The sequence below is a fragment of the Tetrao urogallus genome (assembly GCF_951394365.1).
Source record: "Tetrao urogallus genome assembly, chromosome: 4".
Lineage (NCBI taxonomy): Eukaryota > Metazoa > Chordata > Aves > Galliformes > Phasianidae > Tetrao > Tetrao urogallus.
In genome coordinates, this window is record NC_136817.1 from 53,384,431 (window position 1) to 53,506,326 (window position 121,896).

Genomic DNA, 121,896 nt, shown 5'->3' on the forward strand with positions numbered 1-121,896 from the left:
CCATACCACACCACACCATACCACACCAGTTAATAAACCCACAGCCTCATGTGCTGACTTGGGTTAAGTTTTCCTTGGAAGACAAACTTCCAGGTCTCCCTCTCTGTCTCCTAGCTTCAGTACTTCCAGATGAGACAAGTCTCTGCCTGAGTCCCATCAGAGGAGATCCCTAGGCAGAATAGACTTTGGCCGTCTTCCCTTTACTAATATTCCTAAGTCTTCATCAAAACTTCTACATAAAGTCAACTTTAATTGGACATTGGTCAACTGTGGGAAACTGATGAGAAATGAATCTTTGAAAAATCCAAATTAACTCTGGGAAACAACTTGATTTCTTGATGTATTTTATGGATGTCTTCAAGATATTTAAATTGGTGAAGAGAATCTAAATGATTCAGGTGTCATTTTTTTTCTCTGACTGCAAATTTATTATGCCCTCGAAACAAATATCAGATTGGAAGTCTGTTGTAACAGCATCCAGCACACATGCTATCCTGCAAGAAATCCCACTGCAGAAAATCAATTTTTTCAAGGAAACTAAAAAACTGTATCAAATGGAATTCAATATAATTTTATACTTACATTTTTGATACACGATTGAAACTTCAATTATCTTTATGAAGAATTCATCTCAAATATGTTTCATATGAACTGGACACCTCTGGATAACCTCTTTTTAGATCTTAAAATACTAGACAGCACAATCCCATCTCTCTTTGGAAATTTCCCAATTTTCCAGTATTCTCTAAATGTTTACTCAAATGATGCATCTCAGGGGCATTGAGACCATTCTTCTTTGCACCCCGTTTCTTTCTGATTCCTCTTTCATTATCACTTCTTAGTGTCTTTCTTTTACTATCACACAGGATGGCAACCTGTCACTTCTCACTTGCTAACACCTACATAATGTGTACATGAATAAACCATCCCTTACTTTCAACTTATCTGTACAGTATAGTTAGGTTAAACTGTAGGGGATCTTTTATCACCAATAACCTAATTGCTGTGCAATAGTTTGTTGCTTCCTTGACTCGTGCGAGTGTAGGGTTAAAAAGCGAAGCTGGTCATGAAATGATCCAAGCACAAAACAACCTGACTGTATGGCAGTGCTGAGTGATCTAGCCAAGAAGATACATAGGTACACAGATACATTGCTGTGACAGGGCGATAAATGTTTGTAGGTAACCTGTAAATATACAAGCCCATTCATTTGGAATTCAGTACTTGAAGATTTCCTCCCATATGCCCACCATATGTCAGATTAATGCTCCAGCTCCAGAGAATGGCAAGGCACACTAACGGCAGCTACACAGCTCTGTGTCAGGCAGATAATGGTACAGTGCAGTGCTGTTTCCCATCCATCTGGGGCAATATGCATTCCTGTTCTGCTGCAAATATGGAACAGAATTATCTCTAAATAATCCATTTATTCTTTTTACTTCCCTTTATCATCTCTGCACATTGACTTGTAACTTAGTCTTGTTTCCTTTTACTTCTCCTTTATGCGGTACATGGAAAAAGCAGCAGTAGATTCTTAAACAGTACTAATTTTCATTAACAATTCTCATGTTAATTTTCTGTTCCTAATTAACTATGCTTGGGAACTGCTTTCAGCTTTGGAGAGCTGGCTTGCAGTTTTTTGGAATCATTTCATGCCCCATTCTAATAGCATACGGTAACAAAACCATTGAGCACTCTTCCACTGCTAGGTGGAACTCCTATTTTAAGTCATCCTCTCCTGGGTGCAAGACTTTCTGTATTTAAAAGTTGGCTCTTATTTTTAGAATCTCACTTAGAGTACTCCATTATATATCCAGCAAATACAAGTTGAAGGCATGTAAGGTGAGTTCTTCTTCTTAATGCTACCAAACTACATCCCCATGTATACAAGGACTGATCAATCTGCAAATGGTCATCACTAGTTTATCTTTCAGAATCTGGCAGATGTGAGCCACATGTGTAGATGAGGCTCAGTGCTCGCTGGTTCATGATGCACTGTTCTGTCTGAAGTGTACAGCAGCTCCTTGCCCCGCTCCACCTGCCTGGACCAACCTTCTTCCCACAGGGCTCATGCTCCAGCCGTGGGACTCATCTCGTGGCACTGCAGCCATACCAGTGCTGTTCTGTTAGTGTACACATGGCAGCACTCAATAGAGCAAGAGAGCAGATTTGAAATGTGATTTAATATGAGTAACTGAACCAGAGGACATGACAGAGAAGAGGAGCTGGAAGGGAAGCCAACATATTTCAGAGAACACAGACATGACTCAGAGTCACAGGACCATGAATGCTCAAAGTTCAAGTGTCTTAAACTAAATATGAAAGACTACCAGCTTTCCCATCCATCTCCTCATTTTGTCCTTCTTTGGTCCACTGTTTTTGGTAGTTTTTCCATCAACTACAGGGAACACGAGATGAACTGGGAAAGAAAAATGTGACTTGCAAAATACTACTTTTCTGCCTTTCAGACTGAAGTGTTACTTGCAGCAAAGTGATCCTTTGCACACTGAAGAAGTTACACACCACACACTAGAGAGCGACCATTTCATTGCAGAGTTCATTGCATTACTGAGACAGTGCAATAAAATTCAGCATTAAACTTTTAAGAACTGGAGACAACTTCAAGAAGTATCACTTCTGATCAGAAGACTTCCTGGTCTATGTTCCAGCTACAATGTAAATGGCTAATTAAAATTTGAACTTCAGCCTTCTTCCCTCCTTCTACATTTCCCCTTCTCCTTGCACTGCAATTTATAGAAGCAGAAAGAGGAAATCTAATAATTACATTTTTCCAACTGTAGAACAATTTTTGCTTAGTGTTCCCTGCAGTGTTCTTCACATAACGTTCTCATTTCTTATTCCATTTACACATGGCAGAAGGAAGAAATGATTGCTACATGACCTCAGTGTGCCCATGACATCTTTTACCCAGACAGCAAATGAGGGCTGAGGACCCAGCTGAGTGGCTTTTTGCAAAGGCCCCAGGAGGTGCCCAGTGCCCAGGCTGACCTCAGTGTCACCCCACGATCACATGAATACTGGATAGCATTGTATAACTGATCCTCCTGAGAGTGCAGGATTCACTTACTTCTGATTGTTACAAATCTTTAAGGAGACAGGCACACGGTATAGTAACACTTCCATTTTGATTTCCATCAAGTGATCTCAATATATTTTTAAAGGCATTTTTGTGAGAGAAATACACTTTTAGAAACTGGTAGTTACCTGTACCAGAAGCCCTAAGACTACTAGCATACCAGTGTTCAAATCGTCCTCTCTGATAGTAGACACCAGATTTTTTAGAAGATGATTAATACATCTTTATAAAAGAATATTTTATTTATTTTTAAAGGAAACTATTATTTGTTAAATCACTGCTCCAAAACATCTAGTGGGTGGCAACCCTGCCCGTGGCAGTGGAGTTGGAACTAGATGATCTTTAAGGTCCCTTCCAACTCAAGACATTCTGTTACTCTATAATTCTGTGAAGATATATTGCTCGTATATATCACTGTCCAAATAACAAATGTCTCTTCTGCCTGTTGTATAGGACAGTATATATCCAGAAAAGATCGCAGTTAACAAGATTATTGAAGAGGCTCAGAGAAAACAGGCTTAATGAATGAAGTGCTATGTGAGATTACATCTGAGAAATGCCCAAACTGCTCAAACTGATGGGCAGGAAATCTCACCTACCTGGTGAACAGCAACAAGAAAGCTTATTGCCTCTGTTGTGACCATAATTTTACATCATAGAGGCTGGAAGGAAGGAGATTCACCTTCATGGCCAAAAATGCCCACCTTCTGCTAGTATTTGAGAATCCTTTATGACACTGTAGTACTCCAAGTCTCCTGATCCCAGAAGATTACAAGGACAGTCAGGGTCAGAGGAAAGGATACAAAAGATAATCCCATTTCTACTACCACCTGCTTCTGAATGAAATCCAGCATGTAAGGCTCACATTCCTGTTCTCAGCCTCTGCCTTGTATCTCTCTTTTCCCACCTGCACTTCAGTTAATCTTTCTCTAATTCTGCCATCTGTTTAGTCAGTCTGTCCTACACTTTCTTTTGCAGTACTGCTGCAAGTTTGCAACCAGAAAGATAACTGAGAGCACTGGCTTTAATAGCCCAATACTAGAGTAAGCTTGCCAGGTTTCAGAGTGGCTGATAAGACTTTCAACTACATTTTTCTTTCTGTTCTACCCCAGGAAATGGTGAGTGTGACATGCACAGCTTCCAGTAATCACAATGGACTTGGAAAGTTGGTTCCCCCACACTTGGGAGAAAGCCAAGGCTGTTCTCATATCTTGATTTCTCCATTCAATTCTTCATCTGGAAAAGATATCCTGTCAATTTTTGGTGAATTGGCATTACAAAGTTAGATTGCAACAACAAAGTGACACTTTCTAACAAGAAGATCTGCCAGAACACTCGTGATGTTTCGTAGAAGAATGCCCAAATAAACTTCTATACAATTTGATACTGTATAATTTTTTTGAAAGAAGCAGCCCTCTGATTTTTCCCTCGATTCAGTTGCGCTGAAGGAGGAACTCCAGTCTCAGTGCTTAAGAATTGTGTCTTTTATCCTACAGCTTAGAAGACAGAACAACTGTAGGGAAGCCAATTGACAACACAACATTTAAGAAACCTGAACTGCACAACAAAACAAACACATAAATTAAAATTAGACTCAATTTTTTTTCTGAACCCTTGCATTGTTCTGCAGTATTGCTTGCAGTGTCTTATAGGCATTACTTAGCATGGAAAAAAAAAAATATTGCAAACAAATGAAAGTATAGATGAATTTTGAGCTAGGGACTATAAAGCGAGGCCTTACAGTCGCTGATCTGAGAAAGTTGTGGACCTGCTGCTGATAACTGAAAACGTACTCTCAGCTCTATTGGGCCATGCTTTAAACCAGTGCAAAATGGAACAACCACTAAGAATATGGGCTCAACCCTTGATGCAGTTAATACTTCTCTTTCCCACCTTTGTACCTTGTCTGTATGGTCCTTTCCCACACAGACAAACAACAGAATAGCTTCAGCTCAGTTTGCACCTTGGCATTGCTCCTTTGAGGCCTCCCAGGTGCATGTGACAGGAGCAAATGATGCAGCAGAGCTGGGAAAGGAGTAAGAAACCTGGTAGCTTCCCCAGTCACAGTCACCGGAAGCTGCAAATTTCCCCAGCAAAGTTGGTCTATGGGGAGGTCTATTTTTTATGTCAGTTACCCCTCTGTGTATTCAGTACAACAGAAAGGAAGCATATTGGGACCATCCTGAGAAAACCTATTTTCCCGATATGTTGCAGATGGCCATGAGCTCTGTAAGAGGTGCTTGGCATTGGACAGCCCCAGGCTGTGTTTTATCAAAGGTAACCTGTCTGGCACACACAACAGCAGTGTCTGATGCACAGCACAACACTGCGCTTCATTCTCCTAGCAGCATTTGGAAGATTCACTTAGCTATTATTTCTGCAGCTATTGTGAGTGGGAGTCACTCTTCAGTGGAGAAAAACAGACTTCTTTATTGACTGAACAGTACTGTTTCTCTGAAAAAACACACATACAAGATGCAGATGAACTGTTAAGTAATTTCCAATAGTTTGAAATATTTATATTCATGCTTGCACATATTTTTCATCGGAATACATTTTGCACTCATTAACAAAAATGCTATTCCATTTAAGTCAAATGGAGCTTCTCTGGTGTCTCTTAGCACACAAGCCAAGATATGTATCTCACTCAGTTCATTAGATTCTCTTATACTGTAGATTAAATAAGCAAGTATGTCACTAAATCTGTTCAGCATTAAAATGATACAAAATGTATTTTTCTTCTTCCAACCAAATAGTTTTCTCCAAATCTGAAACAGATGGAAACACAGTGAGTTATCTATGATGAGTTCATCTGGACTTCTGAATGGAATGTCCGACATTTGGTCACACATCTTGAGATGTGAATTAGGGTCTAAACAGGGAAAATTTTATCATCTTATGTTTACTCTTGTGGATAGGCTCATTAGCTTCAGTGGACAAGAAGTAAAACAAATGACACACACAGCAGGAACATGTGGGATAAGTTTCTGCATAAATTTTCTCAAGTGTAGTTCAAACTCCCAAAGACAGTTGTACCCCAAAAGTCCAACAGAGCATATGGAAACTCAGTTAGTTAAAAATCTGGGGCAGATCCTTATTCTATGTCTTCCATTAAATCCACTTTTCTTGTCTGGAAGATTAATATTTCTGGGGACACACTGACTTACAAGTCATTTATGGAATAAAACATACTGTTGTCATTTGACTAATTAAAAAAAAAAAAAAAAAAAGCAGGAATGCAAAATATTCCTTTTCATATTCATGGAAAAAATATGAAGGGATTTTACAAACATAGATTGGCCAAGATTAAATTTCTTTGTTTACAGGATTAGAAACACTTTCAATGAGAACTCACTCCCACATAGCAATGCTAACAGAATCAGCCACAGAATCATATTCCATTGTCAGATACTCTGAATACTGCAATGAAACTGCTCTTGTGTTGAAAAAGTCCTTGTCCTCTATTAGCCTAATCAGGCTGATCTTGACTTACTGAAGCTCAGGAGAGCTTTGCCACTGATTTCTCTGATGCTAGAATTTTACCTCTGGTCAAGAGCCTGAATATGAAATGTGCTGAGCTTCTGGGTCCTCTGTAATGTAAACAAGACCTGTAAGTATTTACTAACTTCTCTGCGATACCCACATCTGTTTTTTAGACTGGTGAGGGCTGCTTCAGGCTAATTTTTCAGCATTCTTGATAAGATAAATTAGCATACTTGGAACTCCTCTCCATGAGAATTAAGCTGCTTCTAATTCTTCGACTGAACAGGTTTGGTTCTCTACACTGCATTGAAGTAGGGCCAGAACACACTTCTAATGTGCAACCCTCCTGATTCCCACGAGCAAGTTAGAAGAGTCTGTTCTGTGGCAATGAAGAACAGAAAATCTGTGGAGAAAATTTTAGCACTCATCTGACTGAAACTGTCCTCAAACTTTATTATATTGTTTTTTTTTCTTGTTTGCTTTTAAACACTTTATCACAGACTGAGAATCGGGATTCACTTTATCACCCAAACTTCACAGATATTCCATCAAAAAGAATTCTAAGCAGAATGAGTTGACTTTATTGCTCCTATGATTCCACTGCATTTCACTAAGTATTTTGTGTTTATTCTTTCTTGTATTGGGAAGGAGGACAGTGAAAATAGCTGCGTTTAAACAATCTTCAGGTTCATAGGACAACTTTCTTTCCTGAAGAACTCAGAGTTTTTGTGGTTTGCTTTTTAATCAAAATCAGAGACCCAAAATCTCATTTATATTGGCTAAATTTTACTTTATTCTTCTTGCCTAATATTTCTTCCTGGCAGGCCCTGCACCTTCAGCCATGTGTAGCCAAGAGAAATTACCAGGAATGGAGATTAAAAAGGAATTTAAGTGGTCTAAATCTGGGCCTTGGTGTCTTCATTATGTGACTTTCTGGTTTGATATCCCTAAGTGTCAGAAACTGACTTAAGCATGGACCAAAATCTAGGTTATTACTCAAAGAGAAGAAGATATTCTAAAACAATATTCTAAAGCATAAATGAATTTGCACATGAATGCAAATGGGAATTTATTCAGTGAAAATTTCTCTGTAGGACTTAGCTGACATCAGAAAGGATGAAAAATAGCAGGATTAAAAAAAATGAGAAAAGGGGAAAAAAGAATTGTATTTACTGGAGCTGTGGGAGCTGTGGACATTCTCAGGATAATTAGTTACATATGTTTTAGTTGTGCTCTAGGGTAAAATAAGTTCTGGGATGAGGTAATAAATAAATTAAATGTGGTTTTGGAAATAGCTGTTCCTAACTACCCAAAATGTCCACTGCTAGAAAAAACTTGGATGAAGCCAGCTTTGGAAATCTGAAAGGACCACAGAAACAATTTTTTGTAAGAGTAACAATGCTGCAAAGAAGACACCACAAAAACTGAAGTCAGCACATCTTGAATGCTGCTGATTGATGCACTGAGCTAATCTAATTGATACATTTTGGTAAGATTTGCTTGAATAAGCTAGGTAATTTGGAAATGAGATATATAATAATGCATCCCCATATGAAGTCATCAATTTTTGTAACACCAACTCAAATACCAGCTGCATCTTTTGTTCATATGGCTGAATTCTATGAACACTGAATTGCTTTCCACCACCATCACTCCCTTTTATCCTTTTCACTTTTTAGGGTAGAAAATGAAAGTGCTGTTTAGCTCCACTTATCATGTCATGTGCTAATTCACTGCTACGTCCTGCTAATCATGATGCTTTGCAGAACCTCTAGAGTAATCTTTTAAGTGTTGTGGATCAGATTCAGATTAGATTCTGTCCTGTTGCTGTGATGAAATGTAAAATCTGCCTGACCCAGTCATTAAGAAAAGACAGATTTTAAGACCTTCGCTATTCATTAGAGTTGTGCTTAGACCTAATTTCCATTTTCAGTGTATTTGTCAGCATGCTGGGACTTTGTCTTGTTGGCCAAAGAGCTAACTGTAAATTGACCCATGTTCCCCAAGGTTTTTATAAATTGCATAGTGATTTCCTTTCTCACAACACAGGTAATAAACCTTATAACATGTTGATTTGGGCCCTTCACTACAAGAAAGATATGGAGGCCCTGGAGTGTGTTCAAAGGGCAACAAAGATGGTGAGGGGTCTGGAGGAGTCTTAGGGGGAGTGGCTGAGGGAGCTGGGATTGTTTAGTCTGGAGAAGAAGAGGCTCAGAGGAGACCTTATCAATCACTACAGCTACCTGAGGTTGTGGTGAGGTGGGAGTCGACCTCTTCTCCCATGTAACTAGCAATAGGATTAGAGGGAATGGCCTCAAGTTGTGGCAGGAGAGATTCAGGTTGGACGTTAGAAAATACTTTTTCTCCAAGGGATAGGTCAGGCACTGGAATGGGCTGCCCAGGGATGTGGTGGAGTCACCAACTGTGGGAGTATTCAAGGAATATTTAGATCTTGTACTGAGGGACATGATTTAGTGGGAAACATTGGTGATAGATGGACGGTTGGACTGAGTGATCTTAAAGGTCTTTTCCAACCTTGGTGATTCTATGATTCTAGGACTCTATGTTCATCAAGCTTTCCAAGGGATTCCATCTGGATCCCAACACTTCAATAGCCTTAACATTTAACAGTATTAGTACTTATTCTACAGGGTCATTTGCTATCTATCTTGTTCCTTATGTGACTAGGTAAAAAATTTTTTCAGATAGACATTGCCCAGTTCCCCAGTTCCTGACATTAATATAGTCACAGAGAAGAAACTGTGAACATCTACCCCATGAAGTTAGCAGAATGTACTCCTCTTCCCATATCTACATATACCTAAATAAGGCCAATAACAGAATCCAGCTGAAGCATTTTATTCCGGAGTCAGGTTCTCACTCATCTAGGTAACTCACATGAAAGATGGAACCTCTCTTTGAGATGTCTGAGAAATACAGCAAGTACCCAAGCAACATAAAAAATATGGTACTTAACTGAAATCTTGAAGGCAAGGAGTATCTTTACAGGCACAAGATACCATGGGTCTGCTCAAAACAGAAATTCTGGATTGTCAATGTGACAATAATAAAGATGAATACTGATGTACAAAACTAGCAGAGTTGTACTTATCAGAGACAACAGACCTCACACAGAGCTTAATCAATCTTTGCTTGGCTACTTACCTCATTTGAAAAGCGTTTTGGCTGTGGTAGGACTTTATTTCAAGCTGACTAACTCTAAACCGCAGCATTTACTCTCCTCTTGTCATGAAATCAAATACTACGATTTTACCTAGCATTATTTACCAAGGTTAGTCAAACCTCATGAACACACACCCAATACAGGAGAAAGAGAAGATGGGATTTATGGATAGCTGATAAGAATGTATTTCTGATGCTAGTTGTCAACACCTGACAGGAACACTCTCACGTATTACTCAGTGCTGAATCATTTTATCAGCATGTTTTTCTAGAACCTCTTTAAGAATATAAGTAAGATCAGGGTGATACTGTCCACTTCTATATTATTTCCGAAGCTTCCAATGCAAATCTGATAGTTTGCAAGTTCTAGTTTCATTTCCCCTGTGCCAGTGTAGTGAACACTCCATTAGTCAGCAGTCTATTATAGCACGGAAGGATCAGGGACTCCCCCAGCACCACCTCTGAACAACAACATAGCACAGAATAGTTGCTGTAAGACCTAATTCTTTCTTCATCCTTGCTTAATACACCAGTCAGACTAGTAATCATGCTGTTAGCCCTGATTCGCTCATTTGAATTTGTTTCATGTTCTTCATGGGATCACTACTTCACTCACAAGGACTCTTCACTGATACTTTCACTTTTGAAGCCTCCGAGCTTCCATTCGCTTTTTCCTTTTCTTCACTAGTCACTTATGCCCAAATATCTAAGTATCCACCACAAGAAGATAACTGAAGAATTAAAAAGGATGAAACTGTCCACTTAATATCACTCATGGATACCTCACTGCTGAGTTTCTCAGCATTTTTCCTTGATGTGAAATTATTTGGAGTGGCTAAAGAAGTTTGAAAATCTGTATGAATATTCACTTTGGACATGAAAGCTAATACAGGAAGCTTGTGCAAGTGGCCTTACGCCCAGTTAATGTGAACCATCATCTCACTGTACAGAATATCAGCTGAGTTTTTATTAAGGCACCCAGAACTTAAAAAAAAAAAAAAAAAAAAAGTTGTGTTCATTTCCCATCAGAAAGGTTTGTTCCAGAACATTTCCTGATGCTTTTGCCCAGAGGCTTGCAATAATACCTGTACCCAAATCTACATCTTACTCAATACCTCCAAATGACTTCTATCTAAAAGTAAAGCAAATTTATCATATTCAAAGGAGAACAGTGACCTACAGATACATCAGAAAGACTACATGTCAGTGAGTAGATATGAAGCAATCTGGAAAATACTGCTGGTTGTCTGTCCTGTTCTTACACTCCTCTGAGCGCACCTGGAGTTGGTCACTGTTGCTAGTGGATTTTCCTCCAGAAGTTACAGGCTTTAGCCAGTCTCAAAGGAAGCTGAACACCCTCTTCCCACAATCTCCAGGCAAAGAGTGTGAGCAAAAGAAAAAGAAACTAGAGATAAAACAGTGATGGGGAGCAACAAATGAAAGAAAGGGATTGTGTTCATGGTCATAGATTAGAAATGAAAAATCCTATTTGGACACCAAAAGAAACACCCTTCCAAGGATCTCTGACATCAACCAAGGGACTGATGGATGTTGTGCAGCAGCTCTCTGCCCAGAGACATAACAGATGAGAGAATGAAAATAGACTCCTTGTGCCCGGGATCCACAACAAGCATCCCACCGAGGCTGTGAGAGAGCAGATGGAGCACAGCAGAGGGAACAGATGGGCAGGCCTCCTACAGCCTCACAGGACTTGGGTGGGAGCATGTAAATAAATAGGCAAGGGGTAAACTGAAACCAAAACCTGAACAAGAGGTTTTGGAGGAGCTGTAAGAGGGACTGTCATGTGGTGAATTCAACACGCTTGTACCTCATGGTCATGAGGGGACATGAGTCAAGGGACCAACAAGAATGGCACAGTAGCCCGTGCCCTTGGTTATACAAGCACTACATAGATTACTAAAGAAACATATTAAGTCTAAGAGGGTGTACAAACAACTGCACTTTCACAGCTGAATTTATCTAAATATTCTATCCAAAACTGTTGAAAATAATCTTATAATAGTAGCCAATGTCTGTGTTCCACCAGGATATTTCTAAAACATTCAACGGTGTCATGGGAATACGAGATATTGTGAGCGAGGTAATCTGAATGCTGGTAACAAGAATTACAAGAAGTTGTTTCATTAAACAATTTTATTAAGCAGTTTTCTATAGAATTGCACTTTACATTAACAGAAGGGAAATATCTTTTTTACATAACAGTGATGAAAGTATTCATTCACTTCTTGCCAAAATGGTACGTCAACCTTTGTAGATTTTCATCCAAAACCCTGTGTTCTGAGCAGCAGCAGTTTGGAGCAATATGACTGGTAGAATTTAAACTAGGATTCATAATTACTACATAGAGGGCTATACATTTCATCATTCTTAATATGTTAGAATTTAATAATCACCTTGATTTTTTACAATAGCTGAGGTAAGACCTTTAGCACAACTCATTTTTTGGCAAGCAGATGGCTGCTGTGTAGTTGCACCACCACACTGTCATTCAGGAGATGAGGGTTTAGCCATACATTTCCTGTGTGACTTTGTATACATTGCTTAACTTCTGTTTCTCAATCCTTATCCATTAAATAGAATTATTTCCTTGTGTGATAGGAATGTGTATTAGAACAGATGTATTAATGACCAGGTACAATGTTGACACAAGCAATATATAATAGCAATTAGGCAGATGTCAATATTAACTGAAATTAACACAGAAAGGTCTCCATATTCATCCCTGTCATTTACTCCTAATTCCATCTACAACTCTGCAGACTTATGCCAATAACTCAGCAGGAAATTTTTAAGTTTTCTGCTGAATTCTAAGTCATGCGAGAAAAGAATCCAACAAAATTTTGTCTTCTGCAATAATTTCTGCCAGAGGTAGAAAGATTGTTAAAAAAATTTCCAATATGAAATTCACACACATTAGAAATGAAACTGTAGGTAATTGATAGGTAGAAAATATGCAAATTGATTACAGCAATGCCTACTGTATGGCCTTTGATTAAAACAAGTCTCTGGTTATGTCCTGAATATACTGGAGCAAGTCTTTTCATGGAGGATAAGAAGAATGGGGAGGAGAAGTGTGAGGGATGATGCAAGATTGCACAATTGCTCCACGTGGAGTGAATCTGCTCAAGCACCGAGGAACTGTTTGAGGAAGCTGGGAAAAGGAGAAGGGTGTGCCTGGTGAAACCGTGTTCCTGGCAGCCATAACCACATGTTGAAAATAGCACTGAAAATATAGACTGGACCATTTTTGTTGGTTTTCACTGCCGTAAGATTTCTATACAACTCTTTTAAAACAAGCATGTGTGCAGAAGGAAAAATAGCAGACATCAGTGACATCAGTGTCCTTAATATCCACACTCCTATCCTAGTAAGAAGGAGCTCCCAAATTCAAAAATCTATATATTATCTAACTGAAGTATAGTCTCTACTAATACACTGTGGCAGAAAATGTTTAATTTTGCTTCTATAGAGAATGAAAGTACAGAAATAAAAAGGGAAAATACAGATTCTCGTTCACAGTAAAAAGAAAGATGTGAGCATATGCATCATGTGTGAAAATAGGCTATGGTCGAAAGCAACATATTATTCTGATAAAATGAGTTTCAGCTTTATGCATGAAAAAACAGTATTTAATCCTGGCAGAGAGAGAGAATTTTCAATACTAAAGAAATAGCCAAGAAAGCTGTGCAATCAAAATCAGTTACTTTGCTAAGGGTCTCTTTCTAACCAGTTATTTAAAGAAAGAGGAAGTAGGCATGACACTACCACAATCACAGCTAGTGTTCGAATTCGGCAGTGCTTCAGGTAACGGTAAAATAACAGAAAGGAGGTCCTCAAAATGATCCATCTCAAAACAAGTCAAAAAGCCACTGGGCCATTTCATGCTAGCCCCTCTTGTCACTTTTCGGGGCTACAGTTCCACATCTAACAGATGCTGAGTCAGTTCTGAATAACCACACAAGAGATGTCATTTCTACTTGCATAGCTTCTTTTGTTTTTTCCTTTTTTCCATCTGGACAAGCATGAGGAAAGGCACCTGCTTATAGTCACAGAGCTGCAGCAACAGGTTGAGGACTGACTACTTCTCACATTGCCTAACCCAGTTCACTGTTCGAATGGCCTTCTTACTAACTTAGAACTAATATTTTTGTTTTGATTCAAACTGAAGGGCGATATGAAGAAACGTACCCTAGTACAACATCAAGATTGGAGATTTTTGTTTTATGCAGTTGGTGCAGTTGTTTGATTGATTACTAAGATAAATGGAGTCCTGAATAAACAAGTCTAAGACAGCATATCTAACAACAGAAAATATTTTCATAGAATCACAGCAAAGCAGAGTTTGGCAGGGACCTCGGTGTCCATCTGATCCCAACCACTGCTCAAGCAGGACCACCCAGAGCAGTGTGCCCAGGCCCTTGTCCAAGCAGCTTCTGAGGATCTCCAAGGAGAAGACTCCATAGACTCTCAAAGCAAGCTCACAATAAAGTTCTTCCTGATGTTCAAAGTTCCAGTTTGTGCCTGCTGTCTCTTGTTCTGGTACTAGGTTCTAATAAAAAAAGCCTGTCTCCAACTTCTTTGCACTCACCTTCAGATATTTACATATATAGAAAATGCCTCCCCTGCACCTTCTCTCAGCCTTTATGCATATAGGAGATGTTCCAGTTCCTTCATCATCTTCACAGATGACTCTTCACTGGACTCTTGCCAGTAGAGATTTTACAGTAAATCTCCTCTTGTAATTGGCCAAGTTGATGAATAATTGTATTTATTTTTTGCCTTCCAAGAAAAAAAGAGCATTGACCATTATGAGTCTTCTCTAAGAAACTGACATAACTTTGTTTTTATAAGATATGACACACTCTCTGTCTTCTGCCTTCCAGCTTTGCACTCCAGGATTTCTGTAAGAGGCAAAGTGAGCTTATTTCAGAGCTGAGTGAACTTCATTGTGATCAACTTAAGCTTTTTTGAAATTTCAAAGATTTTGGGGAATTAACTGGGCAAACTGATCTTGTTTTCATGAGACATAGCAACCCATGCAGCAGCAGGGGTACGTCACAGATTTTTCCTCCTTCTGTGTCACAATCCCCAGAGCAATTCCTCCACATATGCACACTGTTGGCTCTCAGTTATTAAGCACAGATTTCAGTTAGAGATAGGAAAGACTGCAATAACCTCTTGGGGAAAAAAAAATGTATAACTTCCGTCACACAAACACAGAATCATAGTTGAATGGGACCTCTGGAAATCATCTACTCCAATTTCCAGCTAAAGTAGGTTCTCCTACATCAAGTCACACACAAAAGCATTCACATAGGTTTTGATTATCATCACAGAAGGAAACTCCACAGCCTCTCTGGGCAGCCTGTTCCGGTGTTCTGTCACTATCACAGTCAAGAAGTTCTTCCTTGTGTTTTTTTGGTACTTCTTACATTCCAGTTTGTGTCCATTGTCCCTTGCTCTGCCGCTGAGCACCACTGTAAAGAGCCTGGCCCTATCCACACCTGATCATTAGATATTTATAAGCATTGATAAGATCCCCCCTCACTCCTCTATAGGCTGAACAGTCCCAAGTCTCTCAGCCTTTCCTTGTACAAAAGATGCTTGAAGCCATCTTTGTGGCCTCTGCTGGACTCTTTCCAGCAGTTTCTTGTCTTTCTTGAACTGGGGAATACAAAACTGAAAACAGTAATCCAGATAATGACTAATGATAAGCTATCTGCCAGGAACGTATATGGATATCCTATCTCACGTCAGTATTGGGCAGTTTCATGTCCAAGTTTTCTCCACCCCACCACTCCTACAATACCTGGCAGAGTTGCCTGTCTCTACTGTGTAGAAATTCTCCAGCCAAAGTTTCACTGTTGCACAGCCATGCACAGGCCACTTGAACGTGAACAGAATAGCTTCCAGTTCTAGAGCTTATATTACTTATGACTCAAGCACATGGTTCGCTTACATCAAGACGGCATCATACCCCCGAGCCCTTGCAACAACTCCAACCCACCACCACCTCACTGATGCTTTTGAGCCCCTAATCTTTTAACACAGGCTGACCTTAGTTAAGCCATTTCACCCCTCTTACACCTGTTTCACATTTGCCTTGCTTTATCAATCACATATTGAACCACTGGAACGAAGTATTTTCAGATCACTTTGCAGTTTCGTCATGTCATCTTGTAAACACTGATTTGTTATTATAGAAAACAATGTTGAGGAGCTCACAACAGTTCTGGTCTGGCAGATAGACTGACTGATAAGAATATTGCAGGAGGGAGAATCTACCAAATGCTACAGAATGCTTCTGCAGATTGACTGCAAGTTTTTTGTTTTTGTTTTTAATTATTGTTGGTTTTGTATTATTTTTGTTTAGGTTGAGCTGACTTGAGATTAATTAGAACTGTTGATAATAAGCAGTGGATGACTTTGTACTGGATGTTGCTGCCAGGTTTAACTATGCTCACAGCAAGTATTAAAAAAAAGATATTAGGAGGCATTATTTTTGGAGAGACCTACATATTTCAAAAGTTCTGGTGTATATAATGATAACAACATTTCTGATACACAATACCAATTAACTAATATCAAGGCTTAAAGTGGTTACAGTGTTTCCCAGTGCCTGCTGTCAAGGGCTCAAGTTGCAGTGCAAAGATTCCTCTGTTTTCACACTCATGCCCACTCTGCATGAGCCTTCATACATTTTTGTCCTTCAATTTCTTCATTTGTGAGACAATGACACCTTTTCAGACCTTCCTTATAGAGTTTGTAAAAAGCTTTGAAACGCTGGGATGGACGACACTAGCAAAACCAGTGTAAAGTTAGGAGCTTTGTTTGTTTGATTTCATCTTATGTTGAATCTACCAGATCAGAAGGTCCAACTCTAAACAGCCTGATGAAAGAAAAACTTTGCAGACCATAGTCATGGTAAAAGACAAGAACCAAATCTAAAGCTGGCTTGCCACCCAGCATCTTTCAGGTCAGAGCTTGGTCACACTCACACAGCTCCAAGGACTCCAGCACAAATATATCTGGCCATACTTAATATATTCCCCATCTCCAGACATGCATGATTACTGCTAAATCTCACTTTGACATAATTTTGCATGTCACTAGGCCCTTATCTATCTGTGTTCAGAAACTCAGATTGCCAGAGTCCTTGTTCTAGGAAAGGGAGTTACGGGTTACTGCACCAGAAGAGACTCCGATTCTCAACAAAGCAGGCAAAACTACATTTTCATGTCTGGTAGGAGAGGTCAGGTTATTTCTGACATTGGAAGGGAAGGCAAAGGAATGAGGGAGGACAGAGAGGGGAGAAAGCCCTTTTACTCACCCTGCTGTTGGAACTGGTCCTCAGCCCATCCCCATCTAAGAGCGCAGTGGCAAACCAAGGTGCAGGGCTCTGACAGACACAGCAGGCTGCAGCACCTTGTGCTGCCTCTAGGCTACTGTGACAGTGCTCTGCCCTGCCTGTGCCAGCAGTTGGCCCCAGCAAAGTGTACCTCTACCTGTCCCAGGGCACTGACAGCCAGGCCACGGGAGCAGAGGATTTGCTGTTGTCCACAAAGCCTAAATCTTTGTTTCTGACAGTACTTAACACTAGCTTCATCTGAGAAAAGATTCAGAAAATCTGTGCAAGCAATTACCACCTCCAAGGAAACTTTCTCTCTAACCCTTATTAGTAGTTAGAGGTTGGCCGCAGAGCAAGCAACTTTACATTCTCAGACTTGCAGACACCATTATGATGGACACCATGACAGGAGTCAATTCAAAACAGATCCAATGCACTTTGCTCTGTAGTTTGGTTGCCCTGTTCACACGATGTACCAGCACTGCTATTCCATGCTAGATTGGCATGGCTTTATCTTTTCAAAGCACTGGTCTTTAAGAGCTTTAAAAAGTTGTTGTTTTTATTTTACCTAAAGCCAAAATGACTTAATTTTGTAAAGATTTCAAATTGCCCTAAAATTAAAAACAGTCTACAAGCATTTAAAAATTGTATCTGTTATGAAAAGCCATTTGTTTGAGGGGATTTTAATAATATTCTTACTGACATCTCATGTTGTAGTGTCACAGTACTGTCTCGTATGGCATGAAAAGACTTACAGTACCTTTGATATTCTGTTATTTTGTTTTATGTATAGACAGCTCTGTCTTAGAGAAGGCAGAAATTCTTATTTTATGGATTGGAATGTCTTCTGTTTGTACTGTGACACATTTTTACAGAATATTTCCTTTCCATGGGAAATTTCAGACTGTTTTCATTCTGAAGGAAAGCAATTTGTGAAGTGACAGTATTTTCCATGATATGGAAATCATGTCTTTTAACTCATTCCTGTCCTAAAGCAATGCAGTGTCTGGTTGATTCCTTCCATCCCATTCCAGCTCCAATGCCAGTTCTGCAGCTTTCTGCATTACTGCTGCCTTTTGGCTCAGGGTTTATGTCTCCAAGGTTAGCAGATATGATTCTACATACAGAGCTGGAAATAAGAATGCAGGTTTACTGGAAGCATCTCTGTGTACCATAATCATTCTCTAAAACCAAAGTCAGAGGCCCAGATGAAACTGTGCATGAATGAGCTCTGTCTTTTCCATGTTATAAGGGCACGTCCTTGAATGGAGCTGGGTCCTGAGTTGTGCAACTGTTTTTTGCAAAGCCTTTTATTTGCATTTCAGCTTCATCTGTAATCATACAAGCACCATATGCAAAATCCTGTTTGCAATTCACATCAATTATTAATTCACAGCTTAAGCTGCACATTTCCTTTATTAGTCACATTTCTTAGAAGCTTCTTATTACTGCAGCATATGGAATTCCTCCTTTGCCATAGTGCTGTGCAGTGATTAATTGTGGGAATCAAAAGGTATGTAAAGACATAATTTAGGACCAAACTCAGTGCAGAAATTGCCCTAGCACAAGCCTGAAGCAAGCAGTAGAGTTACTGAATGTTTATATTGCTATAAGCTTTTCACTGGTTAAAGACAGTGTATTTTCAGCATGCCCTTTTTCAAATGGACAACAGGAGTTTGTGAACTGTTTGTAGGGATTAATGACTAGCTGGGAGGAGCTGATGGCTCAAATGCAGTTGAGGGCTATTAATCGTGGACAGTCATTAATTCTCAGGCAACACCCAGTGTCAGAGTTTTTACTCTTTTGAATCGTGTAAAATCTTGTGTATGAATGTTTCTAGGGTTAGGCTGCTGTAGTCAGCACGTATGGGGCATTTCTAGAAAATTAATGTTTCTCATGTTAGGCAGATAGATTGCTTATGTGAGCTCTCACTGCAGCTCTCACTTGCTATTCAAAATTATTTTGCTTGCTGTATTGTGGTTTATGTTCCTACATACTCCCAAAACAGGACATTTAAATCACACACATTGATTTTTCATACTTCAGCATAACTTCAGCATCCATTTGTCCCTATCCTCACCTCAAGGAAAGTATATTATAGAAGACAAACTCCATGCTGATGTTCTGACATGACTTGTTAAAAAAAAATAATTAGGTAAATCACAAGTGAAGTAAAAGTCTTTACAGAATTCACAGGTTATGTGAGTTTGCAAAAAAAGGACAAAGGAAGGTAGAGCAAACTGCTGACAACAGCCATACCTGCATACCTGCAAGATATTAAGTCAACTGCAAACATGCAGACACATGACTATCGGACAGGCTGTAACTTTCTCTGAGACAGTTTCCTGATTCTTCTCTAAGACAGGTAAAAATGTTTGAGTTAAAAAAAATGATAAGGAGCTTGGGAAAATTATGCTGGCATGTAAGCTAGTTTTCCAATTAAAATTTGTTAATGATCACCTACATCTATTTATAAAAGTTGTATGAAATTAAGATGTCTTCTCAGTTCCATTCTCATCATAGGTCCATTTGCATCACATAAGCCATCATCAGAGATGTTAATATGACTTCCTTGTTGGGGAAGCCAAGACCTAAAGAACTATGGAAAATGAAGCTTCCTTTTTCTATTACAGCTGTTTTCTCCAGCCTGAGTGGGAAAGATGTTGGTAGCAAGATCTTTCTATTCTATGTATGTATGTATAAATCAGCATGCCGATTTAGCACCTTTCAGAAAATTACAATATTTGTTTTTAATGATTATTTTAAGGAATTTTTTTAAGAACAGTGACTAAAGTGAGCAAGCAAACACATAAAACAGAGAGCACATGAGCAGCTGCAGATGTAATCCAGCCATCCAAAAGCCTAGTTTGAGCATATTCATCTAGACCTCAAACCCTGCCAGAGAACATCCATCCTGTCCTTCCCTCCCTTTCAAAACCTCCTTCTGCCATCCTGCAGATCTGTTTATTTTCCCTAGAAATCCTTATGTTCTAATGAGTTTTCCCAAAGCAAGAATGTAAAACCCAAGTTACTGTGGCAGGACTTAGATGTTCTATTGAGATCAAGGTTCTTAATGAATATATCAGTCTTCACTTTGAGCTTATTACTAACCTTGCCTCACAATGTGATGTCTTTGAGGGCAAAGCATTTTGGAATTGTTGAACTGCTCTGCAGGGAGAACTTACAGTTTGTGTACAATGAAAACAGAAGGGTCAGGGAAAGAAGAAAGGAAAGAGTTTAATTCTCAGACAGAACCAAGCGCTTAATCCACCCTTATAAAACACAGAGACATCCATGCAAAATTGAGAGCTGTATATTTCCATGATAGGGAGAACTGCCTCGTCTGCAGATGCAGCAGTGTATTTTATGCACACCTGTTTGACTGCACTACAGTTTAGATTCTTGATCTTGCAATGAACTCTCCATGAGCAGGTCCCTATGCGTAGTTGCTTGTTTTTTTGATAATGTAGCCTCTAAGTCTCTCTTCAGAATATTTTTAAGGTTTCCATGAACTTTGGTCAAAAATGTGCCAAAAGACTTCCAAGTAACAAACATGCTTTTGCAATTTACTGAAACTTTCCCCTTGTGTTCCAGAGAAGCAACCTCCCCATTACTCACCAGAGAGACACATGAGCCAAGAAGGAAGGAAAGAGAATCAGCTAGTAAAAAACAGGCAATTCCCTTCTTTAGTGTCTACACTAAGTGAAATAAAAAATAGAAGTTTAAATCCAAACTTTCTTTTTTTTTTTTTTTTTTTTTTTCCAAATGGGTCATTGCCTTAGCAAAGATTGACTAGATCAAGATTAGTTTTATCTTGGTTTTGATCAGAATTTTTTGCAATCAGTTGCTTTTTCAAAATAATACTGCTGCACTTCAAAATATAGCAGGGACTGTTGTGCCTTTGAGGTACTCTGCATCCTTCCAAGCCTCCCAAGTATATCTTTTTACATTTCTTTAAATGACTAATGAACTATGTTACCCAATAAGCAAGGGGTTTGGGTTACTTTTGCCAAAGGCTAATTTTACTTGGAAAAAAATTGAATTAAGGCCAAAGCATAAAGTTCAGAACTATGTAAGTCCAAAAGTAATACCCCTCTTTACTTCCATGGAAACAACAAAAGATACAAAGAGCACAACAACACTGCTTGATAGAACAAATTCTCAGCTACAAAACACTCTTCTTCAACACAGTCACCACTATTATCTATGCATTTTCACCAGCAATTAACAGGAGCCTGCATGCCATGCTTGAAAACATCTGTACCAATGGAGGTGATCCACTCACACCACTACTGAAACACACCACCCATCTCTTCACTGTGCTCACATCCACTCTTGGGTCATCTACAAACATCAGTGAATGCCAATCAGTACAATTTTTCCACACGCAAGAATTCAGTGACACACCTTTTCTTCATACACACTTCCATGTCAGACAACATTTTGTCAGAGTGACCCCTCTACTGCCATGTGTCACACTGCAACAACATGTAAGGGAATATTGGTGGGAAGGTTCAGTCTCTGCTTCCATTCCACCAACATCTGTCTCTTACATAAGGGGCCAACATAATGAAATTGGAGGCATTACTTTCAGATCGACCTTCCTAGATCATATTCACTTTCCTCCAAAGTTAGTGTGTGTTGCAGCCCATGGTTTTCAACTTCTCTTCTTAAAAATGGTCTTTTTCAAAATTTCAGTGCTCACCTTCCTTAGATCCTAGGCTTGTTTCAACCAAGAATTGTAAAATTAGGTTTTGCAAAATTTGTCATGTAATGGGACTAGACTGGTCATCATAATGTCCCTTCTAGCCTTAAAAATGAAATAAAATAAAATAAAATCTATTAGAAGTTGAATTTCCAAAGAAAAATATCATTTGATACATGAGTGAATGTTAATTCCTGTTCATTTCCCATTATAATGAAGCCAGGAGAGTGATTTTCAAACCTCACTTTGTGCAAGACAGCACTGTATTTAGTAATATACTGCATAGTGCAAGTTGTACGCTTCAACTCAAGAATTTTCCTTGCAAGTTTTCAAAAGAAATCAACGTTGAGTAGCAAAAAGCAAGTGCCTGAATCCTTTTTTCTCAAGTTATTCTCTGAAATCTTCTCCCATAAGATCACACTAGAGATTTTGGAGGGTATCTCCTATGTGCTTGCTACGTCAAAGTGACCTCTACATGGAAAACCATAAAATCATCAGCATTACATTGTCAGAGAAGTAATCTTTCCATGCATCTTTGCCAGAGCAAATTCAGAAAGATTTTCTGGTGCCAAAGAAGTTGAACTAAATTAAAAATTGGCTATATTTAGCTATCCCTCAAGATTTCAGTTTCTGACTATCATTTGGCTGTAGATGAAGGTGCAGAAGGACTCACAATCAAGGGTCAAGCTATCATTAATCAGCTGAGGCCCAGGAAATAGCTGGATTCACACTTTCAATTTGTCCAAACACATGGTAGTATGGCTTATTGGCCATCTTTCTTTGCAGTCAAAGCTATGTCAAATTGCCTTACATTTTCCATGGGCATTCACATTGGATTTACCGTGTCATCTGACAGATGGTAATTTAATAAACACCAATATGTTGATGCAGATTTTTGAGCCCATCGTATTTCTTTTCAAGCCTCAGAAATAATTTCTGAAGTATGCTATACAACTTCCACCTACACTGGTAGCTACACATTTGCAAAAACTTTGTGGGTATGAGGTGCCATATTTGCAAAGCCAAGCAGAAATGGCATTTCAACCCTTCTCTCTTCTCCCTCCTGTTCTCGTGAATTATCATTCCATCAAGTAGGCTGTTTGGCATAGTTACAAGGGTAGTTACATAACAAAGACAAAAAAAACAAACAAAAAAAAAAAACCAACAGCTCCCACAGATCCAAGCCACAAATTTAATCCAGTTTTAGAAGATCATATGTACAGTAGTGACAAAGAGATTTATGCCGTAAGAAGGAATAATTCTCCAACTCCACTGCTCACAATAATTACTTGTTTAAAAGGCTCATACATGAATATTCCAAAAGAGAATTAAAGTCAAGTGTAATAGCCAGGATGGCATTTTCCATTCATATTTTTTTCCCACACCTACAAGCCTACAATGGAGGTAAGCAAACTAGTTCCTTCGCTAATGTAAGAGCTGTCTCTGGCAGCAGTACTATCAGCACCCTACTTTTACATGCACAAGAAGATGACGGAAGAAAGAAAAGGAAGAGAAGATACAGTCTTAAGAACTAGCTTGTCTTTTTCCTCCTTTGGAAGAGTCCAAGAAAGCACACCTACAGAGCCTTAAGAATTTCTTGCTGACCCAGAATACCATTTGAGGGGCAGATGCACAGCTACATTCCTCCACTTGTGGGTATTGAGTAACCAGTGTCTGGAGATTCCCAATGGTGAAGCATTCTTTTTCCTCACATAATTTGGGAAATGCTTCTTATTATACCTTATCCAGTAGTTTAAAATGAGTCTTAGAAGAACTGCTTGATTGTCAGATAAGCTTTTGAAGCATGTATCCTGCTGTGGAACTTAATGATTGGATAGAGGTTCTCCATTGTTTAGATTTGCTTTGTAACTTTGTATTACCATAATGAGATTAAGAATGAAAATGAAAAGTTGTGTGTTCTGTTAATGGCAACAGTGTTAATTGGTGATAGTTAGACAGTTCGACTGGATGATCTTAAAGGTCTTTTCCCACCTTGGTGATCCTATAATTCTAAGATAACTAGAACGAGAACAACATGCTTTTGACTAAACTTGAAAAACAAAAACAAAAAACAGTAGCTGAAGATACAGTAAGTAAAAAGAACAGGAACTTTCAGATGCTGTAAATGGCAGTAATCTCAGTTGTGACAAATTTCTGGCCCTTTTATGTGTATTTATTTTTCAGCCCCACTGGTTATCATAGGAAACAAAAATATACAAGTTTACAAAATATTTTATAAAACTGGAATTGGTTACAAGTGGCAAGAAACAGAAGTAAGTTTCAGACCTTCCAGAAACAGAGTCACAGCTCTCATTTAAAACAAAATAAACAACAACAAAAAAATCACAACATATACACTCACATACAAAAAGTAATTCCCCGCAACTCTGCCTCACCCTAAAGCTAAGCTGTAGCACATGAAGTACTAGCAGTTCTCTAAGATATGTTGGCATATTGAGCAAGGACTAGCCAGCCTTGTCCAGAACACCATTTCTCATGTTAACTAAGTCATGATTTCTCTGGGAGAACAAATCACAGAATGTGTAGACAGCAAATAAAAGATGGGAAGATTGCATCTGAATAGCCACTTGACATCAGAATCTTTTAATGACAGGGGACCAATAGGAAAATAATACCTATAAGGTTTTCACTGGAAGTGGTCAAACAGAAAGCACTGAACAAGTGCTGTACAGATCTTACACATCTGACTGAATGCTTAAGAGTGGCTGATGGACCAAAACCAACACACCACTTATTTGGTTAGATCAGGACATTATCAAGCTTAAGTTCATCCTTTCACCACTGCTTTCTCAATGCTTCAAAGCTTTCTTACCAAACAGGTCTGCTCCAAAAAGAACGCCCTCTCTGGAAAGTTTACTCACCTTACAGGAGCAGAATATTGATTAATGTCTTAACCAGCAGCCCAACTACAAGATGTTAGTTGTCAATAACATGTAAATTCCAAACTGCCCACACTGATAGGAAATACATCATGGTTCAGAAATGGCTCATGACAAATGAATCAGACAGCCAAAAATTACTTTCTAAAAAGTATAGCACAATTACAACCTGCATAGTTACTTCAGTACCTAAATTAGATCATCAAGCCAAAGAATTCAGCAGTGACGTTAGACTGAGGTCCTGGAAGCTGCAAAGAGTTGTCAATATTTGGTACTGGTGAGATAAAGTTCATGGGGAAAAAAGATTCCATCTTTCAACAGATACTATTCACTTTTTTCATGACTTCCAAATGACTTCCATATACCTATGGCAAAGCTCAAGAAAAATGAGGGGAAAAAAAAACCAGAACCATGAACTACAAAATAGTTGTATGGCTTTCAGTATTGGTAACAGAGAAGAACAAGTTTGCCTGCCAAAGGTGGAAACAGCCAGTACTTCAGTCAGAGAGATTCACCAACCAAGCTCCTTGGAAAATAAGTAGTTTTTCCACTCCTCAGGAAGGAAACACTATCCCCTGAATATCTCTGCTATTGCCATCTCATTCCTGGGCAAAACTATTTTAAAAAAATCAGAAACCATAACGTGCCAACAGTATACAACTGCCAGTTTTCTGAAGACCTTGCAGTCAGGGTTCACATCAGGACACAGAATAGAGATTGTCTTTATTGCCAATCAGCCCATTATTACCATAGAAAGAAGTCTGATACTCCCATATACAGCCATACGCAGGGGTTTAATAAGCCAAAAATACTGCATATACAAAGTGGAGATCCTGCACAATGGTACTTGCAATGTCTTGTTTGAAGCAAAGCTCAGAATGGTAGATAACGGCATCTTCTGTCCAAGTCTTTGCTCATGGGGCCCCAGGTTATATCCTTAATCTTTTTTAACAGCTGCACAAGATCACTGTTGAATACTCCCGGGTGAGGTGTAGCTGATAGCAGTGCAAGAGATGCTTATTTTCAACAGCTATAGCTATTGCTATTTTTGGAAAGGCAGAACATCTACAGGAAATCAGTTCCTAGATGAAGTATGGTTCAAGCTGAGCTTAGGCAAGACTGAGTCACTGTTATTCAGACTGGGGAAAAAGATTTTAAATGCCTGAAAATATACAAGAAGCCAGCTGAGATGTCAAAGTTATGTGGCACTGACTGATATTCTGCTAAATGTGGATGCCCAAAGAGAATCAGTTTCCTCCTCTGATCTGCTGGGAAGATTATTCCTTACTTCTTCATGAAGATCAACCTATTCCTTGGTACAAAACAACATTAGGCAGCCTCCATTTTACAACTTCAGAATAACTCATTAGCAAGAAATTGTAAATTAGCAAGTAAATTGTAAAGCATTGGATAGTATCTCGTCCTATTTAAGATGGACCATCCTAAGAATAAAAATACAAAACTGACATATTGTGTATCTGGCCCGAATTAATGGGACAATTTTCTGCCATTCTAGTAGTACAGAAAAGCTAGAATGGACCTTGTTGTATGTATGTTCATGTTTTTGACAACTTGGAATGTAAATTGGCTTCTCTCACTTCCTATGAAGAAAGGTTGAGAAGCTGGGCTTGCTCAGTGTGGAGAAGGCTCTGGGGAGACCTCATTGAGGTCTTGCAGTACTTCAGGAGGCTCATAAAAAAGATTGAGATTGAATATACAGACAGTGATAGGAAAAGGGAGGATAGCTTTATAATAAAAGAAAGGAGATTTAAATTAGATGCTGGGAGCAAATTCTTTACTTGGAGGGTGCTGAGGCACTGGCAAAAGCTTCTCAGAGAAGCTTTGATGCTCCCATCCCTAGAAGCATTCAAGGCCAGGCTGGATGGGGCCCTGGGCAACTTGACCTAGAGGGTGGAAACTGCCCACAGCAGGAGGGTTGGAACTAGGTGGTCTTTAAGATCCCTTCTGAGCCAAACCATTCTATGATTCAGTGATTCTTTCCCTTTTTTTTTCTCTTTAAAATATTCCCCCAGCAGTTCTGAAGAGATATTTCTCTTGCATACTGTATACTGATCACCTTTTGGGTGCTGTTTGGAATTAAGCACTGACTTCATTGCATGGAAAGTCTTTAAAAAATTGTGGAGGTGTGTGGGGGGGAAGTCATTTCCAAGTGACATTCCAAGCCCCTCCTTCTCACTGGCTCCTAGGAGTAATTACTCAGCTGGAAAATGAAACAACACTGCTATTTTAGTGGGGCTTAGGAACTTGGGCCTGGTTTCACGTTTCAGATTAATGCTTTCTGTGCCTTCTGGAAATTCAGGAGAGCAAAAAAGAAACTCTTCAGATAAAGCAGCATCCTATAGATGCAAGACATTCTGAAGACATTTGTAACTTGCTGTCTCTCTCCTATTTTGCTGTGTTCAATTGAGACAGATATAACTATTTCCCCTCCTACTCAAGTGAACTTCTAACCTGCATCTGTAAAGCCCCATCTGTTCTTCCTGACCCTCTGTCCCAGGTCTCTGGTCACTCTGTGATGAACACTCAGTATACTTTGTTGCAACACATTAATAAAATAAAACATACTAAACTATTTAAAAACAAAGCACCAACATAAGCCATTTAAAGTCAACCTGAAAAATCTGGTCTTACAATAGCTCATGATCCTAGTCCTAATAGAATAAGGCTGGCTAGAACCCCAGATCTTTAAAAAAGAAGTTGAAATATTTTCTGTAGCATATTCTTTAGTATCTCAGTAGGCAAAGAGGAAGTCATTCAGGTACGATTTGTCCATTTCTTATATTCCAGTGTGCTTCTAGAAGATGGGCACACCAGGGTAGTGGTGAAATGCTGTGCAAGGGGAACTTTGACATAACATATCAATCTGAAGAACAAATCAAAACAAGGTACCAGTTTACAGAAGCAAGACATTCTGAGACCAGTTTGGAAACCAAGAGCTACTTCCAGATTGTGAGAGTAAAATAAATAATAAAAGCTTCCAAAATCAACCGATCAAGGAATAATCAACAGCTAAGGAAAAAATGACTAGAACACTGACTCAGAAACATGCCTTTGACATATAATAACAAATCAGAATGAAATAAACTATATATTCACTGAATATCTGTATCCCGAGGTCCACAGTTTTAAAGGACTACGAAAGGAAATGAACGCTGCTTTAATAGCAATCTGTTATCTGCTCCTTTATTTATATATTCTAAAAATGATTTAACATTTGACATAGGAATGGCCAGGTTTGCTCAGACACAAAGTCGGTTTAGACCAGAATGCCTTCTTCTAAGCACTGGGCAGGAAATGTTCCAGCAAAGGGTGCAGGACACCTCACCAGAAAAGCCAGATGTGGTATGCTCCAGTGCTTTAATTTTCACCCCAGCTCTCCATACACTCTCTTCTCTCTCACTTAATAAAAGATGAGGGTCCTTTTCAAAAGTCTCCGTGCTCTTCAGTGTACCAACAATAACAATCCATACTGCTATAAATTCTTTCAGCAAAAGGAAGACAGATTATTAATAAAGCATGAGAAGAATGAATTCTCAAAGCTATGGGTAGGCCATTCACCTATAAATCCCACATTCACCGTTGCCAGCAGTAACAGTTAATAGTGACAAGGCTGTGTATCATCAGATCCCACTGTCTGCCCTCCACTGAGAATATTATTGACCGGGTGATTCTCTCTGTTTGTGAAATCTGGGAATGTGTTTAGTAGTGAAAAAGCAGACACACCTCAGCTCTGCCATATGTGTAGCACCAGTACCTGGTTGACTCCATAAAGTTCAGCATTCCTAAATATTCTGGCAACGTGTATTGAACTTATATTTTACTAAGGTAATTGTACATTTTATTGGGAAAGCACAGAAGTGAAATATCAGTACTCCAAAAGATTCCTTCATATACAAGAATTCTAATAATTTTAAATGATTCATTGATTTCTAGTATGCTACCTAGACACGATCACAGAGATCATCTCTAAGTCAAAGCTTTGCATATTGGCACATTGTTTCTACTTGTGACCCAAAGGTAGAAATTTTCACTCCCTCGTTCCTTTCCTGACCAGAAATCAGACTCCCAAAAAACAAATAATCACTTTCTTTTCTGTACAAAAAGCCATGATATGACAACTCATTCTGGCACAGCAACAATAAGACTAGGTCCCCATGCAAGTACATAAACACCTGCCTGTTCTTTTTGATTTCTCACATCCAGGTTATTCTTTCAAATGCCCACAGCAGGGCTGACAGCTATCATAAGAGGAAGCAAAAAAGGCTGTGCTTCTTCAGGTGAGCTTTTATATGCTCCTACCACAGGTGCCACATGTGTCTTAGTTGTTTGAACAGTGTAAGACATCATTACCAACAAAGCAGCAGCATTACTTCCTCCTATGTGTTACTCTGTCTCCACACAAGAAAAAAAAATTCCTTTCAACCATAGCTATCTTGCAAGAGCTTCTATTGGATACTTCAACGGAAAGCTCTTGCAAGAATGACTTCTGTGAACACTGAACATTGATTTTAGCCTTTAATCAGGAAATGTTGTTATACGCTGTCTACCTTCAGAAAATGGTGGGACTTTGAACTTCATTCTACTTCCTGAAGTCATGCCGAAGATGCCATAAACTGCTGCAACAGGAGGCTGTTCCAAGAACTACAAAGCAGATTTCTAGAGAACAATGCAACATAATGGGAAAGTGACTTGTGCAGGGACCTAAAATGCAGGGACAGCTGAAGAATGAAGCCTGCTATTCGCTGTTGCTTCTTGTACTAGTATTACGAGCTTATTTCTCTAGTCCAAACCATAACAGTTAATTTATTTCTTTTTCAGCACAAGTAAATTCACTTAGGAAGAGAATATATATTTCTTCCGTAAAGCACAGAATTTCTGGATTGATTCTGGAAAAAAAAGAAATCACTGCTTTCCTTGAAGCATGATAGATTTCTTGGGATTCTCCAATCCCATTCTCTAGGCTAGAAAACTAAGAAACACACAAACACTCAGAACAAACTATGCCAGATCACATGATTATTAGTAAAACATTTAAATGAAAGCTGAGTCTGTCTGGAACAATTTCATCATATATTTGGTCAGTTAACTATGGCTTTTGATTGAACAAAATTTCGGCTTTCCACATCATGCCAACACAACAATTTTTCTTCAAGATCACTGAAATTGGACACAGTTTCTGCTGCAGTGTGTGAAAAAGAAGGAAATGCATTCTGAATGATGGGACAACATTATAAATACCTCTTTTATGGAAACTACCTCTCATACCCAAACTGTTTATCTGGCATTTTGTCTGACATAGGTGAATGAGAGTTTGAGAAATCAAAGCCAGAATTTCCTAACACCAACCAAAAATTATAGCTAGTAGAAGATCTGTGTCCTAAAAGTTTAGCTCCATCCAAAAGAAATTTAGGAATTGAAAAAAAAAAAAAACCACTAAAATACTGAATCTTTTCATGGAAACTTTCAAAAAAAAAATCTAATAGAAAAAAAAATCAAATTAAATTTCACTTATCCTCCTCTCTTTGTCCTGCTTTGGAACATAAGAAGTTCAGTAGAGTTTAGGGAATGTTCCTGCCTTTACTATTTTCATAGCTATTGTTTCATTTACTCAAAAAACTTCCCTCCAATTGGAACTCTTCAGGAGCAAAAAAGCATCATGACTGTGGTGTCATTAATAGTCCCGAGGTTACAGAGCAGGACAAAAACTCATCTTTGTACATAGAGAAAGCAGAATATAATAAAAAAGCAGAATATAATAAAATTTTGTGGTACTCTTTCGTAAAGTAGTAAAAAAATAGGATATAATAACAACTATTCCCCCCCTACTTTTAAAAGCAAATGAATTCCACTTTAAGCTCCATGGCAGAACATGGAATGGGACAGCATTCAAATTCTTATACTTAAAGAGGTCTCCATTTTCTCACCTGCTGTATTTATTAGTCTACAGAGTTTTTATGCCTGGGATTTAATTGATAATCACAGCCCTTGAATACAATTGCAGAAGATATCTGAGGATCAGTACAGACATGACCTTTCAAAAGTGGAAGCTGAGATAGGCTTATTGACAGAGTAGGACCTACTCACATGGCAGACAGACAAATTTTCAGTATGTCGGAATAATACCCCAATTAACTTTCTAGCAGTTGCCCTGTCTGCTTTTCTCCCATATTTTTGTCACTCTTTTCTTGTCACCTGTATCTCCTTCCACTTCTTGCTTCCTTTGATTTGCCTTTCATCATAATTCATAAACCTTTACTCTCAGATGGGTACAAGCTTGTTTCTTGTTAGTGCCTTTTCTTCAGTGTAAGGAGATTCATTGGTGTCAGCAATAGTTAATACATTTTAAACACCTACAAAAAAAAAAAAAACTAATAATTTCTCATTCTGTGCTTATTATGAAATGCAAATATTCCTTCTTGTCCACACAGCCCATTGTCTGAGCACTATCACTTTTTCATATCCTTTTCAATTCCTTGATGCAGGAATTCTACCTAAAAATTTTACTAATCCCTTGCTTGCAACTTCTTATTTCACTCCAAAAAAGGAAACAACGTATTTCAAGAGACCCAGGATTCCTCAGCATCCAGGAGTCATGACAAATTCAGCCCTGAGGAGGAGTGGTGGCTCCACATTAGCAAAAGTATACCATGAAATGCTGTTCTGGTGCTTATGGTTTCCAAAGAAGTGTCACGTGGCAAAGATGTCACTTGGTACTTGATTGTTTAATCAAACCATCAGGGTTAACAGACATTAATTATATTGCAGTCCAAAAAGCATTAATCCCTTCCCAAAGTGACATCATTGAAGTATGACAAATGCATACCCTTTCACTCTTCTGACTGGAAAACTAATGTAAAATATCTCACCAACCATACAGTCTTTTCTATAGCAGCATTGGTGCTTGGGTGGAAAACACTGCTCAAATGAAGAATAATGCTATGAGCACGGAGGAAGAATTGTGCCTCTGAAATTAACTGAAGCCATTCCTTATCATGTTATCTTTTCCCCAGTGGCTGTTAAGCAACAGGTTACCCTCAGGTCCTGTTTGCCTTCCAGAAACTGACTTCCCTTTGAGATCATTTCACTTGTTCGTAGATGTTGGCTTTGCTGTGGAGTAATGTCACTCAGGGAGTGACTTTTCAGCTGAGTACTTGCAGTTCTCCTTGATTTCACCTGGAGGCATAACAGCTATAACCCAGCTGCAGGAAAACAGAGTGGCCACCACAGAGTCCTGCAGCTCCATTACATGCCTTTTTGTCAAGAGCCACTCTAACTGGTTTTGCCTTACATACTCTTAAGAAAAAAAAATCCTTTTAAGGGTACTCTGCTGATTTTTAAAATTGCTCTGGCTTATGGGAAGAATTTTATTTAAATGGGCATAAATATTTTTATTATAGTCCAAGGTCCAAGCTGATGCTTAGGTTTTGTGCTCACCTTTAACAAATGGTTTTGTTTACTGTCTGGCCAGATGATGATTTTGTCTGGCTGCACTCAAGGGACATCACCATTTGTAAAGCATCTCTAGCTATCCAGGAAAAAGACCAGACTGCAACAGTCACTCTCTTCTGGAAGAAGCATTAAGATCTGGTATTCTATTAAATTTCAGGTTTATGAACTGGAGAAGGCAGTCAGGGAAGGTCTCCATTTGGAGCAGGGTCTGTGTGAAGCAAGCAGGTGTGTTCAGCTGGAGGTCCGTGGCCTATGCATACTACTGCTGGTGAGGGCCCGAGAGTCCTGCCAGCCCTGTCTCTGACACCACCTTGGAGATTCCCCATCCTGTCTCTGGCTGCCAGGCCCTGCCCTGCTGCCTCATGGGGAGCCCCTTTGCACCAGCCCCAGGGACCTGCCAGCCATCACAGAATCACAGAATCACAGAATCACAGAATCACCCGGGTTGGAAGGGACCTCAAGGATCATGTAGTTCCAACCCCCCTGCCTAGCAGGGCCACCAAACATACACATTTAGATCAGGTTGCCCAGGACCCCGTCCAACCTGGCCTTGAACACGTCCAGGGACGGGGCATCCACAACCTCACTGGGCAGCCCGTTCCAGGGCCTAACCACTCTCCTCGTAAAGAACTTCCCCATCACGGCATCCCATAAGTATTAAGCAGCATCACCATCAAAAATACCCAGAAGAGGAACTCTTGCCAACAGCCTGTCAGACAACAAAAGCATCCTGGCACCACTTTAGCTGAGCAGAACAGCTCTTGGAGCTGCTTTAAAGCATTGACAGCTACCAGCACAGCTTTCATTTATTTCTGTGAATGACCTTATGTGAAGCAATTACTATGCAAGTGGTACATTTCATTGCAGCCAGCTGAGCTTTAGTCTTTACATGGAAACTGGCTGGATGGGAAGAGTGTTTTCAGAGCAGTTGCTTTGTCAGAAGTGGCCGTATCAGAGGCCATGGTCCACTGCACGTGGGCCAGCATGAGATCAGCAGGTATCATCTGACCCAGAGTAAAGGTCTAGTTTGGAAGCAACACCTCTTGCTATGGCTGACTCTATGACATGTGAGGTAGTGAGAGCACAGCTAACTCCAAAGACCAAAGCAAAACTGTCAGACATGCTCCTCTAGGGGAAAAAGAAAAAAAGAAAAAAAAAAAAAAAGCCCTTTCCAAATGTTAAAGTCAGATCCAGGAGCTGTATTCAGTGGTATTTAGACATGGCTGTTCTTAAAGCAGACAGGACAGAGAGAGACAAAAGTGAGAACCAGCCTAGGACTGCTGGTTTCAACACTATCCCAGCCTCACCCACAACATTTAGAGATACTGCACAGCTCCTCAATGGGATTGTTTGGGAACAAGAAATCACGTGCGAAGCAGAAGAAGCAGGAGACAGAAAAAATAAAGAGAAACCCTTAGTCACACAGTTAGCAAGGGGTAAATGAAAGCAGGACAAAAAGCATGGACTTTTGTCTTGATGTCAGATCACAGGGATTTCCCTCCTTCCACCTGGAAGTGAGAGCTCACCCATGCACTGCAGGAAATCAGCCTAGAGCTTTATATCTCTTAGACTCACCTCCTCATACAATGTTTTGTACCACAAATCTGTCCTGCTGTCTAGAACATTGTCTTTTCTTTGCGTGAGTGGCAGATAACATGATGCCATGGGTGCCACTTACTTTCATAGTATTTCAGCCCCCAACTCTACCTTTCTGATACAGAGTCATGAGGAGAAGAAAGGGAGAATGCCACAAATCAAACTATTATACAGCAGTTCTGTTGCATACGTCAGTTCAGAAGATCAGGACAGGATTTCCTCTCCTGCACTATACCATTTTCTCCTCGTCTGTATCTGAAAGTTTGTCTCAAGTTGCAACCCTATGATTTCAGCTTGCAAGTTTACCTTCACTTGTAACATGTTCCTTATTTCCAACATGATCTTTTCCACTTTGCCTGCACGTGTGACTTACTGGGTTATAGGTCATTTATCTCTAATGAGCTTCTAACTCAAGTTTGCATTATCCATGACATAGACAGGTTTCTTCCATATGCTTCTTAATTACATACTAATAGTTCTCTACCTAGGAAGCCACTACACAGACTCATGCAGGGTTTTTCACAAGGTACGTTGCAGACAGATGTTTCAGTGATGCAGGCTGAATGGAAGCTGTGTAGCCATGTTAGAGAAGTGTTAAGCCACAGCTGCATGTTTATTAGCTGGGCTCTGCACCCTGCTAACTGCAGTCACAGCTCAGAGCACAAGCAGTGGAAACTAATATCTGCTGGTGAACAACCACATAGCTATACGCATAGGAAGTGAATAATAATAATAAGAAAACCCACATACCAAAATTTGCTGGAAGACATCTGACAAACTTTACTTTGTTGAAGACTACAAAGTTCGAAGACGACAACCTTATGAATTCCAGCAATGAGGAAGTAAACATGCATCACTGTAATAAAGTAGTTAATCATAGCTGAATCAAAGGTCCTGCTTCAAATGAACAGAAAAAGGTAATAAAGACTGTCTGTGGAAAATGAAACATCACAAAGAAGCAACCAGAGGAGTTACCAATATACGTGATTTTTGGATGAAAAACTAATTTGCATTAGTGGGGAAAAAAGTGGTTTTATGGACAGTAGCAGCTGTAGGTCAAAACAGGCTGACGTTTATCCTCTGCATTATGGGTCTGAGTCATATTATGTACAATAAGTCTCAGATACAGAGAAAAATCCAGTGTCAAAGGACACCAGGCCAAGGTATTTCAAAGCTCTCAGAGCCTTCCTGGCTACTGCCATGCTATCATGCCCTCAGAGTTGTTCATCTTCCTCCACCTCTCTTCCCTCTCATGTTTCCCAGCATTTGGCACTGCCATTACTGATTATGTTTGCTGTTCAGGTGGTAACCTCTTCTCCTCATCCTAACTAAGATGCAACATTCCAACAAATGAAAATTGTGCACACGTCACCCAAACTACTCAAGGTCCTCCAATTCACCATTCCTAAAGAGGTGCTTCAAGGTAGGCAACTTTAGTTTGCCATAAAGTAGGAAAAAAACATGCCATTAGATTTTTTAAAATATTTTATTCTGTCTGAAGTAAAAGAAAGAACAGTGGAAGTTAAGTTCTTCACTTAATGAGTGTGGTGAGGTTCTTCACCATGAGAGTGTGAGGTGCTGGAACAGGCTGCCCAGAGAGGTTGTGGATGCCTCATCCCTAGAGGTGTTAAAGGCGAGATTGGATGGGGCCCTGGGCAGCCTCGTCTAGTATTAAATAGGGAGGTTGGTGGCCCTGCATGTGGCAGGGGAGTTGGAAATTCATGATCCTTGAGGTCCCTTCCAACCCTGGCCATTCTGTGATTCTGTGGAAGGATAGAATAACAGAAGACTAATGTGTGCACCACCTTATTTACACTTGGCACTGCTGTAGGATTTAACTGCTGCTGAACTTTTTCAGGTCACTCATCATCTGGGAAAAGAGTACTATCTGAATTCCCTTCATGTTCTGCCTCTGCCTTTTAGCTTTAAGGTTGATGCTTTTAAACCTTAAGGTCCTTTTCTCCTAGCTTTCCTCCTCAGGGTCTCCTTCCCCTTGCAGGCTCACCTGTAATGCACATCAGGAAGTGGTGATCAGCCCACAAGTCTCAATATCTGAATTACTTGCCAGGCATCTGCCTACACACAACTACACATCTGCAGGAAGGAAGGGGTAAAACCCATCTTAGATTGAAATCAACACCAGCCTAGCTCACTATGTGTTACAAGTAAAAAGGCCTAAATATATATAGCATGCCAAGAAACCTCTGTCTTATTGCTTAGCTGTACATGGCAACTTAGGAACCAATCCATGGTAAAAAAAAGTGTTATAAATTGATACCACAAAATGGGTTTCATTTTGACAGCCTTAGTTCCAAAGCAAGAGGGAGGGAAGCAAAGGATCATAGGCCTGGAATGAATCTCTAAGCACCTTCCGATCTATTTGCTCACCTTATGACTACTTTCAGTATTTAAGACAGGCTTGGAAATCTACGTTATTTCTCCTTTCTATATTGTATTTGAAAATTTACATCCCTTCTCAATTTGGCACTTTGTCATAGGTATGTTTTGGTATTTTGGGCTCCTATCCTCAAAAAAAAAAAAAAAAAAAAAAAGAAGAACAAATTGCACATCCTAAGCATTGTTCAGTCCCTCCTGGGGTCAAAACAGTCTTACATAGCAAGCTATTGCAGAGCGGGCTACGTGATGTGCCGACTCCATCTGCCCTGGTGTGCAGCACTGGGCCAGCAGCGTGCTGAGCCGCGGCTCTGTTCCATGGAGACACTTTCCACGTTTATTGTTCTTGATTAGAAAAACATTCAGATTTTTTAAACTGACATTTAAGACTGAATAAATTTCCAGTTGGTTTTATCAAGGCAAACTTTAAAATAGATTGTCTATTAGCTTTTGTAATATATTTCTTTTATGAGCCTGAGTGGGAAGAGCATTAAAAAAAGCCATAAATCAGACGCATATTTCTGGTGAGTGCAGGAAATCATTTAACCTTTATGTTTCGTATAAATAGGAATAAATGTGGATTTGTTCATATTGTCTACATTTTCTGAAACACCACCAGAGGTGGAATTTCCAGAAGGAAAATGATCAGGAGGAGAAAACAAAAGGAAAATAAAGCAAAAAACCTCCCCCAAAATAGAGATGCCTAAAGCACTAGTTGCAAACCACCACCTCCTGCCCATTTAGGACAGGAGAAGAGATTAAGAAGTCCTGTATTTTTACCTTCATTTGTTTGTTACAGGGTTTAGAGGGGAGAAATAAAGTAAAAAAATCCACACCACACTACTGTATTGAGACTTGAGACAATTCTCTTAACACCAATAGCATGCAAGCGTGTCCATTGGAAAATAATCTGCCCTCAGTGGCTAACTCCCAGCAGAAAGCTTGGCAACAGGCCAACATGTAAATATCCATTTGTATATGCAGGAAATCATTTTCAGCAAAACCTGAGCTGGTCAAGCAAGCTGGGAGGTTCTGAGCAGTACACTGTGCATATATTCTTATTGGAATGGGTTAAAAGGTGCTCACAGCAGCACGTTATGGATGACACCAGCGAGACTTTAAGCATGCAACATAATGTTAAAGCAATTAATAAGGGCAGTTGCTAACAATTGCACAACGGAGGAGTGTTTTAAAATTCCTGTGCTCTTTAACAATGATGTGGAGAGACGCTATGAAGGGGGAAAAAAAAAAAAAGTCTGGCATGGAAGGGACATTCCTTCAGTTCCTCTCAAAAGTTTGAAAAACCTCTGGATAGGAAAATACTATTGAGCAGCCAATTTTTTCCACATTTGGCTAAGCGCAATGCCCAAAATACACAGAACACTACTTCACTTTGAAAGGATTGCAATACTCCTATCTGAGTCATCTGAAAGCAAATAAAATGAGACCTAAACAAATAAACCTAATTGTGCGTGGAAACAAATCCAGCTTTCCAGCTTGGCCATGGCTTTGTTTTTGTTAGTTTAAAGCCTGCATATGCAGTTTTAGTGGCATCAGGAGTTATACAAATATTGACAACAAATTGCCAAATGTTGTTTTTTTCCCTTCAGTGCACAGTGTGAAGAAGCTGGGGGAATGCTTCTAGGAACCTTCCCTAGTGCGCTGAACCAAATCGCAGCTTGGTGGGATCTGCTCCAGCCTCCTCTCTGAAGGGCAGACACTGATGAGACCAAGCTTGCTGATTGTTATCCTCAAAGACTTTTATTTTCCACTCGTGAACCCTGCTGAACACAAACGCAGGCTTTCGAAACGTAGCTCAAATGTTTGCACCATAGCCAGGGCATTGTCACATGCTCTGTCCTCCACCCCGTGATTTGTTGCTAGTTTGTGTCATCCTTAACCTGCTGCTGGTGGTTCGGCCAGGAGAGAAACAAATAACGATGACAAGTGAGAAAACCAAGCTGCTCTCCAACACTCTGACATCTTTTCTTTAAAATGCTGTTGCCATTTGCAGGTTGTCTGCCCCAAGGTAGCCATCACACCCACAAAGTCCAGGTGCCATCTGCCAAATGAGATAGCAGATTTTGATCAAGTGGGACTGAATCATTTGCAGCTCCCAAGGAAAAAGGAGAATATTTTAAATCTTGATCTGTTGTAAGCCAAAAATATATTTACTTTTGACTTGTAGATTAAGCCCAGATTTTCCTCTTGCACAAAGCCAGTAAAGCAACACATTTTTTTCTTTGCCCCATGTTGACAACGCACCTACAACTTCTATTATCCTAAGTGCCTCAGAAACAAGATTTCCATTTTGCAAAATAATGACGTTTCGATCCCAGATGAAAAAATTAAAAAATTCATAGACTTTAAGAATTAAAGGAAGACCCTAACAGTCTTTACACAAAGAAATTACAAAAAACAGACTCATGTATCCTCCCTAAGCACTCAAAAGCCCAACAGTTATGACACTTGTTACAACACTACAGAGATTAATTTGTATTCCTGTTCCTTCTAGTTCACCCTGAGAACTTGGATTTGGGCCTTGTATGTCACGAAGATCATCCTAATTACTGAGTTATTAGATACTCTGCAATTAATTAAATTCTTTCTCTCTTTTTTCATCAGAAGTTACATGCTAAGCAGAAGAAACTGCCAGGCTTTCATCACATGTACTGAATGTTCATGAAGTTTTAAGTCTTAGTTACAACATCTTCCAGGAAAAAACAAAAAACAAAAAACAACAACAACAACAAAAGAAAAAACAATGTATCTTATCTTTCACTATTATAACATCCACTCTTCAGATACTATGGCACAATGTATTCAATAAGACATGAATGCAGAAGCATCAAACAGTTAGTGTAATTCTTATCATCGTGTAAGTGCCCCAGAGCACTTCTACCACAAAGGCTGAATCATTAAATCAGTGGAAGGCATAGTAAAAAGGCATGAGATTTGTGTGGCATGAGATTCTGAGTGGATTTGTGAGAAAGTGGAGGGAAAAAATATCCTCTCTATTCCACTAACTCTGGAGCTTCATAAAAAAAAATAGCAACACAATGCTTGGGACTGTTCAAGCTGTGAGCAAACACAGAAATATGACAAGGCATCAAGGCATGTTGCGTTACTTGATATTCAGACAGCTGCTGTGATGGCAGTTTCAGTCCACCAACTGGTGCAACGAAACAAATCTGATATGTAAAAGCTAGATTTTCACCAAAATATTTCATTAATATTACATGCATGCAAGTCAGGAAACTCAGACTACTAATCCCTTCAGCTACCCCAAGCTAGCCCTCAAGGACAAAGCAACGGCGCAGCTGCACAGATAGGGTCTCCGAAGGTATTCGAGGTTTCTGCTTGCTGGCTGGAGCATGCAAAATTTCTCCAAAAATGTGCTAGTGTGTTTTCTTTGAAATTTTTTGAAGGGGGAAAATACCCATTGCTTTTCAGGGGAATGCAAGTATGAAATGACGGCATGTCAGCGTATGAAGATCCCCAGATACAGCAAAATTTGTATGAACACCTACTAGTGGAAAGTCCCCCGCTGTACAATAGACCTCAGCAATATGCTTTCAGTCAGAGGAGGAGATGAGAGCTGAATCTTCCATCCTAGATTGCAAACTGGTGACCGGCCAACCTCCACAGTTTATGCCACCCTTGAAACCCACCAGCACAGGGGATGGATTGCTATTAGGAATGATAACAATCAGCAAAATCACCACTAGAGTGGAAGAATGACATACTTCCTACAAAACAAGTTTTGTCCTACTGAGCAATGCACCTCTTCTTCATGGAGAGCTCCTTTAAACCCTCTTTCAGATTTGAAGTCATATGAAAGCATCTGAAGCCATCCATAAAATACTTCTAGCTAGCAGATTACTGGACAAAGGGCACCTCACCAGCCTGCTCTATCCCCATCTTTTCTCTGTCTTTTTCTTCACATACACATGCACTCTTACTGGGGCTGAGCTGCTTCATGGGTGCCGAGGCAAGCCAATTAAAATTAAATAAAAGATATAAATATCACACATAGGAAGGAAAAAGCCCTCCCAGTGTTCACAGCTGTCACCGCCAACATGACCTGCAAAGGGCCAGGGCTGTCCTCCCATCCTGCTGGCTACCTCACAGCCCCAAAACAGAGCCCAGCATTCTTATGGGAATCACCAGTCTCCCACCACAGCACATGCATGCTCCCAAGCATTACAAGGCAAACTGCCATATTCCACCTTTGCTGCCAGCATGGGTGCTCATGCCAGTGTCTGCTCTCCTTTGTGCAATACTGGGTGTGTACCAAGTGCTGCATAGCACATGCAGAGATAGATGTCCTATGCAGAGGCCATGCTAGCAATCTGTGATAAAGCTTCATTTAGCAGTAATGTTATCATACAGAGCCCCTAATCTGCATTTGATTTAGAACTTTTGAATTATTACAAGGATAAATGAGAAAAACGTGCTGCTCCATTCATGAAAAAGCAGGAAAAGCGCCCGCTAGCAAGCATGTGTGCTTTGTCTGGAGATTTCCACCTGTATGCATTCGCTTCAGATTTGCCACATTAACCATTTCTCATCACCTTTGTTGTTATATTTAAGCAGCTTTTACTTTTTCCTCTTAACTTTCTATTCCACTTGGACACTTAATATCTGATCTTCTCCTGCTAATTATCCGAGTGTGATTTCTGAGGTACTGTGTCAAGTTATTTACCTTGCTGAAGTGACATATGTTCTTCCCTCCTTCCCCATCCGCCCCCTGTCTGTCTGGTTTCCCCCTTCCAGTCTGGCTGAAGTGACAAACCCACTCACCCTGCCAAACACTTGTTTTTACAAGGTATTTTTATACCACCACCTCTTCCCTGCATCTCCCCCACCCACCCACCACCAACATATGCTGTGGTGGGAGGACATTCTGGTTTCACATCATGTGCAATGTTGAGGTGACAAATTTCCCCTCCTTCAAGTCATTTTTTTCAAGATTTGGTTTATAAAATGCATATGGCACAGGGCTACTTTCTAATTTTTTCTACAATACGGATGGAGATGTGCTTCATTGCTTAGAGAGAATCAGTGGAAGAAAAAGCAAAAAACATTGGATATATTGCATTTCTTAAAACCTACTCTCTATAGAAAGACTCAAAAACATGCAGAAAGAATTTTGCCTAGATTGATAGATTCCTTGTATTCATTCCAAGGAAGATGGGGACGATGGAGATTTCCAAGAAAGTAGTCAAATGTAACCACTCTACTGACTTCATTAGTTTATCATGGCCCTTTTTTCCCTATATTAAAATGCACATGCAGTCACATCCATGCAGTAAAAACAACCTCAAGTGCTCTAACCATCAGGCTTAGAACCACGAAAAACATGACTGTGGCTTTCACCGTACCAAATGAGATGTACATGTACTCAGCAGCGATTCTGGTGTGGTGGAGGAGAGCCTAAACCAGCTTTAAATTAGGCAGAAGCAATCTAGTTAAAACAGCACAGAGCCCAGTTTGGGCTCAGTCACTCTAAATATTTACCCTTCACTGAGCTCGAGGTTGCAGCGGTATGCATGCTACCACAAACAGAAAACTTCCAGTCCACTGTACAGCTAGGTCTGATGTGCTATATAACCTGGTAATTCTACCAACCTGCATATATGGAATGAACCACATTAAGACTGTTTAAAATAAAAGTGAGTTTACATGACAGAACAACTGATAAACAATTTTCATAAAGATGCTATCAAGTCAATATATACCAATTGGATTTTTGAAGCAGGATGAAGTCTATAATCTGTCCAAGCACCAAACTGAATATTGTTCCAGGATGGCAGATGCATTTCAATTCCTGTTTTATGCAGTATTTAAATACTGCATAATGCAACAGAAGACAACTAAAAAAGTATGTGCCAGTAATGCATCTCTGTTAATGTAATCTTGTGATTTTGTCTCGTACAAAAAGGGCAAAAATATAAATTTGAAAAACAAAACAGGGTGTGTCAGCTCCCTGCCAGCAGCTGAGCAGCAAAAAGGGAAAGTACTAAGCAGTGAAATTTATTTATACTATGTGGCAACAGGCTCCAGAGAACAAATTATTAGCAGAAGGAGCCAGTCACAATGCATGCAAGGCTTCCCTCAAACCAAACAGACATGGCTGTCATTGTGGGCAACCAGAGAGAGCAGAGACAACGAAAGAGAGAGGGAAAACCCTCTTTGCAGACCAAATAAATCTTGTAGTTAGGGGACTTTGAGCAGAAAGTGGGCAGGGCTTTTTGTCTCTCTTGGGTTCCAGCAAGGTCATTTGGGGAAAATGGCCACAGAAAACTGCCACTAGTGAGCTGAGCAGAGGAGGAGGAAACAGTGTGAGCTTCTCAGTAAAACAAGTAGGAAAGTTGGAAGGAGGGAGTTGTTTGTCCATCCCATGGAACTTTCAGAGACTGCCCCTTTTATGTGTTGTGGGAAAGGGTTACTAGAGGGCTACCAGACCATCACAGAGGAGCCATCCACCAGAAATAAGGCAGAACATCAGGGAGGAAGAGCCATACCCCTTCACCTCACAGCTGTCAGTCTTCAAGGCAGTGGAGAAAACTGCTGAGGAAAGAGCAGCCCAGCTGCCTCCCACCTCACTGCTAACCCCTTGGCACTTAACCAGAACCAGGTGATATTTATTTGGCAGCACATTCTGCACTAGAAAAACAATTTGAAGTCCCTGCATTAATACTCTGCTGCTGGCTGAAGATATAGTCCTCTCCTGCATGCCCCTGAAGATTGACAACCTCAAATAAGCATCCAAGCGTATCTGTTGATCCACAAGGAATGTACAAGATTAAGCCTAAAACTGCAAGCACTTGAAGACACTACTTCTCTTCCTTCTGGATTACTGGATTAGACATTAGCTGAACATTCAGTCAGAACACAGATATGACACAACGTAGCTTGAACTTATCTCTAATTGCAATAATCTACTCAGTGTTTCACTTTTATTTTAATATCCCACCCACCCCACACACACCATCAGAAGAAGCAGTAGAAAAGAGAGATGCATCTTTGTGACCTTCTTCTGCTCAGGTTTTAGATTTTTTTCCACTTAAAAAGTAGGATAATTGTGCCTCTGCTGAAATGACAACCCCTCTCATGCTCTTACCTGAGCCAGCTGCACAGTAATCTGCTCAGGTCCCACATATCATGTAGTTGTATCAACATGAGCTCAGCACCACCTGTAGATGCCATATGTAGCCAAGGAAATGGTCAAATACCAAAATCAGTGTGGGCTATGTGGATGGAGGTATTCAAGGCAGGTAATAAAAGTCTGTCTCAAATAGATCTGCAAACACTGGTGTTGGCTTACATTTGTTAACACTTTAAAAATGTTCCAAGATTTTGGGTGAAAAAATGCTGTATCAGCACAAAAGCATTCCTGCAGCAGTAAACACACTTGGCTGGACTGCTGCCTTGTCTTGATTTGCCTCAAGTAAATATGGTCATTTATTGCATGTTTCACCTTCTCAGGGAACATCTGCTGTCTGTGAAGAGCCAAATAGCAGACAAACTCTCAATCCTCCTGAGAGACCTCTGGCTAGCAGCTTGCATAGCTTTCCTCAGAGGCCAGCATGTCACTGAGCAGTTGGCTTGCTATAAACCTCTGCATGCTGTAGGTGTTCCCAGCTGCCTCATGCCAATTTGTGCCACAGCCCAAGTTCCTGAGGAACCCATGCAGTCTGATCCAGGCTTTTATACCAACCATGGGAGCAGTGTGTTTCTTATAAAACAGCTCTTTCCATCATCAAGGCAGAAAATGAAGAGAAAAAGTACTAAATCTAAAGGGAATATGAAAAGTGAAATGTGAAAGTGAGCATGTTCAGCAATAGTAGCACTGCTCATCTTAGCGGGAGAACTTTTCTCCAGAAACAGGGAAGGACATGAAAGAAATAATTAGAAGACAATGAGGACAGTGATGAAATCAGAGGACAGCAGATGGTCAAGATGCACTCAGTGTACAAAATGCAAATGCCAGCTGAAACTACACAGAGCAATCTAAATTTCATCCGAAACATAGCAATCCAATGAAAACATTCAAAGGCAAAGGTAGATATGACAGAAGTCAGAAGAATTTTTCCTGTAGGACCAAATGGAAAGTAAAGAAGGACTGCAGCAAGCTATAGAAATTTGGTTGTGAGAGTCTTTCTCTGAGCCAGGCTGCACACCATGGAGGAATCAGTGCTGGAGTCTCAGGACATCATGAGATAGAAAAGAAGGAGCAAGTAAAGCACTCTTTAAGTCACATGTGGAAAAGTTAACAGAAATTGTTCTTTAGAAACACAGAGAAGGTTAGGACAATGCCCAGGTTCAGTACTGTGAACTGAAGGAGAGCTAAAATCTTACCACTTTAGACCTCTGTAGAGTTTGGTTACTTTCACTGTCTGCAAAGGTGCTGCTCTCAGCTCACACCAACTTCAGCATTGTCTCCTCCCATACTCACTACTACCCATCTCCATTGCAGCTTTGAACAAGAGCAAAAAGTCATGGCTAATCCAGCTAGGAATTCCTCAGCTAGAAACTTTCTCCCATCCAGAAACAAATTTTGTATATCATAAATGGATAACAACAGATAGACACACATGTGCTCTACTTGTCAGTGCCCAGCAAAGTTTTCCCCAGCATGTGTGAGAAGGTAGGCTTACACCTATTACCCGTTTCAGCATTTGAAATTTTGGGGACAGGCTTTTAAAAAAAAATGACTTTTTTTTTTTTTTTTTTTAGATCTTTAGCCCAGGTGTTCTGTTTTATATGAACATACTACGTTTTTCTGACCTATCCAGTTCAGTATAGACACAGGGTTCTTTGCACTTCCAACCAAATATCTCAGGAAGTATGCTCTACTTCACTTTAAATAAGTGAAATGCAGACTTACTTTTTTTCCAAGGCTAAACAGTGGGATCTGCTTCCTCAATGGCAGGATATACCCAACTAGCTGAACAATACTGTCTTGTCTATGCAACAAGCAGAAGCTTCCCGCTGTAATTAGTCTGCACCTGGAGATCCTCCTACCCCCCACAAGGCCAACTTCACTGAAATTATTTGCTTCTGTGAGAGGCAGCAAATGGTCCTTGCACCTGCACCACATTGACTGCAAGAATACAATCAGTTTCAGGACCTATACTACCAAGCTGAGCATGAAAAAGTGGGGCCAGAGCATAGCATGCCTATGAAGATAAAGCGTAGAAGAAAAAGCAGATGCTAAAGAGAAACTAAGGGCTATATATTCCCTCATGTTTAAGAAAAAGGTTATTCATCCTGTAACAGGCAGCATTCAGGAACTTATTTTGTGTGTCAGCTTCTCTCATCACACAAAGTACAAGTGGGAAGCTAGAAATGTGGGCAGAAAGGTTGTCTAAGATGAACTACTGTGGTCATTCACATAGGCCATGCAAACCTGGTACAGTGGTAAATCTATAAAAATGGTAACAGTTTTTGGTGAAGAATTGGAGAGGGTAACCTAAAGTAAGAATGGAAGGTGATCTTGTAATTATTATACTCTGAAGTCACTTGGAAGACTACCAGAGACTAAAACTTTGATCTTTTGCATCCTCATGAGTGTTGTAAACACCTAACTATTAGCTAGTTTTGGGAAGGGAACACTCATTCCCATATCTCCTCGCAAACAAACTTTCAAAAGATTTGTTTCCAACCCTGTGTGAAAAGGAATGTCATTTTAAATCTCAGAGTTTCAAGGAACAGAACAATTGTTTACGACACATGTTTGTAAAGAAAATAGTCCAGTTGCGTCAAAGCACGTAATTTACCCTTACAGTACAAAGGTAAAAAGAGTTCGAACTAGACTTTTGAACTAAGAGCCAACGAGGGCTACATTTTAACCTTGCATTCTGAGAAATCTTGATTGTAACTCTAAGGAGGTTCGCTTGCCCCATCTACTGGTCAATGGGAAGGCTGGATTTATGCAACAAAGAAACGCACCACTAACGATTCGCTCTCATTCTCCAGTTCCTCTCTCTAACTTTAAAGAGATGATTAAATGCCAGTGACAGTAGGTTTTCGGAAGACATATACGTGCTTTACCTTGAGCTTCATACTGGCTGTTCATCATGGCAGAAATGCAGTAATTACTTCTCTGTGACCAAAGAGAAAAGTGCATTCTACTTAAAATAATAGGACAGCCTGAGCAGTACCACTGACTTCTTTACCAGAAGAAATTAAATAAGTATGTCTTATTTTGTTCTGAACTTTGCCTAGATCATATAACAGTGTAAAACAGCAGCCCATAGAACCCTTTTCACAAAGCAGCCACATGCACTGCAGCTCAGTAAGGTCACCACAAGGTTAACACAGCTTTTTAAGAAAATCTAAAATATATATTTACTGAATAGCAAGTCAAATTCCCTAAAGGCAAACTGACTTTATATTTTCCATTACTGCACTCTATGCATCCATCGTATGGAAGCAGGTCTGTTCCTTTAGAGGACAAGCTGGATTGTAGAGTGAAAACGTGAAGTTTGGGTTGTCTTCAAGAGCCTTTTTACACTTCTGCAGGTAGGAAGTCCTATCAGATGATTCACTTAGAGCATATGCCTAACTTTCACCCGTGTTATTTCAGGATACCATTTGCACTCACTTTTTAAAATCCCTCTTCTCCATTAACATCCATGCTAGTTGCAGACCCAATCAGATGTGCCTAGAGAGAAGCTGCAGCCAACAGAAAGACCATCAAAAAGCCTGGCAGTGAGCTGCCTAGCAGGTAACCCACCTGCAAGCTGATTCACCGTGAGATCTCACTCCCAGGCATTTTCTCAAGATGATCCATCCCAGCAAACCTACAACAGCTTAGTTAAGTAGGTCAGCATGCAAGTAACTACATCTCCTGCATGGCACATATCTCTCCAGCCCAGAGGACTGCTGTGTCTTGAAAAGTCTAAGAGACAGGACTTAACTAGCAGCATATCTCAGGCCCTGGCATGAAAGTTCACAGAGAACTTATTGTCACAACTGCAACATGAGGAGCCATTGTCTCCAGGAAACACAGGTGACAAAGCCCAAGTACCACCGTCTATTACCAGAAGCAATTACTCTAATTACCCAGAAGACTGCATGAGAGTAAACAGGCCACAGAAGGGGAGTGACTGCAAAGAAGAAGGAGGAACATCCCCACCGAGTCTCATTCACTTTGAGTGATAAACTTTAGAATTATGACTACTTTCAAATATAGCAGGCAGGGAAGGAATTTATGGGCTGTAGATCAAGACCTCCAAGTGCTGAGTTGTGCGTAAGAGGTCATAAGCTTTGTACTGCTTTGAAGATTATCATGAAAGGATTGCCTAGCTGCCTCCCAGGAGTATATTTTGGTCTGAAAAATATAGTCAAATGTCTCTGAAATTTCTAGAGTCAAGACTTGGACTGTGCTGGGGGGACCTTCTGTGAGGAGCTGATCAGGTGAAAGGTGCTTGAAAGGAGCCATAGCAGATAGTTCTGAGAGAAGATGCCACGATGAAAGGACATTCATACCATGATGCTGAAAGGACACTAGTCCAGGCTTAATAGCCTTTAATTAGTGTTGCTATTGAAGGTGGCTTTCATATACTAGTATTGAACTTCCCTAACTAGCTTAGTCCCTCTTGATAGATACCTTTGATGGGTCAAATTCTGGGTTATTAGGCTGGGAAAATCCCTTTTTTTTCCTACACAAGGGCAGATTTAGATGTCTGACTTACATAATGAGCCCAAATTTTATGTCAATCTAAATTGATACATAATCAAGGAACCGGCAAAAGCGAATGTTTGGAGTGAGTTTTGAATATAAAACAGACTTCAGCTGAAAGCTGTGTTCAGAACTGCAGATAAAGCATTCAGTCTTTTTCTTTCACCATCAGTACAAGTGAGATAATTCTCCTCAACTCTTAACTTTCTGCCATCCTTGTTTAAAAACAGTCTGCAATTGCTATTAACATGGCACTTGACACATTGAGGACCCATTTTTTTTGTAAAACAAGATGAAATGAACATCTTTTTTCCTGGTTGTGAATAAGTCAATAACTAATTTTTTTAATTATACACTGTATTTCTGAATGGAAAAATCTAACACTGTTCTCTAAGATTTTACGTTCTCGGTTATATAACAGAAATGAATGCCATTTTTCTTCTCCTTTACCTTTTGCCTAAGGACAAAATCCGCATTCTTCAGCTGTAATCATATAGACTACTGCTTTTGTTTTTTAAGTAATAATGTATGAGATACAAATACAGAGATTGTGTATTTTATATTAAAAAAACAAGTTGTTTTCACTAGGAAAACACTAAACAGAAGCTTCACTCCACATTCAGACACTCAGGACTGGATAATCATCCACTTTGTTAGTCTCTGCTTAGGGGGTTCTTCTAGTGACTATGTTTAGTCACAGATATTCTAAAATTCACAACAGAAGAAATAGGAAAAGTAAATAGTCTATCATTTCTTGCTACCACCCCAAACATTAAGAATATTCTTAAGCATACCACTCACCAGGAAATAAACATCTGAAGGAGCTGGAAATCACTGCTCTCCAACCACTCAGCTTTGACTCTGCCACTTTCCGTCTCCTTCCAGAGGTCCAGCAGCACCTTTCTGAGCACCTCCTGAATCAGGGCACGCCGTAATATCCCACGGGAGCAGCCAGCTCACTCTGACATAAACCTAGGCTCAGGTGCTGGAATCAGCCCAGGGGCTGAGTCCCAGCTGGCAAATCTAAAATGACTTCCAGACCAAGGGAAACGAGAGACGAGCATTTGGAAAGAGCCTGCACAGAGGGCTTTCAATTGTTAGTACCACTCCTTTACAGAAATAAGAATACTGCCTAAACTGAATATCAGTAGATGGTTTGGACGGTTTGAGGTGTGTGGAGGGATGGCTCTGTTCTTGTCTTGACTTAGCTGAGCAGTCCTGGATCTATTGCTAGCGCTTGCTGGAGTTCGCAAAAATGTGACTGCAGCTCTTGCTCTGCTGGGTGGAGAGAGTTGAAATTATCATGCATGCTCCACTACATGGCAGCCTTCCAGCTGCCAAAGCCCTCCTATCAAAGATACTTTGATAGGGAGCATGACTAGCTCATCCAGATGCCAGCTCATGGCTAGCCAGCTCACCTCTCCTGGCAGTGCAAGTCTTCAAAATCCCATTCCATCCATACTGTCATTGAGCAGTACTGCTTTCCCACCAACCTTAGTGGGAAAAGCAAACACAGCTCTATAGTTTTAATTTGCACAGTGGACACATAATGTGTGCATTCATCACACTGGCCTGTACTCAAATAAAGTCTAGGACTTCACCATGATCCTATGTTTCCTTAAACATACTGCAGACTGCATGGAGCCTCCTGGCAAGATATATTAATCCAGTCAACGACCCAAAGATCTCAGTGTTGGTGCTCCCAAGAGAGCACAGAAGTTCTGGTATTAGTCTTGTGTCCTCCCCTGTGTGCACATAACTTCTCAGCAAAAATTTCCTTCCAATACATCTATGGAACAACTAAATATCCCCCCTCTTCAGATTTAATTGGATGCAGCTCCACCTTCATTACTTTTTATATAATGTTATGTTTTCAGTGATGATACAACATCCATCAGAATTACAAAGACTTCCAAAGTAAGAGCTAGCATTTAATTCAGAAATATCCATATGAATCAGATCATACAATTATACTTGGAACATGTGGGTTGTTTTAAGGGAAATCTCCTGCCATGCTTTCGAGTGAGAAATTTGTTACCAGGACAGTCAACACATTAACTAACACGTGAGTCTGAAGAGTATAACTTCTGTTTTCATTGAGATAGTATCAATAAAGCAAACGTAAATATTCCCCTATGCTGCAGAGCTAACATTTCATAAGGTGCCTCATACACAAAGAAGGCTATGCATTGAGAACATTTTATTGAAAATGACAAGATTTTCAGATAGTTGGAATCTGAAGATCCATAACTAAAGAAGAGTCCCTATACTATAAGTATGCAATAGTTTCCCTTGACTTAACTCAAAACCTGCAAGAGACAAAATCATTGAATCCTGAAGGAATTAGGTAGTAAGGACCCTTATACCTGCTGTAGTCAATTGCCACAGGAAACAGTTTCTTAAGCAATGCAATAGTGAATCCTTCTTCAGAACAGTACTGTGTTCATGACTAAGCCTTTCTAAGTAACTGGTTGAACACACAGCATGTTCACTCTAGAAGCAGAGCTATCTACCTACAAACTTAGGTAGGAAAAATAGTCTAGAAGATTATAAATCTCCCCTAGATTTAAGGCTGTAAATACAGCCTGAAACTACCAGCTCAGTCTTTAAGATTAGTGTTCATCTAAACAGAGTAGCATACAAACCCTCTTTACCTTGGAAAGCCAAAATTAACAGAAATGAAATACCTTTTGCACTTCTAAGACTTAAAGATGACCAGAACTTTAGATGGAACACATCACCATGAGAAGATTCCTGGCAAAGGGTGAGATGAGATGACTGGTTGGAAACAGAACATGAAATCAGACAGAGTGAGGCATCTTTAGAATTACATACCATATTCCAAGTAAGTCACAAAGAATGCAACAGTTCACAAATTAATCATAAAGTATCTTTCCACTAAAACCATTGGCACAACTGAAAGATTATATCTTTACCTTAATCTGTACCTCTTCTTTGAAACCAAGAGAGACTTCCTATTTTCTTCATTATCTGAATGTCATACCTGCTTTGTCAAGAGCCTTACTAGGTGATGTGCACTCAGTGACCTGTGAAAACCAGAACCAGATGTAAATGCTTTCACATCACCCTGAATAATTTTGCTAATGATGCAGAGATAACACTTCACATTAAAAAAATCACATTTTGTCAATAATCTCTTCTGTAAGCTTGATGTGTTGTAGCTTTAGTGACTAAATAAAAACAGCCTTGTGTTCTTGAATTACATTTACAGCAAACATTTACAGCAACTTTCTGTTAGGCCAATAATCAACAGCGTGGATACTGGATACAAAACTCAGAAGTTGCAAATAGTTTTTGAAAAAAGCCAATAGCAACAAACATCTCAGGCTGGTAAGACAGGTCATGCTCACAATGTTTAGCTAGTTCTAAAGTTTCAGTATTTCATTTCATGTGCATTACAGTACATCCAGACAAGAAAGTAGGACAATGTCCAAGTACATCTGTGACTTCTTTTGGAGAATTTCTACCTAGTTGTTATTATTTTAAGAAAAAAAAGAAAAAAGAACAAAAGAAAAAAAAAGAAAAAAAGAAAAACATACAAGATCATACAAGATCACGGTAAGCTCTGAAAAATGGACTGAAAAATGCAAATCAAAATTCCAAAAGTCAACATGTCAGCATGTCTTGCTACTTAATAAACTTGTTGGCATGACAAAAATTCAGGGGGTTTATTCTGTCTGGACATTAGCAAAGCATTTAAATGATGCAACATGGAAAGCGATTAGTTACAAGATTCGTAAACCAAGCATGGAACTAGCTAAAGCAGCTAAGACAAAAGGGAAGTCATTGGCTTGGAGGAATTTTAATGGTGGTGTTTCTCAAAGACCTGTCTCAGGACAAACATAGCTGTTTGGCACAAAAAATAACAGTGTACTAATGGAGTGTTCTGATTAAATGATTAGAGAGGTAATATCTATACAAAAGACTTTAAAAGGCTAGAGTGATAACTATGGGACAAAAATTAACTGTACTATGTGTGATACAGAATAATAACAAGAGTTTTTGCTCTGAACCAAAGGCTTGTCGGCTGAAAAAAATAAGAGGAAGTCTGCAACAGACTAGTAGAAATGGCAGACTTAATGCATGGGAATACATTCCTTGGATCACCCTCCAAGCTGCTTAGAGGATCCTTCAGCTAATGGTTCTGCTGGCATCATTGCTTTGACCCAGAGGCAGAGAGGGGTAGGAAAGGCAGAAGGCAGCAAAGGCCATAAAATCAAGTAAACCATATTAAAAGCACACAGAAGATGCAGGGGAACATAATACATGACAAGTTCTTAATGTGAGACATGGGATTTTGGACTGAACCATGAGAAATTCTTTGTTGGAACATCTTGCAAGCCTGTGCCAGCCACTCACAGGACAACTATAAGAAGGACCAGTGGAATGGAGAGCATTTTTCAGAGGAAGCTACATGCAGATAACGAAGATTCTGTTACTAAGATTACCTGCTTTCCAGACTTCAGAAGTCTCCTAATGGTGCAGTCAGTTATGGCACAAGTTAGAGCTCTTGTATGAACGTCCCTCTTATCAGTAGATGGGGAGGAAATCTGGATCTAGAGGAGGTCTGCTACAATCACTGACACCCCAAAAGTCACAGGAGCAGCCATGGAGCAAACGGTTAGTATCCACAGTGGTTTCTCTTCTTCCAAGCTGAAAGAATTAATACAATCCTAAACTTTTCCAGAGCCATCCAGTTCTGGGAGTGAATGGGTGGCTGAGAAGGACTCCTCCTACATGAATTTTTGCTGAAGCAATGGGAGTACCTTCCTCCTCTACCCTGATTGGTATTTTTGATACTGTACTGTACAGAGCTACAGGAAAAAGCAGACAGAGAAGGAGGCACCTTCCCTGTGACCTGAAAGATACTTTTCAGCATGAAGTCTCTTTCAGCCTGAATTGTTCTATGATTTCTGACCTCCCAAGGTAGGCAGGAGTGAAGGATATTTATATTCGATCTCCTTATATGCTCTCTTTTCATGATAACCTCACTGTCTTTACTAGGAACTTTCTTCAGAAACATTTACCTCTGAATTGCTGGGGAGTACACAGAGAAGAGAGAAAGGGGTGTCCCAATTTGTGAGCAGTGGAGCTAAGAAAGGATGGTTTCCCATGGATGTATGGCCCTCATGCTCCTGTTCATTCCGTTGATCAGAATGCCCTGTCTCCCATTCATGCCTGCCATCCTACCTCAAAGGTATTCCTACAGAACATTCCAGCTCTCCCTCACTTCTTTTAAGTTGTACTCAGTGTCTCCTGCTCAATACTTTCAGCTATATTGCAAGACTTCTAGCTACTTCTTTGCTGTGCAAAGGACAGAAGGTAGGACACATTGTTACAGAAGACAACAAAAGTGGCAAGTCAAAGAACATGCAAAATGGTCAGGTGTATGCTTAGAACAGACACCTGAGCCCACAGTAAGACCTGTCCATTTTCCTAATTTTTTTTTCCTGCAACTTACATGTGAAAGTTCATGCTCAGATTTGGAGATTCTGAAATAAACATCAGTACTGTGAAGAGAAGGTGAGTTTCCTTTTTGATTCCAAACAGCCAAAATTCTGTACCCAGAGCATATTTTAACATATGAAGCCCCAGGAAATTTCAGTTGTTTCTTTTTGAAAAAGATTCTTTAAAACATTGAAATACTCAGGACCGAAATATCTAGTTCCCAGTCCAGCTTTTCATAATCATATGCTTTACCCTGCACTTTGGTTTTTGCCCTCCAGTCATACATTGTCCACATAAAAACTGTATCGTTTGCAGCACTTTCTGAGAAGCTAGAAAATAATTTCCTTCCACTAACAAACATACTATTTGGGTTGTGTGGCATCACAGAAAAAGTCAATGCAGCTTTCCATTTACTGCTGTGTCTGCATATTAACGTGAAGAAGGTCAGTAGGAGTGTACACAGTTCTGAGAAAATAAGTAGTTAATTATTATTAGACTGCAAGAAGGGAAAACGCGTGATTTATTCTGGTGTAGAAAATCACAAAAAACAACAACTGCTTCTTTTTCTGGACTTGTTTTTTTCTTTTTTTAAAGAGGACCATCTACGCAGTAATACTTGAAGATCAGTTAACACTACTCAACGTGTTTAAGTACCAAAGGAAAAAAAAAAAACCCTTATCACCTTCCCACTGAAAACAATCTCAACAATTCAAGTGCAGTCTTCAGCACATACTGTAAAAATCTCTATTTTCTTTTTTTGCCATGCATTTCGCTGTATTCACCCATCCTATCGTGTTTGTGTTTGAGAGTTTCATTGTATCATTAACAATCTACAACATTTCAGAGTCACGTCTAGGTTTAGATCAAAACATCCAACTCCCTCTCCATACTACAAGTTCTAATAATGTCAAAATTTATCAGCTTAAAATAGCAGACCCAAACTTAGTACAAGCAATTTCTTCTGTCAGATTGTCAAAGCACACTTTTTGGAACATCTATCAGACTCTATCAGAGGATAAAGTCAAATTTGTTGTTTATATTCCAGCTAAAACAAGTAAAATGTTAGAGTTCATATTAAAGAACAACACTTTCAAAAATATTCTTAGAAAACATTTTATCACAATAATCAGAAAAGATAGAACAAAAGCATCAGATTGATACCCTGACAGTCACCTCCCTAGCAGTCTGTCCATTGTACCACAGCACCCTGCCAAAACTGGGATGCTTTTTCCTCTTGGCTTTCCAACCAGTAGCGTTTGTTGCTCCTCATGATGCCCACACAGCATAATCAGAATTCTTCTCAAGTGATGCCCAAAGGCATACTTCAGTGTAAGAAGAAATTTTCCAAGTGCCAGAAGTAATACAGAATTCGTATTATTGTAAACATACCAAACTGCTTCGTATACTTGTGTTGAAAATGAGTGATAGTTGCAGTCCACAAAAGCAGAAACCTTTTAACTTCAGAGCAAGCTAAGGAAAATGCTCTGGAGAACACAACTGGCTATCTATCCAACCTCCCCTGCAACTAAGCAATTGGAGATGTGTCCAGTGCCCAGGGGTACAGCAAAGCACTGTCACTATGCCCAGGAAGCCAACTGCAGGATTACAATGAGTGAAGAGCAAATCTTCAGGCAACTGGCGAATGGCAGAGAAATGACAGAAAATTTCAGTGTAAACTGAGAATTACTGCAGTATCTTCCTTGTTGCTTTAAGAGTTTTATTTTGTATTGATTTGCATGAATAATAATTATTTTCTTACCAGAAAGAAATATCAAAGATTTGAAAAAGACATTCATTAATATAAGATTTTAAAGATGTGAGAAATACAGAAGAGGAAGTACGTGTCTGTGTGGGAGAGAATCAACAACAAAAGGCAGAAAAGGGATACCAAGAAGATGAGTCTTTTATCTGTCCTTAAGAAAGCCAGATGATGTCTGAAAAAAACAACGCAGAAGACTAACACCTGTTCACTTAATAAGTAATGCTCACTGCACATGCATTCTTGCAATAGTCTTTAAAATGTTTGTCTCACAATTAAATACTAAGAATAACATAGAAAAGAAGATAGCATATACAATCTAAATGTATGTGCTACACCTGTATTCAATAATATCACCAGGGAAAAAGCCATAACTGCAGGTTACAGATCATTTCTTTCCCCTGAAAATACCATTTATTCAGAACACTAATTAACCAATTAAATTAAGGCAAATTAGGGTAAGGATTTTAAATAGGAGCAATCCTTTACTAGGCTGTTCTCATGATCATTACACTCATCAAAAAGGTGCTTTTAAAATACCTTTTGAAATACCTGCTTTTCTACCCCAACAGTCTGAACCTACTTTACTGGGTATACTTGTCAAGGTTTCTGTGGGAGGGAGGTAAGCTGCAACATCATGACACACACAGTCCCAGCTGGTCTCCTGATGCACCCACAGAGGACACAGATCAGCCCACCAGCCAAATGGGTTGCACCTTTGTGAAAATATATTTAAGAAACAACAAGAAAAGACAGGCAGAATTAGGAGAAAAAAAATGAGGAATAGGAGTAAAAATGCAGAAAAAAAGAGGACAAGGAGGTGCTGCAGGCACCAGAGAAGGTATTTCCCTGCAGTGTGCGGAGAGGACCTCGCCAGAGTCAATGTCCACATGGCAACTCATGAAAGACATGTCTGTTTTGCCCACAGTAGTAGACAGTAAACAATCTTCCTGTTGCTATCAAAATCCATGAGCTTCTACACCTTGTCTTCTCCCTCATCCTGCTGAGGAATGGGAACAAGAGATTGGCTAGGTGAGCACTTGGCAGCCAGTCAAGTTGAACCATCACACCTGCTCACAAAATATATAACAAATAAAGTAGAATACACGTTGGTTTGAAAGGAAGAAATTTTAATGCACAAATTCTCACTTACCATGTTGTATTCTGCCTAAGAGAGAGCAAATCTTCACTGCTCTTTCTCAGTATAAACTTCTATCATGTTTTCACAATTAAACCACAGAAAGTAATTTTCAAACTAGGGAGGAAACTGCAGTGGTCTGCATAATTTATTCTATTCATAATTTGTTCTCCAAATGTTTACAGGTTAACCACAAAAATAATTGTTCTTCCTTTTTCTCAAGGAAGTAAATATTTTACTTCTAAACACGAGAAACAGTCACCTCCCTAGCAGTCTGTCCATTGTACCACAGCACCCTGCCAAAACTGGGATGTTTTTTCCTCTTGGCTTTCCAACCAGTAGCGTTTGTTGCTCCTCATGTGCCCACACAGCATAATCAGAATTCTTCTCAAGTGACGCCCAAAGGCATACTTCAGTGTAAGAAGAAATAATTGAAGAAGTTCATCTTCAGTTCTGCCTTGAAGTGCACCAGGCTGACAACGTTACTTTCTTCCAAATGGATCAGACCATACTTTCAACCCTACAAAACAAATACAAAAATACCAGCAGTTCATAACTACAGTTTTGGGAAGAAAACAATCTTGTCTGCTATTCCAGCCTCGTGGAAAAACAAATTATGAATGAATCTCAATAACATTTTCTGCACTGAGCTCAAAAATCTACTTAAGCTTGAGAAGTATTTAGGAATTCAACCTCATCTTCATCTTAAGCTTCAGATAGCAGAAAAGTCCCTCACACCAGCATGTAAGGTATTACAATATTGTTGAGAAAAAAATCATGTAGAATCCCATCTTATTTTACACTTCAGTTTGTCTAGATTTCACACTCAACTACTGGATCTCATGAATTTTCATCAACAGCTAAATTTACATGAAAAACTTATGCTGAGGAGAACTGGTCATCAAGTACCTGCATCTTGGATAAATGAAACTGCCCAATCTTCTTTACTGTTTAATAAAAGGCAGGTTTGCAAGACTTTTATGTCAATATAACTTGCCTGCTCCTCTTCAAAATTTAACTGCTTTCTTGGAAAGTCAGTCCTGCATTGATGATTTCACTGATATGCATAGCTTACTATGTGGCACTAATGCTATTGGATATTCCCCTGCTGTTGCTGTCAGGCTCTTCTAAAAATAAGAGTTAAGTTACCCTTTAACATATTCAAATACAACCTGTTTCATCAAGACATGCATTCCTTAACTCTAAGTGAGAAATTTCAACCTTGCCAGTTTTGCTATATGAGACAATGAATTATCAATTATGGTATAATTGTATATAAGTGAGCAGTACGATTTTATTCCCCTCACACTTTCCTATTCCTTCTACTTGTAACAGCAGGCATCAAAAAGCTATTAGCACTGCATTCAAAATTTCCTTTAGTGCCACATATTTCTGCCTCCCACGAGGCTGGAAGGTAATGACAAAATTCCTCACAAATTGCATTTCAGCTGACTTGTAAAGCAGCATTCAATAAAACAAAGGTGCAGCAAACTATTTTCTACAGCTAGTGCTCAGACCACTCATGGTTTGTTTACTCTGAACTGAAGCAAAAGTGATTTTCTTGTGTGCAAAGTATTTAAGAGATAACAGAATCCCTAAAACTTTCTTGGATAGTTCAATTTAAAACAGATTTTATTAAGTCCACAATTTTAAGTTAAGAATTAGCCTGAGAAAATATTTTCGTAGTAAGACTTTTTTTTTTTTAATACATGTATCTTTACTGTGTTACTTAAATCCATAGAAATACTCAAGTGTTCAAGAAAACCTTTAAAACAGTACAGTACTGTTATACTCATGAATCAAGTATACCTGGAGGCTGGATATTCTCTTGAACAATACCAGCTCGGTTTATTGACTGTTCTCTCTCTGAAAAACGAACAGAAAGAACAATATTAAGAAAAAGAAAATAAGAAAACATCTTGACCTCACCTAGTGAGGTCCGAACCCCATACAGTAAAATCCTGATGAGTATGCATGTATACAACACAAATGTAATATTCACATTTCACAGAGAAACCAAGAGCTAGTTTGTAACCTTGCAGAACCAACTATGAGATAACCATCTTAAAGTAATGACTATTTTTTACAAACAATGCCAAAACACCTGTTGTGATCCCTTAACTTAAGGAAGGAGCACTACTTTAGGGAGATAATCCTCACATGCTCAACATAAAACTACTCAGAGGATTTATTCATTCCAGAATTGGTGATCTCCATCTTCGTGTTCTGGAAACTGTTGTTCCAGGGAGATTTCATGCATCTATAAAACCACTGCTTGTAAATTTTTTGAAACTAAATATTAGGGGCATATTTTCCACACAGTGGGCTTATTCCAGGTTTGTTCAATATGAGACAATGAACTATCAATTATAGCATAATTATATACAAATGTTTTTGAAGATTCAACCACTTTCAGGAAGAAAAATGGTTAAATTTGTATCATTTTACCCTAATAAATGCTGCCGCCGCCACCACCACTTTTCCCCCTGCTTACTATTAAGTGCTTTACTACCACAGTGCTTTGAAGCAGAACATCAAAGCACTTGGTTGTAGCAGCCTCTTGACCATCCCACTGAATTTTTTAAGCCTTTAAAAAACATTGTCAAGAATCACTCCAGAGAAGTAAAACCCTATTGCAGAATACTACGTGATGATGATCCAGATGTCTGACTTAGAATCATAGAATCGTCTGAATTGGAAGAGACCCTTAAAGGCCATTTAGTCCAGCTCCCCCTGCAATGAACAGGGATGCCTGCAGCTGGATCAGGGTGCTCTGAGCCCCATCCAGCCTGACCCTGAGTGCCTCCAGGAGCAGAACAACCACCGCTTTTCTGGGCAACTGTTCCAGTGCTTCACTACCCTTATTGTAAAAAACTACTTCCTCACACCCAATCTAAGTCTCCCCTCTTTTAGTTTGAAGCTATTTCCCCTTAAAAACTGGGACTTCAGACCCAGCTTCCTAATACACAGAAATAATGAGCGTTTCACCACAGCTCAAGTCAATGAGGGGCAAGAGCTTCTACAGCAGTTCTGTTGTTACACAGCTTACCCCAAAAATTAAATTCTCCCTACCCTAAAGGTTAAAATTAATATTCCCAGTGAAGTACCACAACCATGGAATCTAAGAGTCAGGTGAACACTTGTGCAGCTCTCATACAGCTGATAAGCACCAAGAAAAGCACACAGGAAATTAACAAAGGTGTGGACCAAGGAGAACTGGAGGCACATGTGATAAACGAAGCCTGGAATCAAGTATTGCATAGCATGTGTGTTTGCTAAGTGCCCGCTGCGTGTGTACCAAAATCATGCTCGGGGCAGTTTCCACCTTCACAGACATTGCTTCCTTCCATTATTTTGGATGCTTGCAAGTTCAATTTTACTCCTCCATAGAGGCGAGGCTAAAGTCCCTCTGAGGCGATCAATAACTTCGTTGCCATTTTGTTTTTCTTCCTAGAAATCTCTTCAGAGTAACCGCGTGCACCTTTGCGGCAGCGGCCCGTCTGCACTTACGCTGAGATGCGTCACACCCAAACGCTCCGCCGCCCGGCTCGGCAGGCACAAGGGCACAGGAGCACGGGGGCACGACTCCGGGCTACGCCGCTACCGGGGCATCCTGGGTCTTCCCGGTACGACGCTTCACAGAACGACGGGGGCGTGAGTTGCGCGCGGCCCCGTCCCAGCCAACGACGCAGGGTCACCTTGAGACCAAATATTTCCGAGTTTCGCGTCGTTTTTACAGCGGCCCTGCCCGCTCCCCCGCCCCGCCCCGGGCACTCACTGTATTCCTCGGGCAGCAGCAGCGGCCGGAAGTAGATGGGGTAGAAGGCGGCCCCCACCACGGCCACGAAGCAGCCGAAGATGCCAAGCGTACGCGACAGCCCGGCCATGGCGGCTGAGAGACGCCCCGCGTCCGGGACGGAAGCTCCGCGGTCGCCGCTTCCGGGCGAGACGGAACGGGGAGGGCGGCGTGGCGCCGCCGAGCTCCGCAGGCGCAACGGCGGCTCCGGGACGGGCACTTCCTGCCGAGCGCCGGCGCTCCGTCCGCTCTGAAGCTGCTCGGCCCCTCCGCGGCCGGATGCCGCCCCGACCCAGCCGCGCCCTCTTCTCCGCACCTGCGGCGGCCGCTCGGGGCGCGGCGCTGCGCTGCGCTGCGCGAGCCCCTCCTCCAGGAAGCCGGATCTGCCGCATCCGTGTCGGCGGGGCCGGCCGGGCCGGGCAGCAGCGGGCAGCGCCACGCCGCGGGGCGCCGCCGCCTCCTGAGCCGCCGCGGCAGCATGCGGCCCCCGGCCGAGCCCCTCAGCGTCCCTCCTCTCCTCCTCCTCTTCCTGATGGTGAGTGGCGGACCCCGCACCTGCCGCGGCTCCCCGAGCTCGGGCGGCCCGGCCCGCCGGGAGGGCGTCGGGCGGCCGCGGCCCAAACCCCGGGCACTGGAAGCGTGTGCGCGGCGATCGGGGAATGCAGCCCCGCGGGGCGGGCCGGGTCGGGCCGGGCCGGTAACGCGCTCTGTGTGGCAGGTGGCACTGAGCTGGGCTTCTTGGGCTGCAGGGAATGGGGGTTCCGCTGTCAGATGCCTGTGTGGCCACTGTAACGCCTGAAGGGAAACACTGCCTTCTAAAGGCATCTGCTAAGTGCAGTTCGTTCCTCTTCTACTGTGCTGAACACAGACTCCAGTTAGAGTCCCCGTACGTGTATGGGACCGTACGTGTATGGGACGCTGATGCGGACGGGGAGCAGAGCAGCACCTGCTCTGGTGTGTCTCCTTTCCGCACAGCTTAAAAATCAGCATGACGTGGCGATTCCAGCCAGGTACAGGGCTGTGGTTGTCCCCAGGCTCTGAGCAAACAGGCCCGGTCCCGTAGGATCATGCAGGGGATTTCTGCAGGGTTGAGCCCTGTTCCTGCTGAGGTCTTATTCCAGCTAAGCAAAGCACGATTCCGAGCCTTTTCTATAGTATTTCACCACTGAAATATTCACTTTCCTACTAATGGCTGTGATTCTGTCCTGACATCTGGTGTGATGGCATGGGCTAGTGCCCTCAGGTTCAATGGGTTTCAGGAGAAGATCCAAGAGCAGAACCTGTACAGCCTTTGTGATTAAGGTGCCCCACACAGTGAAGCCTCTGTGCCTTCCTCATTGAACTCTGCCTGTCCTACAGTACATTTTTGATCTGCTGTAGCTGTCCTGTTTACTGCACAGGGAAAATGTTGTATTTAAATCTCATAATCACACTCGTTTTGTAATCCTTTCATCTCAGCTCCCTGTAGGCAGAGATTATGCACAATATACTCCACACTGTCTGAGGTAATGCTGAGGAAAGACCTGGGACCTACTACAGAGCAGAGGTACTCATTTAGCAGATGCACCGTACAATGCCCAGAAAGCAATGCAGGAAGACAGCCAGGTGGGAACAAACACTAGGCTGTGATTTGGGAGACTGCACTGTCCCTGGTCTCTGTCATAGCTGCATCAGTGGGGGATGGCTTTGTGCTGCCCCCCTGCCTAGATGAGCATCCTGAGTTCAGCAGATGTGATGCAGCAGCAGACCCAAACATGTCTCAGTCAGTATATCAGACACCAATGAGAAAATGTTCAGGAGTAAAGCTGTGGGAGCTGTTTTGCAGAACAGGTGATGAGGGAAGACACACAGCTGAGGTTGATCTGCACATCAGCGGTCACACTATGTCATGCCTTGGTGCTCTAGGAGCATCATGGAGCTTATTCTGCAAGAGCCGGCTGTGGGTTGCAGTGCTTGCTGCCTTGGCACATACGCACCACAAAAAGTAGCGTTGTTTCTGCCAGAATTGGGCTTCTGTTGGAAGCCAGATGGCTGCGTTCACATACTGCTGTGTCTTTGCTAATGAAAACTGCCAGACCCAGGCAGTGTCTGCTGGGAGCCAAATCCTGTGTCTCTGTGTTGGATAAACCCTTGCGAAGTGAGGGCTGGCTGTGTACATATGGGCTGTAAATAGATATATATGAAAAGCAGCAGTAATGTGATGCTTCGTACTGTCTACCCGGTGTACTTCAGCGTACTGTGATAAACATACAGTCTTACTTCTATAATCTGGGGGCCATGTCACAGGGAAGATTCTGATATATCATACAGATTAAGCTGTTTTCCAGTACTGTTTCTCGCAAGGTCCAAAAATTGTTTGATAAATATGAGTGGTATTGATCAAGTAGAGTATAGATAGTATAGATCAAGTAGCATAATTTGTGGATGCCATTGCGTGTGCTATGTAGAGGTAACTAGAACCAAATAAGGAAACATATAATCGTATATTTAAAAGATATTAGAATTAGTAATAAAGTTTTTGTCAGCTTTTGTATCAGTATTTCTGCTTGTATGTTATTGCAGGATGCGGTGGTCAGTTTTCCAATAGACACCAGCCTCCTACTGGTCATTCTCTTTTATCCCCTTCAGTAAATCCTTCTTAATACACATCATTTAAGCACTGCCTGCAGATAGATTTGTTAGATTCATGGGTATTTCTGCTGTCCTTTGCCACTAATGATTGAAATGGTGATTTAGTTTCAATATAATTTTATCCATTTTATAGAATGGGAAACAAGACAGAGGGAGAGGAAGGCTGTTACTGTGAAGACACAGCCTATTGTAAAAAGCCTAGATCCTGGCATGGTGGTGTGGTTTGCATTTTTATTTGTCCAAAATAAATACCTTGTGTAAGTATCTTGGGGTTTCCATGTGTTTGTGCAGCATCACTGAACATTTGGTTTCCTGCCTCTCATGCTGGACACAAGGAAGTAAGGAACTCTTGGCTGTTCTTGTAGAAAGCAGTTTGAGTAACAAGTACAGAAAGATCTATAGCCTGTGAATAAATCTGGTTATCTGGAGTTACCAGCTGCTAGCAGCAATACTCACCTTCTTCATTCAAAAATTCCCTCGCTTTTCTTTCTGCTTTAAATAAAGGGTAAAAGTTTGGTCACACAGTTAAATCTAAAATAGGAACGAGGAGGGGAGTACAGGTAAGCTTTTCCTGATAGTTACAGCTTTTTAAGTTAAGCGGGCAAATATTTGTTCTCAGAGTAGCTTTCAAGGACTGTTAATGTATTCTTAAGATATAAAAAGGAGAACTATTCATTTTATTTACTGATCCCCATCTTGGCACAGGAGTGAGGTCTTTTCCTTCAGGTTAACAGCACATACATCTGGTATATAGAAATGTACAAAGTACTTGGTTCAAGTTTTTAAATATTTTGAGAATTGCAGTGAAAAAGTCATCAGCGTGAAGTAGCTATCCAAGCTATTTCAGTTCACTCTATTTAAGCTTCACAAAATCAAAAGACACTGAAAATAGAGCTTCTCATTTTGAATAACCTTAACGACCAGCTTCCCTGGTAGTCCATAGTGACAGTTTGGAACGTTTTATGCAGATCAGGGAATCTGGCAGAAGCACAATGATGGTGGTGGCTCCCCAGGCTCAGTAATCTTCAGTATCCCTGGCAGCACATCAAGCCAGTTGCTGGCTGCTGAGCAGAAAGAAAAAAAGCAGTCAGAAGCTTCAGAGACAAGAACTTCAGCATGGAGGATAATCCTTGTGCATGTCCAAGAACTCCTGAAGAATATATTGTACATAGCTATAGGGAGCAGAAACTAAGTCCTGTCTGCCAGACTTGTTGCTCAGATTTACAAGTCCATCTTTCACTTAGGAACATTTGAGTAGTAAGTTATGAAATGCTTTATGAATATGAATTGATTTTCAGGAAACAACAGTGGTCTGCCTTGGTGATCATTCCTGCTCTTCAGATACCTCTCATGCAGGAAACAAAATGATCTAACTTTTTAGGAAGATAAAAATATCAGGCTGCGGCAGTGCAAATGAACAGTGATACGACGAATAAATGCCAACACCTTTTTGTAGATATTGTTTTAGCTTGATCCTAGGAACATGTGTAAATAGCATGACGTGTAAGTCAGTATCTTAGTGGACCAGATTCCACTTGCAGGATACACCCTCTAAGTACTGTTTCATAGAAGCATATGTGGCTTTGAGAAGTCAGTAATAGGGGAACTGTTGCCATTAAAATCTTGGTGGTATATTTTCAGTAATCCATAGCTACTTGGTGTGTGAAAGAATCCTGTGGTTTGGAGTCCGAGTACTGTCTATAAACCATCTGCTATTGGTTGATGTGTATTAGTAATTGTGTAAATTTGGTTCTCTGGTTAACATCATTGTTTTATTGTGTTTCTTTATTTACAGAATTTTGTGCCATCTTTTGGAAAGGAGACAGTACGGATAACAGCAGTTACACCGCAGTTTGGAAAAAAGATGGATTCTGTGGACTTCATTCATTTAAATGTTTTGGATAAGAAAGTCCTTAACAGTTCTGAGGTTTATGTTCAATATTTATGTTCTAAGCCTTGTATAATTAATTTGGAAGCAGTAGCTTCCTCAGAGTTCAGGACTGGTGTACCAGTATACAGAAGAAGGTGGAAGGATGAGAAGAATATTGATGTTCGTCAAACCCGACAAATACATTTGAAATTTCCAAGCATCATGGTTTACAGAGATGATTACATCATCAGAAACTCAATAATAGTGCACAGTGTGATATTATATGCATGGATTAGTCACCAATCAGTTAGCAGCTACGATGTTGAGCAGAATGAAAGCTACCAGGAGGCAGTTGCCAAGAATTACACTTTTTTAGAAGCAGTTCCACCTTTTGAACGCCCATATAAAGATCACAAAGTCTGTCTTCAGTGGGGTGCTGACTATTTGTGGATGCTTCAGGCAAACAAGATACCTCAGTGCCCTCATGAAAGCGGTATGTGTTATGTCCATTTTTGTTGTTGTTTGTTTCCAAGTGGACTAATAGGACCAAAAGAACATCAGAAAATGTTGTAAGATGTTAAAAGATATGTAGCTGTAGTAAAAGTTGGGTAGTACAATTTATTTGACCCACACTGTTGAGTGTAAAATTAATAAGTGCGAGATCAGAGCTTCAAATGACAAAAATCATCATGTCTTTCAAAGTTGGCTTGTTTCAGCACAGTGGCACTGCCTTTTATTTTCTGAGCATATTCACAAAATTGTATTTAGAACTCACATAGGTCACTGGACATCATTCCCTCATCTTCAAACTTTATTTTCAAAGAGAGTCTGTGATTGTATTATTTTAACTTCCTGCATACATAATTCTCATGCAGGTAGTCTGCTTCTCCTCTGCTTGAGGTAATGACCATATGCTCAAAAACAAGTTTTTAAGACTTCATAGTGCAAGAAATGTTGCAGTACTTTTTTTTTTTTTTTTTTTTTTTTTTCCTTCATGGTCAAGGAGTGTTGATAAAACGAATGGGTTTAAAATAAAAGTTTTAAAATAAATTTTGTTTTTCAACAGTGCTAGTTTTCCAACATTTGTTCTAGTGTTTATAAACTAAATATGTTATATTTGAACATTTTAATTCTCATTTCTCTTCAAGTGTACTCATAGATCCACACAAATAAAAAGAAAAAATAACTATCATCTGCTAAATAAGAATTATATTGGTTACTATTTACTAACAGAATATTAAACTTCAGAGATAGTGTAAAAATAAATTTTATATCTGGTATACCCTGTTGTTTAGCAAGAAGAATTTTATTTTGGGCTAAGTTGATAGATGGAAGTATTTATATATGTAAATAAAAAGTCCTACCCAATTACATGAATTCTTGAAACTCCCAACTTTACCTTCTAGGTTTTGTTGGAGTTCTCCTGATTATTTTTTTATTTTATTTTTTCTCATCTGCCTATTTCTAGGCTTACGTCCACTTCCAGTTGCCTTTGTCCTCAGTACATATTCATAGTACAATCTAAAAGCAAAAAGGTTATTAGCTTCTAAAGAGTTCTCTCCTAGCAAAACCTGTAAAAGCATTTTTATCATTTGTTTTTGCTACATTGACATGTGAATGCATTGAGAAGAACCAGGAAGCAAAGTAGTTCTCGCCTCCAGAGACTTTCTGAGCTACTTCTTGGAGTCTGAGCATGTGATCTCTGACAACAGTGTAAACATCTTAATGCATTATCTAATTACATTATAGATGAGAACACTTAGTACAACAAAAGCCATTAATTTTTAAAAATGAACTTGTGACAAATTGCTCAATTTTAGAAAAGAATATGCCATGGAAGAACTGTTAATGTCTTCTGTTTCTTATCGAGGCAGCATTATCAGTTAGATTTATTACTAGATTGTGTGTATCAGTTAAGAACAGAATTGGTATCTATCCATACATGCACTTTAACTGGAGAGTAAGCTGAGGAGCTGTGGATTAATCTCACGCTGGCATAACCAAAGGTAGAATGAGATTTTAAACACATAACATAAATTAAGATTTTCCTCCGTACTAACTTTTGTTTAAGCTAGCTCGTGCTTCAAATCTAAGTACCTTAGAGTGTTTTCCCTGCTTCCAGCAGCAGCTGGAAATAGATTCCATTTCACTTTCCTGTGAGTTATTCACTCCAAGACTAATGCATTTAATATCAGCAAATGAACTTGTGCTTCAGAACTTACTGGAAGTTTGCAATTTTTAATCAATTATGTGTTTCAAATATTTGACTATACAAGTGTGAGCTAATTAATTACTCAGTTAACAATGGTTGTTTTCTGGCAGATTAAGGAAATCTGTATTTTTGCAGATGGTGTTCAGATTCTCAACTTCATATATGCTTCCAGTGGGGAGAAGACAGGAATTGTGAAGAGATTTGAACGATTTGAAAACAGAGAACTTGAAACAGTCAGACAACATCAGATTGATTATCCAATGTAAGTATAGGCAAATAGCTGAAATGCACTGTAATTGATTCTTGTAGGCTATAGAATATGCTTATATGTACACTTCAGTTCTTAAGCTTGGTTCATAATTAAAGAAATACCACCTGATACTTTGAGAAAAGGTTCAAATTAGTTAGCAGTTCCTTCTGTTCTTTGATTGCAGTTTTGTGGGGAGTTAAGCTGAGCCTAAGAGGCATACTTACTGTAAGACATACCATGAGAGATATACTGTAGATGTAACTAAGCTGGTTTGGTACCACTAGGAGGGTGGGTTAGCTGTTACATACTGTTGTGATCACACAGCCGCCTTGTGACTGCCTCTCCTGAGGTTTTCTATGTTACAGAATGATCTGTATTTCAAACACCATTTGCAGAGTACTGTTTCCTACAGGACAGACAGCGTATAACATCTTTTTTTCCGTATAAATTCACACTAGTTTGCAGCCTGACAAGCTCTTAACGATAGTCTCTTGCCTAGTTGAGTCATCCAGCTTGAACTTATGCTATTCCCTTCCACCATCCCTATGTAAACTCTCCAAGTCAGACACACTATTCAGTTACAGAGGAATCACACTAGCATCTTTCTGTGCTCCTCTTCCCCTTCCCACAACTCTCCAGCCATATTTTGCTACTTCAGACAAAATGTGTGTACGTACATGTGCATACATATCTCATTTCCACCAGATGCTGTTAACCCAGAAACACTACCACAGAAACAGGACATGATCACAGCAACTTGAACTTGCCTGCTTGTTTGTGTTTGGTCTGTGAGCAGTGAGAGCCAAAGAAGAGTAACCGACGAGTGCAGGTTCTGTACAGATTAGCAGCCCACAAACCATAACTTAGTTCAGTGCAGTTTTTATCTTTAGGATGTGCGACAGCCTAGTTTGCACTGTCTGCTGCTCTTTACTCAGACATGCACTTGCTTCTGGTACAGAGGTGCTGAAGCTCTGGTTGACAAAACACAGCTTAAATTTAAGCAGCTCTGTACCTGCTCCACACCGTTCCACCTGCTCTTTCCTTCAGGTTGTCTTTTCAGTACTAGCATGAAGTATTGCCTGTGTGTTGCAGTTGCATGACATCTGTGGGTAGCTCTGTTAAGAAGTGGAAAAGATTTTTCCTTTAGCTGCTTGTATGTGAATGGTGGCTCCCCACCACATCAAAAGACAACTGAAAAGATTAATCGAACAGGTTTCTCAGTTGACTTTCATCAAGGATTTCGTTGAATGAAAAAGCTTTCCAATAGAGATTTGCCTTTATCTTTTAGCAGAGTAGGCAACTATCATTCAGGGCAGCTACCAGCAGACAGCCTGCTGTAGGGATAGGCTGGGAATCTGAGGGACTACTGACTCTACCTGGCATTCCATAGGAACAGAGAAAGCAAAATGTGTCAGCATTGTTCCCAACTGTGTCCCAGGAAATTTGTCCAGATGGGGTATGACTGGCAGTCAGGGAGCAAATAAAGAGTGCAGAATTTAAGCTTGCTATATTGCCAGAGATGAAAGGTGGAAAGAACAATGTACAAACAAACAGTATTGCTGGAAGCACAGTGTTTGCCTGCAGATCATAATAACTTATTTACAAGTGATTGTGGATTACAAACACCTCTATTTCACCTGTGTTCCATCTGTGGAGAGTATGACCTTGCTAGCTATTTAAGGTGTAGACTGTATTAGGGAAAACTGCATCACTTCTACATTTTTTATTTTTAACATCAGAGCAGCTATTACACTTTCAGACCTACAGTGGTTTAGTTAAGGAAGAGATACAAGGTGCTCTATGTTTAGCAACTTCTCTCCAGAAATATAAGGCAAGCTGACCAACAAACAAATATTTTTTCTTAAACACACAAAATGCAATTAATACCTCCTTCTACAAGCCAGTAGGAAAACGTTGTCAAAGATTGTAATTGTTCATGCTTTGCTGGGTTGTACATTAGAGGTTTGATTTTCAAAGGCATTCAGCATTGATCTGACTTTGTTGTTACAGAAATAAGTGCCAGGTTCTTGTCAATAGGACAGAAGCAGTTTTAGTTTAGTCACATCATGCAGTGGCATGAATTCTGATTTTAGTTCTTCAGCAAATCTCCTTTGTAATGTCATCAGAGCTGGTCAAACCATTCTGGCTGTGTACAAAAATTACTCAATACATAAAGTTGAGGGTTTTTGTTTTCCCCCCCCCCCTCTTTCTCCCACTGCTCAATGGTTTGAACACACTCCACCTTTATTTATCCTTTGATAACCTCCATGACAGGTATTCATACCTATTTGTACTACCCAGAGGTTACAAATTCTATTTCACCTGCTCTTCCCAAGCACATTTTCACTGCTGGTATTTAGTACAGAAGACACAACTTAGTTTTTACTGGCTTCCACAATCAAGACTACAAAAACATGCATGGGGAGATTTTGTACAGTCTGCACGTGGGAAGGTGGCTCCAGGTTGTCTCAGCTGCTTTTTCAGTTCCTTAGTGATGTGGGTTCTGATCCACCATTGTGGAACTGATTCAAATCATGCTTCTTTAACTTTACTCTCATATTAGTGCCACAGAAGTGCATAATTATAAGCAGATCATAGCTAGAAAATCTTAAACAGAGGTAGTTTGAAGGTTTTTACTGCATAGAATGCATTCCAAAGACTACAAGTGTGAAACAGTTTGCTAAATGAAGGTGAAATCCGTGCTTTTGAATTTACATAAAGAGATTTCTCATCAGGAGTGGATTTCTTGTTTGCTTTCCCTTGTGCAGGTTCACTGTTTCAATCTGGCTATACTTATTGCATCACTGTGAAAAGGATCTGTGTGGTATACTCTATTTTATTGATCCAAAAGAGATGTATAGTACTCCTGCTATATTTCTAAATGAGGAAGGTAAGGGATTTCGTTAATTATTTTCAGAAAGGATTTAATGCAGCTTTTATAGGTCTGTGTCTATACACAGGAATAACAAATAACTTATTTTGTGAAATTGATCTTGAAAAATTTTTATTTTTTTTTTTTTTTTTTTAAACTATTGCATCTGAAAAGAAAGGTAACTGCTAAATAAGTAGAGCAAAACTGAAAAACAGTTGCATAGCATCTGGTCTGGTCTTGGATAACTTGGAAAATGTCTGCATATCTGCATTGCCAGGAGGAAGCACTGGGCCTTGCAGATTAGGAAAAAGCATTGTGATTAAAGTCTTATTTTGGTAAACAACCTTAATTATTGTTATTGACATATTACTTTAATATTGCTCTCAATTCTTAAATACATACTACATAAAATTTTTTGAAAATTTGGAATAACCTCAGAAGTTCAAATAATTCAAGTTCTTGCATATGTTGTGATGTTCAAGGTAGGTCTATTTCCCTAATCCAAATAAAGGTTCAGAGGTAATGCTTATCTTAGCAATAGTTACAATCAAAGAACTTCCCTGCCAGAAGGCAGCTCTTCTATCTCAGAAACAGAAAGAAATTCAGCAAATAAGGGCTCACTGGCAGTCTCAAAGAGGAAAAAGTTAAGAGTGCACCATGGGCTTTCTCATAACAGGTGCAGGTTTCACAACTAATGTCTTCCTCCCAGCTATTTTTGCTATTTCTATTTTCTCTGTCTCATTACCAATTTAAATAATAAATCATTAGAATAGTTGATATAGCACTGTGGTAAATTTTCCATTATTCATTGTATTTCCATTACAAACAGAATACTTTCCTCTGAGGAGAAAACAGAAGTGACAGCTCCACTGGAAGCTACTTCCTCAATAAGGGACTTGCTTTGAGAGTTCTAAGGCCTACTTTTAGGTTATCTTATTAGGTATCTTAGTCTATTTTGTTCTTATGAGTTCAGACTATGAGCTTAGCTTCTGCAAGTCCAGGTAATGGGGTCTGGAGTCATCTTGTACCTGGTCAGTAATTACATTCTCATGTGCTAATAGTTGAACACTGAACAGATATTCATGTCCCCCTGCGCTGTTCAAAATTATGTATAGCATTTTGAGATCAACTTCCTGTCCTTCCTGTTTGACACATTTAATATCCTTATTCCCCAGACAAGTTGTTTTTGATTCGGTGGTTTCATGTAGCAGCCTGTGCATTAGCACTTGAGAGCATGTTTCCCTGTTAGAGCTCACATATGGCATAGCGAGTCTCCAGATTTTTGTTGCTGACAAAGAGTACAGATGAAATATAAGGATATAAGGAAATCTACTCTTAATATTGATGTTTTTGTAATGTTTAGTGTATTTTTCTCCTTTGTTATTCTGTCAGGTTATGTGCATGTTCAGATGCACCTCATTAGAGGAGATGACCTTGCAGTAAAAACAAGCTTCAGTCTTCCTCTGAAGCAGTGGTTTCGACTGGATCTCTCTTTCAAGGGTGGACAGGTATGCGTCTGACTAAATTACCGGATCAAGACTGAGAGTCTTCTGATTTGATTATGCCTCTGACAAATTCCTGAACATATCACTCAGCTGAGTACTCTTACAGAAGGAAGTATAACCAAACTTAAAAATATTTCAGTACTTAGAGTCATTCTTGGGACAGATACAACTATGGTTCAGTTCAATTCCATTTACACATCTTCCTTTAGTGAGTTTTTTTAATGCTCTGATACTCCAGAGGTGCACAGAAATCTCCTTATTTAGTTACTTCACTTTCACATGTTTAATACAACAGGATCATAGACAAAATATTTAAGTTACAGAAGAATGGGAGATTGAGGCATCAAGAAATTGAGAGTCTTACTTTAAGAGCACTGGAAGATGAATCCATTCAGCACTTGATGAAGTTTTGCAAGTTGTTTTGTGTGTCCTTAGACAACTTTTTAAAATAGCAACATATATGAAAATTTGTCTTCCTTTTCAGGCATCTAATTCCTAGATTCATTAACTTTTTGGCCATTTTTAACTTTAAGCTACAACTTCTTGAGGAGATGAATATTCTCTTCATTTCTCTACTGTATGAAAGCAAAACATACTTTCACACTTTGGAAGAGTAAATGCTTCAGTGAAGTATAGGCATGTCATAGTTAAGATAGAAATTAAATAGCTGAAGTAGGTAATATCTGTGCTATTTTTTTCCTCTTGTGATTGGCCACCACAGACCACTGTCAGTGCTTTCCACTGAACTTTCCCAACACAAATCAGATACGTGACAATGATGCAGAGGACACGCAAGACATCTGCAGTTGTAATCTTGTGAACTGTGTATTGAAGATTCCTTGCAATATTTAGTCTATTGGAGTTAATATTGTGTTTTCTTCTAGGTAGAAGTAAGCAGCGTTGGGAAGAATTTGAAAAGACAACATCACCAGTCTTTTATGTAAGCAGTCTTTTCCCTTCTGCCAAGTAATATATGTATTCAGATACGGAAAACTGGAGGACAACAAGTTCATAACCAAGATGCCAGATGTTCAGAATTCGTTATCTTTTTCTAAACCAGTTTGCATCACTATACTTACACTGAGAATGATCTGAGTAACTTGGTAATTTTGCCATGAGCCAGTTTGAGGTAATGTGCTGTACACTGTAGTGCTGTGGTCTGATCTCTGTGCTAGAAACTGAATGAAAAAAAAAAAAATCAGTAGTATTGGAATTAGTCGTCAGATGAAGTCTTAGCCTTGCTAACGAAGTCAAAGGAAGTTTTGCTGTTGCATGAGGCAGCTAGAATTTCACCTGGGCAATTGTTATCTGCTTTGCTTTGGTAGAAATCCTGCTGTCTAAAATATTCTTATTTATCCTTGATTCTAAAAAACTGGATCATGTTGGACACTGAAATTGAGATTTTTTTTCCCCCCTTTCATAATACCTCTTGGATAACCAGCTCGCATCTCTTGTGTTTTCAAGTTTCAGGGAAGATTTCTACTGCGATGACACTGCTGGATATTTTGTCCTTGGAGGCAGTGGATATGTAAATGGTATTGAAGCATTCTTTGGACCTGTGAAGTACTATCGTCTTAATGTCTTGGAAACAGACCAGGTAAACAGAAGCAGTATTTGGGCAAACATTTAAATATTAGCAGCCAGCAATATGAAACGTAATGGAACTTGGGAACATGTAAGCAGTATATGATCATTTCATGTCACGTCTTGCAATGTTAGTATTTCAAATGTTAGAGGATAAGACTTCTCAAAACAAGTACGTAAAGCAATATTCCTCAAATTAAGTCCTTATTTAAATACAGTTTAAGTGTTGCTCAGTTTTCTAGAGTAATTGAAGGTACAGGACACATTTGATAATCTGCGATTTTGTTGAAGTTGCTGGTAAACACCATTCGTGTTTCATCAGTTTTTCAAATTAATCTGTGAATTATGCTGACTGTTTGAAATCGTAGTCTTGTCATGGCTGGCATCATATTGTTTGGCACATTAACATGATGCGCCAAATAAGCTGGTTGTAGTAAATAATCTCTTTCCTTTCATTATTTGCCTAGAACGCTTGCTTATTACAAAGTGCAGACAACAAACAACAGGTAATATAGGTGTTATGTGTATTTTTCTAGATTTCTAACCCTCTGCATGACAAAGAAACAGTGGAACAAATTGAACACTACTACGAGAGATGTATGGACATTCAAGATATAGTTTATGAGTACAGTCACATTGTAAGGAAAGCCCAACTATCACAAAGAGCTTGTAAGTATTAACCTGTGGGATATGAGTTTTCAACTCATTTTTGGAGACCTGTTGCCTTTCCTTTTATCCCATCCTGGCTAATGATTATCAGAAGTATACTTAAATCCAGCCATACATAACAAGAAAAAAGTCAGTTTGAAGAGTTCAGTCTTACTGGTTGCCAAAACAGTTTTTGTTCCTGCAAAGGCTTTTATGCAGTAGAATTCAAACCTAAATTACATTCTCATAATTCTTCTCTAACAAGACAGGTACATGAAGGGACAAAGAAACATTTCTAAGCTTAAATGTAAGCTATTTAGTTACCTTTCTTCAGCTTCATTTGCAAATTGCTCTAGAGGCAGATACTTTTTAAGCCTTTTCCCAAAATATATATTTTTTGCAAGTGTCTTTTCCACAGTTGCTGAATATCAACTAATTAACAAGCTTATACCAAAGCAACCATATCAGTTAAAGAAGAGATTCATAGTCTACATGCATGCTGACCAGAAGCCAATGTTTCCAGTTAGAATTTGACTATACGCATTGTGACAAGATTGTGGAATAGAATGAACCTTATACGTTTGTAAACTGTCTGTGCTAACCGTACCAATTTTAACACTGCTTTGTTACAGAAGCACCCATCTTGTCCACAAGTTTTTAATTTACTCTTGAAACAGTTCTACCAGAGGCTTGTTTACAGGGCAGCCAAGTCAGCTTTCATATCTCACTTAAATATGTTGTTTTCTCAAGGTTACTCTGAAAACTATTACTTAGAGCAGCTTCACAAATACAGAGGAAAGTCTACATGCGACGCCTTCACATGGAGAAAAGAACTCAGGGAAAAGTACCACACCTTGTTCAGACTGTTGCAAGAGATGGATTTCAGTGCTCCAGGTGATAATCATAATTAATTTTACTGTTTTGAAATAACTCCACAATATATTTGATGTAAGTCAGTACATTCTAACTTCATGTTTCATAGATATTTTTTTTCTCATATAAGTTTTTACTAAGTTAGCTGATACATAGCACCACAAACAAAAGATGGCTTATCACATAGAAGAAAGTAGAAATATGTTTTTAGTGGTTAGCTAATTTGAGAAAGCCGTCCTAATTTTTATTTACTTCTTGGTCCTTGGAGGCAGTAAAATCACTTCTGATAAATCTTTTGTGATGCTAGGAAAAGTACCATTAAGAATATCAATAATCATATGTAGGAAGAAGTTGACTCACCAACTAGTGGTAGGATCCCTGGCTGTAGACCTCTCCCTCTCAAAAAGCAGCCTCATCCAGGACACATCCTGCCTTTAGAGGCTAGTCTTTAAATGAGCCCAACATCCGCCCCCTTCCAATCAGGTAGGAAGCACAGGAGAATTGCTTACGTCTGTGCTTCCCAGACCAGCCACTCCAGGTGCTCAATCATCAGTTTAGGCTGTGACATAACAGTTCCCCTACAGCCCTGTTCAGTAATACCTAGGAATTTTGGTTGTCTGAACTGAATACCTTTCAGTATAACAAATAGGAGAATCTGAGTTGGTTGTACTGAATTGGAGAGGGGAATCAGTCCCTGATTTTAACTACTGCAGTAACATTGTATCTTGTGTTGTGTTTTCAGTGTCAGAAGAGGAAAGTGATACAGTTCTAGAAATAGGCCAGAGGATATTTGAGAAGATCGCAAAGAATTTATCAAGTCCTGATGGCCTGAGCAACGTGGGCTCCTCCGTCCCTTTCTTGGTGGACTCCAGTTGCTGTGGATACCATAAGGCTTCTTATTTCCTTGCAGTTATATTTGAAACAGGGCTTGGTGTGTCTGTGGATCATGCAAAGGTAGTACATTTAATACATTTTGTTATTTCTGTGAAAATAATAATGATCTTTAAAGGCAAGTTAGAAGTGGGATAAAGTTAGGATCAACAGAAATAAAAAATGTGAAGTGGCCTCCAGATCCCTTTTCAGGCTGTGGTTGAAGGGGCTCTCTAATACAGCTAGTCCTAAATAACTCTGTGGCAGTGAAATCTTTATTCATTCCTTATGGCATGAAAATAAATGTTTTAATAAGATCTAAAAATGGTACTAATGGCAGGATGGAAACATGCTTCTTTTCCCAGTTGCTGAGGAAGCAGAATGAGGAAGTAACCCTTGAGTTACCCACAGACCTTTGTAGGTGGCAATGAAAATATCTCCTTTAAGGCAGATCTCCTAAAGCAAAAAGGTTTTATGGTAGAGTCAGAAAAGAAGTCTCACGGTACAGTTAACAAAAATATGGTTCTGAGTATATGATCAAGTTATTAAAGGTAACCACAGTAGAAGAATTTAGAAAGTTAATGGTTCTTTCTGGAGACCTGATAATTAGCCATGGGAGAGCTGCTGGTCTACTGCAATACAGAGTCTTAGTATTAAATCTCGGGTTTTCAGGAGCTCAAAAGTTGCACAACTCAGAAATTTCTGAAACTACCTAAATTGCTTGTCAATGTCTAAAATTGGGTAAAGAAAGGAAATACCTTTATATTCTTAGAAAATAAAATGACCATGCTTTGGCTGAGTAGCTGCATGGAGTATGTGTTCTCTAGACTGTTAAGGCAAATTGCAAATAACCGAGGTGTTTCTGGATTCCATTCTAAGGTCAGTGAAGAAGTTATCTATCACTGGAAAAGGGTTGTATTGAAATTGCCAAAAGATATTTAGCGATGATATAATAGCATAATGTAAGATGCTAATAAAGAATAGCAGCTCTGCCTAATGTAGTTACAATTCATAAGAACTCCAAAGAGACCAAGTTCACTTCAGTTTCAGAAACACAGGAAATCTTAGACAGGAATATTCTTAGTACCCTAGCTGTGGAGTGTACCTAGTACTAATTATGGTGGCTGAAAAATATTTCCATTGGATCTGCTTCTAATAGTGTAATAGATGATTTAATGTCTGTTGTAGATGGACACCACTTTTTTTATTACTATGCAGATGAAAAATTGTAATAATGCAACAGTGCTGAAAATTGTGTTGGAAATTTACAGTACCTAGGCTATTTCTAGCACCAAACAATATGACTTACGGGGTTTTAACACAAAGCTCCCTTTAGCTACACAAGTCCCCTCCTAGTTCTGTTGGATCCTGAGGGTAAAATTTTTGAGTGCTGTTTGTTTGCCACTATCTGTTTCCAGGGAATTCAGTGGTAAAACACAGATGATATCAGTGACAATAGTTAGAGGTCACTGCTGACTATAAAAAGTATCAGAGTATTAGAGTCTTATTAGTTCTATAATAATGTGGCCTTAAAAAAACGCTGCACACAGTGTACAGTAATTTTGAATGTATTTAGAGAGACTAGCTTTTTTTACAAAGCTTTCTATGCATATAAAGCACACTTTAACTACTTTGGGGCCATTGTTGATTCTGTGTTAATATAGCTGCTATATTAGCTAGTGTTACTACAGGCAACCCTCTGTTGCTTGTACCTCTACATGAAAATGCTAAATGTGTGATATACACTGTGAATTCACTCTAGCTTTTCTGTTGATTTTTGCCAGGGACTGCTGTACAGTTTGGTTGGGGCTCAGGGGAACGAGAGACTTTCTGTGATGAATCTTGGCTATAAGCATTACCAAGGCATTAATAACTATCCACTTGATTTGGAGCTGTCATATGCTTATTACAGTAATATTGCAATAAAGACCTCCTTGGATCAACACACTATAAAAGGGGAACAGGTAAAAGAATTTTAAGTGTAACCGGATTGTTTTCTGTGCAAGTGACTTTTCATATGTTAATACTAAAGGTGTGGACATCTTGATTTACAACCATTAACTCGTCTGATTGTTAGAAAATCCCACAAATTATGTATAAGTATTGTAACTTCATTTCATAGGAAGGGGAAAACCAACTCAATGTTAGGCAAAAGTCCCCAGGATTGTCCATGTGTTTATCTTTCAGTAAAGTCTAAGTTTTATTCCTAGGCCCTAATTTCTCACTCAGATTTTTAATCATTAACATTGATAACCATCATTATTAAGCATCTGGCCTGCTGTTTCAGTAGCCGAACATCATGAAATTCAGTGAAATGTTCATTATCCTTTCCGTACTTCTACATTTTCTAAAATCAAATGTAAAAAATTTGGTTATTAAAGGCCTACCTGAGGAGATAAAGTTACAGCAAAACGATCTCAGAATTAGTTGCTGATCAGAAGGTAGCAAAGCTTTTCTGGAAAGGCTAGTCAAGGTAGGCCAGTACTAGAATTTTGACCCACCAGAAAGAATGACTATAGGCCTGTCTTTATTAAGCTTTCTGCCAGATTTTGGGTTTTGTTTGAAGAGTTTTCTATACGAACTGAAAAACCGTAAAAATCTCTTGAAAATTCTGTTCCTTTTATTTCAAATGTATTCAAAAGCACTTCTTTGTCATTATTAATTGCATTCAAAACTAAGAATTTTTTTTTTGCTGTGGGCACATTGGCATACTTTTCCACTGTAGAGTGGACTTCGAGCTGTGTACTATAATGAAGCAGTAAGTAGTTGAGTTAAGGATATTCCTTAATGTTGTGGTCAGCAAAGAGGTGATGAGAATTGTAGAACTCGGAACTGTCCACAGATTTTTAAGGATAAGTAGGCAACAGGCAGCTTCATTAGGTGGCAGGTGTATGAATTTATTGTGCAGTGTTTTTTGTTCTGTTCTACTCTTCAGGCATTTGTTGAAACTGTAAGGCTAATGGATGATGAGCTGCTTAAAGCTCAAACAAAAGAAAACGGCGATGTCTTTATGTGGTTAAAACATGAAGCAACAAGAGGAAATGCAGCTGCACAGGTATAAAATAATACTTTCCCTCCTTAGCTTTATACACACATAACGTATATGCATCAGTAGAGTTATGGAGTATAGCAGACAGACTTTTTCTCTATACACACAGAATTGCTTGTACACAGAAAGGCTTGTACTGTTTCCCGTGTTTCTGTCTGAAAATATCCAGTGGGCATAAAAAGCCATAACAACAGTGCACAGGAGGAGTTGTTGTGACTTGGCAAACTCTTTCTCTGATCGTTTTCCCTGGGTTCTTCTTTGATATGGTGCAGTTATTGCTGCTAACTTCAGATTACCATCGTATGTTGTGATACTGAATCATATGATTTGCATACAATTACTACAGACTTTATCAGTACATTTCACCATCAGGAAGCTCTATGAAGATTCCTGATAGCTAATTACATCCCGACTGTTAAAGACATAACTGTATCTCAAAGCGATATTGTTTCTTCACTCATAATAAATCTGTATTTAATAAGTATTTAATAAGTCATTATTTAAGCCTGCAAAAGTGGGTTCCACTGAAAATTCCCAGTTTCAGTGCTAACATTTTTAATATTGGTGCTTACCTTGTTTTCATTTAGCAACGATTGGCTCAGATGCTGTTTTGGGGGCAACAAGGAGTGGCAAAAAATCCTGAAGCAGCAATAGAATGGTATGCAAAGGGTGCAATAGAAACAGAAGATCCAGTGTTAATATATGATTATGCCATTGTGTTGTTTAAGGTAAGCAATGTTTCTTGTTTGTACCTCCAAAATTCATTACTGTTTTGCAAAGCTGTGAATGAAGGATATGCCCAAAGCTGTACTTTAAATTATAGCTTTTTAAAGCTGAATAACACCTAGTAAGTGTTTGTGTTGACATTAAAATGCATTTGGAATTATATATGTGAATTTTCATGAGAATGTATTCTGTAATTGTAAGCAGTGATTGTTTCACTATATATTTCCTAGGGCCAAGGTGTGAAAAAGAACACAAAACTTGCTTTAGAGCTGATGAAGAAAGCGGCAGCCAAGGTAAAATAGAATTAATATCTTATCATAGAATTTCTATTCTAGCTGCCAATAATAATGGCCTCCAGCTTTTACATTTATATAAAATATAAAAATGTGTATAATGATTTTGTGTAAATAATAACTTCCCATTGCCTTTACCTTAAATGGTGAAAACCTTATTTTCCCAAACTGAGAAAGGCTTAAGTAAGCAGAATGATTTTCACAATGTAACAAAAATTCCTTTAAGTCAGGATCTTAGCAGCAAATTCCAGGGAACAGCCCAGAGACAACTTTCTTACTCTTGCTAGGCTCACATATTTACATTTTTGTGATCCTGTGTACCTTTAGAACAATAACACCGTAATTAATGACAAATTGAACACCATTTGGATTTTGATAGATAAGCTAGCAACACTACTCACATTTGAAAGGAAAATAAATGCTCTTCCAGAATGTCTTCGTCAGTGCCATTAGTACACAGCTCTTTCTACAAAGATTACAGAAAGAGGATATGCAGGGTAGATGATGTTAGCAGTCAGTAGCAAACAAATTGCTTGTTTTTGTTTTTGTGTTACCTTATGTCATTGTTTCCGGCAGGGCTGTGCTATTAAATGTGCATCATCAAATAAGAAAAAATGGCATGTCCAAACTTATTTACTGGTTCTGAGGAATTTGAATTGCTACCAAACTTATAGCCACCATATGACCCACACATTTATGCAAGGAGACAGTGACTCGCTGCAGCCAAAACAAAAGCTTTGATTGCTAATCCTGTCTGGAAGTGTGGTTATCTCCCTGGCTTCTGTTATTGTCTTCTCTTATTTCCACTGCAGATGCACAAAGATAGGTCTTCCAATTAGGCTCTGCAGAGAAAATGAGTGAAAAACAGTCTCTGTTTGGTCTTGTCACCAAGTACAAATCTGAACGCAAACATGACTGAGACTCTGTAGAATAAGAAGAAAGAGGAGCTGGATTTCAGAGTGGAATCATTTCTTAATGAACACCCTGACAGATACTGAGGGGACTGACTATTGTTCCTTGCTGTCAACACAAGGCCATGAAAGACAAAAAAAGTAAACTTTTCTATCCCTGCATTTCAATTGGAATTTTGATTGAATGTGTGTGCCTCGTGCCCAGACAGGAAAGCCCATGAGAGCACCTAAAATTAGGCAGCAGGCTGGGAGTGCAGCATGACCCAAAGCAGAGTTAAATGTGTGACTTGAAACTGCTCTTCTTCTTCCCTGAGGGCTTGCCCCAAGCAGTGAACGGACTGGGATGGTATTACCACAATTTTAGAAGAGACTACAGAAAAGCAGCCAAGCACTGGTTAATTGCTGAAGAATTGGGAAATCCAGATGCATCCTACAATCTTGGTGTCCTTTATTTAGATGGGATTTACCCTGGAGTACCCAGTAGAAATCAAGTAAGTCAGTATTTCATGGTGGTATTGTTTACATTAGTGCCCAATTTACAGATTTGGGCTTTATTCTTGAGACTGCTATGTTCACTCGCTTGGTTTTTGATGCTTTTTCTTAGACTGTTATTCAAGTATCCCAGCTGTGTGTGTTTGTGTTCCTTTAATTTAGAAACAAAGCACTTGAAGCAAAGCATCCTTCCTGCTTTTGGGGCTCTGGCCCCACCTGCACAGCCTGAGTTATCTTTTACAAATCACTTTCAGAGACTTGAGTATGGTGGCTGTACACAGCAAGACATACTGAGCATTGTGTTGTTCTCCAGGCTTTTGGGAAAGGTTTATTCACGTTTAAGTTCTGTTACTCTGATCTTGAATTTTTCATTCAGAATTTTAGTTTTTAAAACTCTTTTCCACCCTGAACTTCCAAAAAGTTAAAGAAAGGAATTAATTTCACCTAAGTGCAGTAAAAGTAGCTATAAGTGGTTTACCTACATCTGCCAACTACCATTTTAAATTGATTTAATGAAATGAGACCTAGGAACCAAAACTTAATAAGCATTAACAATGTAGAGCTGTTAACTGTGTTTTGTTTCTTTACAGACAATAGCTGCACAATATTTCTATAAAGCTGCTCAAGGAGGACATATAGAAGGGACTTTACGATGTTCTCTGTACTACATCACAGGAAATATGAAAGAATTCCCCAGAGATCCAGAAAAAGCTGTAATGTAAGGAATGAAATCATTTGCTAAAGGGGAATTTATTTCTGTTATACTGATAATTGGTGATTTTTAAGTCCACAGTCAAAATGTCTTTTATTTCATGGTGTTTACCTCTCTGAGAAACAAATCTGTAGTAAAGTTTGATCCCCATTGATATGAGCATTATTTAAATTACCAGTAGATTCTGAGAGATGCTGAGTACTTCTGGTGGACTTTCAGATGCACCCAAGTACATTAGCTCTCTGAGTTGATCCAAGGGCAGGAAAAGAAAATGCAGGTATCGTGTAACACAGCAGTGCATATTAGCATGTTAAGAGATGTTAGACTTGTTGTACAAAGAGGCTGATGAGAAATTATAGCACTTATCACTAAGTTTGGGCATTTGGTGTTTTCTTTTTCAAAAAAAGAAAGCTAAGAAAAACCACAGAATGTCTCTGATATACCTATGGAAGCAAACTGGCAAATATGTTCTTATTCATAGAATCACGGATTCACCAAGTTTGGAAAAGACCTCCAAGATTACCTAGTCCAGTCTACTTATCACCAATATTTCTGCACAAAACTATATCCCTTAGTACAGCATCTAAACTTTTCTAGAACACTTCCAGGAATAGTGACTCAGCTACCTCCTGGGCTGCCCATTCCGGCACCTGGCCACTCTTTTGGAGGGGACATGGAGAAATTTTTCCTAATATTCAACTTGAACCTCCCGTAGCACAAATTGAGACCATTTCCCCCCCCCCACTGCCAGTTATGCAGGAGAGGAGGCTGACTATCACCTCACCACACCCTCCTTTCAGGTAGTTGTAGAGAGCTATAAGGTCTCCCCTCAGCCTCCTCATCTCCAGACTAATCAATCCCAGTTCCCTCAGCTGCTCCTCATAAGACTTGTGCTCCAGACCCCTCATCAGTTTCGTTGCCTTTTTCTGGATACACTCCAGGACCCATTCAGTCAACACCTGCATGACTGTTGCAGCAATTACTGTGAAATATTATAGTTTATATTATATATATTATATATATATATTCAGAAGGTGATCCTGTATCCTTTTGTGTTCTTCATGTCAAAGTGGGTTGGGATTACTGGAGCACAGCTGTTAATATTTTGTTTGTTCTTTTCTACAGCTGGGCAAAGCATATTGCAGAGAAGAATGGCTACTTAGGTCATGTCATTAGAAAAGCACTCAATGCTTATCTGGAACTTTCATGGTATGTTTGTTCTGTTCTCTTCAAGTTCATGTTCTATTTTTTATTTACTTAATAACAGAATAAAATAATTAACATTAGGCCACCAACTCAAATAAAAGTAAATAACAGCAGTACCAAAATCAGTGGCAAAACACCCACTGGTGTAAAGAGAAGCAGGGACTGTCCTAAATTCTGTAACACTGTATCGATATACTGAAATGCTATATTGCAAATGCAAAATTATCTTCTATTGCTTGCTTTACAATAGATAAAATGCCTACAGCCCATAGAGGGACCAACATCGTCCTTTACTCACACATCCTAGTGTTAAAGACAATTCCAATTCCAAAATACCAATAGTCTATAAATATAGAACAGGGTCATATGAATGAACAGGTAAAGTGTTTCAAAGATGTATCCACATGAATGCTTGACAGGTATAAACAGATTAATAATGGGTATTTTTTAAGAGCACAGGGTAAGAGTCTTTTAAGAATGTTATATCCTAAACATTTAAATAAATTATTGGGCTTAATAGCAATATAGCTATATCATCAGCATTGCACTGTAAAAGAATAAATGCAATAAATGCACACTGGAGCTAATCTAGCTTCAGTAGAAGAGAGGAAATACTGAAAATTCTTGAGGTCCAGCAATTCTTGTTACACCAAGCACTGCCAGTAGATGTAGCTGTTGCATGGGCTCGTCAGCCTTTTGCTTTTAAACCCTGTACACAGGTTTTACTCCTAGGTGATTTTATCGATTTATGTAATAATTTTAAATGTAAGTAAAGTGCTTGTGACTTTTGTTAATACTTTCACAAATTTATTCTATTTAACTTTAGGCATGAAGCTTTGCTACATTATGTTCTAGCAGCTGAAACTGGGATTGAAGTGTCACAGTCAAATTTAGCACACATCTGTGAAGAAAGACCAGTAAGTACATGTATTCATAACTCATTACTCTAAAAGGAACACCTTTTAGTAGAAAGGTGATCCTGATGTCTTGTGTGTGATATAAATGGATGAATTCATTTTCTTTCAAGGATCTAGCAAGGAAATACCTAGCAATTGATTGTGTTTGGAGATACTACAATTTCTCTGTGTCTCAAATCAATGCACCCTCATTTGGTATGTATAAGGAATTCTTTCTGAATTTTTATATAAATATATAATTTTCAAAAGTTACGGTTGTTGCAACTTCTGTGCAAGTGAGCAAGTTAAGGAAAGAGTAATCCATACTTAGACTTTCTTTTCAGTGTCTTAACAGGAATATTAGAAGTGTGCTACGTGTTGTGTTTCAGCACACTTTAAGAATTTCCCTTTTCTATGATAAAATTCTGAGGAACAATTAAAAAAAAAAAAAAATACCAACAAAACAACTATGCTTAGAAAGCACCAGACATCCAGACATTTAGGAGCCTGAGCAATTGATTCAACGTTGAAGGAAAAAAAAATGCAGCAGACTTTAAGAGCTCACACTGTTTAGTTTATCAGAGAGAAAATCCAAAAGCAAATATACTTCCATATCATAATTGAGTCATGAGAAACAAATGAAGGCTAAACTAATTTATCGTGAGTTTTTCTGTCAGGGTACAGAGTTTATCATCATAGGCACAGATTACCATGGGGGAACTGAAAGATTCTCTCTGTAAAACAAAATTTATGCCTTTCTGAAAGAAAAGGTTTATTCACATTTAAGTTAGATTCCTCTGGTCTTAAGCATTAATATATCTGTGATTTTAATGTCTAAATCATTTTGTTACCCTTGATAGTTCAGTTTTTCAATGTGCTCTTTTTTTTTTTTTCAATAAGAAAGTTTCTATAAAAAGAATGTGAAAGAATGCAGTTTAAAAATAATTCAAGCACTAGAACTAAATACTGCATTGATAGTGCTTAAAGCTGCAAAACAGTGCAAAAGCTGTTAGCTTTTGTGAGGAGTTTATTGATAGCTTAGCAGGGTGCAGTTTTGACATTCCTCCAGATCCACTGCTTAAATCTTACATTAGAAGAGCTTCTGCAGTTCAGACTCATGAGGTGAGACTGTCATTGCATTGAAGGAAAGATGACTTGTTGACTTCAGCAAATTAAGGATTTTATTACATTTTCTCTCTTCACATGAATAGCATAAAGGGTCTTTAATCTTAGGCTACTTTCTGCGTTAGTGGAGGATCAAGCCCTCCTTGTAGGAGAGTCTAATCCCGGCAGTAGAGATTCTGTGAGCTACGTTATCATCAGCAGTGTGACCACAAGGCCACTGCTTATTCCTGGAGAGTTCTCATGACAGGACTGGCACGACATGCCTGTTACAGTCAAGGGGAATCTCCTCTCTGTGATTCACTACAGTGTTTTTGCGCTACTACTCTGAATCTTTGCCAGCCAGTGCATATTCTCTTTCTGCCACTGCTGTTGAGATAAATATTTTTAGTTGTCAGTCAGATATAAAATAGTCACAGAGACAATTGAGGAAGAATACCCTTATTTTTTTATACACTCAAAGTAGGAAGATTATTAAATTCTCCATCACGTTACTGGTTACTTTATTCTGTCTCTGCAAGTGCTTTAAAAAACGTGGTACTGGTTTCTTCCACAGTTTATTTGAAGATGGGAGACTTCTACTACTATGGTTACCAGAACCAGTCTAAAGACCTTGATCGGTCAGTGCGGATGTATGCACAGGCTGCATTAGAAGGAGATTCACAGGTAGGTCTGCTGTTGTAACATGTTAGTGAAACACTAGAGTTTAGAGCAATCTGATGGTTCATCTGAGACTGGTTATTGTGGATCAGTAGTTACTGTTTCATAGTAGAAGGACATGCTTAGAGTTAGGTTGCTGAAGATGAAAAGCCTAATTCACTACTACCATACCTCGATACACTTGATTCTTTTTTGACCTTTGGCATTTTTTGCACTGCAAGCAGAAGAGTTAATAGAGTTGCCTGAATTTTCTTCCATTTCAATTGTTTGCTGTTTTGAAAATAGGAAGAATGGTCTATTTCCATTCACAGTACCAAGAATATGCAAAAGTAAATGTTGTTCTCTCCATCAACAGAAGATCCATCTTAAAATGTTTTGTAATGAAGAAATATATGATGTTACATTAGTAGAAACATGCAATATTTCAACTCTTCATTCTGCCTTCATGGTGTTCGGGCATGTCCTATAGACAGTATTCTCCCTATATCTCTGACAGTGTCTGTGTCTACAGATAATATATTGTATGCTAATTTATTAGAGGTGGCATACTTGGGATCTGTGTTTCAGGATATTAGGACAAAAAAATACTGATAAGCTAGTAAAGGGAAGAAGGTAAACATGAACAGTTATTTTGAAGTATGAAAGCCAGATTAATAGGGAGTCCTCCAGTACATCTCCCATGTGTTCATATTCAAGGCTCTAAGGGGTCATATTGATGGCTGCAGCTAGTCCAAGTAGGCCAAGTGTAACATTAAGGATTTAAATTGCTTGGAGCAAATTTCTCCTCTCAGTTTCACTGTTCTGATTTTTATTGACTTATAGAATTACATAGAGCAGAATTAAATGGTAACATAACAAGAATCTATTCCCACTTTTTAGTCTGTGTTTCTCTAGTAGATGAGACATTATGGTTTGATATGGTGGCTGTGTTCAAAGAGCAAATAAATACAAGAAGGCTCAGATCTTGGAAAACCAAGTAGTTTCTGAGAAAACTGTCGCAGCAAATGACTGCTAATTCTTTTGCATTTTCTGTATTTAACTGGGTATACAGTTAGAATGTAAGTCTCTTGTAATTATTTAGTGAATATTATGTTACACTAATATAATTGTTCAGATACTTGATACTTATACTAGTCTCCAAATACATATATGGAATATTAATGGTTAAAATGCATATATACTTTTTTTTTTACTGCTAGGGTTTCTTTAATTTGGCCCTTCTCATAGAAGAGGGCAACTCCATACCTTCCTACATTCTGGATTACTTGGAAATTGATCAGGCATTGCATTCTGGTAATACTTCACTTCTTCAGGAACTTTATTACAGGTGAGGGTTTTTTTTTTTTTTTTTTTTTTTTTTTTAAACCTTCTATTTTACCACGAGTAGCATTTACTTTGGAGAACAGCAATTCTTATAATTATTAACTTCATTCACCTGTATGATTTAAGGCAGGTCAACATGTTTTAAATGCTTTAACTGCTAAATACACTTCAGTTTGTGCTTGTTATGTGAGACCTGATTGTATGTGGTTCCCTGAATTAGCAGTGACTAAATTTAATGATCCAGATAGACTTTTACAATTCTATGTTTTTAAGTTCCTAACTTAGTCATTGACAATTTGCATCTGTCCAAAAACTTTTTTTTTTTGTAATATATATATAGAATATAGAATTTAAAAGCATGTAACTGGAAAAACAGTAGTTCTTTCTGCTGTTTATGCAAAGACATTCCAATGTGTTCCTGCTCCTACTGTGCCACAGATCATCCTGGCACTGGGGTGGCACAGTGGTAGATAGGAGAACATTGCAGATCCACTGCCTAAACTGCTGTGTGAGTACTATATATGCAGGAATCACCTAAAGAACTCTGGTTCCAGTACTTCCAGTACAGATCTTAGGTTTCTTTTCCCAGCACGTGTTGGAAATACATGGTGTGAATTGAAAGCTTACACGTTATTTGGTGGATATGGGGAACTGCCTTTCCATATATTTAAGGGAAGAAGAGCTAATGATTAAATATGAGGCTGCAAAGAAAGTACAAGTGGTTGGTTTTTCTTTTGTTTTTTTTTGTTTGTTTGTTTGTTTGTTTGTTTGTTTTGCTTAGTCATTGAGTGCTGCAACAAAAAGAAAAAAAAAAAAGAGATGATACCAACACTAAGGGTTCACTTGTTAATTTGTCAACAGTCCACCAAAATGATCCTTCGTCGCAGTTAGCCTGAACTTGTACCTTAAATTGCTTCCATTAAATTAAATTAGCAGTCAGCTAAGTAGGTCTTCCTAGGATTGTAAACCTGAACCTGAATTTTAACCTTCACTTGAGCTGAAGGCATCTTCTTTGCAGGGAGAAAGACACCAGAGTGGACAGCACTGCTGTAATTTCCCATCATTCTACACTTTTGTCCAGAATGGCATGTGCACGTAGACATACACAGCCTCAGCTTGGTTAAAAAAAAAAAAAAAAGTAAATAAAATCAATTCAAACTCAAAGTATCCATGATTTAGTTAAATGTTTCCATGATTTAGTAAATGTATCCATGATTTAGTTAGAAGTTAAAACTCTCCTAGCTGGTAAAGTCCTAACTCATGAAACCAAGAGCACAACTCAGGTCACACCAGATCCCTAGCAGTTAATCAGTAAAGCACTCTGAACTCTGATAGCACTACATAGTACTCCGTTGTCTCTGAAGGAGTTTTAAGCACCAATTTCCTGCACAGACAGCCCAATTTTGTAGACCTAATCTTGAAACAAGTCCAACTGCTGGTGACTCACATGAGTTATAAAATATCCTGGATATGACACACAGATATGACATTGTACTGTAGTTCTCAGCAAGGGCAGCCTGGATGCTTAGACCAGTTTTTGACAAATCAGAAAATATAAATATACTCCTAGGGTAAGGTATTCTGTGCATGATGAGGTTAATCTGGGATTTCTTTGAATTTTTACTTTACCATATGTGAGATACTGCTAATCATATCTGATTGTTGTTATAGGCTACTGCAAGCACACCGGAGATTCTCAGATTACAGATGCCCCAAAATTACAAAGTAGGACTAATTTTTTTTTTTAAATCTTTTGGTTGTAGGTGCTGGAACCATAGTAACCAAGAATCAATTAGCCCATGCTCATTAGCATTGCTTTATTTCTACACAAGAGTTTTGTGGAACAATATTTTACAATCTACTTTGGTATGTATTGTTCCTTTGGTGCATACACCAGTTCATTTGGAGCACTATCTTTGCTTTGCATTGATCTAACATTTTTAATCTTCCTGTCACAGATATATTTCATGGGAACCTTTCTTCTATCAATTCTGGTTGCATTTTCAGTACACTATTTTCAGGCTCTATCTGGTAAGTATTTTTCATAATAAAACTGAATAAATAATAGGAGTGATCTTTTTGTTTCAGTAAGAACTTTAAAAATAACCGTGGGAATTCTAGATATGGTAGAATGGCCTATGCACAGCAAGTTCTTTGATATGCAAGTCATTGTTTGATTGTTGAAAGAATCACATGAAGTCAGACACAGATAACTGGTTTAAACCTGTTAGTTTCTTGAGAATTTCCCTTGATAAAACCTTTGATTCTTAATAAAAACACTAACTGCAGGAGATTATGCAGTCACTAATTATATGACTGTGAGAGTTCATACATTGTTTCTCCAGTGTGTGAGACTGCATCCCATGTTCTGTACAGCTGCATCCAGTCAGAGCGTGGGAGTAAAAGTGCAGTTCAGAGAACTAGTACAGAGGAATAACTTGAGACTAGTCAGTTCCTCTTCAGACCAGTAACAGAATCAGTAAATACACTGAATTAGCAATTGCGGATTCTTCCTGTCCAGAACTAGAGTTTTCTTCCACTAAATGCATTTACTTTAGAAAAGAAAAACATTTCTGCAATATAAATATCTTCCCAGTTGCCAATCTACACCGAAAGGGAATAGTGTTTTTAAAATACATTTAATGCTGAGATAGACATATAAGATTATTTGAAGTCACAGATACTCTTTTTTTATTATTTTATATTTCCTAACCTTTGTGTAGTATCATATTTATATTGCAATTTTATAGCCACTTAATATTTAAAGATTGAGTTTTTAATTTGACATTTTCTTACATGGAATGGAGTTTCTTTTTAATCATTTCTTTTGCTTTTTTTCCTGAAGTCAGTAATTCTCCTGGAACAAGATCGCAACCATCATTGGCTGAGCCTTCCTCAGGGAACAGCAATGAGGATGCTACAAGACCAGTGCAACAAGATGAATCTACTTTATCAAATGATTTAGCGCAGCAGGAGTTAAACCCTCTGAATCCTCTTGTTACCAGCTGAGGTGTATTCTTCTTAAGGCTCTACAGGAATACGGGATATGAACAACCACCAACCTAAGTACTGGCAACCAACCTTATTAGTAGCATTAATAATACAGCCCAACATCCAAAATTACAGGGAAATCCACAGATCTAATTATTCTAGTAGAAAACCACCCCTATAATAACTTTAACACTCCAAACAGGGAATACAGCTTATCTTACTGTACCCAACAAATGATCTTTGTGTATTTTATTGAAGGACTAGAAGATGACAAAGTCAATACCTAACTGATGCAAAAACTCCCCCTTGGTTTTGATGAAGCAAATATTTTGCTCGCATATCTAATAACTTACTAGATAAGCTCAAATGCAGTAAAGGTCACTTTACTGGTATAATTACTGCAGTTTTCTGAGTTGGAAGCATGGAAATGATAAACAAGTGAAACTCAGCCACTACTGCTTTTCAAGTTCCGTGCCACGCCAGCCAGGAATTTGGTACTCGTAACAGTTTCTTGTGGGTTTTTTTTTTTTTTTTTTGGACGCCTTATATTCCATCCCAATTCTTTGGTGCAGAAAATATTCTCTTTTGAAAAATAAACACTGGGGGGATTTGCAATGCAGTCATAATGTAGCAGTACTACTGGCTAACCCTTGAAATGTCAAAGTTTCATGAGTGTCAGCAATTTCCTAGGAACACAACAGTTAATATTTCCTCCACCCAAGAGATATTGATTGGAGAAAGTAGAGTGCTTAATGGATAAATAAGAGAATATTCAAGTGTGCCAGGTGACACGAAATGAGTGAACAATTCATTTTCTTGAGTTTACATAGGTAACACTCAAAAGGATTTATTTCAGATTCTACAGTACCTCTTAAAAGATACCTCTTTAAATGACATTTTGATTAAACACTAGATGGAAAATATGGATAATAAGAATATGGTGCAAGTGTCTTCTGTCTGATTTAGAGCTGTGGGGTAAGTGGCTGTAGGAGAGGTCTGACTTCTAATGCAGATGTACATTCACTTCTGCAAATGTGTTTAGATCACAGACTATAAACTGCATCAATCTATGCATTACTGAGGGTTAAATCCACTCTCCTTGCACTACGTTATTTACGCTTGTAAATAAAAATATTTTTCTAATTCAGCCTTAATGTGAGGATTTTTTTTGAAAGCACCCGTCAGGTGAGATTCTCCTATAATATTATCTTACTATTGCAGATGTTCAAGAATATTATCTAGGTATCTGTTTTCTTAGATTGAAGTGGGACAGTCAACCATTACTTTCTTTGAAGAACACAGCATTCTCACAGAGTGGAACTGGGAAGGTTTTTGTCATTCAAGAAGTAGGAGTTTTCATTATGAATGAATTAAAAGGAAAAAAAAAAAACCTTCAGAGATTGAAATATATATATACACACATATATCAGTGTATGTTTCTCCTGCAAAAAATATATACATAAAAATTCAACAATGTTCCGAGTCGCTGCATTGAGCCAGCAGTTCTACTCAATAAGGAACGGAAAAAATTCAGATGTTGAAGTTTTTTCCCCTCTCTATCTCCAAATGGATAATGAGGAAGTATACTCTTATTATTAGGTTTTTCACTTATTTGAACAAGAACAGTGCAAACGTTGTTGTTTTTATGGTTGTAGAGGGAGGTCATGTAACAGATTTTGTTAGCATATATAGTCTGATATTCCTTTCTGCTAGGTATTGTGAAGTGTTTACATAAGAACTTTTATGAGGTCTGTTCCAAAAGTAATGCCTCTTATTTTATTATGCTGGCACCCAACATCAGAGGTGTATGTTGCTGGTGTGGCAATAGAAGTTGAACCTTACTGCCAGTATCTCGTTACATGTTGTTGCTATGTGACAGATGGCAGAGGGGCAGTCTTACAAATTGGAGCCTGTCATGGAAATACATATGAAGAAAAAGTGTCTCATTGGATTCCTCTGTGTGGAAAAAGTTGCACCCATTGACTTCCTTCAACACTTGCTGAACATTTATGGAGACGATGCACTGGATGCGAGCACAGCAAAGCGGCGAGGTGTTACATTTCAGCAACAGCAACATGAAAGAAAAGCTATGTTCCAGACAGCTATCACACCAGGAAATGAAGAGCATCTACATCCACTCATCTGCTGATCCCTTAAATGCTGACATGAGCAGAAAAAAATACAATATGCGAGTTTGTCAGGACTGATGGAACCAGCACAAGGCTGAAGGTGACAGTTTCCTGGTTTGCATCATTGTGGTGACAAGATGTGATCACCACTAGAAACCAGAGTCAAAACAGCAGTCCACACTAGGAGTGCTGGGAATGTGTGAATTCCCCATCAGAAGAAACGTTCAAAATGCAGCCCTCAGTAGGTATAGTGACACACACTCTCTTGAGATAAGAATGTGGTGATCCTTCTGGATTTCTGGGAACCCAACCACTGTGACTGCTACATCCTGATTCTGACTAAGCTGAAGGCTTCAACTTCCAGGGTCAGGCCAGAGAAGAAATTTGGCTTGCAACATGGTAGCTCTAGGCCACACACCAGTTTGAAGACAGTGGAGCACATTGCCAATCTTGGCTGGACTGTCCTACCATGCCTACCATATGGCAAGGATTGGGCACCTTCTGACTTCCTTCTGTTCAAGTCTATAGAAGGTGGACTGTACAGGCAACACTGTCCTAGTAACAATGCAGTCATAGCAGCTGTGAAAGTGGATTGCTTCCACTGTTACGGATTGTTATAAGAGCAGCACACAGACTCTTGTTCATCACTAGTGAAGATGTATAATTAATGGTGTGATTATGCTGAAAAATAGTGTTTTATAGCAAAGATTTACTCTATCAAGTAGTATAATTTTGCTCTTTATATCTGTTGTTCCTTGCATGGAAATAGATAGGAGGTATTATTTTCGGAGCAACCTACGGAGATGATAGCAAGGGAAATTGCTCTATGTCTAGACTTCCCTCATTATTCTTGAGCTTCCTTACACTTAGACTCAGTCTTTGAAAATTCCAGCTGTTCTTTCCCTTTTATTCTCTTTCTACATCTTTGCATTTTAATTCAATTTATATGTTTATTGGAAGGAGAAATGCGTGTGGGGAGTAATTTCTGTCAAAACTTAATGAACCTGCTCTGTACCTTTGTCCTGCACTTCGAAGTGAAGGGTCAGCAGTCACCTGGCATTAAATATCATATTCCTGCAGTCAATGAGGACACATTATGCAGGCAAGAATCAGCCATAAAACAAATCTAATCACAGATAACTTTTTCCATATGCTTTTAAAGATTGTGCTTTCCTAGTAGCTCAAATAGAAATACTATAATTCCTGTAGGAGACATGCTTGCAATACATCCACAGAGTACCAGGACTAACACATACGTGTACGTAAATATGCATATATACACATGTGATAAGATGTAGGTGAGAAATACAACACCTGAATAGAAACACTTGAAAGAAAATGAAGCAAACGAAGAAAAAGCAGACAGTGTACAAATGTACAATGCTGGAAACATTTCCTTAAAAACGCAATCTGTGTTGTAACCAATTGCTATGCCAGAAGGCCCAATTTATTTTCAGTTAAAAGAAAAAATACCAAGTCCATGCCTAAATATAAGGCATCCCTTTGTAGTTAAATACAGATTCATGCACGTGAGAATCATATCTAGAAAAAGGAGTAATGAGTAACCAAAGTGGGAACAAAAAGTTTAAGTACAGTACACACAGATTGTGCTTACTTTACTGTAAGCATTAGACGTTGTGTGTTTGCAAAATCTTGCTGCAGATTAGATACTCTGAAGCGCTGATATTCTGAACAAATTGCACCTATGCTTTTGTGCCCCTTGACTTAAGGTACTTGAGCCTCTTGGTAAACGTATCAGATACCTGCCTTCTGACATCTTAATAATACTTAAGATGAAAGCTGGCTGCAGTAGGTTGTTTTATAACTTCAACAATGATCTTTCCTTCTCTAATGTACCCAATGACCTTGATTCTCCCCCAGATCCCATCGTATGGTTCCTGGTTCACCCCTTGTTTGTCCAGGCCAACCTCTGCCTTTTTGATCACTCACCAAACCTCTAGATAGCTCCTAGTCATCAGCAGTGCTATTTGTTCATATCAGTTTCACCAGGCGGACAGCAGAAAGCACAACTTCATCAGCAGTGCTTAGTACGCACCATTTTATGGCAGTTGGCAAAGCAGAAACTGAGAAACCTCAATGGCTTTTTTCCATCTATTCATTACATCGTGGCCTAGCATTGCAGATTTATACAGCAAGCATTTTTAATTTGCTTCTAAACTTGCACAATCTTTGGCTAAATTTGTATGAATGCACTATAATAAAGTGCAGATTCCACTCCACTCACTACCTGGCTGTGAAAGAAAGTGGTACAGCATGACCATAGTTCAACTTATCTTCAGAATGTGGATGCCTCAAATTCTGCCTGTTCAACAGTCCTGGTCCATAAAACCCCCTCAGCTTTGTCCTGACATTGTCGACAGGGTTACTGCTTTTCAAGCTGTAGGTGAGGCTGGGAAGCACAGAGCCAGATAGCACAGATGACCATGAACCAGTGTCTAAGTACATACTTTATGCCCTGTTTAGATTAATTGTGCAGATGAACTGAGGCTGATGGCCTCTGGTTCAGGCTGTAGAGGACCTCTTTTACTTCCAGCATCAACTGTAATGTTAGTCCCAATTTCACCAACCTGATAATCGTTTTGTGCCTTCTAACAGTCCCAATACATTAAGAACTGCTTTGAAGATTTCACAGATTCATTGAAATGGGAAAAGACCACTAAGAATATTTTATCATCCTATATGCTAATTTAGTTAACGTGGGAAAAATGAAATAAATCAATCAGACTCAGCTTATCAATAACAAAACCCTTCCCAATGTCATGAATATTTGTACCTTGTGGCCCAGTACTGTTACACCAGGAATCCTTGGATTCTCTTGTGATGCATTAAAAGCTTGGCAATGATTTGTTCGTAAAATAAAATCTCTCATTACAGTAATTTTATAACTCTGCCTGTTTACAGCAACAGAAGTTCACGTGGCATCAGTCTTGACAAAGCAATCTAGAGAGGATTCATTAGGGTAGTTTCTTGCATGGACTGTCCCAGGTGCTATCATCAGGTTATCTCAGCAGCAATGATCAAGTGAGGTTTACCATGCATTTTCAGCCCACTGTACTGGGCAAAGTTCAGCCAATAGTAATACTTGGATCCACTTCAGTTAATAAACTGTCTCCATCTCTGATGTTTGGTGGTAAGAGGCACAGAGATTGAACATGCACACACTTCTGTCTGTACTTGGATGAGGATACAATTGGACTGTGATCAAGAGCTTGTAACCTGGGAATTTTATCTACCACTGCCCTTACCCCAGTTCTCTTTCCTCAGCCCCCACCGCTCCCAGCATGCTTACATAAGTCTACTGACATAGTTAAAACAAAATTGTTTTCAATATAGATAGTGCACTTCATTAAATTACTTTATCTCCATCAGATTAAGGGCGTTGCATCATTCTGGCAGCATCCTCTAAGACTGCTGCTTGCTACAAGCAAACCAAAGGTTACCTCCTCACGAGTCATGTCATCCCAATAAAGACATAATGTGCTGGGGCTTCCCTTGTACATTTGACTTCCAGATATAACAACACACTCAGAACAGCTTCTGATATAAATAGGGTATTATTGCAGGAAGACTTCATATCTTACTACGTAAGTAAAACAGTGGTCTGCAGCAGTTCCCCTGATTGCAGAGAGAAACACGAATGCACTTGTGTCATGTAATAGGAGACTGAATTAAAATCTGTTAGATCTAACTAAACACAAATACTTTTCCCAATCAAATATTGTAGGTCCTTGACAAGAGGAGAGTATATCAAGAACAAGTAGCCAGGAGCTAGAGGGTCAATTCAGAATCTGAACATCTGAACTTATTAAAAATTAATATTTCTAACTTTTACAAGAGGTAACACTCAGGTAGTCAATTGCAATAATTCAGAACTATTAAATTCTCAGTTTAAATTGCCTAATTTAGGCACTTAATTTTTGTTTATGTCTGCAATTATAAGCCCTTGAATACATTTGAAATGTCTGCCATTATTTAGAGGGCAGATTTAGGTTAAACATTAGGAGAACTTTGTTACTTAGAAGGTGCTGAGACACCTGGCAGATGCTGCCCAGAGGAGGCGTGGGTGCCCCATCCCTGGAGGCATTCAAGGCCAGGTTGGATGGGCTCTATGCAGCCTGAGCTGGTGAGTGGCTGCCTTGTCCATAGCAGTGTTTGGAACTGGATGGTTTTTAAGTCCTTTCCAACCCAAGGCATTCTACAGTTCTACAACCAATCAGGCACTGCATACAGCTTGCATCTCCTTGTGCCTTCACATGCCAGAATTTTTCCTATCCGTTCCTATATAAAACTCTCAGCACCTCAGTTACCACAACATTCTTTGCATAAGGTGTCCGTGTAGCGTAGTGATGGTAACCGGTAATTGTCAGCCACATTTTAGGTCTCCTTATTCCCCCAACAAAAGCTTTCTGAAAAAGATGACCTTTCTCCTTTGTGTTCAAAAGCACAAAAATCTCATCCATCCCTACAGACATTATAGGAGCAATAAGAACACATAGATATCTATTATCCTACTTATTTTTTCTCCACCCTATCCAAGGGACAGAACTTTACCTATCACATCCAACACACAGTTATGAGACAGGATTGTAGACATGGATGTGCAGTGTATCACACCTTCACAGGAATTAACTGAAGACCAGGGAAGGAGGAAGAAGTCTGACATTCATGCAATTTAAATCAATAACAGGATCCTCACCAAATACATTTTTCAGAATGCCACTAACATATCTGGACCTTTAATATCTGGACCTTTAATACTCCCACCTCCCATTCAGTCTCCTCCAGTTCAACAATATACTCACTCTAAACAGAAACCTTTTGCTCTAGTAAAATAAATTCAAATAACAATTCACTAAAAAAAAAAAAAAAAAAAAAAAAAAAAAAAAAAAAACCACCACAACAACAAAACCAGAAAATCATCAAACATCTCCTCATCAACGCATTACACATCCACAATCCCAGACCCATGTATCTCCAAAACCAACCTTACTTACCATAAGATAATCCTCAGAAGAGTACAAAACACTTTCCAGTACACCTCCTTAAGCCACAGACTGGCTGCCCATAGTGGCATTTCTCTTCTCTTTCAGTCACTTTTCAGCTGTTTTCAATCATTCCCTTTTAAAGCATCACCAGGTGTGCACAAGGAGCACCTGCACAACTAGTTCAGATACTTTCTCTCTCCAGAGTAGGGTTTCTCACACCCTTCAAGTAGAAAAGTTCCTTTTCCTAGCCCATCTTGAGAGGTGTTCACTTGTAGCAGTATATTTTAGGCAAAACTTTGTGTTCATCAAATATAAGTCAGTATTTAAAAACCAATAACAACTGTTTCTCGTATCTCACAGAGCATCACTTATCCCAGCTGTCATTCACAGCTCTGGGACTAAGTAATGCCTGTCCTATAGCAAGTATTTGTGAAATCTACCTTACAGAGGCCATCCTCTGCCCATTTCTGAGCAGTGTCCTCTGCTCACAGACGTGATTCTGCAGAGTTGTTAGTGTAATATGGTTCAGTCATGGTTGGACTTGATGATCTTTAATGTCTTTTCCAACCTGAGCGATTCTATGATTCTATCTCACAGAATCACAGAATCACAGAATTGTAGGGGTTGGAAGGGACCTCCAGAGATCATCGAGTCCAACCCCCCTGCCAAAGCAGGTTCCCTACAGCAGGTCGCACAGGTAGGCATCCAGGCAGGTCTTGAACATCTCCAGAGAAGGAGACTCCACCACCTCCCTGGGCAGCCTGTTCCAGTGCTCCGTCACCCTCACTGTAAAGAAGTTCTTGCGCATGTTTGTGCGGAACTTCCTATGCTGCAGTTTCCAGCCGTTTCCCCTTGTCCTGTCTCCACTCACCACTGGAAACAGTCTGGCCTCGCCATTCTGCCCCCCACAAATCTGGTCCAGGGAAAAAGTTTTAACACTTTCAGGATTTGCACCTGGGAGAGTTGCCAGGACCATAATGTTCATCTTTACCTGCAGTCTGAGATGCTTTGTGCACTCTGAAGGAATTTTGTTGTCCAGTTTCCCCTATAATCTTCTTATAGTTTTGCAATAATGCTAAATTTGATGTGAAAGCACTAAGTGTTCACGCTCTAGCAAGGAACAAGGCATCCTACAAGACTATTTAATGCTTCTTTGGGATCAAAGTGAGCCAAAGTGAAATTAATCTACTCTCAGCTTTAACCTGCTTTGATCTTTTTCCTTTTTTTTCCTAATTGGTGTCTCCAGAGAAGACATTCTTTCCTGCAAAGCAAATACTGTTGTTGTAAAATACAGGTGCTTCTTCAAGTGATTTTCATAAACCACTCCCTATCTTTATATTTTCTTCTATATGAACATGCTTCCTTCCTGTGTGAAAACACATTATGACCTTTAAAGTCAGTAGGGTTCATCAGTCAAACCTCATAGGTACCCAAGGTAGCCAGCGTGCTTCTGCTCAACCCCACAGCACTGTGTTTTGCATCCCAGGCTGACCCCAACAAAATGAGTGTGACCATACAAACATGCAGCACTCACACCCACACCACAGCCCTCTGTGTGTACGTATCTTAGGAGGGAGTGCCTGGCTGCCAGCTCATCCTCTATTGCTTCCCCAAGCAGCGCTCGAGATGAAGCCCTGATGAACACCACTGGTTGTCTTCTCTCCTGAAGACTTCAGTAGATGCTTTGAGCCCACTTTGTTGAGGTCTCTTTGGAAATTGTGAATGCATGGCTGGTGATCTGCCTGATTAGGAAGTATGGACTGCAGATGCTCCATAACATCTATGACCACGAGGTGCCTGGAAAAGGACTGCTACCTCCGAGCCCAAACTTATGGTGCCTCACTATGCTCACCAAGTGTTGTTTCACTCCAAAAGAAGCAAAATGGATTCTTTTCCCCGCACCTTGATCTGGTGTTGAAACTGTTGCTGATGAATCCAAAGTGATCTCTGCCTGCTGGGATGAAATCACTGAACCACCTGGCCCAACCTGTCACCCAGCCCTGGTGTTAACTCACCTTATCTGCCCTCCAGAAGCATCCCAGGCTTGTGATGGAAGAGAAAGATGGGAAGAAATGAAATATCATCCCCTGCTCCTGCTTTTCCCAAGCTGAGTGAACATCACCTTGGGGTTTCCCTGGTTCAGAGCCATTGGCATGCTGGAAGGGAGGGGAGAGCACATCTGTCAGACACCTGAGGTGGCTCAGCTGGAGAGAGAGATACCAAAAGCACTTCATAAAGGCTCCAGCAGGAGAATGCTTGGTGGGAGCTGGCTCTGTCAATCAGTTGTTATCCGGTGCCTGGGGCTATTGCATTAGTCAGCTAAAATGGGGCTTAATGCTTCCCTAGTTTACACGTGCATGAATTTTCCTAATGTCAATTATGGTTGTATGTTGCCTAACCAAGGGCAGTGTTTGGTCCATAAGTTGTTTGCATGCCCTGTAATTTATGGGTTTTTTTGCGTTGTGTAAATAACCCAATCAACTGTGTTGTTGGTTGCAAAACATCTTTTCCTGTAATTACCCTGATTGTTTATGCCATGGTGATGTCCTTAGACATTAAGCTGTGTAAAAAGACTTATACACTCCAAAAGTGTAAATGGCAATTAGCTAATTTCATCAGGTGCTGATTAAGATGGAATCTTTGTGACATTTGAATGTTAGTCTTTGGTCTGCTTCCGTCTTGTTGAAGTACTTAGGTCTCAGTTGTTAATAGTAAATCTGTCTGGGGACAACCCAATGGAAATCAGTATATACCTAATATGTCAACATTTAGCTCTCTCATAGAAACGTTTCCTTTGTAGTAAAACTGTAACTAAGAGATTGTCATCTGTAGAATGTTCGCCATAAAAGCATCATTAGTGGGTTTACACTTACAGTGTCATGCCTTTGGCATGGAATGGCCTTTAGCTAGAAAACAAGCTACTTGAATGCAAATAAAGTACTTGCTCAGAACCACAGCCCATGGAAATGGCCTGTCATTCCCTAGTTTGTATATCAAATATATCCTCACCGATGCACCTTTTTGAAACAGTGGTTTCTTGCTTGGTTCTGTTCATTTTAAGCTGTCGCCAGTGGCACCATGCCAAATTGCACTAACAAATACTCTGCTGTGATAAGAGCAGCCTTTCTCAGCATCATAGAGGCCATCTGGGGCACCTGGTGGACTTCTCACCACTACTTGGCGAGCTGAAAAAAGAAATGTTAAAGAATTCAACCCATGTTTCTGATCGACAAGAATTTATCATGGTGGCAAGTGCAGCTCAGTTAAGTGTGGTGTTATCAACAGTTTGGAAGAGAGGGAAGTGAGTATGAAGATTCAGCAGAGAGCTAACAAGACTGGGAATACCAGAAGGAGCTGTGACCATCATAATGGTTAAATCATAAACAGAGAAGAAGAGGATAGATTCAAGTTGCAGAAACTGGATCAACCCAGCAATTAGCTGAAGCATTATTTTGAACATTTTAAAGGCTTCAGCATGTATCTGCTGTTAAATACTGATAGGCGTTGCTGAACTTTGCCCTAGGCAGCTCTGCAGACGGTTTGGAAACAGTGAGATGGATGGCACAACCTCTGCCTGTTTCCTGGATGTGCTTTGATTCATGATGGACAGTGAGTCACGGAGAGTGATGGCACACAGAACTGAAGTATTTCTGCATGACTATAAGAAGCTGTAAGTCTTAAATCATAGGCCTACAGTGCTTGCTGCTTGCACATTAGAAGACAGTTTACACTGTGTTGCATAGTTATTTGTGCTATATGAAATACTTCTGTTATCTTCATTTCATATGGTGATTAAAATGGCAGTTGCTTTGGGGGCTGGTTCCTCAGCTAGTGCTGAGCCTAGACTTGGGAAATACAACCTGTTAAAATAATCTTTAAGGTATTTAAAGTCAGCTTCTTATTCTTCTCCATCTCTTCCATTTTAAGGTCCACAGACCACATGTGATGAAAAAAAAAGTAAGATGTCTACTTTTTTTTTGCCATAAGCCAGATGTCACTCAGGTCATGGAAGGTATTTCAGAAATGCTGTGTTTGCCATCTTTCATGTAGAAGTGAGAACTTGAGCCCAGTGCCAAAACTGCATCAGGTGTATCCAGCAGTCACGCAGCCTTGGTGTTGGTCTCCCACACTTACCTTCACTGAGGATGATCTGCAGGGCGCTGCTGGAAAGTATCTCAACCTGTGCAACTGAGCTGAGCAATTCTTCATTTTTTGCTTCGTATGAAAATCTCTGATGATGGCTACAGAGCTCTCTGAAGGGTTTCTGCAGTGCCTGAAGCTAACCCCAGCTCCTTTACACTATATCACCTCAAACTAGTCTATGTCTGCATCCTCATTTTTCTGCATCTTCCATGATATGTCTACAAACAGATGTGAAAATCTTCATTTTTTAAAATTTCTCTTTATTTTTACATTCAATGCATGAGGACAGGCAAGATGAGTGTTCATGACAAAGTATAAAGCCATATGCTGTCCCCAAAACAGTAAAAGATAAAATGTGTAAGAGTTTAAAAAAGCATTTTAGAAATCTCGCATTTCCAAAATTCCTCGTTGCAGAAAATTCAAATCTTTGTTAGAAAAGTGGAGTTCTGCATCCTTGTGCACGAAGCCATATTATGAAAATACATAGGTGTTTCTCATCTTTATTTTAAGAAATCTGTCTCTGCATTACTAACAATCTTTATGTAACCTACTGGTGGAGCCAACAGCCTCCGTAATACACAGTATGCACAGTTACAAACGATTTTAAAAGTTATATTACAAATATACAGTAGTTCCTTTTTACATTTTAAACATCGTGTGGTTTTCAAATACGTATATATAACACAATCACAAGCCTTTTTCTGTATAACTTATGAAAAGTTCTGTACACTCAAATAATTATAAATAAAGTGTAAATAGTTTTTGTTAAGAGTGGGAGGGACGTTTTCCAGGACATGTTGTGCTGTCAAGTGTTAAACAGAAGTCTGTTTTGGAATCTGCCTAAAACAATGGCACAATATGGCCTGAAGTTCACCAGCAAGGAGAGAGGAGGGCACAAACTCGATACATCCTAGGGGAAAGTTAATGAGGAACATGAAGTACTGATATGTCTGACTATAATTTTTACCCTGATTCTTCTGTAAGAATTGCTTTTCCTCTGATGTTTTGCTGAGAGTTATTATCACTGCTCTTGACAGCTTTACTTCAAGACGCAAGATAAGGTGCATGGTAAGAAATCAGAAAGAGTAGATGGAAATGTTTCCTGTTTCAATGAATGGTCAATGGAAATTCAAGATACCTTTGAAAGAATTCCGCATTTTTCACATATTTTCTCTTTTTTTTTTTTTTCCCCCACTAAAACAGAGCATGGGAAATGGAACTTAAAGAAACGCAGAATGTGAAAGAATCCAGAACTGTGAAAATAAAATGAAGAATAATTCCACCTTGAAAATGAAATGCTGACAAATTTCTGTTTGAACTATATGGAGAAAAAGTAAATTTGAAACATAACAGTTTGGTAGAACTCCGTTCTCTGTTATTAAACCCACTAAGAGCAGAACTACACCAGAATTAAATTATTTTGAAAATGTACTCTGATGCTAAGCATTTTGTCACTGGCTCATTATTGCAGAAACAGCTGGAATCTCAGCATGAATACAATTTGCAAACATGTTTCAAGCAGCTTAATTTGCTATTTTCAATGCGAGCTTAAAAAAGCAAATGAAAAAAATTTTCCCTTTTAAAACATGTACAAATGCAGCCTACTAATCCTAGTTCGGCAGAAAACTACCAACTATTCAGAAGTAAATGTGTTATAGCAGCACTGAGTGGCTATGATAAACTAAGGGTCCTCTCAGTTTTTCCATTACAGACTTAATCTACAAATCAACCATGCAAATCGGCTTTACATGATACTGATTGGCCTACACTCTGCCACATGATCTTTTTTCCATTAGTGGTTGGACCTCAGGTACTATCCCATGCTCACTCATATTTAAGTTACTAAAGGCCAGCAGAAGTACTCAGTGTGTCTTTGAAATGCTCTTTTTCTGACGTTGAAATGATACCTTTTGTCAGCCCATGATTCAGTGCTGTCTCGTAAGCATTTACTAAACAATCAGTAATTTCAGGCCTGAGCACAAGCAGCTTTACACCAAGTGCTATACTACCTCTGGATTGACTACGTGTGCTGATGACTACACTACCTAGGGATTTTATTTGGAATTTGGATTGCTACATACAATTGCCAATAAAATTCACATTATTTCGAAGGTGGGTGGTTCAGAGCACGCAGTGACCATGCAGAAGGAACGCTCATTTCTCACCTGTTAATGCTGCTGCGTGTCCCACTCTAACCATAGTCTGTTCTCCAGGTTCCCTCGTTTGTAGCTCTAAAGCCAGTCTCCACTCCTACATTTAAATGCCATGTTGTGGCTCAGTCCCAAGTTGCAGACAGATCTCGTGGTGTCAGCCTGGAGTTGGGCAGCTCTCTACAGGCCTGTGCCAGTCACTTGTCCTCCATCCTGCACCCTCCTCTAATTGTGCCAGGACAAGTGCTTATGGGATTACTCAGTGGACAGGATGGGGGAGGACCATCTAGAGAGACAGACAGCCATGCAACCACACCCTGAGTCCACAAAGCTCTTTCATAGCCACCCAGTGTCTTCAAACCCAGTGTTTAACTTCAGCAGGCAAAGTGATCAGCAATTAATGTTTGGCCTTTAGTTTGAGACAACAAAAGACAGCAGCTCCTGTTCTTGTGTTAAAAGAGACAAAGAGCTCAAAATGGGCTTATGCATACCCTTATGCCAGACTAGGACTCCCAGAGCTCCTGAGGCATGTCCCAGAATTTCATTTTCCTCCACACAGACAACAGATTTTGTCCATATTTGGAATATTGTTTCCTATTTTGACCACTGAACATAAGCCAATGAAAACATTTGGATTTGTTTTCTTTTTTACTTTTTTTTCTTTTTTCATTTACAGAACCTTTAGGGTATCATAAAGTAACTTCTACTGAATAAGCCAATAGGCCAGAAAGGTTGTCCTACAAGCACATTGTTGGGTTGAGTGGTTTTTAATTAATCACGCTCCTTTCATCCCTCTCTTCATAGGACTACATCAAGATTTCTTTTGGTTGCAACTGATAGCATTGGATGAAGGTACCACACAGTAGATGCTCTGTAAGCAAATCTGTCTTTAGCTTTTCAACTGATCGTAGATTTTCTAGGGACTCTGTCAAGCTTGCTTGACTCCATTCCTTGATGAGTGATATATCACTGGCTGCAGAAACCTAACAAAATATTCACTCTGTTCTCAGTGCATTGTTCAAGGTAGTTTTCAAGAGCCTGACTGTCATATGCTTTACCTCTGCTATTATGGGTTGATCCGCTACTATAAGGCTGTGTTGTTTGTGCCTGTTTTTTCAACACAAGCTGCAGCTGGAGCCCTTCTTACACCTCTTTCTTCATCAGCCATTGTAATGGTGTTTTCATAAACCTCCATAGTTTTTAGCTGATTATCTTTGGCACCCTCCTGTTCTGCATTGACTTTGCAGCACTTGCAGAATCTGCAGCAATGCTTCCCACAAAAGGAGAGTGAAGACATAATCATATTGTCCCAGGGCTCTAGGGAGTGCATCCAGACGGGTAGGAAATCCCAGTTTTGAAGCTTCTCAGGCAGTGAATGTGGCCGCCTTGTCTGCATAATATTAACTACAATCACACCAATAAACAGAGCCAACAGGGGAAGGCAAACACCCAAAAGGACTGGCCAGCCCGCCAGCGACAGACCAAATACAAACAAAGGCAAAAGAAAGAAGCAGACGAGAAGATAAAATATAGCAAACCATCTGTACTTGGCTGTTATGTTTCCCAAGCTTTTGCTCATGCGGATTGGCAGCCGGGTAAAAGGCAGCGGGTAAAACAGGATAATCCCAGAGACATTGAAGAAAAAGTGGCACAAGGCAATCTAAAAGCAAAAAACATTTGAAAAGTTTATTACCTCAAATGACATAAAATAGTCCTACCCACACAGTAATAACTTCCAGTGGTACTGACTTCATAGTTTCCCTTCCCTTGCTCCTCACTTTGATCTTTTCTTGTCTTTGCTTCTACTTTACTGCTAGACCTTCCCTAGCATGAGAAAAGGACTTGGAAATACCTGACACATACTAAAGATCAAAGATGATAAATAGGTCACAGCATCTGAAACAAGAAAACAAGCATCTGAAACAAGAGAAGCCCAACGGAGACAAGATATCTCCCTGCAGATGGAGAAGTTTTAAAATGCAACACTGTAATGAAATAAATTGAGTCTACCACAAATAAAGCTGGTAAAGCAAGCAATTCTGAGCAAGGAACTTACAGATATTAGTAGCCTTCAAAGGGGGTTACCTAAGAGAGTTGTCAGATTTGGGCACAGAATTCTAAGATGTTGAGATTCAATGCTCTGCAGTCAAGTGGCCAATCCTGCTGGATTTCCGAATGAATTCAATCAGATCAAGCTAAACTTAGGAAAGATTTTACTACATATTGATATGCTAGGAATGCTTAACAGAAGCTTTTTGCTGTAGTAGTTGAAATTAGTACCACATATAGAATCAAGCTCAATATCCAGGACATATTTTGTTGGGTTTTCACTCAGAAAAGTTGCAGCTTCTAAATAAATTCAAGGAACCATTGGTTTATACTGACCTGTAATGAATACTTTAATGTACTCCCTGGGCTTGCTAAAGCTGCAAGTATAGCTGTTGTGGTTGTGCCAATGTTAGCTCCTAGGGTGAGGGGATAAGAACGCTCAATGCTTATAACACCGATGCCTAGAAGAAAAGAAATGGCATTAAGCAGTTTTAGAATGATAAAGAAGCTAAAATGTGGGGATGAAGAATAAAATACTGACAACTTACCAACAAGAGGTGTAATAGCAGATGTGAAGACAGAACTACTTTGAACAACGAAGGTCATACCAGCCCCTGCAAGCATAGCCAGGTATCCAGCCAGCCAAGTAAAAGGAAATGGGAAATCTAGAAAAATAGAGGGAGGACAATGCCTTTAGAATAACAAAACATTCCATGCAAAATCATATAACAGAGAAAACCCTACTAAGCATTCTGAATGTATATATACTGTTTACATGTTGTCTAAAACAAGATTGGAGGTTAGAGTCAGTTCTACCACTTTAATTTGCCCTCTTATTTGTATTCTCTCCAGCTTTCCCCCACTGGACACACTGTGAGATGGATGCTAGCCTAGGTAGACCTTTGTACTGACCCAGGGCAGTATATATGCTGTAATACAATTAGGTACCAGACATGTTTCCACTGAGCTCAACTCAACACCTTCCACCTGTCTAGAGTTTCCTGGTTTTGGCAACCAGGCATTCGCTATGTAGATGGGATCTTCAAAAGGCTCTGAAGACCGTCATACTAAAATCATAAGGCTCCTACCTGGTTGCAAGTTGAACATCTAATCATTCATTTGTTACTCTTGCAAATAAAAGCTAATCACACTGATTAGAGAAACTAAGTACAATGCTCCCTTGTAATCTGCAGACTTATGACTTAGCCAAGAGGTCAGGACTTCCTCAGCTGAGATGACACAGAGAGATTCTGAGCAAATCACAAATGAACAGTAATTGGCCACTTTCTACCCAATTATTTTGATTTGGGCAGTGATCTTTGCCCAGGAGAAGACAGAATGGGGACCACTTTGTTTTCTTCCCCATGGCTGTGAGCCCTCTCATACAATCAGGTGCACGCCAGGACTGATTTTCACTGGTGCAGGTTCTGAAGTCTCCATTCGGTGGAAAATGGAGAAAAGGCAGACAAGTGGAAAGCCAAACAAAACAAGCACCCTAGTTTGCACACAATGAAAGCAAAAGCGAAAATCACCTGGATAACACAGGCAAAGACAGAAAGTATCAATATGCAGGGCTGCTTATCTTACTGAAGAAGTTGAAGAATGGAACGTGTCAAGTAAAGGAAATTAGATCAAATAATCTCTACGTACATTTGTCAGACTTACTTTAAAAGGAGCATGCAGACCTTGTGTGCAAGTAGGCAATCATGATCTCAGCACATCAGTGCTATCTTTTGGGGATGTGAAGATTACATTTCTAACAGCTATTGATTACACATCAGAAAGAGAGCCTGGACTTTAGTCTCTGTTGCTTTTAATCTGCAGTTAAATAGCAAACTGTTCACTAATAAAAATTTTTAAGGAAGAAAATCACATGCTGAGCTGAAGAAATATTTAGAGGCAACATTTCTGGTTTAATATTATTTTCTTGAAACTATTCTGCAATAACAGAACAGAGGATGTCAGTAAATGTACCCAGTGCCCTTGCTGTTACTAAGAACAAGCTTCAGGGGAAGCAGGTAATTACCAGTGTTGATCGTCTTCTTGATAACACTTGCTACTTGTCCTTTAAGCACAGAGTTTAACAGCTTAACGATCATCACCAGACAGGAGCAAAGAACAAGCAGGGACAAAGCCAGAAGTATGAGACCGATGGCAAGATCAGGCAGGTCTGATTCTGTAAAGAGATGCCGGCCTGGAAAAAAAGAAAAGGAGAACAAATCGGCCTAGTCTCTCATTTTTGTTTCTGATCCCAAGGCCAGCTCTGGTTTTCTTGCACAGCCTAAGAAAATGGGACCAGAGCACACATGGCAAAAATTGAAACTGCTATCTCCTTAGCTGCACAAAATTTGTGTCTGAGAGGGGCTCTTACGTGACACTTTCATAAAATATATAGCAGGCACATCTACAGAACAGGCAAAGTCTGGCTGACCACGTACAGCTTTGTGCATGGAGGGAGAGTACAACAAAATGTATGAAATCGTGATGTGCTCCTAGCTGGGTGATGGGTCAGCAAGAGATGGCTGTGTGCCTGAGAACTGCTGCTGAAATTCCTGCACAGCGCAACTAGATGGAGATATCCAAGCACCTGCTACAGCAAAGTGACTGTAACTGTAGCACCAAGTCACCTGAATAACCAGGGTGACGTGATACTGAAGACCTCATTTACTGATACTAGGGGGCATGGAAAGAGATCCATGTACTGCCAGATACAGTGATGATGCTGGTAACTCCAGCTGAATAACAGAGCACAAGCTGTTCTGACTGCAGCGATAGAAGTATCTTGTGTACACATGCAGGTGAGTGCCTCGATACTCCTCTACAGTGGTCTGTTAACACTGTTAGAACAATATATATTTCTGTAAAGGTATTATATCAAAGGCAAAATGTTTCTACTACTTACATTTAGTGATGTATTCTGTTTCAGATATGTTTTTCAAGGTCCATGTCACATTTCCTTCTGACCAACAAAGTTCAGGAGACGTGCAGTTCTCTGAAGGTGGAATTGTGACATTCTGCAGTGTCTAAAGATTGCCAGAAAAAGCAGTTGTTTCAGGCAACTAACATTCATTAAGAGCTCATACAAAATTCTAGGTTTTTTTACTGCAACCAAGAATTCACCAACTAAAGGCAGATTTGTAAGCTGGAGTGTAACTCAATTGTACGCTGTTAATGACATGGCACATTTTCTTCTATTCGCCAAATAAACAGCTGTGCTTTCACTCAAGTTGTTCAGCACAACTTTTAAAGGTGAAAATATTTCCCAAACCTGCTACATCATTTCAACCATAGCACCATGTTGTCAAGAGCTAAGAAGCTTAATAACTGATTTCAGGGTTCATGGAAAAAAATTCACATCAGGTTGCAGATGCGGGACAAAGGCATTCCTTTCCAGTCAGCGCCACAATTTCCTTGGATCAAAGCAATTTCTACCTCTTTACTGTCAGCTTAACTGCAGTTAATTAACCAGAGGCTGTGGAGTCTCCTCCTTGGAGATCTTCAAAAGCCACCTGAGTGTGCTTCTGGGCGCCCTGCTCAGAGTATCCCTGATGGAGAGGGGTTGGAAAAGATGGTCTCTGACCACCTCATCCATTTGGTGATTCTGTGATTCTGAAATGGTGTGATGAGCATTGCACAGGACTGTGACTCAGATTATCACAATACTAGTGCAGTATCTGCTGCTGAATGAGCATAGGTTGGTCACAACACCTTTGTGATCCTCTGCTTTCACATGTGTAGAAACAGAGATGTAGATGTGCAGCTACTACTTTATTTTCTAAAGCTCAAAGATTCTCTAAGAGCTAATCATTTTCATCATGACTAGTACTAGTACTATTGACTTGAACCTGAATTTCTCTTTATGAAATACAACCTTGCTTACAAGAACTCCAGCTGATAGCCCAGATGACACTGAGTCCACAAGTCCTTATGTAGATTAAGAAACTTCCATGACTGAACTGTACTTCCCCATATCAATACAGCTAACAGCAGAATGGACTCTGAACTACACGCTGCCAAACAGGCATTATCTGTAAGATATGTTGGAGTGATACTGTCTCAGAAATGGGGAAAGAGATCACATCAGATCCTATTTTGTTGCACCATTCACATTCCCCCTCCAGCTGATGCAGAGCAGCCCAGGATGGACAAAGCCAGGGATGGCCCCACCACGTCAGGGAGCACCTAGTCTCCAGCCTTCTGAAAACATCACAGTTCTCTGAAATTCTTTCAGAGAATGTGGTATCAAAGCAGCTTCATCAGACTGAAATGTCTGTCCTTATCTTTTGCTTTAAATACATTCTGCATACATTCCTCCTTGATGTAAATCCATTTGATTATTTTTGCCAGAAATTAATTTAACTTTCTAGGAATGCAAATCAGTTAAATATCTTCCTCTTCCCCAACCAAGCTCAGTTCAAACTTGTAGGGGTTTCGTGTGACTTTGTAATTTGATTGCACATTGGGGCTGTAGTACATAGCCAAAACGCAGTCGCCTACAGAAAAATTATCTGTGTTGAAATGCAACCTTCAGCCTATGCTCCCTGTGCCATCACTTGCCTTCTAACAGTGGGAGGACTGCAGGAGGCTCAGGCCCTGCTGAGCTTGCAAGTGCAGCAAACAGGGCAACCAAGAGCTGCCGAGGGATTGGAAGCAGCAGGTCTGCCCCAGTCTCTGCCTTACCTGGGATTAAAGACCCAGTGCTTCCGCAGGGTAACCCGAGCAGAGTTTCACATTAGCATGGCTCTGCTCCTACCGCTATCTCCCATAGCTAGCATTTCACTGGCCATCCGGATAGACATTCAATAGGAGCTGGGCTCCTCTGAAAATGCAAGCACTGAATTTTAATCTCTGCTGTGTGTCCTCAAGTATCGTGTGCATTATGACTTCAGGAGTTAGTTTTATATACACATTAACAAGTAAAGGTCCAAGATAATGCTTTACTTTTAGTTTAGCTGAACAACACAAATCAAACACAGCTCCACGGCCAACCGAAGTACTCGTTGGTGTCACTCTGGGCAACAACTTTCTTCATACTGCAATGTTACACAGGTGAAGATCAAACGATTTTAGCTCCAGAGAGGCTTTGTCTGAGGATAGTTTTTCCAAGAAAGCTGAAGTAACCAACTGCCAGCAGATTACTCTTGCACATATTAGACTAGGTGCTCAGATCGGATAGATGAATGGTGGCAAAAAAGAAAGTTTCTTGGTCCTCCATTGCAGCTTTTTGCACTTTCAGGGAGTCGATAAAAGCACCAAGTTTAAAGGTATTTGATTGTGAAAGAAGTGAAAGGCTTGGCCCCAAACCACAAATTCTGATAAGCAGGGCCCTGCATGGTACAGTACCTAAAGCATCCAAGTCAGCTCACCACTGGAATACCATGTTTAGTTTAAGTGATGAAAACGCTAGATCATATTGTGTTCATTCTTCTGCTGCAAAAAATACTCATTTAAAAATCTAATTTCACATTAGTATTAGCCAGCTACAGATCAGTAATATCTTTCCTAAGGAGCCTGACAACTAATTTAACATAATACTCACCACATTGGTTTCAGTTACGCACCAAATCTTTACCAGGCTTTTGTTTTTTGCTGATTCGTCATTAGTAGCAATTGCATTTATTACAGATTTATCAAGCTTTAAGGAAAGAACAACAAACAGCATTATTTCAACTTGCATCATACACTTTTGTTCAGCTCGACTCAAATAATAACTTTCATTGGAAACTGAACCATGTAAACCACCCAAGACGATCCCTAACACTGGAGCTGCTGCCCAACAAGGAAGAGGGGCTTTACTGCCAGAGAAGGTTAAATTCTACACCAAATTCTCATTCTCCCCAAATCACCCACACACATATCTCAGCCATTTTATTCAAGCAGCTACACTGACATAACTGCCTAAACATGTTTACTGCCATTTTAGGAGCGGCATGCAATTCATCTGGCCTCCAGCTGCTCCTCCAATGGTGTATAAGTTTCCCATAATTTATGCTATTTCTTCAAGTCTTATGCAGATCTTCCGGACGTGCCAGGTTGCCTCAAGTAGCATTGTCTGCCAGTGCCTATTCAATAGTCTGACACTCTACCCATCCTATGTGTCACCTGCAATCCCAGCCCTCCTAGTGAGGTCCGTCCTCACTAAGGTGAAATGTGGGGGAAATAGAAATGGAAAATATGGAGCTAGGGCTCTCTGTGTAGCAGCTTAATTTAAGACCTAAAAAGCTTACCTCAATGATGAGCTTTGTAAAAGGGTCTGTGATGACTTTTAGTAGCTCAGGGGCATCATCACCACTTTCAAGATGAAAGGACTCAACTATAACATTGGTGAGATGGTAAAGATAGCCAGAAATGACTTCAATGGGCAACAATGCAAACACAGCAAGCCAGTTAAAGAAATCATGAATTGTTGCCCCAGCAAAGGCCCTAGAAATTAAAAAATAGAACTGCTTTTAATTAAACAATATGTGCACAACTTCCACTTAAATATGAAATCATAGAAGTGGAGATGAAGCCAATCTCAAGACAGGCATTATTTCACTTCTAAGGTCCCAGAAAATGGCAGCTTTATTACAGAGCTCCACATTTTCTCCAAACTGTTAACCAAGCAAAAGAGTCAGCTAAGGTCACTGAAACAAGAAAAAAACTAGGAAAGACAAGTGATCCTTAACAGAAGGCTGCTAACAGTACGCAGTTGAAGAGTGGCTGTATAGCCTACATTCATCTTACCTCTCTCCTATTTTTGATATTTTTTTGATCCTGAAACAGGATTTGCCTCCAGGACTTATTCTACCTGACTCATGCAGAAGTGGCTCTTTGCAGCCCTCTCACATGTTCTTGCAAAATGCAATTTTGTCTTCCCAGCTTGTCCTCCACAACCTGAAGAGCCACAACTGTTTCCTCAAGGGCACTCTTTCCCACATTCCTAATAGCTGTTTCCTAATAGCTCTTAATTCTGTGCAACCTGCCTATATTTGTTTTAAAATATAACTCCTTAAATTAAGCATTGAAAAGGAAGAAAACGTGGAGGAAATATTCCTTGAAATGGTAATCCTGCAATTTACGTTCCAAATTGCTTGAGGAGAAATTAGGTGGAACGCTCAAAGTAGGACAACAAAAGTATTTAGAGACCAAAGTGGTTGTTAAAGGTTACAATGAAATCAACTTATTTAACCTTTTTTTTTTACCTGGCCCAAAACAAATGGGCTACTTTGTCACTGTAGTTTAAGTCCAACACAAACAAGGACAGCAAATCTTGTAGAAGTATGCTTTGGTACTTCATATGTTCAGTATGTCATAAACGATAAGGTACCAAAGCCCCATATCCCTCCCAAGTTTGCTGCCACGAACTCTCAATGATAATGCCAAATGGCAGACTTGTTATAACATGACTGCCAGAACACATCATATTTTCTATGGTTACCATCTTTTGTCTGTTGTAGACTTCCAAAACTTTGAACACTGATGTCTCTCTTAAGTAGAGCAATCAAAATAGTGTAATATCAATCTACTAACTCCTATAATTAAGAGGTAAACAAAGGTGGGTGATGTCCTGGAAGCTGTCTGAAACTTTATCCTTGTGTAAGATCCTATTAAAAATTATGGACTTTTATAAAACCACAAAAATTTGAAGGAACAATACGCTTTTCTTCAAGTATGTGAAACCATACACCTAGGTATTCTACTTTGGCCATGGCAGGAATGATGACAGCTTACAATTTGCTATCCTCTGAAAGAAAATCACAGAATTAACTTCTTTACTTCCTTATGACAAAGAAAAACAGGATCCTTTTTTTTTTTTTTTTTAAATATCTCCATGGAGATTTAGAGGTCATAAAAGTTGCTTTAGAAGTTTGCTTGCAGCTTTCATAACCAGACATTCAACTTCTGGACAATAGAAGGATTGAATGGCTGTAGTAGAAGAAAACTTACTAAGGCAATATAGAAGCAAATTTACTAAGAAGGAAGAAAAGCAACTTTTCAGATCTAATGTTTAAGTACAATACCTTCTAAATTCATTCCTGTCCCCGGCTTGCATGAGCGCCACAATTGTGTTTGTAACTGAGGTACCAATGTTTGCCCCCATAATGATAGGAATAGCTGATTGTACAGTCAGCACTAGAAAGTAGAAAATGAAGCATTGAATGAAAAAAAATGAGATCATCTCTGAGCTATTTGATCCAGTAAAAATTAACCTATTTAAGGCCACAGGAACAGACTCTCTTCAATGTCACTGGAATAAGGTACTCCATTGCAGATATGTTTGCTTTAACCACGCCCCTCAGGAACATGCCATTCCAACAGTCTCGTGATCCCCGCTGTAGTCCCTTGTTATCTCTTTTCATCAGACATTTGATGGACAGAGCAACTGTCTCTTCTTCCCCAGGCATAACCCTCTTTCTAAAGAATTTTGAAATGTTGCCAGAAACAAAATTCTGTAACTGGTTAACACAAGAAAGGTATGTGGATACTTCCAAACTTAGTACATTCAATGCCAATGTTTCCAGTGATTTTCACTGCAGTTATGAACATTATTTCACTGTTTTCTGCAGCAAATTAACTTTATCTCTCTCTCTCTTTCTTTTTTTTTTTTAATATCAAAGGCATCAGCAGTGAAAGTCTTCCTGCAATCCCTACTCTTAAATTCAATGCTTTTACAACTTCAACACAGGTGGGGACAGTTACATGCTGCACCAAGATTTGTGGGTGATTTCCAGGAAGACACAGCAAGCAGACTTACGTGTAGAGGACACCATGCTGACGATAATGGATGAAGAAGTGCTGGAGCTCTGGACCATCACAGTCACCAAAACTCCTATCACCAGCCCCGCAACAGGATTAGAGAGCACTGAATCATCTTTAAAAATGTCCCCTGCTGCTTTACCTACCAAAATATATTCTCAGTGAGAGGAGTACAAGGTGAAGTCAATAGGAATTAGAAGAGCATTTAATAGAAGACCATGCAACAATTTAACACGATACATATGCATGCATGCTTGCAAGCAGAAAAATGTACAAGGTGATGTAGCCCAAGGATCCAAATTCAGGTTCTGAAGTCTCAGTTTATCAGTTATATGCCTTATATTCTCTCATTTCAGTGACTACACAAGTTCCAGTGAATTCCACAGAAAACCATATAAAACTAGCAAAAGAGTAAAGACTGTAGAGTAAAAAAGCACATATGCATAGATTTAAATGCTATTACTGCCTTGATGATTTTCGGTTACCATGTCAAGAAGAGTTGTTTTAATAATTCTGAGTAATACTGTTCCTGTAGCTTTCTAGGTTGCCAAAAATCCAGAAAAAAATTCTAAAAAAGCTCACATATTTATTTGATAGCCACTGCTGAATCCATGAGCCAAATTCAACCCTTAAAGAAAGGTAAATGTAAAATTATATTTCAACAATTTTCATCTTTGAATGACTTAGGGGACATTTCAGTGCTGAATGCTTCTGTCACTAAAGTAACAGAGCTTCCTAAGAAATTGAGATCAATTTCTTCGTCGACAGCTGTTTGGAAACTTAGAAACAAAGGTCCTTTCACACAGAGGAAGGTCAGTCTTCACGCAGAGATACTTCCTTCTAAACCTACATCTCTACACATAAATCTGTCATATGATCTTTAAGAGTGATACTTGCAATTTAGTGATTCAGATGAGATTTACTGCCCCATTCATAGCTTATTTTTGATACTTTAAATGTATTTTCATACCTCCTACTAGTTGAAAAGCAGAGCTCAGTATATCCAGAGAACACACGAACATGTAGAGTAATCCAAGCAACATAATAAACTTTCCTATTCCATAGAGTACACGAATAATCTTTCCTTTTCTATCCAGTTCTGTAAAACAAACACATTGTGCATAAAGAAACATGTTCATTTATCTACTGTTCTCTCCAGAACAGTTTAGTGCAGAAGAAGAGGCTATGGAGCTAAGTACAGTGTTGTGACTCCTGCATGTAATTAAATCCAAAATTGCTCTTCTTAATCCAGATTTTAACTGCAGAAGCAGACAGTTCATTTACCTAATGAAGTCTTAGACTGGCCCTTAGTTTTACACATTCATCTTACTGAATAAAGAAAGTTCAATATGAGCCTGAAAATAAGATCACACTACTTTCAGATTGTTTTCCATATATCCCCTTGTGCGTTAAGGAGGGTAAGCAGTATGGTTTCCAATTCCTTATTAGCAGCCAGAATGTCATATCCCAGCTTCACCACTGGGGAACATAAGACAAAGTGTAAAGTCTACATCTGAAAACTGCTCAAATCCTAAATTCAGACATCAGAAATCATGGAAAAAATAAGTGCACATAACTTATTTACTGAGAAATGTCTACCTGACCACTTGACTCCAGTGTCCTGCAGTTCTGGCAGAGCCCATGGGTCTTCTTCTTGCCTTGTCTCATCTATCAATGCTATTGTGGAAAATGCAGGTTGAATTTCCACTTTGTTTCCAAGTGAAGCCACATTCCCTGATGAAACAGAACATTAAAAATGTTTTAATTATTTTATCTCTTCTCCAAGGAGCCTCAAGCATACATATTTCTGTAACCTGCAGGTCAACACAACTTACCTTTGTGATTTTCTCCTTCTTTTCCAGGCACGTTCTGGTTTTGTTTGGAGGAATCACCAATATAGTTATTGGTTTCAGGCTTGTCTACCTCAGGCCAAGGAGCCATGATCTGTGACCAATAAAGTAGATAGAGCTGATTAAAATTTGTGTGCAGTCAACAAATACAGCTTACAACAAGGTATGTGAAAAACATGATTAAAAGAGATGGAATGGAAGCAACTTGTCTTCGAACACAGATTTTTACTGATCTTTCTGAATTATTCCTTTATTTGTGAAATAGATATCTTAATTAATTTTGAAATCACATTGTTGATTTCATTTGCACAATTTACAAAGTTTTATATATATGTATGTCTGAATTTTTGTTCACTTTCAACTGGCATGAAAGCCAAGTTTTCTCTTGGCTTAACCTTGCAAACCTTAAGCATTTCTCTAACTCATTTTATCTTCCTTCAGCAAAAAGCTTTACTTTCTTCCATATTCAGGTTTTGACATATTACCAAACTGGTAATTCATTCTTCTCCTACTTTGGGTGGTCAAATATGCTTAAAAAAAATCTTCTTGATGCCTTTACTGGTTCATTCCTATGGAAGGGTGGATGGCAAAGTGATCCTGGACAATTTGAAGGAAGACCCAAGCCCAAGAAGCTCCAGAGCAATCCCTGCTGAAGGACCAGACAAGAGCATCATCGAATAGCAGTGGCCATTTTCAGGACTGTATTTGCAGGTCTGTATTTGCAGCTTCAGTTTCAGTCAGCTCATACAGGCTCTATTTGTGAACCGCTTCCTTTCTGACACCGTTTTAAGTCAAGCATTTAGAATTCATTGTAATATTGTCCAATAATCAAACATCATCAAAATAAGAAATCATGTGGCCAAATCCTGCTGGTCTAAGTAAAAGCAGAGCTACAAGAACATGCAGCAGTCCAAGGCCAGGCAAAATCTGAGGAGGCAGATGTTTCTTGCACCAAAACTTGGAAGATTCAAACCATTTACTTCAGCAACACAGGGAGCCAGAGAGGGGCAAGGTGATCACAGGGCTCCTAGCGATACATGATAATATTTTCATGCTCCCAGGCTTGTAATGCCATTGGTTGGCCCAGCCAATATGACCCAAAATCCAGTGGAAAGAACGGGAGAAGTGAACCCTACACAGAAAAGTCTCACCACAGGACCTGTTTCTTCCACCATCTCCACCACCATGCCTGCTGGTTGCCATATCTTGCACCCACATGGCTGAAACAAAGGTGAGCACATTTGCCTGCAACATTCCTCATAAACAAAGCACCTGCCCCCAACCTTCAAGGGCAGGTGTCCATATCATACACCCATAAACAAGGCTCGGCTATGGTTAGCAGCCACTCTTGGGGAGTATAATTAATCATTTGTTTAATCACAATCATTTTGGTAGCTGATGTTTTGTCCCTGCCCATGTTAACAGCCACACATCCCTACTCCTACAGCTGGGAAGGAAAAGGCACAGACAACACTAACAATATACCACTGTAGCAAGTTACTGTTTTCTGCTACTTCCCATGTTAAGAATTTCTACCCTTCCACATTAGCAGGAAGGGTAGCAAAAGATCATTAGCAAAAGATATACTTTTGCACATTTGTTATCAGTGGCATGAGATCCAGCGCAGTTCCTAAGACACGCCAAGATCTCAGAATAAATGGAGGAAAATTGCTCTTGCTTGTTTCAACAAGGTTTTTCATCTGCATGGAGCAAATTCTGGTATTTTCATCCATGCCAGAACAACCTCCAAGCCCCACCTGTGCCAGAACACCTCAGTCTTGTCAAACAAGTTTTAGTCATACACATTCAGCATTCAAAGAGCTATGAAGAAGAAGTGTAACTGCTCAGCACAAATGCTCCTTAAGTGAAATGCAATCATGAAAATGCATTGGAAAATCAGGTACAAAGTTGTATTGCCAACGTACTCCTTGCCACGGAGAAATACAGGATATACTAAATAGCACCAGTCCAGGAGGTCATCAGTATTTTTACAGCTCTTTTGATAACGGAAATGAAAGATTCAGCCTGCATGACTGGAGTATGGAAACTGAATTGATGCATTTGTTACAGAAACTGGAGCTTGAAAACTTTGGCAGAAAAGCAACCTGTGGTTCTCCTACATAAACTCTTCCAGCTCAAGAATTCAGCAAGGCATCTTAATAAACATTACTCATGTTCCTGAGGTGCTCAGGATTCCACAGGTACGTCATGTATTATTATTGTTTTTGCTTTATATGATTAAATACACTAGAATGAGGATTGAGCACTTCTGTGGTACAAGTTTTTTTTATAATTATGTTTATATAATTATTCATATAAGTCCTGGTCAACCTCAGATTTGTTAAGGTAGACTTGAGTAGTGGACACCCTAACAGCATTTGCCTTGTGCGGCTGGGCTTGCAGTGGTGTTCCTTGAACCCCAGTTCCACACAACTGCTATCAGGATGGACAGAAGCATACCTACACAGACCCCTGCAGTGCCACCCAGACTTCCAGCTTTCTCCAGATCCCAGGTATTGTTAAACAAAACAGCAGAGAAGATAACTTATAGCTGATAACTTACACCTGATACTGCAGTTGTCAGAGTCCTGGCCACAGCAATTTACTGTTAATTGATTGCTGCACTACAAGAATGCAATTTTCCCTTCAAACAACTCTTTCTTGACCTCAATACAAATGTCAATATCTTGAGAAAAACATACGGAAGACAATCCAGATGTTGTGGAGGTGCACAGAGTGACGAGGCTGCCCACATCGCTCCCTGTCCCTTGGATTAGTTGACGTCAGTCCCAGCACCATTGTACACTATGAAAACACCAATAATAGTCGTTTCCTCTTGAGCACTGATGACAACTGTGAAGGAACATGTTAGAGAATGTGTAGAGGACAGGCCTGTGCCCACACAGGCTGCCAGGAGGAGCTCAGCTACGCCCTGGGCACAGGCTGGTTACGCTGCTCAGTGCTGTGCTGAAACAGGAGCCTGATTTCACCCGAAAGTGGCAGGTCACAGCGCACTATGCATATTGCAAAGGGCTGAAAGCTAACGCCATGAGGCTGTAACCCAGCCTGTGCCAGCAAGCCGTGCGGCAAAGCCTCTCACACCACGGCACAGCAGGTATAGTCTTTCCTCTCCTTCGGAAAATGCTAACTGCATATGACGTCCTTTCTGGCTGCAAAGGAAACTGAAACCTCCTGCTCCTCAGGGGGAGATCAGCATAAATGGAGGGAATAAATGCTGCAAGAAAACGTGAGAGGTATGAAGTCAGAGCCATGTTCTCTCCCTTACTGCTGCATGTCAGAGTTGAAGTCCAGGGAAGGACAAGAGCGACGCTTGGCGTCACGCAGCGCCCACACTGCCGTCCCCAGCCACTGCACAGCTGTAACAGTGCTGCTGCTGTACGGCTCTGTGTCAGTGCTATTCTGTCTTAAAGCAGCAACAGCGACAAATCTGTTTATTTTGTTGGGCTTAACACAGAAAATATGAAGTTCCATTTGCACATGCCTGGACGGTATTGTTTGTACCTCTCCACCCGTGACCATCCACTCAAAGGGCAGGTTGTGAGAACTACAGAGCTGTGAGCCTGGAACACATCTCACCTACGGGAACAGACCCAACAAAATCAGGTTTTTCTGGGGAAATAAAAAATCCCCAGATTGCTTAAGCAGCTCCAAATCAAGCTTTGGCTTCAGCGAGACTCTCCACACTTCTCTCCCAGCATTCCCACAAGCACATACCACTTTTTGCCATCCAGACCATGCTGCAGTTTTTTTAGGCATTTACCAGCTAATCTGAGATCCAACTGTACAATTTAGTAAAGATTATATGCAACACATATTTCATAGCAGTAAATACACAGCTAAACAGCAATCCTTCCTATGTACAGTTGGAAGAAATACAGCTTTTCCTCAAAATGTATCATCTCAGACAGAGAAGCAAATCATATTGAGAGGGGGAGGGAAAGACCTTAGCCAGCACAAATTAATTTAGTTTCTTCACATTACTTGGCAGTTGTACCCTAGTGCCCATTGCAGCCACAAAGCCCCAAGTGCAGCAGAAGAGAAAATTGGGTAAATAAATGCCAGATAGCATCCAGCCTCAGAGCAAACCTCATCTCTGCCCTGGCACCTCCTTGGGGCTTTTTTTCTGAATAAGACAGCAGGCTCAGCCACTGTGTGAGTTTTCAACTAATGTAGCAGCAAATGAGAAAAACAAGGATGTGTGAAAGCTGGAAAAAACGTCAGCATCGTACTCACTGCTCTATTCCTATGCATCTCTGACTCTTTTTTTCTCACATCTAACACATGGCAAAGCTAAAAAATAGATAAAACTAAGAAGAAAACTGATGTCTAAGCTACTGCAGAGAGAAAATAAATCCCAAACATTAGTTTTAGCATTCACAACCGGCAAAGCACCAAACAATGCCACTTAAGAGCCAGAATGGAGAAACTTCAGTGACCTGCTTGTAAAGCCCAGGAGGTATTTATTTAAATCAAACAATTCCTTTTTCCAGAATAAAGCAACAACAACAACAAAAAAATGTCCCCAGCAATAAGGAAACCCAACAAATTACCCCATCCCAAAGACAAAAACACACAGCAAAGATTGGAGAGGAAAGAATAATGACATTAAAAAGACTTACTGATCTAATGGAAGAGCTGCTAATAAAAGTTACTGAGAAACCAGCTGATTTCTGTCTACTGTCACATTAGTTGAGCTAACTGCATTAGACTAATGTATTCCTTCTACCCCAGTGTATCAAACTGAATTAGCATAAGAAAATGTTTCCGTGGAGAATAGCCTGGCCCTGCCGTAGTGCTGCACAAACTGCGGCTATCTGCGCCAGCACATGGACCGACAGTATTCCATTCCAATGTTTCATTAATCATATCCCGGGCATTTTCCAGTATCCATTACCACCGTGACTTAAAATCTCACCACTTTTCAATCCAAATAATACTGCAAACAATAACATCTTATCTTATAGGCAGTTATCACTTGTGTTTTTGTTGGTTTTGCTAGTGACAGCTGCAAATACACTGGGTCTTTTCCTGTGATATTTAATTAAAATAGCAACTAGTTACTTGCAAACAAAAAGTAGCAAACTTTGCTTTTAGAATTACAGTTTGTTATTGCTTCCTTAAAATATAAATGCAGTGAAGCACACAAGCTGAAAATGCTACCAACCGGGTGACATTTCACACGCCCCTCCTGCTCCCTACATTAGCTCTCTGCTGCTTTTTTCTTGAGCTGTGAAAGCAGAGCTGTTGATTTATAAGCTAATTAAGTTTAAAATTTTGGGGGGAGGGGGGAAAGAAGAAGAAGAAAGAAAGAAAACGAAATAAAAACCACAGCACTCCTTGTTCTTAGTTGGTTTTACTTACCACTTCTTTCTCCCCAGGCAACAGAGCGAACGGACCAACTGGGCAGCCACTGCAACCTGCAATATATATAGACAGGTGTTGAGCAAAGTTTGCTTTCATCATTACGCAGTAACATTTTTACAGTCCGAAGGCAGTGCCTACCTCAGTAATCACGATCAACCCTTTTTCAAAAGGAGTGGGCAGCAACCAAGAGTGATAAAACTACAGGCTATTTCACACTTATCACATTCTAAAAAACGTCCCATCAGCACTTAAGTAAGAGTTACTAATGTGTTCATGTGAGTGCTATGGGACGGTTTGTTCCAGCCGGAGAAATTGCAGTCTGCCTGATCACTCAGTAATCTTTTTTCCAATAGTAATTTTCAAACAATATTTTGCAATCTCAGAAGTCTGTCAAAAGGATGCAGAGAAGTGGCAGTACTGTTATTTGCCTGCTCGGGTGCCTATTAATCTGACTAAGAACAGAAGTGAAGAGGAATCAGATAAAACACGGTGTAAGTAGGAAACACGTAAGAACTTCTTTGAGAACAGAGGATGAAATTTCCTTCTTATCAGCGCTCCGTGTTTACGATTAAGGAGAGTTCATTAGCATTTTGGCTATGGTTCTCATTATAAATGAGTTAAAGATGTGAGGACACCTTTGATAACTGCGTTCGGAGCACTATCAAGGAAGATTACAATAAAGAGATATGTTACCCAAT

At 39.6% G+C, this 121,896-nt stretch overlaps 3 protein-coding genes across 3 annotated transcripts; 1 reads left to right on the forward strand and 2 right to left on the reverse strand.

Moving 5' to 3' along the window:
* Positions 1 to 56,737: 56,737 nt before the first annotated feature.
* On the reverse strand, positions 56,738 to 60,142 carry SMIM20 (small integral membrane protein 20; the record flags this gene model as incomplete). Its single annotated transcript, XM_079534844.1, has 3 exons — positions 56,738 to 56,775; positions 58,065 to 58,121; positions 60,034 to 60,142. 3 exons carry the CDS (start codon positions 60,140 to 60,142, stop codon positions 56,738 to 56,740), a joined length of 204 nt encoding a protein of 67 aa, XP_079390970.1.
* Positions 60,143 to 60,529: 387 nt separating this feature from the next.
* SEL1L3 (SEL1L family member 3) lies at positions 60,530 to 89,765 on the forward strand (the record flags this gene model as incomplete). Its single annotated transcript, XM_079534474.1, has 24 exons — positions 60,530 to 60,586; positions 64,478 to 65,045; positions 66,900 to 67,026; positions 69,783 to 69,904; positions 71,279 to 71,394; positions 72,276 to 72,331; positions 72,856 to 72,988; positions 73,512 to 73,644; positions 74,374 to 74,517; positions 75,239 to 75,450; positions 77,151 to 77,330; positions 78,302 to 78,421; positions 79,003 to 79,143; positions 79,372 to 79,434; positions 80,660 to 80,836; positions 81,428 to 81,555; positions 82,675 to 82,758; positions 83,582 to 83,672; positions 83,783 to 83,867; positions 85,330 to 85,439; positions 86,633 to 86,760; positions 88,520 to 88,622; positions 88,715 to 88,791; positions 89,606 to 89,765. 24 exons carry the CDS (start codon positions 60,530 to 60,532, stop codon positions 89,763 to 89,765), a joined length of 3,315 nt encoding a protein of 1,104 aa, XP_079390600.1.
* Positions 89,766 to 104,259: 14,494 nt separating this feature from the next.
* SLC34A2 (solute carrier family 34 member 2) lies at positions 104,260 to 115,907 on the reverse strand (the record flags this gene model as incomplete). The annotated part of the gene is made up of 12 exons (XM_079535022.1): positions 115,799 to 115,907; positions 115,563 to 115,697; positions 114,934 to 115,062; positions 113,962 to 114,105; positions 113,228 to 113,339; positions 111,452 to 111,647; positions 110,764 to 110,859; positions 108,127 to 108,247; positions 107,251 to 107,418; positions 105,773 to 105,889; positions 105,561 to 105,685; positions 104,260 to 104,835 (listed from the first exon to the last, which is right to left on the reverse strand). The coding sequence occupies exons 1-12, from the start codon at positions 115,902 to 115,904 to the stop codon at positions 104,260 to 104,262; spliced, it is 2,025 nt and encodes a 674-aa protein (XP_079391148.1). The 5' UTR covers positions 115,905 to 115,907.
* Positions 115,908 to 121,896: the final 5,989 nt, after the last annotated feature.